This window comes from Molothrus aeneus, chromosome 3 (genome assembly GCF_037042795.1).
Source record: "Molothrus aeneus isolate 106 chromosome 3, BPBGC_Maene_1.0, whole genome shotgun sequence".
In the NCBI taxonomy this organism is placed as follows: Eukaryota; Metazoa; Chordata; class Aves; order Passeriformes; family Icteridae; genus Molothrus; species Molothrus aeneus.
Genome location: NC_089648.1, coordinates 40,528,193 through 40,646,754, shown reverse-complemented (window position 1 = coordinate 40,646,754; position 118,562 = coordinate 40,528,193). Strand labels below are relative to the sequence as shown.

At 41.4% G+C, this 118,562-nt stretch overlaps 1 protein-coding gene across 1 annotated transcript; it reads right to left on the bottom strand.

Moving 5' to 3' along the window:
* Positions 1 to 445: 445 nt before the first annotated feature.
* Positions 446 to 68,385, bottom strand: PGBD5 (piggyBac transposable element derived 5). The gene is made up of 7 exons (XM_066546750.1): positions 67,908 to 68,385; positions 42,129 to 42,556; positions 33,925 to 34,059; positions 22,758 to 22,938; positions 15,782 to 15,979; positions 9,802 to 9,907; positions 446 to 8,336 (listed from the first exon to the last, which is right to left on the bottom strand). The coding sequence occupies exons 1-7, from the start codon at positions 68,341 to 68,343 to the stop codon at positions 8,141 to 8,143; spliced, it is 1,680 nt and encodes a 559-aa protein (XP_066402847.1). The 5' UTR covers positions 68,344 to 68,385; the 3' UTR covers positions 446 to 8,140.
* Positions 68,386 to 118,562: the final 50,177 nt, after the last annotated feature.

The following is a 118,562-nucleotide window of genomic DNA, read 5'->3' as shown; positions in this document are numbered from 1 at the left end:
GCTAGCCTTCTGATGAAATCCTTTCTTCTATTCTTTTAGTATAGTTTTAATGTAATATATATCATAAAATAATAAATCAAGCCTTCTGAAACATGGAGTCAAATCCTTGTCTCTTCCCTCAACCTAAGACCCCTGTGAACGCCGTCACAGGGAAGTGTTACTTGTCAGGGTCAGAATGGCATGGCAGGGGGAGACAGTAGTCCCCTTTCCTATGTCTGTGTGCTGACTACACTGAAAGGCTTTTTCAAGTCAATTTTTTCTAAAGAAAATGCCTTTGTCCCCAGTGGCTGGACAGAGATGGTAGCTTTATGATTCTGATGGTCTTAGAGTGTGAACCTGTAACTTATCTTGCAGTATATTCTCTACATCCTTTCACTTACCCAGAGCATGACCAAACATCTTCCCCACATATTTCAGAAAAGAACAAGACAGGAAAAGCAAGGGGTAATATATCTGACTGTATTTCAAAGTTGTTGATTGTAAACAAACTTTGTTGAAGAAATAAAATCACATGACAAGATATCAGAGTGATACTACAAATAAATTTTGTTCTTGTTGCCACACTTCACATTTTTGGAACTCGGAATTCAGCTTATGGTGTACAAAATTTGTAAAAATTTATTGCAAGCGTGCCTTTGTGTAGAACAAAACTGGTGTCACAAAAGTAGTTCCCTGTCCCATGCAGAAACACAGCTGTGTGTCTCTTACTGTGAAGAGGTCACACACCTGCATTTCCTGAAAGACTTGGCTGTTATAAAATTGGTCTGAGAAGATTTTTAAAAAGAAAAAAATAAAGTAATTTGCAGTGTATATTTTACCTCTGTAATTTATGCTTTCAACAGAAATCTTCAGAATTTTAAAGAATATGGAATTTGCAACAGAACCGCAGCTGCTGATGGTGTGAGCACAGCCCAGTGGTCTTGAAAGCACTCAGCCTGCTAAGGCCCATCTTCGCAATTGGAACTGTCACTGCATTTGATGGAATGTAAGTTGCACACATTGAAAAATAAATGAAAACAAAATGTCAATGGGGAGACTCCTTCTCCAGAATCCCCATTGTTCCTGTTTCTACTGTGGTGCTTCCACAGTCTGTAGCTTCCATGCTGTGCTGACATGCAGCAGTGCTGTGACTCCAAGGCTGACAACTACTGAACACGTATAGCCTAAGGAAAGGCATGGAGTGAGGCAGGGATGTAGCTAAAGCAGGGTTTGTGTTACTCAATCAGCTGTGCAGACTGGTTATGTTAAACATCAGCCTTTTGTTTAATTCAAGGGCAGCAGGAGAGAGGGGTATACATGCTGGAATGATGAGAGTTAGAAGGGATCACCTGGCTTCTCTCTCTCTACACGTGCCCATCCTCTGAACTTTCTTCTGCCTTCTCAAACCCACTGTTGAACTCCTCCCTGTGTCTGTGTCTACATCCCTCCATGCTGATTAGCCACACCTTCACAGGACCAGAATAATCGCTGGCATAAACCTCAGTTTTGTTATCTCTGATACCAGCCCCAGACCATGGGATCAAGCTATTTTTTTTATTTCAGTACTGAAATGCCAGGCAAATATTTAGTTTATATCTAGAAGAAAAATCCAGGTTGCAAAATAAGTCAGAGAGACCTGCGAACTGTTTTCCATCAAATGAGCAACTATGTTTCACAGAGACATGCAAATTGTTCAGCAGTCATGTTTTGCAAATGCCTTGACACAGATTATTTGAGAACAAGACCACAAAGTTACTTTGACACAAGTGGGTTGGGGTTCTGGACAGCTGAACCTAGTGCACTGTGCTTTGGTTTTAAATTTCTAGGCTTTTTGAGGGGAACTAGTGGAAATAGGTCAAAATGCTCTGAAGGCCAGAGCACACTGTAAATACTTGAAGTGTGAAAGCATTTGCCAGAGTGTTTATTTTAGAAACAGAGTTGCAAGGGCTGGGAGCAAACTGCATAGGCCTGGAATTTTCCCTTTCCTAGAAAACCTTCTGAGACCAACTTGACTATGAAGTCTGCTTGTCCAAGGAGCTTGGATTGCAAATTGTGATCTTGTATCTCCCCAGCTTTTTTCCCCAGTCAGGTCCTGCCCATCATGGTCCTACAGCACAGCATGACAGTCCTCTCCCACTGGGTTCCTCACCCAGGGCCCCCAAGGCATCCAAGGCTGTTCAGGTACAGCAAATGATGCTCTCCTGGGTCAGGTTTTCACACTACACATCATGTGGACCACTCTGACATCCAATACAAGCAATTATTACTTCAAAAGAGTGATACAAAAGGGATTTACCACTTAAGGCCTTTTAGTGATACTTAACAGCTGTTCACCAAACCCATCAGAGTGAAAGGGCTTCAAAAACAAAGCAAAACACAAAGAAAATCCCCAGACCCTGTCAAAGGTCTCTCTATGACAGCAACGAAGAGCTGAGGACTATTACAGCCATGCCAGTTGGAGCAGTGGGTGTGGTGCTGCTGAAACCTCTTTGGGGTCCATCCAGACCTGCTGGGACAGCACTAATGGGGCAAAGCAGACAACACCTTCACAGTGATTGCAATCAGAACAGCCCGCAGAAACAATACCCTGTTTCATCTGAGATCTGCAAAACAGCAGAAAAGACCAGCAGAGCAACACTACAGAAGTAAACTGAAGGGCCAACTCTGTGTTAACCCTTCCAGACTAACCAAGAACGTGCAGGATGCTTTGGATGTGTTCAAAGTGCAAGGAATGAAGGAAGCAAAGGAAAGTGTGGGGCAGGAAGCTTCTCCAGGGCTAGATTTCCAGAGAGGCAAAGCTGTCACTCAGAAGAAGAGGAAGAAATCCTTTTTACAAAGCACAGCTGTTCTCAACTGTTTCCCAACAGTGAGGTGATGATACGAAGGTGCTTCAAGTTCATGATGCTTCTGATGCTTACAAAGGTAAGTTTAGGAAGAATTGCGACAAGAATGAATATGTATCAAGTAGCACTGATGACAGGCTTGCTTTTGAGTAGATGATGTGATGTGCTGGTGCAAGTATCCTAGTTAACAGCAGGCCAAATATATACCTGTTTTGGGTTTAGAGTTCCTTGCCCTTGTGAAACTGTGAACAGGTCTTCGACACTTCAGTGTTTTCCTCAGCCAGACTGAGATGAGCTCGTTTTATAAACAGCCAATCTTACATCAATCTGGGCATGAAGGAAGTGCCATGGCAAACTCCATAACAGAGGTGGATGGAAGACTTCATATTCCATCTAAGCCTCAGTGACTTTTCTTAACTCAGTAATTATTTGTCTGAATTTCACACTGATTACTGGACTATTGCAGGGCTTCAGATTTTCTATATATCTAAGTTCCTCTAGGCTTGTTGGGCTCCTACAGATCATCAAATTTTCCCTTACCTTTAGTGCAATTTGGTTTTAACTCATGCCAGATTGTATGAAGGAACCTGTGCTAAGTCCCACAGCCCTTACTTACGGGGAAATGATATTTGGCATACTTTCATTTCTAGTTAGGAAAAGTGCTTTTGAACAAGAACCAAGTCATTGAAAACATAGAACATGGCCTTAATTAGCAGGAGAGCAAACTCCACTTTACAGTTTCATCACCCCCCTTATCTGTGCAGTGCCTTGGTGTCTGGTAGGAAAGGAAAAGCTGTGATAAGCTAATGATGTCTCACGAGTGCTGAGGTTGTTACAGCACTTTGCAATCCTTGCTTGGAAAGTACCAGAGATGCACAGAATTATCAGAGCAGCATAATCCCCCAGTCCCCCCCTTGTCAGTGGAATCAGCTCTACCACAAGGGGACTAAGGCATGGAAGAATGAGATACTGGAGGCTTCTTTCACTACTCACTGGCTCAAGACAGAGTTCCAAATAACTGTTAGAAAGAAAGTAACATCTTTGGGGAAAAAAAAGGCCACAGAAATATATCTGGAGGTAAAGAACAGGAATGCTGTTTTTGAGTTGCTAAATTCAATTTTCTCTAGAAATTACCTGAAGAAAAAAAAGTTGTACTTTTATAAATTATGATTCCTAGACTATTTGTATATAGAAAGGTTGGGGATAGAGAATAGAAGCAGAAAATAGAGATGAGATTTCTTTAAATTGTGCCCTATTGTCAAGTATACAGATGGACTGAAGTAAAAAGTGGCAGAATTCCTGCAAGCCCTTGAAGCATTTTTCAACAGAGACAACAGTGGAAACCACTTACGAGTGGCTTCTAAGCTCTGGCAAGTGTGGCATGACACACTGGGAAAAGAAATGTTTTCCAAGAATGGATCGTGGCACAACAGACATTTCCTGAAAGTACTGTGCATAGAAGGTGGTTGGTATGTCCTACTGATGGTCTCGGTTCTTTGAAATAAAGTTTGCATACCATGAACAAGTAATTATTGGTTCTTAGAAGTACGGTTCTAAACAAGTAAGTATCAGTTTTTAGAATATCAGTGAAAATTCAGTTAAGCAGGAGAGAAAGGAGCTGTGCTGTGCTCCCTTCACTACTTCAGTGTTGAACTTTTTTTTCCTGAAAAAGTTTAGAGACATTCCTCTGTGACTTGGTTGGCATTTTGACTGCATTTTACCTACTGCTAAGTTCTCAGATCTCTTACCCAGATTGTCTTAAGGCTACAAACAAACCAAACTATAATTTCACAAGCTATTGCACAATTAGACACACACACACTATAACGAGCATCCTTGCACTACTTTGAGACTTTTTTTCCCCCCCTTTAATTAGGGAGAGGCTTTAATGTTACAAGCAGGTGGAGAACCAAATCTGAGTAAGCCAGTTTGCAGTAAAGGAAATAATCCTGCACAGGCTGAGCTGCAGTTGACAAACTTTAGCCTTTTAAAAATTATCCTATATATTCTTAAATTACTTTGCCTTGGTTGTAGTAACAGAAAAAGTGCAAGATGCTTCTTCAACAAGGAGAAATCTTAACTTTCCCCAACCCTATCCACTTCCAGTCAATAAATGGAGAAGATGAGGGGGAAGAGTCATCTGTAGATATAGACTACACTTTGGTGGCTTTTGCTTGTTGGCTTCAAGAGCCAAAATTCAGGCATTTTGTACATACAAATATATATAAATATTTTTGCTTACTTATGGAATGTTTGTGCATGATAAGAACAACAGTTCCAAATGATGAGGGATGTTTAAGGCTAAGAAAATGAAATTCATTGCAAAGCTATAATTTTGTTTTCATTTTTCTCCTTTACAAAGGAGACCAAAGCATCTTCCCTGTAATAGTCAGCCACTGTGTAATCCCCCGTCAACACCAATTCTAGGGAAAACTACTCAGGACCCAGTCCCTGAGGCAAAAAGCTAGGATCTCATGATTTGAGCTCAAGTAATCCACATAATTAACTGCATACATTGGTGAAAAATTAAATATTTCAAGGCCTCAGGCCTACAGCCATCCAAAAAAGAAAAGGCATTTTCTGTATGGGATGGCCTAGATCCAGGCCTTTAAGCATACATAGTGATGTAACAATTGGCCAAGGGCTCCAGATTTATCCCCGGGGCTTACAGTGTAGCTGGAGAGTGGTCTGCCTACTCCTCAGAAATGCCAAGTGGCTCCAAGGTGGTCTTGGAAACCATCCCCTGTCTGCTGGGGGCATGGGTATCCTGCACATAGCCCAGCATGGCATGGGAGTGTAAGGAAGCTGGACTCTTCATTTAAGCCATCCCATCAGTAAAGTTCCAGCCATACTTTTCCTTACTGCCCCAGTTTCAACTACCATATAAATTTATGGGATATAATGAGATAGTAGCTACACTTCCTGATCCAATATAGGCTGGCATTGTCTGAAGCAGGGAGCAATAAGAACACTCTGTGAAATTTCCTGAAAAAAAAGAAAAATATAGGTTTATATTGCTGAACATTTATTTTTCATGCTTCAGGCTAGCTGCTGTCTCCCTTTGAATACTTAGAAGACCGACAAGAACCAGCTATCAAACACACTCAGTCTGAAGAGGGGTGGGCTCAGTTCTCTGCAGGGTCAAGAAATTCTGAACTCATCCTTGGGTTCCTGTGCAGCTTGGCATTGTCAAGGGCTAGGGTGGTAAAAACCCACCCCCTTCTTTTGTGGTTAGGAGGCTTCAGTGAGCACAGTTTTGTCCTTTCTCCCATGTTTCCTGGGTGGAGACCTTGTGGACTGAGCAGTGAAAAGGATGCTTAGGAATCCCGCTGCTGTTCATTGTGCAGCTGGCAGGCAGAGCAGGATGTGTGGGACAGGCTCCAGGCTGTCCAGAACCACCATGGAGTCAGCCATGGCCATCCTCTTCTCTCCTTGCAACCAGGTGAGATCTGCCTCTAGGTCTATGCCAAACAGTAAGACTTTGGTGGAAACAGAAAGGTGTCAGTGCAAGGATACTCCATGGGTTAGGCATTTACTAACCCCTGCTGGATTCTTCCTCTCTTGTTATTTACATGCTATGCATCTGCATGTCACAGAATGATGAAATCTGAGAAGTTTGCAAATTTATGTTGGTTACCCTCTACTGCCTCTTGTCAGATAGATACATGTAACCTGGTAAGAATTACACTGATGAATCAATCATTCACTCCATTCCTCTTGAATCAACTCGAGTCATTCTTTGGGAGTAAAACTTTTCAGGCTTAGGTCCTCTAATCAACATGGTTTTCTGCCCTGTAAGTTAATGCAATTCTGTTTGTGCCCATCACTGCTAACCTTCAGAATACAGAGTTTTTTGATGATTGAGTTGTGGACTGAAATCAATAAAGTGTAGAGGGCAGGGTAGTAGTTCCCCTCAGTATTGATTCCCTCATTTCAATCATACCTCTCTCTCAGCATTGTTTTCTGAAACTCCAGTGGCTTTCAGATTCCACAAGCACCAAAACATGGCCTTGACCATCAGCCCACGATGATGCTTGTCCTCTACAGTGTCACTCAGAACAGAAGAACCCTTTGGGCTTGCTCTGTTTTAGCAAGGTTTAAGGTTGGTTTCAACTGGACTTCTTTCCTTTTATAAGACACAATGCTACGTTATTTTGCTAAACATGTAATCTGCTTAATTACAACTACTGTGACAAGCCCTGAACTCTACCAAAAGGAATTCCTACAGAACACCCCACAGTGATAATGGGAAACACTTGGCTATTAGTGACTTTTATTCCTGCCAACTGGGCGCCAAACAAAATTCTAAAGTGGACCAAAAAGGTCTTGAGAGTTACCAAAGAAAAAGCAAGAAATTATTTTTCTTAAAACTTTAACAGTCCATTACATTAGCTTTTTAAGCAACATTTAAGATACAGTTGAAATCAAGAAAAAATATAGTTGGTATATTTTGATTTCTCACCTGTACAACTGACCGCGGCAGTTAAGATGTGAGGCAGTATTACTTACTGGTTTACTCACTGTTAATTACAGTAATTAACAGTAATTAATACTTAGAGTATTAATCACTGTTTGTGTAAAAAAATGTTTCATCATGGTGAAAAAAGAAAATCACTGTAATGTATTTGTAATTTTAAATTCACTAATGTACTTGGTTTCTCCTACTTTTCCTGTGTTCTAACTGGGATCAAATTGTCTTATGTTACATTAATAAAAACGAAGGGGAGAAAAAAGAAACAGAGAAAGAAGAAATCATGACTGGTCCTCAGTTCCTGGCTGCCTGCCTGTGAAGGTGGTGTTTGTGCAGATGCCTGCTGCAGTGTCCCAGCGGAGGACAGCAGCAGCGACGCCTCGCGGGACAGCAGCCGCGCTCAGCCACAGCCCATGGGGCAGCCTCACGGGCTTGTCCCGGAATTTAGCAACTCCCAGGAAGGTGCAGAGTTTCCTGTAAGGCCCATCTAGGACTGCTGAGCTGTGCCAGCTTCTGACAAGCTCTTGGCCCAGGAGGAACTTTACAAGATGACCCTGTTCAACAAATAGCTTTGAGATGACGGCTAATTTTAAGTCTGTTTTCAGTGTACAGATTCCCACAGGGCATTCACATACGGAATTTTGTGTCAGCTTTTCCAGTGGCACTTTCTGCATGAGATGTTTACATCCAGCTGATACTAGGAACAAAGTTTGCACCTCTCTAGTGGCATCACTTGGCGTTTTTGGATGACAGCACTGGTGGTGTCACAAGTTCCTTGCTTTGCTGCTCCAGGTGTGGTATCTTCTGCTTTCCCTCCAGCCCCTGCCTATGCCACCAAAGCAAAGCATCAATGGGTGGGTGAGGTGTCCTCCAAGCCCAGAAGCTCCTTTACAAGTCTTTCACCAAACTGTGCACGGCTGTACCTTGTCACATGGTAGGCCTCTGACATTTTGTAGAGGATGTAGGCATTATTTATAGCAATGCTGATGGCAAACCAGAACACTTGTTGCCAGGTCTTGTTTGGTTTGTGAGAAATGAAATACCTAAAAGCCAAGAAAAGAGGGTAAAACATTGTTCAGCCAAACAGTTGCAGCTGGGATGCAAGAAATCACCCCAAAGATCCTGCAGTCCCAAAGGAGAAGCAGACATGGGACTTAATGCCTAGTTCAAGTATTATTTAAAGAAATTTTGTACAATGTATTTGACAGACATTAACAGCAAATTTGCACAATTTTGGACATTTCTGGTAGTATGTAAAAGAGCAGACCTCCTTGCTCTCAGAAGCAAACTTCAGCAATAATCTCACCTCTGTATCACTCCATGTAAGTAAGAGTACTGATAAATATTCCTTGAGCTCACCCATGACAAATATCCTTGTGATAGGACATGTAGGTCTGAATCCCTTCAATTTGTAACTAAAAAAAAAGCCTCAGTCACATTACATTACAATTTTGGGAAGCTTGCTGATGCTTCTCCTCAGATTTATTGTGAGCAAAGGATGATTGCTGCTGCTGTCAACAGTAGGTGGGAGGATGTGGGGGTAGAGCGAGAGCGTACACTGCTGGTAGGTGGACCACAAGGCAGAACTAGAAAGGACTGACATCTTTATATTTAGGCTCTGACTTATTCTAGGACTGCCAGAATATTCTCTCTTCAGTCATAAGATTTCCCATTCTCCCATTTTCCTACTTTCATTTTTTTAGTAACCGTTTAAATCTACTACCCGCATTGATTTCCTCAGACCAGATCCCAACATCATTCTCCAGCGACCACCTCCTCCTCTGTCATATATTCTACTGAATTCTTGCTGCCTTGCCCAGAGCTGGCTTGAAAAATCTGTGCTTTTTCTCTCTTCTCAATTTCTAGTTCTTGAAATCTTCTGTACCTCATTGCTATTCCCACAGCCAAGCTTCACTACTGCTATTCTTACTCCCTGCTGTTTCTCCCTGCTACATTGAGAGCTAACACTGTGGACACCAAGTGGAATTCAGGAGCCAAAAGGTCTACATTCTGCCTCTCTTTGTGTAGATCAGCTTTACATGCAGAACTGAATGTCTTTTTCCTTCTGGCTCCAAGTGATGCAAATATCACCAGGACAGATTATCAACTAAACACCAGCTACTGCTAGAGGTGGAGAGCTGAGTTAGCCTGAGAGACTTGTGGGCCTAGTAGACCCTTGGTGAATTCTCTATCAGTCTGCTGGCTCATCCTCCCATCACTTCTTAAAAGTCATTTATAAGATGCAAAGGACCTGTGTCTCAAAATTTCTTTGTTTTTTTTTTTTTGGTCTGATGGATGGGTAGACAGAGCCAAACCAATACCAGCAATGCAGTTCTTGCTTTGTGCAAAGCCAGTATCTGACCTTTGATTTAAACAGAAGTTCTGTCAGAGAATCAGTGAAAGCAGCATTGGGCCCTCAGATGCAGCTCAACATGAACAACTCAAACCTTGCAGCAACAGAGAAGGTGTGAAAGAGGTACACACAAACATGCACATCTTCTTACTTACTTGCTGTATTTATCATCATATTTGCAGATATAGCTAAGGTGAGCAGCAAAGGCTTCAACTGCCAGTGGGCATGGAATTTCTCCGCTTTTTCTCTTAATTATAACTCCTGCATCAATTAGAAACATAACAGTTTTAAATTGACATCATAATTCCAGCTACTGAAAAATATGTTTTCTATATATGACTTATAAAATAAATATTATTGACAGTTTTCCCCCTTAAGCTGGAAAATTATCTGTAACAGAGATGCTAATTTGATTTCTTTTCCCACAGGTAGTACATTGAACAAGTGGAAGGGGAAGAAAAGGGATCTTTTTTCAGTTGGAAATGAAAAGGTGCTAGACACAAACATCTTTAGCATATATTCAAAGGAACCCACACATTCCTGTAGTCCCACAGCACCCCCCTATAGACAGTGTTAATCTCTCCTTTTTTGGCTTACAAGAAGTTGTGGTCACCTCTAGAGCAGTAACTTGCTGTTACATGCTTTGAATTCTGGAGGTTCCAAATTAGTCCCTTGAAATTAAATCCTTTGCTTATCTCCACCCATGGGGACCAACAGGGGACCTTCCCTTCTCTTCACTGGGTGCCAATTGACACAGAGAAGAAAATACAGTAAGAAGGAGCCAACTGGCTGAACTCAGTGAAGAGAGAAGTGAAGCTGGTGGGTGACTGCAGTCTCAGAAATGAAAAGCAGCCTCGTTCCAGCTGTGGGGAGCCAGAGCTCAGAAGTACCCGTAGGTTGCTCACTGGAGATGAGCACACATTTCTCTGCCTGCAAGTGCTGCTTCCTGTCCTGCCTGCACAGCTGACTTGGTAATTCAGCTCATCATAGGGGATGGCCATCCTGCCTACTCCAGAAATCTGTGGAAAGTCAACAGGCATCACCCTGCAGCCTTCTACCAACCACTCTTTGCACAGGCAGGTTACTCCAGAAATAGGCCCCATTCCTTCATGTAGTCTATCTTTGACCTGGCCTTATCCAACACTCCTGCAGTATTTGTGAGTCCAATGTCTTCCTAAGAAACTCCCCTAACTCTTTTCAGATGTATTGCTCCTGGAGAAAGCTCTCTGTAGGAAGGAAGGGTGGGTAAAACAAAGGAGTCTCTTCACTAACTTTTGATATTATGCCCCCACAGGTTTCAATCGTGGGCTCTTCAGGGTATGGAGCACCACTTACTCCATGGCTACGGCACACTGCCCAGTGAGGCTCCCTTCTCTCAGGTACAACACTGTTTTGTCCAGGTCTAGAGAAGCACAGGCTTGGTTGCATCCTTTCTCAGCATTGTTTCAGGACAGGTACAATCCTTGGCTTTCTCATTTCTCAAGCTTTCAAGAAAATTTCTTCACCTTCCTTCTGCCAACTCTTTTCCAATCAGCCCTTAAATGCTACTCACGTTTTGATTACAGACTTCACCATTTCATTCCTCCAGCTGGAAGTCTCATTCCATCCATTATCTCTGTCAAGCCCCCTGTGCTGTCCTAGCTGGCAGGCTCTATTTTGAAGCTAGTATGTGACATACTAAATGTCATGTTGCAGCTGAGCCATGCAGAAATTTATTTCGGGTGTTTAAAGTCTGATTTTTCAAGAGTCCAAAATTATATTACCTCTGAATTGCTCAATACACTCTCCTTTCACCTCTGCCTCCTCAAGCTGGGTGTAAATGTAGCCCAAGGAGTGGGGGGAAAAATCAATCAAACAAAAAAATTTCTTCATTACATTCATGTAATTATTATAGTGTGGTTTTGATTCTTTTAATGAGTCCTACACATATCTGGTCAGCATGAGGTAAAAAGAACAGATACACCACCAGCCTGCTGCATTAGTGCTGCAAAATCACTTGCCATCTCACCAGGGCAAGTGAGGAAAGGGTAAGTATGGGTAAGCGTTAAAAAAAGAAAAAATCACCTTCTTTCTCCTCTTGCTCTCTTCTCTTTCTTCCCCTTCTCTTCCTTTGGAGAATTTGTACTTCCTTTGCAATTTGCTTTGTATTCATAATCTTTAAAGGAATGCATTGCAGTGGCAGAACCATATACTCCCTATCACTTTCTATTATATTCCCCATAACATTCCCCTGTTTTGAGAATATAGATAGCTGTATAGCAATGCTATTTTTAGCCTTTCCTAGGCTTGTTTCACAGCCATAGCCCACCTTCCCAGGCAAGACAACTGCCAGAGCTGGGTCATTCCTAGCTGCAGGTCTGTGTGGCACGTGGTCCTGAGCTAGCTGACTCATCGGCACATCCGATGGATGAGCCATTTCCCCTCCTGGTCCTCCCCCAGCACTGCTGTGTTCCCATCCCTGGCAGCACTCCAGGGAACACACCACCTGCACTGCAGCCACAGCCTGCCTTTGCTTCCATGCTGGAAAGGGTGATGACTGCTGGCCTCCATCCTGTCACCATAGAAAGGCATCACCTTTTGGGTTTGGTGTTCTTTTAACCCAATTTTGTTTTTAATTTAAAATTTTAAGCTGTATCCTTGTGAAGCAAAGCTTGAGAAATACTACCTCAAACAAAATAAGCCAAAAGACAAAGGTTTGCATATGTTTGTTTCCTGAAAACACTTATCCTAAACCTATCTAGAATCATGCTTTTTTGAAAATGGGTATCCCACTAATACCAGCACTTGCATCCATCTTGTCAAACCCTGAGATTTCATAACAGTATAGAAGAAGGGGCATTGCATGATCCAAGTGCTATCTGGATTTTTATCAGGACTTCAATTTCTTACACTCTTTATTGGAATTGCCAGCATTCAGCGTTGGACAAGGTCTGATGATCAAGGTCTTCCCACTGGGGTCCTCCAGCCCCATCCCCAATCTCACCATACTTGGACACAACCTCCTAGTCTCACAAAGGACACATGGAAAAGGTAAATTGAAACTCTAAGCTTAACCATTCTGAAACATGCTTTTTAACACCATACTTCTTTCCCCAGATTTTCCAATTCTGGGCCAATCTCATGAGCTGATTTTTTCAGGAAACTGGACTGTCACCAGTCACCTGTCACTCCAGCTTCTCCTGGAGTAAGAACCACACAGAGACTCAAACAACTACTTCATTCAATTGTGATGGCTCCACAAAATCTCCCATCTTCTCACAAGTCACTTTTGAGATGCTAACATGCCATCTGCAGCTCTTTATTCCTTGCACATGTGGCCCAAGCTCTGTTTCCTATGCTTAGTTATTGACTGTTTAGCTTTTAAGTAGAGCTAGTTGGTGAAGAGCAGCTGTGGAAGTTCTTCTCAGAAAGAAGCTACTTAAAAAGACCTTGGGTTCAAGAGTTTTTTGCTGAAGATGTTATTCTGGGCATCCCACTGGGCAGCAAGTGAGGTCACTGCCTGTTCCATCCTGCTACATATGGAAGGTAGAAAAGATTGCAATTATTTCTAGAACACAATAATGGAGATGCTGAGGAAGTGGGCATCAGATCTAGAGTGAAAAACCAAAATGCAGCTTTGTCCCACAGATGGGGAGATTTGGACCAGCACGCAGATGACCTGCTTTAGAATAAGTTGACTTTTTAATCTCTGGGGGTCCCTATCTCTTTTGAATTCTCACTTCCTCTGTAATACAAGCACAAGGAAAAATTAAAGCTTAAGAGCAATTAAAAATCTGACCGGATTTTGTTCTAGGCAGAAACTACATACTTGATAGCAGAGTAAGCAGGATATGTTTGCAAGACCAAAGGAATTAGAGCCATCCTTGAGTATCTGAGATGATGTATTATGACATGCTGGTTTAAAACATCCATTATAAATAACCTTCTGCATCTAAAAATAGTATTCACAGATCTGCTCTGATGAGTGTACTGCCCTCCTGTTGCCTCTGGCTTGGGTGGGATTTGCACTCCAAGTATAGGCAAGATTTACCTTCTTGACTTTTTTTTTAAATTGCAATAAATAGTTAATTATTAGCTATGTCCACCTCTTTTCTCATCCTAAATGTTCTGTTCACCATCTCTTGCCTACTGTTCCTAAGGTTTTCTCTTCATGGCCTCCTCCAGCCCACGCACATTTACACTCAGCCAAGTGCAAACACACTGTGCATCACAGACAATCCCACTGGCACCAGTCTCTGTTCAACTACCCCACGTGGCTTTTAACCCTGTTTAACTGCCTCCTCTCCCATGTAACATGGGCTGAGCACGTCTGTGCTACAGGCCTGCCTCAAGCAGCACAGATTTCTCCTCTTCCTCCTCTATATATACATATCTTAGAGGAGACTGGTGGTCCAGCTTCTCTTGAGTTGGTTTAAACTCTCTTTGCTGCACTGACTTCAGTGATGCCAAATCAGAGGCAAGCAATCTGGTCTCTTGCCTTCCCACCGAGCTTCCATCTGTTCCCATGTCCCTGCTAGAGACTCTTTGCCCAGCATCACACTTTAAAAAGCCAGGCTCTGTTTTCTGCTCTGATTCACAGTGAACTATGTCAACTGTCCCAGACAGAATTTGGTGAGCAGTGAGTTGGGAAAGCCTTGTCCATCACACACAAAGGTTGTAATCATAAATACCTCAAACATCACCAACAATCCCATTTATGCCAAAACAGACCCAAGGTCAATCACAAGCACCACAGGTCACACCTCCATGTCCTGCTTTTAAAGGATGCTGCCAGCACAGTCTGCTTTTGCTCCTCTTTTTAACAGGGCAATTAACACTGATGTTTACAAACAGAGTATTTTCCTAATATTTATGAATTATAATCAAATGCTCCATGCTAGTCTATAAAAAATAAGTAGTATTTTGTAGCGATAAGTCTTGTCCAGTTAGTGCTGCTGGATGATCTAAATCCAGCAAAAGATACAAAGAAAACAGCAGAAATCTTGATGGTGAAAGCCCCTCATGGGGAGCTACATGGGGAGCTCCATTACTCCAGAGACTGGTTTGAGCAGGGTGTTCAAGTGTCATACTTCCTTCTCATAAATATTTTCAGCATTTGTGCTCAGACATCAGTCCACCTGAATCACCAAGTTGTCACTCTGCTGGGATGCCCAGCACAATTCCTCAGGATCAGCTCATTGCTTTGCTTAGGCAATGAGCCTCCTGGCAAGGCATTGAACAGCACACTAAGTCAGCTTTTTCAGCTTACCATACAGTAATTCCAGGCCTTAGCTTTGCTTCTGTAGTCTGTAAATACATGTAAGAGTTGCTTGGGATTCAGAAAATTAGTGTAGAAGATGCCTTTGAATTGGTGGCTTTGTATTTAAATGTTTATGTTATACTCATTTGTCTCTGACAGTTATACATAAATCTGAATTATAAAAAAATCTAAGGAAATGAAATAACATTCTCATTGAAAAACTCATTTCAATAAGTTTTAGTCATTGAATTTTACAGAAGTTTCCAAATGTTCTTAAAACCATCTTATACTTTCAAAAAGGAAAATATTTCAGTAGCAAGAAGCTCTCTGTAATTATTTGAACTATCCAAACTATCTGTTTCAGTTTCTTATTATCGACTGCCAAAATCAGTTTAACATACAGCAGGAAACCTTAATCATATCTACTTCTGGCAAAAAAGATACTTGTTTGTGACTAAGTTTTTACTAGATAAGAAAAATTAATTGTAGGATCTGCTTGGAGTTCAAAGAACATCATGACGTTTAATAATTTTTCTGTTGTAGCAATCCTACAAGATGCTTTGCAAATGGAACTAATATTGTCCTATGAAGCAATCATCTTCCTTTCTCTGACCATCAGCAAAGATATAATCTTAAAACCTGAAAGGAAAGTGCCTCTACCAGCTCAGGCAAGGATGCTGCATTAGCAGTAGGCTTTTTAACCTTTGTATGGGAAAGAAAGAACAGCTGTACGAAGATACAAAAGGGAAGTAATCATTACAGCTACTGTTTATCTATGCTGTATCATCAGTTACAATCAAGGTCTTTGTTCAGGCTTATTATCAATCTCAGTGACTCACTTTGGCTTGTGACATAAAGCATATGCATTTTGAGATGAGAATAGGAATATTGCTTACCTTGTTGAACTGGAGAATAGGCGTTGGTCAGAAAACGGAAGTGCCCTTTATTGTACCAGCAAATCAATGACATGTTTCCCTTCATTCTTATTCTGTATTGTCCTCTGGACTGTGGAGTTGCAGAATTGTTCAGCATGGATGGAGGTAGGCCTGTGCAGTCACTCTTCCTGGTGCTCAGCAACCCACAGCAGTAAATCTCTGCATGTGAACAAACGCATTCCCTATTAGCATGCCATTGCATGGACCTAGAGAGCAAAACCAGCTGAGCAAGCCTGAAAGACCTCTGAAAGAACTTCCCCTACAACCTTTTAGTCCAACATATATGTCAGCCAATTGGTTTTCTTCTGTAATACCAAAGGTTTCTGTCCTACAGACAAGTGCAGAAAGCCTGATCTCCTATGATGCTTTTAGTCACAATAATCTACTGCTTCACTGCGCTGCCACGATCTTGATTTTTAGCTCAATACTCCTCGCACCTGCATCATCTGCTTTGCTAAGGAAATCCTGCTTAAGCAGCTGGAAACCACTGAAACCAATGGTTGATTTTAAAAAATTGCATATGCCAGAAGGATGGAGAAGATGGAAATTTCAGTGAAAACTGATTTTAGGGCACTAAAGCAAGCGCTGATCTTGTCCTGCAAAGACACCAGAGGCTCTTGCAGGAGACACAGTCTGTTGCTCACAGCTTCCTGGCCTTTTCATATGTGAGAGGCAATGAATAAAATCTAACACAACAAAATGTATCTCAATGCAGCCAGGCAGGCACAAACAAGGTTTGAAAACAACGTTAATAACAATGCTTGAATTTTTCATTAGGCTGTGAAATACTAACAGCCTGTTTCTGTTAGTCCAAGAGAAGCAGATCTTCTTGAGCAAATTGTTCCCTGACTCAAAGAAATCTTGGATGGAAATTTCCATGGTCTCCCTCAGTTTTGTGTTAAACCATTTGAGTAGAAAAAAACAGTGGGCATGGAAGCAGGTGACATCAGTGCACATCTTGTGGTGGTTTAAAGCTCATCTGTCAGCTAAGTCTGCTTGATCAAATTTTTCATCCTGCTGAATTTTGTATTATATCCTTACAGTGAAAATACAAAGTCAGAATGCCGTGTCCCCTAAATATGCTACCTCTGTTCTTATGTTTCCATAAACATGTTACCTCTGTTCCTGGATTTCCATTTATGTGGCTCTTCTGTCTCTGTCTTTCTGGAAGCACCTAAGCTCTTGAGTGCAGGTGCAGCCTTTGTCCTCGCCTATAGTGATTGGCATGCTGAACATCCCCTCAACAGCTCACAGACACTACAAGAATACTAATAAATTAATTGCATCTACTCATGCATTGGTCCAGTTGCTGAGGGCAGATCTACAAAGAGCTACAGCTCTTCCATCATAAATTTAAGACACTGATAAGAGAAGGTCAACTAACACAGCAATGGGAAAACTTCATTCTCAAGGGAGAAACCTGCACTCCACCAGTTATTTCTAATGAATTAATCAGTCCCTGGAAATCTGTAAGTTCTTTCCACAAAAGAAAATGAGAAAAGCCTGATGACAACAGGCTTACAATCATTATAGAGGGAACTACACCTCCAGTGGAAAGCTGATTTTTGATTTTTCTTTTTAAAAATTTCTTCTGTTGCTAAGAGCTACCCAAACAGTGTAGGTCACGTACCTGCAGACTATGCTATTAACATAGCAAACATTTATAGAGCTTTATTCTAGCCAATATTAAGATCTTCCTGCTTTGATAACAAACAAACCTGAGAAGAATTTCCTTAGCTGCCCAGAGTTTATTATTCATTGAAATGTGATACTTTTTCTAGGAGGCTGCAATGGAATAAAACCAAGCTAGTAACTACATTATTGTGCTAAAGCTTCAAAACAGCAACAGCCATCTTTGAGATCCCATAATAATTAGCTGTAGCTTTTCCTTGTATTGTAGCAATAAGCCTGCAGAAAACTTCCAGCAGGTGTTCCACTCCTCTTGTAGAATAATGGGAACCATTTTCTCTCTAAGGAACACATCGTGTAGCCTTCCTGCTGTAGAGCCCAGAAAGTGCAGCACTTCTGTAGATTTACAAGCATCTCTCATCATGGATGAAAACCTTAATCTACTGTAGAGGTTTTTAAAATCACCCAGTTACTATAGCAATAGAAGCAATAAAAATTACACCCATCTGGCTCAATGAAGTTTTTGTCGGTAATTAAATCAGAATCACAACAGGTGTTTTCTGCACACACAAGAGTGAGTGGAAACAATTTGTTCTCTGGTCTTCTTAAACTGTAGGTGCAATATAAATGAATACACCTAAGATAGTTTAGCAAAGAAGAAATGTGGTATAGTCACCCAGAACTCATTCCCAGAGTCTCTAGCCTCCAGAGAGCTTGTGCTGAAGCCTATTTCACCACATCTTCACTAGTACAGTTCACAAAGGCCATCAGGCTCGAGCTAATTCAGGCAAAAATACACATTCTGCAATCATTTATTCTGCATGCAACACTGGGTCAAGTCAGAGCTGGGAAACCAGGATGGGGGCTGCTGTGGGGAACAGAAGTGAATTTGTTTTAGTCTATGTGCTGGAGCTGCAGGATCCTGCAAACCTTGTGGGAATGCCATGGTCAACCAGGCTGGCAGTTCTTGCAGCTTTGCCAACACCAGCCCTTCTGCAGAACAGAGACAGCTGCTCCTCCTGGTTCAGAACATGCAGAAGAGACTTTCAGGGATCATATGTTTAAGGGAAGCATGGAACACGGGGCTTTAGGAGGTTTTGTCCTCTATAAAGGACAATTCTAATGCTTAGAGAGGGAACAAGGGATGTGACTATGAATGAATGTCACAGCAAATAGCAGTGACAGCTGCTCTGTCTGCTCACAGAACAGAGAATCTGGGGCATTTCAGAGCAGGTTTCCAGTTCTATTCAGAGGCCAGTGAAAGAAATTCTTTGTATGTCCCCTGGAAAAAAAGGTCTATTCAGGGTTTTGATTTTGAAAAAGATCAAAGTGCTATCTTATTTTCTGAAGTTTTCTCAGTTCTTGGTATCTTCACGTAGGTCTTAGAATTATGTTCACTGACATCCCTTTATATTACAAGGCACACTATTGTCTCCTGTGGTACAGTGAAGGTGCTGCACCACAGGCTCTCAATAAAGAGAGAGAATTATTGTCTTTAACAATAATACATGTGTGGGCTAGGGTGAGGAAAAGTGAATGATAGTTAAGATTTCACAAAATTTTTTTATAGGATCACAGGGTCCTATGGATTAAAGAATAGTTCAGGCTGAAAAACAACTCAGGAGGTCTCTAGTCCCACCCCCTGACAGAGACAGTTGAGCTCTGAGGCCAGACAGTGCCATTCAGGGCTTTATCTTGTCTGGGCTTGTAAACTTCCAAGGACAGAGACTGCACAACCTGTCTGGGCATCCTGCTTCACTGCCCTCAGGAAAAATCCGGCATCTGGTCTGATCATCTTTTTTTCAGCCTAAATCTGTTATTTTTTGTCCTTCCACAATGCAGCACTGTAAAGAGCCAGCTCCATTCTCATGATAGGGTAGCATAAGGCTGCTGTTGCATCCCCCCAAAGCCTCTTCTCAACCTGAACAAGAACAGTTCCCTCCCCACAGCAGAGTATACTTGTATCCAGAGTATTCTTGCACTGGAGGTATGTTGTCTAAAACTGTAGGAGGCAATAATCACCAACCTTGACCTACAGGCTAGACTCCTGTTAGCTTGGGACAGTGCTGACCACCTTGGCTGCCAGTGCATGCTGCTGACTCAGGTTCAGCATGCTGGTTACCAAGACCCCAAGTCCGCTCCATCAAAAATTTTGAAAGGAACTAATAGAGTTTTAGTGGGTGACTTTCCAGATTTTCCAGAATTGCCTTTAGCTGCCTTAAAACTTTCATGTTCCCAGAAAGTTTATGACTTCCAAGCATGAACTTATTTAAATATTTCTCTGTTCATAGTCACGAAACCACCAAACAAAATAAAGCAGTTATATCAAAACAGGACAACCCCTGTGGCAGGGAGGAATGACAAGGAGGACTCCATCTTATCAGAAGGATAACTAATTACTTTATTATACTATATTATTCTATACTATATTAAATTACATTACATTATATCTAAACTGAATCTGCCAAGCACTCCACTGCACTCCAACTACACAGGATCTCGTGACTGTCAGCCGACAGTCCCGACACACACACACTTGGCCCTGATAGGCCAAGGAAACAAAACACCATCACTTTGGGTAAACAATCTCCATATTGCATTCTACTTTTGCACAAACACAGGCATAGCAAATAAGATAAGAATTGTTTTTCCTTTCTCAGAGGTTCAGAGAATGTGAAACCCAGAAATAATCTTAGGAAGAATTGTGCCTTGTTTTTCTCTGTGTAGAGAAATGTGGTGACACAGTTAAGATCAATACCAATTTCTTTTTGGTTTTGGGTCTCAATGGGATCTTTCTACCACTGGTACTGCTCTAGCCCAGAAATGGAATCTTCTTCAACAAAAAAAGTAAATTTATCAGTTCAAGAATGGGTCTTGAACTGTCATGGGCACTGAGCATAGATGCTTTTCAACAGGCTCTCATGACATTTTCTGGTCATCGTGTCGCTCTGTTCTGGTTTAGCTGAAATCATACACCAAAACAGAGTCACACACCAAAAAACTCCAACACTGACTTCATTGCTGAAGGAGACTCTGTGGTAGATCAGGAGAGATCTCTCTGTCCAGTCCAGGCTTCTTTTCTTGCCTCTCCCCAAATGTCCTGCTAATGCAGCAGGATCCCAGCAGGTGCTGGCAGTACACAATCTGCTCTGCAGCAGAGTCAATAAACACCATCTCCTCCAAGGCTCTTACTGACTTCACCACAGCTTGACATCTCAAGCATCTCACCCCTCCCGATGTCTCACAGTCCTTCCAGCTCAACATTCCCTGGCAAAACCTCTTTGCTAGCCCCTAGCAGCTCGTGGCAAATGCGGACAATCCCGCTGCCTTATTAAACAGAAACATTTTTCTCTCCATGTTCTTCTTTATGTAGGAGTGCCATGCTACATTGCAAAGTCAATAAACCTGCTCTCTCGGTGACCACCCCCTACCCACCTCATAGCTGCACCCCTAGGGAGGTGACAGTGTGTACCAGATCTGAAATTTAATTTTGGAGGCAGCTGTCAGAGATTATAAAGTCTCATAAAGCTATATAACAAATCATACACTAAAATGAAATCTCAGTGTTGCATTAGCATATTTGATCAGATAGTAAGTCAAAATTACATGTTTTTAAAAGACATTACTGAATTTGTTACCTGCTAGAAACCATTAATTTGAATGATCTGTGCAGTGTAAAGCCTATGAATAATTCAACTCTGTGAACAATTTGAATTATCTGCAAGTAATAAACATTCAGCTGGTTTAGTAGCCATGTATCTTTTTCACCAGGGTTACTGATCAAATGGATCATGCCAGATCATCTTTATCCTTCTCTAGCTGAGCATAGAGGATGAACTCAGTCAAGCTGCCTTTACATTTAAACCTTAACATTTCATCTCAGGTACAAAGAGTATGTGTGTTACCTTCTGCATTTTTTTAAACTCACATTTTGTATCATTGGTTTGGCAGTCTTAAAAATGTAATGCTTATAATCATCTGAGAAAAGCCATCTAACAAAGATAGGTCTCTGCTCAAGGAAAAACTCCAGTGCACTATAAATATGCTCTACTCCATTCCCATTTGGCTGTTCACAGCATTCGGGAAACCATGGCTCTTTTATGAGGTATGCAGATATTCCACTGTAGCCAGTGAGCTTCCAGCTTGCCTGAATTAATGTAGGAGCTAAGTTCTGCATGGAGCTCAACAGATGCAGCGCTCAGTGCCAGAACAGTCTGTAGTGCTAAACTACAGCACTGGTGCAGCTCACTGATGTTCTCATTTTAAATGAGAATTAACATATTGTCTCAATTCCCAGACTTTCCCCCTGCTTTGGGCCATGTTTCATTAATATAATGTTTGGCGTGGGTTTCATTCTCTGCAATGACAAAAACCCCCAACTTGGACAGCAGTGGTGTGCCAGCAAACAGCCTCGTAGCTGTGATGCATGATGGCAGCCTCCAGCCTCATTGCTGGGAAGGACCTTTTCCATGCAGCACATCACTCTGAAAGGCTGTGCTGACTGAAAAACGAGACCAGAGTGATATGAAATGACTCAGAACTGACTGGCAAGAGTGCAGGATCCTGTAATTGCAGGGGAGTCACAAGTCCTCAGCTTCAGGAAAGTGGCTTTTCCATGCTCAGAGTGAGGGGGCGTTTGACAGAAAGGATAACCTGGGGCTGCTCTTTGCAGTAGCAAGAGACTTGCTTGGGAGAGTTGTATCAATGGACATTCCACTGATAAGTGTGTTTTTGCTAATGGAGAGTTTTATTATGCTTTCAAAACTAAAATATGTCCTATCAAGGTACGTTGATACTAGCAAAAATCCCCCAAAACAGAAAAAAGCAAATTTTCTAGAGCTTTTGCAAAGGCATAAAATGTCCTCTAGAGAAAACACATCTTTAATAGATATTAAACCAAGAAAGACTTCTAAGGCACATCTCTAAGGATTCATCCCATCCTTCATCTTTCACAACAGGAACAAAAAAATCACAGGCAGATAGGAAATTCCTTGAAAAGCCCCCCGGGTCACCTAACAAATTTTACTTCACATTTCTAAGTCAAAGAACCAAAGCAAACACTTTAAATAACCTTATTAAAATTGTTTTTACATCCTCATTTTGAAGATTTAATAAGGAAGATTTAAAGAGCAACTTAGAAAGTCTTCTGCATAGTACCTTCTCATGAGAAATTTTCTTAGACGTGAACAACTTATCTATACAAGGAATTGAGATGTCAGTGAAGACTTTTGGAATTTTTTTTAAATTCATTGGCATGAGGCTCCTAGGTCTGTTGCCATTAAAACCCAATGAGTCACCCAATACACACCTTGCTTCTCAAATTCTTCAAAGAGATTCAGGCTGGTAATGCTTGGGCCTGTGAAGATGATGTAGTTCTTCCCAGAGGCATTCTGACAAAGGCTTTTGGCCACCATGCTGTGAAGCTGTGGTTTATTCTTCAAAGCATCCAACCCATCAGCACCACTCCCTTCTTTGAGATGGACATAAATCTTAAATGAGAAATTGTAAGAAAAATTAGAAGGTTATAAGGAATCTAGAGGGAGCAGATGCAATTCCCAACACACTTGCACAGCTCAACTTGAGGCAAACTGAGAAGGCAGCAGACACTTGTTATAAAGGCTAATTAAAGTCCCTCTCAAGGGCCTGTTGCTTTTAAACCAATTCAGGTTAGCTGGCACAGCTACTGATAAATATGGCATACTTCACCTCCCTTCTGAGGCTCCTATCACTGTTGTGCAGTTTGAAGATTGTTGGCTTGGCAGGAAAAGACTCCAGTCATAACTGGGATTACATGTTATACTGAATCTGCACAGGCTTCATTGCTGCCAGCAAAAGGAGAGCATGGGAGCTTCAGTTTCAAGAAAAGCCAGTGTAAGATGACCAGAAGGAAATGGCCCATTACCTTCACTGCATTAATATTCAGATTTATTTCCCATTTGCAGTAACCATCAGGCTGTGACATAAGTACGTGTGCACCTCCATAAATGAGCAAAATGCACATCCAACCAGCCAGAACACCCTCATCAAACTCCCCAGGTACAGTGCTAACACAGATTCTTTACATAGATCCTGGTTTGGAAGCAACCCACCAAAACAGTTTGAGCCATGCAGAGAGAGAAAATGTGTAACCCTTTGTTTGTACACAAGCCTTCTATTTTATTTCACTGACAGTATTTTAGAAGCACAATGATCACCCCAGTTCAACACTTAATAAAGCCAACTAGGCATCCAACCTTCATCTTGTTCTAACAGCTAGCAGAAATAAACTGCTGGAAAGAGAAATAAGAAGAAGCAAACACTGTACTCTGTTACTGAAATACTACTGTAGTATCATGGAACTTGCAAATATTTAAATAAACAAACAAATGCAAATTCAGAAAAACTTGCCCAGGCCTGCTTTCATGACCTTGGCTCTGAAATACACAAATCTTTTATGAATTACAGAAAATTTTACCTGTCAAAGAAAAAACTGAAACTTGTTCAGTATTCAGGGGCAGGGAAAAGTAATTTTGCCTTGGTTTTTGGAGTGATATATCCACCACAACTTCGTTAAATTTGTTTGAGAATTCGACCATGCAAAACATGCATCATTACTTTTCTGTATAGCTTATTTCTCTTACCAACAGACACTGTTAAAAATGAAAATTCATAGCAATCCTCAGAGAACAAAAATGCTCATGTTTGCACTAGTGCTTCCAGTAATTTGTAACTCAATAATCTTAGAGAAGAACAAAATTCAATTAAACAGCATCTCTCTGTTTTAGATGGTGCATCTCCCAGCAGTGGTATTCTGTGCAATATTCCCTAGCAATTCATGCACCATGGAATAGAACTCAACAGAACTCAAAAGAATGTGTTACATACGAAATTTCTGGGAAATTAGACATAATTTGTATTTTGAAGGACCTGACATGCTGAAAACAAAGTTGGTGCAAGGACAAATGCGCATTAATTCCAAAAAGTAGAGTGCATATTAAAAGGAAGTCTTAAATACACCATTTATCTTAAAAAAAAAAAAACCAAAAAAACCCAAAACAGACAAAAAAAACCTTTTATTGATAGAAACAGTTCTCAGATGAGGACAAAGGCAGCAATGTTTGCAAACTCCCTGATTCTGCTCCACTAATTTTGGATGGCTGTCAAATTTGTGCTTTCTCCAGTTTTAAGACTGAGGACTAGCTAATTATGATAAGTCATTTAGGTTATTAATCAGGGCTCCAGAGAGCCAGTAGAATGCATTCAAAGAACAGATTGCTGCAAATTTACAGCAAAGGTATTTAGTGATTATTGGCAACAAAATTAAGATTAGGTTACTAATATGTCAGCACAGAGACCACACATCAAACACTCAAAATCTACAGACAAGGCAGTGGAGACAGAAGATGCAGACAGATTAGTTTCGACCTTGCATTAGCAGATAAGCTGAAAATAAAGCAGGAAATCTCTCTAAGTCTATAAAAGTGTCTTACACCTTACCTTCCCATATCCAGTAAATCTTAGAGTCTCTCCCGCTCCATGCTTGCTCTGTGTTCCTCGTAGAGCGCTGCCTCTCCAAGGGAGAGTCCTCTGCTGGTGTGCCAGCTGGTCCCAGCTGTGGGCTGGTTTGTGTCTGCAAGCAGCTCCTTCAAAGAGCATGCCCACCATGCAACTGGCCACTGAGGTACCACTACTTTCATATGAAGATGCTACACACTTCACAGGTTTTGTTAGCACAATTCTCTGTGCATCTGGCTGTGAATCTCAACCCCTTTCTCTGTTCACCTCCCCAGTGCCCATTACTCAAATGTCCATACCCACTGCTGAACCTTTCCTCCTCCTCCAATGTTAAATATATTTTCTCCTTGGGCAGTTACCTATCGAAAACCAGCCTTTTTTCTTGGCACAGTATTTTGTGTTTTGGAGAAGCATCATTCAAAGCTTTATCATGCTCAGCTTTATTGGGCTGATGGGTGACAGCAGCACAGTGTTGGAAAGCATAAAGGCTGCTGTGAAACACTGGCTGTGTACAGATAACTGGCAAAGGGATGGCTTCAAATATCTTTGCAATGCCTAGGATCCCATATGGCCTTCATTTTCCCTCATCCAACTTATTTCATTCTACCTCAATCCATTAGGATCCTACCAACTGAAGCCCACAGCACTTGCTGCCTTTCTGGAATGCATTAAAAGTGTTATTTAGTAGTCAGGAATCTGCAGAAAAAGCACCAATTGCCAGAAATTGGCTGTTAGACCTTCATAGGCACAGTCAGAAACTGCTCCCCCAAAATGCTTGTTAGACCATTCATTAGACCTTCTGGTTTGTCCTGGGACATTAGAATTTTGTGTTCTTTCCATGCGCACCAACAGCAAGATATCAGAAGTATAGGCTCAACAGCTGTTGCTGGATAACAGATGGGAGCTGCTGGCAGCAAACATCCTCTGCTTCTCTGCAGGACAGCCCAAGCAGTGCTTCTGGAATATCTACAGAGATCTCTTTCACTGTCTGTCTTTTCTAATGGCTACCAATACATTTGATCTACAGCACCAACTGGGAAAACCTGTATGGATGTGACATCATCTGTCTTAGGAGGTGACTATGGGCTGAAGATATTTAACATGCAGTGCTTTTTCTATTCATTCCTCAATTATTTGTTGAATATCTGTTCTTTATCAGAACAGTGACATGCTCAATTGTGCCTTCTCTCTATCTGTGGCTGCTCTACTGCACCAGATACTTTCCAGTATGTTTTCATTACCTTCTTGTGGAAAATTCATAAGGTCTCACAGAAACTGAGTAAAAAACTGAACACTTAGGAACAAAAGTTACATCTTGATGGCACATTTAAGAGAATATGCCCTAGAAACTGAAGTACTGGTGGTTTTGCTCATATTTAAAGCTCAGATGGCGTATTGAAAGCACTTGTGAATAGCACATCCCAAATACTCCACCTTCATACATAATTGAAGCACCCCAGGGTACAATTCTCAAATGAAATAGATGACATTTGGAAGCAAAAAAGGGCAGAGATAGTAATAAACAGAAGGAAGATTTTGAAAGATATATTGTGCAAAAATACTTCGCAAAGGGCAGATCCTAAACAACCACGAAACAGAAGCCATGTTTTTAGATGACTTAGTTATAAAAGATAACTTTAGATGCTTTTAGTTATAAAAGCAAGATAAAAAAGTAAAGTAGTCATGACTTTTCGATCCTTGATAGCTATTGAAAAAATAACTTTATTTTTTCTACAGGCTTCACAGCCCACCCACAACTGTGCATTCCTCGCACTACTTTCTAGATCCTGCCTCAATTGGTCTTTCCCTCTCATCCTAAACCTCACCTTTAACTGTTGCCATTGCCAACACTGCTGGGAGATTCTCCTCTCCAGTTCCATCCTAAATCTGCTGCAGTTCATACCCTCTGCTTCTTTAATGATCTCTTCCCAGACAGCTCTTGTCTAGCAGATATTGGCACCAGTGGTGGTGCTCTTACTGAGACCAGATTTTTTCATTTGTTCTAGCCTATCTTCATTCTCTTCCTGCTACTCTAAAGGCTATTTTCTAAAGGGTATGCAGGAACATACCATTTTCCCAACCTGTTCCCAGCTAGTTCCTGGTGTTCCTAATAAAGCTCTTTACTTGATCCCTTTCTTTTCCCCCTCTGCATTCTATTTAGAATTCTTTCAATCTGCATTAACACTCATGGATGCAGCTAATATCTTTGTGCTGTGGAGTGACAAACATCTGTTCTGCTTGCACATATTCTTCAAAGTTTCTAGAAAGATCTTTGTGAGGCTGGCAAACAGATGCTGGTAGAGTTGACAATGCAAGTCCAATGTGGCTTAGAGTTCTTTGCTTTTCTTCCCTTGATTTCTTTGTCACTGAGGGCACAACAACATCTTACCTGCATGGCAGATTGACAACCCATGGGTCAACAACTCAAGGATCAACAAACGCAGATTTTGCTCTGTACCCTCTCCCAGGCAGCCACATCTAGTTTAGGCAGATTCATTTTCTCTAACAGCTCCATGTAAATAATTTCCTATTCTTTCAAATACCTAAGAACTGCCTGGCTTTACTCCCAATTACTGCAATCATCCTTCTTTACTTTGGCCTTGCTGCAATATATCTTGACATCCAGACAGTGCTTCAGCCCTCAGATGACTTGCCTGACCCTTTGCTTTAGCCATGCCAGCCTTCTGCCAGTTCCCTCTTCTTTGCAGCATCAAAAGGAAATGGGGCTGGAAAATGAAGACAGGCCTTTATGGTCTAGGCTTCCCCATTGATCTCCTATACCATGTCAGTATAGTGATTCCTGCTCACACTTACCCTGTGAAGCCAAGTATCCACCAACCAATGTCACACAAGCCCACATTTGCCTCTTTCCATGCTGCCCTTCTCCTGCCTGGTTGGAATCACCACCATCTCAGCAGAGCTCTTTACTTTTGCTCTTCAAAACCTTTCCTAGAAAGGATGCAATCCCCACAAGGCAATTGCTAATCAATGCATTGGTCCTCTTTCTTCTTAATGCTACTTTTCTAGGCTCCCTCTGTGTAACTGGCAGCCCAGCTCAAGTCCATGACTGAGGCTTCACTCTGGTGCCACACACAATTGCACAACATTGGCTCAGTTTTTTTCTATGAAAATTACAGCTGAGCTGTGAGAAGGTGTGTAAGTGGGAAGATATAGAAGTGATGCAAGGCAGGAGCAGTATAAACTATCAGAAGTGCTGTAACTGTGGAGGGGATAACACACAGCAGCTCAAGGAGGAAAATACATTAAAAGGGTGTAAAATCTTAAGATGAAACCGAGTGACAAATCAGTGACATCAAGGACCCAGCCATTTCCAAGGAGGAAGCACAAGGCTGATGACTGCCTGGCCCGTGCAGGCTCACCAGGAGTAGGGTATATACTGGCACCTAGCAGTGTGCTAGTCCCAGACCTCTGCCAAGTGCGTTAGCCAAGAAACACTGCTGCACTCATCGTGCTTCCAGAGTCCTCTGGGCAGCCAAAATGTGTCTGAACTAAAGAGATTTGCTGTAGGAAGCTTAAGCCTCTTGCACTTAGATCCTAAATTTCCTAGGGCAGGGATATTTTTTTTTTATTCTGCTTACTGCACACCACAAAGGGCCTGACCTATTAAGTGCACAAAACAGGAAGCTCTGGTGCTTTTAGTCTCCTTTCCCAAGCAAAGTTGCACAGAGAACAGCTGCAGAAGGGACACAACTATGCAGGTAGCTTTATTGTCATAAACTCCAAGCAGCTCAGATAGGAACTAAAAATAACTTTTGCTCACGCTTGAAAATAGACACTAAGACTGTGTGTAAGCTGTGACAGATATTTGCATTAGATCACATCTAGGTTTGGTTTCCTATTCATTTAGAAACATTTTAAGATTGTAAAGTCCGTAAAAATGAATAGGACTGGCCCATCACACATGTGCAAAAATACCTTTCCAGTTAACACTGGTGAGCAAGAGGATAATTGACTTTTAACTGAGATCTGGGATTCTCAGATGCTGACATTACAGAACCACATGCATTAAAAAGCCAGAGCTGGGTGGGAGCCAGAAGAAGAAAGTAGATAGGCTTTTCCAGTCACCAGTGGCTGACAAAGGAAGGTGATCATATTTCCTGGGATCCCCTCACAGACAAAGCCTGACCTTGAGGACCTCCTCAAAGCAGCTGCTACATCTATGTGTTCCAGATGCAACTGTTCTAGCAATACAGGAATTATCAGGGCCCTGTTTAAAGAAATAGAAGGGCTCAGACTAATCTCTAAACAGAACTTAAATAGGCTGAAACACCAACATTTCTGAGCAGCTTATTAAACAAGTGCACAGATGGCCAACTCTCCTGCAACTCTGACCTTGAAAAAAAACTGACTCCAGGTTTATTTACCCCTCCCTTTCCCATTGACTGAATGCACTTATGTGGTGTGTTGTGAAATTATAAATTCTTTGGGGCACAATCTCAGTTTCTCTAAATTCTGGAAGTTCTTACTCTGTAAAATCAATGGGGTTATGAACTATTCAAGCTGGCTGTAGCTACCCTGTCTGACATGAGCTACAGCATATACTGTAGAAGCATGGTGTTTACATTGTTTGGATTTTTTTGTTGTTGTTGCCACTGAGAGCTCTGCCATTGATCTGTGGAGCAACCTCAGACACATCCCTTCACTGAGACTGCTGCTCTTTGGGGAGAGAGCCCTTTCTCACCCTCTCAGGCAGGGGCTACCCTGAACCAGGTTTGATTCTTTAAACATGGCTGTCATGCAAATCACTGTTTCTTCAGGACCATGGAAAGACTCAAGATGCAGAGACACAGTACTTTTCCTTACTCTGTTCTGACTCATCACTTCATGGGAAGCAGTGGAAGGTGGAAACTGAAAGTCAGTCCCAGCAAAAGGACCTAAAGGGCTTCATAAATCTGAGTAACATATTTCACAGGGATATTAGTGAAAATGAAATGCATTATTGCAAGAATTTTCTGCCAGGGAATAAAAGCAAGTACAGAGCCCATATATTCAGGGGCAGTGAGGAGGTGTGGGAAGGGAAAAGTCTCCAGTATAGCCTCAGAAATTAAAATTAATCTCAGTGAATAGGAAAGGATATACACATCCATAAACTAATTTTTTCCTCACCATGATACCAGCTTTTAAAGCAAACAATAATGTTGATGAGTTAATTCCATTACTGCCTATCAGAGTGATTAATATTGCCCGACTGTCCCTTTGCGGTGCTCTCTACCATCTAAGTACTGTCTTTCATCTTGCTAATTGATGGCTCTTTGGGTCAGGGACTGTCTGAGGGTTACATTTGGGCTATGGGTCTGTGCTTCAGGATGAGGCACTATGGGAAAACCTTGCTCTGCCAGCTCTCCATGTGCTGGGGTTCACCAGCAGCCTGTGCTTCCTTCTCCTGCAAAATGATCAGAAAACCTTGTGCAGGAGGAGCTATACAAGGACTAGGCATCACTTAGTAACAGTTACTCATAACCATGCTCATTTCTTTTGAGCCACACAAGAATGCAAAGAGAGAGCATGACATGTCTCACCAGGAGAAAATAACTAGCCCTGGTAAGGAATTTTAGAATTTTCTTCAACATTTTTTGATGAGCAATATTGCTATATCTAAAATGAGAAATAGTCCTACCAATCATATTTATGAACCATTTTTATAATCAAGTGTTCCAGATTTTCTGAGAAAAAGAAAGAAATAAGAACTCACAAAAAAACTGACACAGCTGGAGTTTTGATTTAAATAGCATGACTTACTATTTAAATATACTCTAAGCAAATACTGTAAGAAAGACTTCTAAGGTACTTCAATAATTTAAACTGCAATCAAGACATTAAAATATTGGTTTTATAAGTGTCTCCATGGTAAGTAGGGAAAGAGAAGTGCTAAGTAGTATGTAGGGAAATAGATTGGAAAGAAACAAGAAATGCAAAGAGAAGATGGAGCAGAGAGGCACACACAAAGTCCTGCAAGCTGTGTTTGTTGTTCCCCCTGAATTAGAGAGAAATGAGATGGCCCAAGCCCTCTCCCACAGCAGCTGCTGCCACCTTGATGTCCAATGCCAAGGGCAGGTGAAAAAGGCAACGGTATCAGGGCAGTTTTGCCATCTACTTTGCCAAAGTCAGCTCTCCTGGAGCCCTTCTGAGCCCTCTGAGAGGTTTTGATCGTGTCCCCAACTGCGGCAGACATATATTTCCATTGTTTGAATAATGTGTCCTTCCTGCATGTTCCCACTTGGCCAGCTGACCGTGAAGAGATGCTCAGCCAACAAAGCTATTCACTGCAACAAGATGCACTGCTTGAGATTTTCTGAAGCAGAGATATAATCTGAAATTGTGCATTCATTTTAAAACAATTAACTGTCAGGGTGCAGTCAAGTTTTCTGGAGTACAGAAGACAGAAAATTAGTGTTATATTCATACATTATTTATATTATGAATATATAAGCCTATGCACCTTCTTATGTCCACAAGCAGCACTTGAGCTTTATGCCATTTCTGTTCCATGAATGGCTTATTGGGCTAGATTTTTAACCAAACACCATTTCCTTAAAAAAGTAAATGATGAGCCATCAAAAAGAAGTGTTTACTCATGTCCAAAAAATTGATTCAAAGTTTTGTTCACAAGAACAAGCAGGAACAGGAATTTGAGGAGACAAGCAGCTGAAACTCCTAATATTAACTGACCTGTCAACCAGAGTTCACACAGTAACTCAGCATGTGGCATATTCATTTTTCATTAGGAAAATCCAACCAATCTTTTTCATCATAGGAAAAGCAGAACACTGGGAAAACTAAGATGTCTCCTCAGATGCAATTTTTTTTTAACACCAGGATTAATTCAGGACTGGGGGACATTGTTTTTGGCCAGAAGCATCAAAGACCTCTTGAGGTTCCTTTTGTCCCTGAAAACCTGCCACATATAGGTCTCTCTTCTGTGTGGGCCTACCTTTTACAGATACATATTATTCAGATTTTTGAAACTGAATTATCCTGATTTATGATGTGTTGATAGTCTTATTTTATCTTGAATAAAAGGACCTCAATATCATCATGTGGAAGCAGTGAGGGAGGGAATTCACCCAGACAGTATTAAAGAACATGTATATTCTGAAGGTTTTTCCAAGATTTGGCAGTCAGTCCTTAACTTTTAGAAAACAAGTCCTTTCTTCATGATGGCAGCTTCACAAGAGAAGGAAGGAAAGGTGTGTACATTAAGGGAAAAGCATTGGATTTATTTCTGGTTTAGATCAATTTTCTCCCTTTGTTTAACACAGGAAAAAAAATATAAACCTCTGTTTTAATACTCTAAATACACCAAACAACCACCAAAAATGCTTTGGATTCTGCAAAACTGCTTGTAAGTGTGATGCATAAATGAACATAGCATTTCAATCATATCATAATTGAAGTTGCCCATCCTCCCCAGATCAGGTTTTTCCATTTTAGCATGAAGGTATAGTCTTTTTCACTGGTCCCTAAGGTCCCTTTCACCCAGTCATTTCAGCATGTTGATAATGACAGCCAAGTCAAGGAATGAAAATAGAAGGCAGCTGGTAAGATAATCCCGGACGTCATCCGGATGCAAGTGAAGCATGAGCATCTAATTCATTAAGGGAGTGGGAGGATTAGGGTGGTGCTGAGCATCTATTCTGTTTAATTTGACATTCCATTAATTTAGCCTCTCAGTGGACAGGACAGAGGTGCAACATAATTATGGCTCAGAATCTGAAACCTCTGGCATGTCTGAAGACTTATTAGTTTTGTGGCAGTTGGCTGGGGGGAGTGTGGCAAGAGATGAGCAGACTTTGTGCTCGCTGTACCCACTTCAGTAATAAACTCCATGTGGGACTGGTGAAGCTCTCCTTGGAGATCAAAGACACTGCCTCTATATAGCAAATTACTTTCCAAGAGCTTTGAGAGCAGAAACTTCCAAGGATGCTTCACAAGGTGAGTCTATTTTGTATCAGAAAAAATAGCTACTTTAAAAGCTAGATGGAAGAGGTAGGATCCGAAATTTCTTCTCAGAGTGAACAGCATTACTGAAAACACAAACCCGTGTTCCCAGTGAGCCTCTTTTCCTGCACAGCTACTCAAACAGTCATAATGATTCACCAGCCAAATCCTGCTCTGAACCAATGTTCAACTGCAGCAAATCCACAGGCCCTGTTCTGACATGTATTCAGCCTTAGCAAGCGCTGTGCACTTCCTACCTCTGTACCACCATGCTGGAACATGCGGGATCCAATGTTTTCACAGGAGCTCTTGGGAGAAAGAAATATTGGAAAACATCTGCCCCCTCACCTCTAAGCATCAAAATAAATGACCAGATTTTTCAAGGGCTCTCAAAATACATCAGCTGTTGGGGAATCTGAGTATTTGAGAAGATGTTCCCAATGCTTTACAACAATACAAACAAACACTTTAACATGTCTCTCACTCCAGCTGACATCTCACCTTGAAGTCACATCAGATTTTATTTCTTTGATTGAGAGGTAGATGTGTGAAAAGATGTGTAATAGGGGCCCCCACTAATATGTTTCTCACAGAAAAATTGACATCTTGGTACCATATTGATTTAGTCTGTTGGACACTGCTGGCTATCACAGGTGCAGTGTTATAGAGAAAACATCTGACTCATTCAAAATTACATAAGTCACAGTACCTAGACATTTAGATAAACTTAGGATATACAGACAGACCTTTAACTGCATTTCAATGTAATTAGCTGAAGGCTGGCAGCCAGATGGACAGCATTAGAGACAGAAACTCTCAGTTAAATCATACAGCAAGCAAAGCATCAGGAACTTGTCATCATCGTCCGTCACGTCTCGTATCCGCAGGAGTCAGAGGCCTCCTGCATTCAGACTGCAGCCCCCAGCCAGGTAACCAAGAGAAGTGACTGTTACCTTTGGTCCTGCAATACATTTAAGGGCCTGCTGGAACTGAATGAAGACATTTGAAGAGGTAAAACGCACCTGGCAGATGAAACCAGTGGATGAGCACTGCCGAACCCAAAGACTGAATTTCCTCTTTTTCCTCTTGCGCAGCTCCCTCTCTGTACAGGTTGCAATGAAAACAGGATCCTCATCTATCAGGGGCTCATGTAGTACCTGCAAGTGGCAAGAAAAGAGGCAGGGAAAGAAATGGAAGAATACATGATTGCTAAAAGAAGGTGCTTTAATTGCTTTCAAGGAAATATAACCTTTGCACTGTGCTTGCGTGCATCACCCCAAACAGAGAATCAAACACATTTTTGTTTGATGCTACCATCCAACAAAAACCAAAGCCTGGCCAAGCACACCCCATTATGGATAGCTGGTCTACACATAATTTGCAAACATTGCAAGGCACAGCTCTCACTTCTTACTATCTGCTACAATTCAACATCCCTCCAAAATGATGCAGAGGATGGGGCAGGGAGAGTGGATTTTTAGTAGCATCCTTCTCCATGCTTCTTCATAAGCTTCATATTGTTTGGCAGATTGTTTTCTACCCAACCATCCCCTACAATTTGTTGTAAAGTATATTCCTTGGTTATAGCAAAGGAAAAGACATAATAAAGAGAGAGAGAAGTTAAGGGAGAAAAAGATGCTTTCTGCTGCCACTTGAGGAGGTGGTGAAGAGACAGAAAATATTTTTCCTAGCAGCAGCAGCTTTAGGGAAGTCTCTCTTGCCTCAGGAGCTGAAAAAATTGTCGAAAGGAGGCAAGGATAAACCACCAGATGCAGGAGTAGAAAAGCTAAGACAGAGCTTTTCTAAGCAAGTAATGAAGACCTGTGAAAACAAAGCAGTTTCTGCATTCTGCATCCAGATGATGTAAGTGGTTCCCTGTTTCTTAAAACTGTTTTGTTACATTTCTCTGCATTAATTTAGCAGCAAAACTGAAGTGTGCTACTGCTAGGTATCACACTGTGGAACTCACCTATAGCAAAGTACTAGTAGCTCCCCACAGCTCACAGGCAGCTGTGCATAACATACACACACCTGAGTGCACAACGTGCAAGCTGTTTAGCAAGCCACTTGTGAAAGCACAAAGACTTGCAAACTGTTGAAAGGTCTCAGCTGATGAATGCTGGCCAAATTCAGCCACGTACATCTAAATCAGAGCAAGTCACTGCAGGCTCCCCTCCTTGTACGTGTGGGGAAAGCAGTCCCAGCAGGCCATAATTCATACCCTTGTAAAGACATGCAAAATAGTCAGATGGGTTATAATTTAAAGGAGTCTGTTGTTTTCCAGTGACCATCCCTCCAGGAGATAGGCTCAGATACAGGCATGCAGAGGCCCCCACCCTCAGACAAAGCCTCTCCACACCTGCATGTGTGCTACTTTTGTGCACATCTGCAGAGTCAGTGGCAGAAATGAGAACAAAGCCACACTAAACCTAGGAGTGACACTTGTAGGAGAGATGTGGTGGGTGAGCAGTTAAGCACCAGAGACAAGCAGCTGCTTGCCTCCTGAACACAAGATGTTTGCTGAACATCATTCTGTCAGCCCAAAATAGGCACCTGTGCCCTCCCCACGCAGTGATGGCTGCACACTGTCATTTATACGCACTCCACTTCGTAACAACTCATGAAACATTCACAGGACCATCTGAAAGCACTCTTGCAAAATGTTCAAATTATACACCAAAATGCAGATGTGAGCAAGGAGAGCTGCACACAAAGCTATTTGTTCTTCCAGCTGCAGCTGCCCTGTTTCCCCACTGAAGCCAAATCTTCCTCTCTCAAGGTCCACACAGAACAAAACCCTCCCTCTCTAAGGCCACCTGGGCCATTTCCCACTTCTGCCTCAGAGGATTCTCAACAGCATTTTGCAAACATTAAACTTGCCCTCATTTGCTTTTGCCTTTCTGCTTCTCAAGTGCAGAGGGAAGGAGCACATCCTTGGGATAGGGTCAGATACATGGTTAAGAATTTCTCAGCTTCTGGAAAGGCTCTCTTACCTGCTAGATCCCATTGAGTGGTGTAGTTCCACTATTATAATCTCCCCTGCTGTAGGATGGAGAGCAGCAGAAAGAAAAGGCTGTATAAGCATCACCTTAGGACATCTTCTACCCTCTGTCATTAGCTTTTTTCCCTCTGCACCACAGCATCAACTCTCCTCGCATCAGCTCGACTGCATACTGTTTACCCTTCACACTCTTTCTGCCTTCTGTGACACAGTAAGGCCCGTCAGCCTTACATCTAGAAAGCAAATCTGAATATTTAAAACCTCTCTCCATCTTCCTTTTCTTCCTGCCCATGCTCAGCCCTGCCTTCCCTCCTTCGTTCCTCTGTACTGAATTTAAGTAATTTCTCTGTAAGTTCCAACTCAACTTTTGTGAAGAGGGAATAAAAATGTGAACAGACTTGGGAAAGATCTGCTGTTGCTGCAAAGACAAAATGTGGACAGGCAAGAAAATTAAATGAAAACCCTGGAGCTTCCTTCAGAGAGTGGGGGACACCCACTCCATATGCAACCACTGCTTCAACAGCTGTAAAGAACTTTGGAAGCAAGGCACTGTATGGGCTTTTCCTGCCCCTGGCACTGACATGGTATTTCTAGGACAAAAATTGCCCCTGTTGCCACTGGCCCATCCTATTAGTTTGTTCACCCTCCTGTATTCTCAGTCTCCCTGCTTTTCCTGTAATCTCAAATCCATCTATTTGCCAAATCCCCATGCAAAGTTATATTTGCTCCCTCTCTATTCCCCATTCTTGCTGTTGCTGCAATACACACTTTTACAGCAGTGAGCTTACAGGAAAGAAAGGCATATTCTTTCCTGCTTCTCATCTTCCTTGATAAAAATCTACTTTCAGGTTTAATTACTCCTACACATATTCCTGGCCGCCTCTTCACCATCTTTTTCTCACTCCCCAAGTGCTCCTCTCTTCCTATTCTGACTTCCTATGATGCAAGATCGTTTGTGGATTTCTTCATAGAAATCATCCCCATTTTCTTCTCTCAAATTCCCAGTTCTGTTCAGATCTCAGAAGCTCTTCATCTAGTTGCTTTGCTCCTCCACTGCTATCACTCCTTTCCTTTCCTTTCCTTTCCTTTCCTTTCCTTTCCTTTCCTTTCCTTTCCTTTCCTTTCCTTTCCTTTCCTTTCCTTTCCTTTCCTTTCCTTTCCTTTCCTTTCCTTTCCTTTCCTTTCCTTTCCTTTCCTTTCCTTTCCTTTCCTTTCCTTCCCTTCCCTTCCCTTCCCTTTCCCTTCCTTTCCCCCTTCCCTTCCCTTCCTCCTTTCGTTATAGTAATCCTTATCCCTGATAGATCTGCCAAATCTTCACTCTTTGTTTTCCCCCAGTCTGTATTTGCACTCCAAGTGTTGCAAAGGCAAGATTCCAAGATGGGACTCCATCAATTTCTCTGTCTCACAATATCTTTCACTCACAGAACAAAACAGCCCCTGTCAGGAGTGCCTTTCTTTCTTCTCCATTTTAGACCATTTCCAATGCTCTTTCCACACCAAAATTCCACCCATCCTCTCTCACATAGTCCAAACAGGCTTGTAGACAAAGCCCAGAATCACTAAGTCTGTTGCACTTGGAACTCCTGGACTCCATATACTTAGATAATGAACTGACATATCCAGGAAACATCTCCCCCTGAGCTCCATGGCCATCCACAACACAGGCTGTCTCTTCAGCCTGTCTCCTGGAGAAGCTGCCTCAGCTTGCCTTGTCTCTGGCTTTTGGTGGGTACCATCCAGCTCCAGAGGCCCCTTGGTAACCATGTCTGGATGCACAGTCAAGTCATTCCTTCTGCAAGGATAGCTTGTGCCTCTGCCTCTCTGCTCCAAAGCTCCTCCTGTCTAATCTAAATTCTCTTGCTGGTGTCTGACATCTCTGCTTGCATATCTAGCTGCCAGTTCTGATTCTATTATGCTGCATTTGAGAGCATCTCCCTTCCCTTAAGAACCCCTCAGCATTTCCTTTTTTGGTAATTGCAGACATCCCTCTCCTCCTGCTGCAGATATCACTGGCTAGTGAATCTGAATGTCAGTCTTTACCTCCTACTTGCAAAATCTCCTCAGCCAGGCAATGCCTGCATTTTCCATGCTTTCTGAGTAAGAGCTCTAAAATGGCACTCATTTTAGAGTAGCAACCCACCCAACCAGACAAGTTTACATCCAAACCCCTCAATCATCCTGCAACAGTTTTACTTTTATTCAACATAACGCAATCTTCTTCTACAGACTGCTGCTGGAAAGCCATTTTCCTAGTCACTCACACTGACCACGTCACTTTTCTTTATTTCTCTATCATAGTTCTTCTCCAGTATATCAGACAGATTCTTTCTATTCTCATTTTTGAAGTCCTGCTTGGCCTTTCCACATTTTACAGCTCCTCTCTGCCATCATTCAAAGGTAACTCTGACTTTCAGTGGAGCCATGACTCCATGCTCCTCTGCCCATTTCTTCAGTCATCAATCAGTCCTCTTAAGAAACAAAAAGTCAGTTCTTACAGCACTCCATTACCATTAGGTAATTTAAAAATAGCAATGAAGTTTCATAATTTTCTGCTGCCAAACTCTCCCTAAAATCTGGCATCACGAAAGGATCAACTGGCCAAGAGCTACAGGACATCAGAAATTTACCTTGCAACTCAATATTCCTATTGCTCCTCTGTCTGTCTTTCTCTTGCTCATACTTGTCTTATATTTGGCCAGCATTCTCTGAATATTTATGTATTTGTGTCACTCTCACAGAAGCTCTAAGACAGAATGATTCACATTTGGGACCAGCACCCTCAACTCCTAAAGAATCATTTTGAGAACAAGAAATCTGAAATATAGAGGCACAGTATAAGCAAGGTCTTATAATTTGGAAATACCCAACATCAAATGAACATATAAGCATGAGGACAAAAAAGCAGGTTGACCAGCCTGGTTTTGCCCCTCTGTGTTTTCAAAGAGGCTGTCATCTAAAGCTGTGAGCTGGTTTGGAAGAGCTATGTTGAAACTGCTTAGCTGTACCCTATGATACCATCTAGAGTGAAACACAAAGAAGCTGCCCAGTAACTGGCCAATGTTGAGCACCATGCCCTTGGAGCAAGAGGCTGGACTTACATCTCTCTTTTTGCCAGGGGATTCACTCCTGCTGGTGACTGTTCCCAGCTGATATTTCACTGGGCAGATGCAAAACTGTTTGGTTCCAAAACATCAAAAAGAAGGTACTTTAGAGGGAGTGGGAAGCAGAGAGAGCCTGGAGTTATGCTCCTGACCTCTCCCACACCAGTCAGGGGCAGCCAGAGACAGCAATCCTGTCTAGCCACATCCCGCTGATGAACATATAAACACTCAGCAGGCACAGAAGGATATTTGAGCAGTGCTGTTATTTTCCCTGAACTCCTCTGGTTTCTGGAATTCAGTGTATATCCTTGGCAGGTGAGTACCCTTGAATTTGTTGCTCTATACCTCCCAAGTGCAGGCAGGGCATCCTCCCTACCTTCAGGCTTGCAGACAGTAGCACAGCTACAAAGCTAAGCAGCAAAGAAATAACTCTGCTTAAAAGAACAGACCCAAATCACCACCTCTTGTTGCTCAGGTAGAGGCAGTGTTTATTTATACAGAAGATGCTGAGGAGGGATAAGATGCAGAGAATATTCCTGTCTTTTTTTTACCAATCTAGGTCAGAACACCATTTTTTAAACTTCAGAAACTACAGCTAGCACTGCTGATGCACAATTAAAATGTTCTGGACTTTCAATTCCTTCATAAGCTGGAGAGTAATTATTTCCTTTTGTTTGCTCAGTATATTTAGCAAAATAATTATAATTCACTAGATTGTCTTCTTTGTTTTGGTATACTGGCATAGTTCTTTCTCCCTGTTTCCTTTCATAGCAACTGTGGTGTTATTTTTACAGGCACATTTGGGTGGGGGGAGGGGTCACAGACAAGAAAAAAAAACCCTAAGAATTTTCTGACAGAAGTTCCACTTGAAGAATCTTTTCTAGTTCTCAAAACAGAAAAGATCAAATCTATAGAATAAATAACTGTGAAGGCAGATGTTGTACTGCCTGATGGACGCAGATAGTCCCTGCTCTGTCCATAGGGGTGAGTTAAACATGGCATCTTCCTAATCTGTGCTCTATGAGTCCACACTGCCAGAGGAAAAAAGTCAGTAACAAGCCTACCCATAGGCCCAAACAGCCCTGCTGCATTCAACAGGAGCTGTGATTTAGCTGTTTGATGCCACTTACAAGAAGGTAGCATAAAGCTTGTGGGTCAGCAACAAGCCACCCAGGCACCACAAGTTTCATGTTTAAGATACAGATGTACCTTAAGCAACAAATCTATTCTGAACTTGGGATTTCAGGTATCACTGATCACAGAAACTTGGGGATCCCTTTCCAACTGGCTTTCAGTGGCAGAACTTCCAAAAGCCCATCTAAGTGGTTCTTTCCCCTCATCTTTGCATTTGCTTCTTTGCAACTGGCTTATTATTTTTAATTATTTCTGGTATTTCTCACTAGGCATTCTGGGTTTGATGTTTACTGCAGTCTGAATTCAAGACAATTTGCAGGGAGAGGTCTTTCCTGCTGTTTTGAGCAGATGGGGTCCTCATCTCTTGAGACAAGTAGTGTGCTGCCCTGATTGATGGCACCCAGGAGGATGTCACGCACAAGGCTCCCTTCAGGAGGAGGCCTGGAACATCCCCCAGAAGCCTACTGGAGGTACACTAGGGTATTTTTAACAACAGATTCAAAACCTTATTCTTTCTCAAAGGGTTATTTTTGAAGCTGTATTTTAGTGCTTTTTGTTCCACTCAATATCACTGAAACAAGCTGCATAGAAATCACTGACGTAAACACTGACAAAGGAGCACAGAAGTGGAGGAGGAAGGAAGAAAATTGGGCTGTCTCTACTTCTTCCCCCTTATTTTTTTTAAGTAGCATCTCCTTACCAAGCTCAGGATAATAAAACATTTTGCTTGTGAAGATTTAGATGTTTTGCCACTGCAAACAGGGTGCTGTGATTTTGTCAATTCAGTTCTCAAGCCTTACTTGGAATGGGGAATGCATATACATGCAAATAAAATCTTATCCCTTAATGGATTTGCACTCACAGTGTGTGCCACAGCACACCATTATAAGCACTTGCATTAGACACAGTGATCAATTTCTGAAGCCTTTATCTTCTCCCTGTTGAAGTTAGCAGCCATAAGGATTAGATTTCATATCTTTAAGGGGGCTCAGTCCCAACAATTACATGTTTCTCATTGCCTGGTTTGTCTTAATGGAAACATACCCTGCATAGCTTAGTGAGAACACTCTTCCCTCCTCCCTTCTCTACCTTAACAGCTTTCTAAGCAGCTGTGTTCTCATGGGTTATATAGGTGTGATTTTTATTGCCTATAAAATAAACTGTAATCACTCGCCATTTATTTTAGGCACACTTCAATGCATGTACAGCATCTATGCCTTCATTAATTTTGTGCAGTAGGCAAAAATGGGATGCTTCAGAAGGGAAAGAGGAAAAATAAGAGGACTATGTATACAACACCCTTTCCAAATGCTTAAATGAAATATTTATGTTCTGGAAATAGAAAATTGATTGAAAAGTTATATCAAGCAGTAACATATTTCATGCTTATTCCTTTTTTTTTTCGGATTTCTGAACACAACCAGTAGCAACAGCTTCAAAAGCAGATAATTTGTATTGAATGAAGTTTAAATAGATTATGATGAATATGAAAAGATTTTCACCTGTCTCCCTTTCCAGTCATGAGGAAGCAGCAGTGTTACTGGACCCTACAGCAAGCACATATTGCTAAGGTCAGGGACAGTCACTCTAGCAAACTCAACTCCTCCACCCCACTCAGCCTGCTTCCCTCCAGCCCAGCTGCACCAGCTCTACCCCTTCTACCCTTGCACAACTTGCAACCTCCCATCCTCAGGATAGCAAAGCCTAGTGCAGCCTCACTGAGAAGTGTCCAAGCTTTGTTAGGTCACTAAAGCAAACAGCTCCAGCTCAGAGAGCACCATTCCCACTGAAACCTATTTGGTGCCTGCACTGACAGACACTGATGAGCACTCACACAGGACAGTGCTGCTTTCTCTCTTGCTTCATGGAGGCACTGCAGAACAGCTTCACACTGGGAAGCCCCAGCTTTCCCCAAGCAGCTGTGCTGTGCACTTTCTGTCCCAGTGAGACAACCAGGTCAGATGTTCCCTGCCAACGGCTTAACTCTTACCTGGGCTTGTGAAGGCTTGAAAGCAGAGTCAAAGCCATTCTGCAGAGAGTCCAGAAAAGGCTGGATTTTGTAGAGGCTATGCGTTGTCTGGCTTGAGCGGAAGGCCACAATGTGGAAGTACTTCAGAATCTTCTCAAACCTTGATTGTGTCATGATAAGTGCAATGCTCTTGTTGCTGTAGAAGCCGCTGCTCCAGATGCTGAGAACAGACTCACAGTGGTGGATGCTGGTTGATATCATGTAGCCTAAGAAGGCCTTCATTTCTGTCAAGGTGACGTCAATCCAGGCATCGTCACTACCAAACCTCTCCTGGTATTTCTTTGCATACATGTTGGTTTGGACCACCATATTCTTTAGTACATTGTCAGGGACAAAGAGCTGAAAAAAGTCCATGGCACTTGCCGTCAAGGGCATTTTTCGTGTTGGACCTAGGATAAAAGAAGGAAAGATAGGCACACTCCTGATCACCACAAGGCATATCCAACACCAGAAATTAAAAGCATGAGTAATTTTTCTCATGCAAATGATGGTATGTACCCATTGCCTAACAGACTTCACCAGGAAACTCCCCTTCCCCCCCATATTCTTCCTCCTGTATGATACTGTACACTCTGAAAAGTCTCTCCCTCTGCTCTGCGCTCATTACTTTGAAGCATGCAGGCTTGTGAGACAAGCAGGAATTTTATTTCTCCACTTACACATTACCTGCAACTTTTATCCTCAGCAGCTGTTTTGGACTCTTTCTGGATAGTTTTTTATTGGTCCATATGCATGTCAAAGCAGTGCCTTCCTCCAAACAGCCCAGAAGGACAATGTGAGTCCTCCAGAGGCAGCACTGCCCTCATCCCAGACGACATAATTCCTAGGCTCTATAACCTGATCCCTCCTTTTCTCCTGCACCTCTAATTCCTCCCTAGTTCACTGTCATAATTCTGTGACTTTCATATCTGCCCCTGCTCCACACAGAGTCACATACAGGTCTATGTGTTTTTGAGTTTTGTGCCTCTGCCACCACACTGGAGTTTTATCCCGCACTCTGATATCCCCAAGAAAGCCCATTACCAGAACAAGTGACAGCTACCATGTGGCTAGTGTCACTGTCCCACATCACAGGGAATATTTTTAGCACTATAACACATGCAGTGGTCCTCTTCCTCCCATAATGTAATAAGCCTTGCAGTCCCATGCTGTGATTACTCTAGCATTTCACTGATCTTGCACCTTTTCTGCCAGTTTCAACTACTCCATCAGAGGAGGGTGATAAAAACAAAAAGGAGGCTCTAAGGGCTGGCAGCACTGTATAAGTTCAGCCAGTCAGACACCAGATAACAATAAACTGAATTAGGAACATCAAACCCACAATACCAGGGATGCAGACACCAGTACTTACAGCCCCCTCTCCTCTAATCCCTCCCACAAACTAATCAAGCTCCATTCCAAAAGTAGAAGTTTTCATGCTTGCACTTCCTAGTAGTGTTTTAGTTATCGGGTAAGGGCAGGGAACATCCTCTATTCTACAGAAGCAGTGAAAACCATCACCCTGAGCTGAGCAGCCTCTTCAAACCCAGCAGACAGGGGAGCTCTTAAAAGCAACTGCACTCCTGTGAAAAAGACAATGTCATGGGTATAATCCCAAACCCAGAAATACTGCACCTTAGTCCAGCAGCCTTTAGCCCTGGAACTGTCTGAAATACTCCTAATCAAAAGCAGAAGGCATACAGCTTCTCATTTGGAGTTCTGCCCAACAAGAGCGAGTCTTTCTTGCACTACAGGGCTGTCTGGATCTCAGCATCAGCTCTCCCAGCTGCATCAGAGCATGAGATTGACCATCACACAACCTGGCTCTGCAAAGGTCCACTAGCACGTTGCTCAGGTCGCATTCTCCAGCACCCTTGTGTCTCAGTTCACATTCCCAGGTACAGCAACAACTACAGCTTGCAGAAATTTTCCATGAAACAGAACTACAAGGAATTACACAAATATGGTGGTTGGACTTGCTCTTAAGCCTTAATGCTTGAGTGCACTCTGGTGAACTCAAGCTACTAGAAGGACAGCAAAAATAGACTTTGAAACAACATCAAGACTTTGAAACAGTAAACCTCCAGATTGCAAAGAATGCCAAAAAAGCAAACAAAACTGGATTTTTTAAAATAAAAACTACCTATTTAAAGATTACTTTCCAATTTTAGTTTGTGAGATTAAGAAACTTTCAGCTGAAAACACATTCCTCTATATTGTAAGACCAGAAGAAAGAGCCTTGCACAAACCATGTTTTGGTTAAAACAGAAAATTTCCGTTTAAATGATAAAAGGTTTTCATTATCAAGTGAAAACTATGGTGCTAGAACAGATATATTTACTTCACCTTAACTACTAGTGCAATAATAAAGCTGCTTAACAAATGTTTTCTTCTTTTGATCAGAAGGTTTATTTTCTGCTAGCACTGGCTAGCACTGTTACAGCTCACAAAAGATGCTCTATGCATGATTCTGTACCTTCATTCTTCCCCATAAGTTAATCAAGTTTTTATATTCTACAGTAGGTACGGCTAATAACAACACATGGAACAGAGTGTATTCCTAGTTCTATATGAAATCTTGAGTAACTATCAAACTCAACTCCAGTGCTCAGACAACCTTCCAGGTAGCACACAGAGATAGTTTTTAAATACGTAGCTTCAGAAGCAGAAGCTGGGAGTAGGGGTAATATTTTAAATCTTGTCTACAGCAAACAAGAATTCATGAAACATCAAGTCTTACAAAGTGAAATATCTTGAGACTCTTGGATATGGACAACAGGTACATGCTGGACTCCATCTTCAGGGAGGTAAGAGCAGTCAGAAGCACAAAAAATGTAATTTTTGTGTAATTAAATTCTCAGCAGCTGCACAAGTTTACCTTGATAAGTGATAATGGAAACCTGACAGGCATACGGCATACAATAATCCTTCCTTGCCCAGCAGTCCTGCTCCAGACACAGAGAACCTGCTACATGCTCTCCTTCCTTGAATAAATATACAAGCTTTGTATCTCACTGGTCATGCAGAACCCACACAGCTCTAAAAAAGCAAGCTGAATCACTTTCTGACTCAACCATCAACATAATTGTTGATTAAATAAAATTATGAAAGCCCCTGTATAATCTCATTGTCTTAAAAAACAGCCTTTATTGGCAAAGTGAGCACAGCTGATTCATAATTTACTGATATGCAATATGATATAACAAGAGCAACATTGAATTTCAATAGGAAAAGTGAATTTTTAACATGAATTGAGTTTTGCATAGTTAATGACCAGTCTAAAATATTTAAATATGACTTTCTAAATACACAAATATATCCCATAGAGAGAGCCAACTGTCTGCATAAGGAACTTAAATAGCTAATTTGTACTTTTAAAGGATTTTTACATTGAATTAAATGACACTTACCCAGAAAATACTGATATGAAGAGTTCAGTGTTTCATACATGCACTGTTTACCTTTCAAAGCATTACTCAGATAAATGAGTGACTTTGCATAGTTGTCCATTCTCAGAATGATTATACAATTGTGACTGTATGTAAAATTCAGATTTTTCTCTCTCCTCTGCTATAGAGTGTTTGCATGGAGAATATATTTACTTTCATAGGGTTTCTTTAAAAGCCAGTCAGGATTTCCAATACAAATTACAGAGACAAAGTGCAAAAGCACTCTTGGAGTGTCTGAACATGCAGCCAGACCCAGTATTCCGTACACAGTCACGACAGGGACAGAGCTCTACTGAGTAACCTCTGATTGGGCAACACACACGCCAGCACCAGAACTTTGGGCTTGCTCTAAGTGACCTTGCAGGATGTGGAAAATAACAAACAACTTCTGTTATGATACAGCCTACACACACAAGCTCCTCTTCCTTTTAACTCTGTCTGCCAGCAAGAACTTGCCTGTGCAATCTGCAGCAACCACCTTGCAAGTCATTACTGCTATTTTGACTCGCTGGTTCCATTTTCTCTTTTGCACTCAGAAGGAATATCTCCCACAAAGAGACATCTCCATTTGTAAGAATAGTCTCAAAATAAATGAAAAAACAAAGCATGAAAAGCTATTTGTGTGTCTGTACTGGCAATGTGACTGTGAAGCAAAAGCTGGCCCCTTGCCCTTGGAGCACGTGCATTGCAGAGCCCGGTGTGGCTCAGCTCGGCTCAGGGCAAACTGCAGCTGCCTCGCTGGCCCTGCTGTCTAGCCAGAGAGCTGGCTGCACACTCAGCTTCTCAGCAAACATACCCACTGCACAACTCCCAGAATGATCTAAGAAAAAGTTCAGGTGGAACTTCAGGCAGGCCCTGCTTGTCATCCTAAAATCCCTTGTCTTCTCTCTTAGATGGGTGCCCACCAGGCACATTGTTCCCCCTGCTTCGTTCCCTTTCTAGTCTTCCTCGCTGAGCAACACATTAGGAAAAAAAAAGAATCCCAAGTGAATTAAATGTTTTTTCCTTACTTAGCTGGTTTGCAGAATTAAGTAATTTGAGAACATTTTTAAAAGGTTAATGTATCCTTTCCCATTTTTTCTGTTCTGATTACCAACGTCAGAATTCACAGACTCAGAATGAGGGATGGACAAAAGACAGACAGTTTCAAAATGTACTGTAACCTATCACTGCTTACAACATAGTATACAAATCTTAAGAAGGTCAAAAGCATCATTATTTTGGGCACGATAAATCAGATGTGTAAGGAGAAAACACAGTGAAAGAAAGTTCTTTTGCTCTGCTGTGCAAAAGACTCTGCTCTCATTCAAACTGCAATTGAAGCCCACGATAAAATATCCCATTACTCCAACAGACCCAGGTGTTACCCTATGTATAACCCAAATTGCATGGTTTGTAAAAAAACCTTGTGCAGAGCTAATCACAGCTCATTTTGAAATTAATGCAACTTCATTAACAGCTTGGCAGACCCCAATACTCCCAAATCAGGAACAGGAGTGGTAGAAGTATCAGTTCAATAATTTAGAAGTAATTTTATTGTCTTCTTTGAGGAAAAAATCTAACAATTTATAGCCACCCACGAGAATAACACATTAAGCATATTATATGCAGATACATACCTAAGAAAAATCAATCCAGAAACTGGGGTTTTTTTGGCCATTGGGAAGTACCTTCTTCTCCAATATATGGTACAGCCTTCAAAAACCAAGGTTTAAAAAGCCAATTAATTCCTTTTTCCTAAGTCCAAGCAATTAGAAACTGTTTTATATTCCTGACAAGTTACCTTTGCAAAAGTGCACAACATGATTTTTGGGTCTTATTTAGAGAACATAAAAAAATGCTGACAGAAGCTTTTCATCAGAAAATATTCATCCATCAAAAAATCGTGATATCTTTATGGAAGGTGTCAATGAAATATGACAGACAGTTAAAACAATTTCTCATCTTTTTCAATGTGTAGGGAGCATTACAAAGAGCTAAAAAATAAAAAAGGCAAGAAAACAAAAAATGATGTTTTAATATTTCCCAAGTGAATATTTTTCAGAATTTCTGTTCACACTAAGTTTCCTCATGCAACCTTTGGAAGCACTGGAGCTTATCTGGCTTGCCAGAATATCAGTCTTCATATCATCTCTATTCTTAATGGCCTGGAAATGTACATCAGACCATCCTCAAACCATAGCTGGTTTGACAGCATTACAACAAGCCTGTCAAGATGGCTTGAAGTAAGTTCACTTAACACTTCTTTTCTGAGTTTTATTCCAGTTTATTTCAGAGGCCGCTCTCCTGTAGGAACTGGGTGACAAGCATCCAGGTTTTTACGATATTATGCTGCATGTTTTTGTTCATCTTCATTAGAAAAAGCTACCAAAGCTTCAGTGACAGGCCTATTTTGCTAAGTCAAAGGCATCATCCTAATACATACCAACTGTGGTTCTGACCAGTATTTTGGGTGAGTAGATGTCTGCATCTGTTATTTTGGTAGACAAATCTTAGTTTCCTTTAGGGACCACCTTGCAGAAGAATTCAATGATGAGAAGAATCAGCAAGAATAAATGATGGAAACATGATCCATACTGTGGCATTGCTTGGAGTTAAGAGCCAGCTTAGGAGGAGGCAATAAAAAAAGTCAACAACTCCCAGGCAGACACTCTTGGCTTAGAAAGAAGAAACTGGGCAGAGCCCTTCCAAAGATGGTTCTTTTTGTAGACTGTAAGGGCTCGCTCTCAGCCACCCATGCTTCTGGGTGAGTTTTTGCAAGGTCACCTCTACAGAAACTTACTTTGCACCCTTGCGTGGGCACTCAGTAGCCGCACTTCTGCTCTACATTTAGTTTCAGTAAGTCTATTCCAAGGTATTTAGCAAAGTGTGATTTGCCTGCACTCTTCCAACCTTATAAATAATCCTTTGACAATGCCTCCACGGCTGCACGTAACAACCGTAGTCAAAAAATTGTTCCAAAGAGCTTCTCTGAAAGGCCACTTTCTCCTCCCTCCATGGCATTAAAAAGGATTGTTTTCTTCACAGCGTCAGCAATAAAGCGATCCACAGACTGCAGTCTGACTTTTATCCATAGAGAGCATTAAGAGCTGTGTCTAGAAGCAATCCAAGGACAAATGAAAGTGGACTGAAAACCAGCACAGAGCTGCTCCATGCTGACTCTGGTCCTAAGAGTCTCTGGCCTCCACAGCAAGCAGCACTGAGTTACTGATAAATTAAATAGAGAACTTATTTAGAAAATCAAACAGTAAAATTAATGAAGTATTTCACAAACTAAGGAACTTCCTGCAATTCAGCTTATTTCTGTGCTGTGTACTGGATGCAGACTGTCATTCAGCTTTTTAAAGCATTATAGCAAAATCCTTGAGCATTAAGTGTAGCAGGTCAGCCCAGCATAGGTCAGGGATGAGTGATGCACTGTTCCACCAAACACAAGACAGTCTCCTCCCCTGATGCGATGGTGACCTTCCAAAGCCTGGCGTGATAACCAAGGCACCCTGCCCATTCCTCCTCCATACTGCCATGCGCTGGCACTTCAGCCTGCAAAAGGTGAAGAACTTCAATCCGGCATCAAGACTGGGATACCGAGGATAAATAATTTTGGCGGTCATTCAGTACATTATCTTGTGTGATAAGACACTGTAGAAGTACAACTAAATTTTGGGGCATTTTAAGAGACCAAGCAGGCAGGACTTACACCTTTCTCATTGATCAAATGCATGTTGTACCACCAACAGCACTGGTCTGAGAATGAGAACACGCCAGATATGTTGTGGCAGTTTCCATGGAAGTGTGCCTTGTTGTAGATTCAAGCCATGGTAAAAAACTGTTTAATTAAGAGAGTATTTCTTTGTGTTTACCATCATGTTTTAAAGCCACAAAGCTTTCAAGCTGTGACAAGTACTAAGAATAAACAGCCTACTGCAGCTGATGTTGATACCTTTAATTATATACTTAATTTATGTGGTGAGATCTTGCCATCTACCACTCACCATTTTTCTAACATCCAACAGAACCTCCCAAAACACCGGTACAAGGTCTTAAGGTTAAAATAATTTCCAAAATCCAAAGACCCTAAAGAAGCTGAGTCAATGCTGAAGTAGTACCCTGTTGTGTCAGTTTACATAATTCTTTGCACATTATTTGGCTGTGGGACTGCATATGCTCCTCCTCAGGGGAATTCCTGCTGCAGCAGCTTCCATGGCAATAGTCCACTGTGCTCTTTTGCCACTGTAGTTTTCTATTAACATTTTACTGCACTGCTCCTGGCAGCCCAACTGACACTGGGCATATCTAGCAGATGAGAGATGACCATCGATGTGCTGACTCCATACACCACCTGTAATACAGCTTTCAGTAGATCACGTAGCAGCTACACATCTGCTGTGGGCACAGCTGTGCACATTTACAAAATAACTGCACAAAGCAGCATGGATTATGTCAGCACAACTCCCATTACTAGCAGAGTGACCTTCATAGCTAAATCCCAGAAGATTGCTTTGGGATGCGATTGCTTTGGTCCCACGGGGGGGACTCTTCTCCTGCACTGGCAACTCTTGCAGGTGCAATCCCACCATCCCATCTTTCTTTCCCAGGCTCCTGGTCTGTTCTAATACACTGGTCAAAATACCATTCTCCCATGGTACTTGCTCCTTTCCAGAAATTTAAAATAAAAATCCACCTTAAGCATCACCAATATTTGATTTGAGGGCCCCACCTTGAAAGGTAGGGCTTTTGTGTTTGAAGGAGGGAAAATAGCCTGATATGTTTTCCAACCAAATCATCAGAATATTTAATTTATCTTTTGTAAATAAAAGTCAATAAGTCAATATAAATGACCAACTAATGAGATACTGAAAGCCTTCATATCAACTCCTGCCTTTTACATACAACACACACATATGCCATTGAAAAATGAACCTCCAGTTTTTGAATAAGTCTCACAAAGAAATGGCTTTGTTTTGTTCAAAAATTAGTTATTTAAGAAAAAAAGAAAAAAAATATAGCAACCAGAAACCCAGACAGTTCAGTAAAGCATTGGAGACAACCTTATAATGCATGAACATTAATTTCAGTACAGAACCTCCTAATGATTCATCTCCATCTCACATGAGCTAAGGTAGCTACAGTTCTGGTGTCTGCAATTGCTTCCCAGCAGCAACAGGCTCTTCCTGGAGAAGACAGGGAGCAGTTGTTAGGGTAAGCACATAGTCCCCAAGGCATTCAAAGCTACTTCTCACAAAGAGATGTGAGCACCTACTGCAGCAGCCACCTGGGAGAGGGTGAGCTGCGGGGTGATGCTGCAGCTCTGCTAGAAGAGCTCAAATTCTGGAATCTGCCAAGGAGGTTGGTGACAGGAGCTGCATGGGGATAATATTCAGGCTTTTTCAAACCTGTTTCTTTTAGGTTGTACCAGCCTCCCTTGGATTTTGCTGCTCTCTGTAGGAAAGTGTGCATTTGCATTTCTAGGCGAGTTTCATCAATTGCCCAGTAAGAAAAGTCTTCTCTGCTGTCATCATCCCAGATTAAGAAGGAAAGGAGCTCTCATCACTCCATATTGCATCTGGACTTATACACCTACTTTTAAATTTGTAATTCCCTTGCTTTATATTCTCCATGTTCCTCCCCAACACCCTCAAAAGTCTTGGGACAAGCCACATGTTCTCTGCATTAGGCTTAAAGGCAGATGAAAATCTTAATATTTTCTAAGGACACCTAAGATGCAAAGTGGAGGTCATGTATTTGAAATCCTTGCTAGGGTCAGGACTTCTTCACACACGCACAGTATCACTTTGAGTGCTTTTTTGTTTTCTTTTTGGTCTTTTACTCCTGCCCCTGTCATTAGACTGTGTTTTTCCATCCTTGTTCTGCCCGCCATAAGAACTGACCAGTGCTGCAGGCTGTCTGAACATCTCAACTCAAAATAGGCAAGCAGTTGGAAAGTTCAATAAATTACTTCTGTATACCATGTACATCAACATCCCTAATCCTCTTACCACATGCAGGAAACATGACACACCCCACAGCACTCCAAGTGCTTAGGCTTCCTAATAACTCTTATAAACCCACAACTTGCCAGTTTTAGGAAATTGGTGCACTTCTTCAACAATTAAGAGTGAAATAAAAGGCAGTCACCTGTGGAAAAGGTGGAATTTATTACTTGCATTGCCTGTGTTAACTTCAGGGTGACACAAATGTGTTTACAAGCCACTGTACCCCCCGGAAAGGTTTTCAGGGAGCTGCATCTACAGAGAGCAAGCCAGAAACACAACTCAGAGCTGAACAGTGAATAGATTCAGAGTGGGATCCTCAGTGGCACAGCACCGCTCACTCTCAGCAGCAGCAGTCCCTCAGCAGCACTCTCACAACCTCTGCCCAGGTACTTTGTACAGCCTGAGGAACTGCTTGGCTCCTGGTAGCTCCCACCGCAGCCCACGCCATGCTGTGCGGCTGGCAGGGGCAGGTGCAGCAGGAACCAGGCCATGGAACTAGGTTTGCAAAGAAAAGCATTGTGTACTTCCCCACACAGCCTTTCAGGCAAGATGCTTGGTTGCTCTGGAGCCAAAGTCCATCTCGTCAAACACAGGCTTAGAGTGCTGTACTCTGAGATCAGGCAGTGAAAAGACTGGAGGTCACCACACAGGTCACTAGTAGCCATCCAGATCACAGCTACACTTAGAGATCAACTTGTCCAGGCTTCTTGGGGGCTGCCAACATATGAACCAATAAAAGCCAAAGGATCTCATAAGAATTAGTCTCTGTAAGAACATAGTTTAGGTTATAAAAGGAGAAAGTATCTTGTATTTCTCATCTTGGACCTAGCAGCAAGAAAGATTTCAGACAGCAGAGGTTTTCAAAGAACTTCATGGTGTGTTCACATTTTAAAAGAAAAGGGAGCCTCCCACTTCCTAAGCTTTCTGGACCTAACTGCTAAAGTAGTTTTATATTACAGACAGATTTGTTCCTTTACAGAGCCCTTCCAGTTCCTCAGCCATTCGTTACTATGTTCACAAAGCTCTCATTTAAACATTTCTTTCCTTTAATTATTTATGTTGACCGCCTCATAAAATTAAGAGATCTATTGTGAAATTCCATCAGCTTCTTCCATCACCTTTGATACAGCTCCTTTCCTGCTCACTGTCAATGGCCGTGAATAGGAATAGCATTTTACCTTCCACATCAAGAATTTTTTACATGCTTCACTTAAGGTCCAGATTCTATAATCCTCATTGATGTTTTTAGTAGGGGGTAAAAAAAGTCTTCAGATTATTTTTAGCAAAACTGGGCCTGGAGTTTTTATAGCCTTGTCTGAGAAAACCCCAAGCCTACTAGGCAAGGTAGAATGTTATTTATTTGGGAGAAGAGAGAAGACAGAGAAAGGAGGTGAACATACGGCTTTTCATCCCAGCTACATCTGGGTCTGGTAGCATCCCTGGCAGAGGGATTCAAACCACTTCACAGAAATTCTCTTTCTGGGCCTGAACTGAAGCAGTTTGGCAGAGCTGGACACAAATGACCACAGTCCTCCTTGCCAAGACCCAGGCACCATGTGCTTGGTGGTTGTATGTGAACTTTTATCAACGTCATTACATAGGCCTTAGCACAGTGCTTTCCAACATAGGGTGCTGCATAAAACAATCTACTGGGACAATCTACAGCAGGAAGAAAATATTTTTCTCTGTTGTTAACAAATAAAAAATAAAAAATTAAATAGTGCTAATTTCATCTTTGTATCATCCTGGTTTAAATTCTGGTTTTGTGTATGCTTTATAATGTACGTAGTATATTGGTACAGTAGTCCAGGTACATCACCTATAAATAAAGAAATAAACATAGATTGGGAGTACCTGTTGAGAAAACCTGGACTGATAGGGGTGAATGATCAAAAACGATTGGGGAACACTGCCCTAGAGCTCTCCAGTAACTGCACTCAGGACTAAAGCAGCCTAGAAGACACAGTTCACCTAGCAGAGAGCTGAACATGTCCTCAAATCCTATAAGCTTCAGCTGATCTGCTTTAGGTTTTATATCAATATAAAAAGGAGCACTTTCCCCTTGTCCTTTAAAAAAAACTGTCCTCTTGTAAGAACAGGGGAGTGATGGTATCAGTCAGAAGTCCTTCTGCATTGGTATGACACTTTTCATGTCACTAGAGAAATACATATAATTCAAGTCATATCTCACATATCACTAAGGTAGTACCACCTATTCATATACTTATATGCCTCTCTGGATTCAAAGAATAATGCACTATATTTACATGCCTTGACACTCCCATTTGAATTTTAATTTGTGTCACTTGCAAATCAAAAGGAGGTGTAAGAGCCTTGTGTTTTTCTCTAGCAGAAATAGGTTTCCAGAGCAGATACTCATTTTGCAGTCAGCCATGCAAATTATTAATCCTAAAAGCAAGACTGAGGCCGCAATGTGCGTCATGGCAGGAAAAAAGGGGAATGTCTTTTCACTATGAAAATCCTTTGTAGTTTATCCTGCAGCCACTTTGTCCTCCCTCCTGGACCTTACGACCACCAGAGATTTTGCTCACTCTTTGCAAACCCTAGCAAGCAAATTGGAACTCATGTTCTCCAGGAAGCATGGATTTTTCCTTTTGATCAAGGGATTTAATGTTAGTTCCTACTACTCAGATCTGATACCAAACTTTCCGCTGTTGTGACAATATGAAGCAAACAGGTTGTACTTTCAATAAACATCAAAAGGAGGTGTAAGAGCCTTGTGGCTCTTACAAGGGATGTCTTCTAAGAAATTTTTGAAGCTACAGTTTGACAACAGTAACCTCTCCTAGGGTCTTTTCACTCCAGCCCAGCAGAAACCATTTGAGGCAGACTTAACTTTAAACTACCGTGATCAAATTATTCTTAGGCATTAGTGCAACACTACCCTGAAGTGCATGTTTTTGAAGTGAGATTAAGCATACTTCTTCTAGCCTAGGATTGCTCCAAGCAAATGACTTAACAGTGTAAGTATTGCAATGTCAAGTGATGCAGTCCATAATAAAACACAGAAATAACTGCGAAAGAATGAATATTGGCAAGTATAGTACAGAGTCCTTGAACACACAGCAAAAGAGGTACTTAAAACTCTGCTCAGAAAAAGCTCTTTTTTCTACTTGAGTTTAAAAACTTGCTTACTTTCTCCTCCCTCTTCTAAATTATAAACAAGGTAGCTAACAATGACTCTCTACAGCAGTAGTCAGAGAAAGAAAAAGTTAAAATTGATATTCGTGTCTCTTTTCTTTCGGAAGCATTCAAGATCCACCAGTATGTAGAACATTGAGTTCAGCTAGCCTCAATGAAGAAAAGAAAAGCAACAGCTACCCCAAAACTGCTTATAAAAACTGTAACATTTTTGTTTCTTTATAAAAATATCACTTGATTTTGGTCATCCTCCTGCCTCTAGAACCAAGGACTGGCAAATAATGGACTACAGGGTACATGTCACAAAGTGAGTGAAGAACCAGACACAGGAAACACAATCCCCACTCCTGCCAATACAGGTGATTGAGAAGGAAGAAAATTCCTCAAATGCTTGCTATAAAGAATTGGGCCCATTACTTGGGGCATTAGCCTCTAAAACTGCACTCTTCTATTAAGTAGCAAGAGCACAGATGCATTCACAATTCAGACACAATAAAATGCTAACACAAAACTCCTTGTGGGGGCAGCTGACACTCCTGAAGTGCAACCTTCATCCAAAAACAAGACTGAAAAATCATGGGATAACCAAACCCACATGAACTATCAGATCTGAACTCAGATTTTGTTGAGCTGTATACTGCATTCCTGCCAGCTTTTTAATGCTGCGTTAGATGCTGTGGTGGGTGTGACAGTTCACATATTGTATGGAGCATCAGCTGTAGCAAACTGGGTGAGCAATGTGGTCAAGGGCACCTAGCCCTTATTTTCTTATGTTAGAAATACCACCTGTTATCTTTATGTGACACTATGAGGCAAGAACAGGCATAGTCTGGTTTCACATGACCTCACATCTCAACATCAAATGCTTTTTTCATCACAGGAGATGCTGTTGGAGCCTACAGGCTCTTCTAACTACAAATGTGCTGTCTAATAAGGACTGAACTCAAGGGAGACATCTTTCAGCAAGGGCAATTCAAAAAGCTGTCATCCCATGAACTATCTTCCCATAAGTTAGGTAAGGACTCAATATCTGGAAGACCTTTACCTTCTCATCCCACAAGAATGGACATGGGGCAGAGCAAAATTGCACAAAGCCTGGCTTACCAAGAAGCAAAATCTGATTAACTCCTGCCCCTGACTACTTGCAATCTTAACAAGAACAGTAGAGACATGGTATCCAGCAGAGCCCAGAGAATAAAAAAAAGGTAGTTTCATAATGACTAAGAACAAGATGTTAAATTGGGAAGTACTGGTAGAATCTATGTTAAGATATAAGAGAAAGGTTCATTTTTATGACAGGAGAAGATTTTAGAAAAGCAAAATACAATTAGAGAAACTAAATGCTGCAGCACAGAAGGGCAGGTTAGAAAGAGGTTATAGTACAGATGAAAAGGATTCAGTAGACACTGAAAGCTTAAAAGTAAAGTTTTGAGCAGCTTTTGTTACACTTATTTCTTGTTCCTTTTCTGATTAAAGTATTGTGCTGATGGATTCTCCCGTTAGCTGCCCATTTCAGCTTAAAAAAAAGAATCCCATCACCCTTTTATCTTGGGAAGAAAGCTGACATTAGAGCAATTGGCAGTGCACTGCTCAATGTCAAGCTGCTCTAGGTCAGTACTCAGACCCCTTCTGAGTCAACCTTTCAGCAAAAAAACTAAAGAAGAGGCACAGTTTTTATTTTAACATCTTGCTCACTCTCCTGCTATATATGTCCATAAAATGCTATGAAATGTTTCTGCTTCATCATATGACACAAGTGGCTGCTTTTAGAAAAAAACTAATGCTCAGTTAGTTTCCTTTCATTGATTCAGGGAGAAAGAGCCAGCAGCCCAAAAAAACCCCAAAAACTAAAAAAAAAAAAAAAACCAACAAAAAAACCCCAAAAAACCAAAAAAACAAACCAAAAAACAAAACAAAACAAAAAAAACCCAAAAAAACCCCAAACCAAACAACAACAAAAAAAACCCCCAAAAAATAACCCCCAAACCAGCGTCACATTAACAGTGTCACGTCCATTTCATATTTCTAGAACCATTTCATATTCAGTACCCACTTTGACAGTACCATCTCAAAAAATATCCATAGCTGACTATTTCACACTCATCTGTCCCCAGAAAGCAGTGAGGTGTCTGCACTACTATTTGCACTCAACATAGTTCAATGTATTTTGAATTTACCCAGGTCTAGTGGGATTAAAGGTTTTGGTACTGCTGGCTGAACTCGCATCCCTCTTAACCAGAAACAGCCATGGCTTGTACAGAAAGGCATTATTTCATTTTTTTTACCAGGACATGGAATTAGAACCAATTTTATGCTTAACAGACTATCAGAAAATACTGGGTTGATCATCCCACGGGATAATACCTGAATTTATTGGCCAAAATAAATCTTAAAAACCCATATTTAAAGATTTTTTTTCTCTAATTATCTGCTGAAATCAGGGACAATCTCTTATTCTGCAGAAAAATTAGAATTTTTCATACAACTGACTTCTAGAACAGTCACTTTTTGGATAGCATAAAGCAGGTTACCTTTAGTGGAGATAGTGACATATGAGTACCTTTGAACAAGGAACTTTAAGACCTTACTTGGCGACTGTGCAATTTGTCAACAAAGAGTTGACCCTACACTCGAAAAGGCAGAGAACTACCACTAGAAGTAGGAGTGTATTCTTGCAAGGAAACGTTGTGAAGAAATATCATACTTTCTTATTTTTAGCCTTGGGAGGAAAAAATAAGAAAAAAGAGAAAAAGAAATAGCTAGAGAAAAAAACCACAAGAAAGCTAAACAGCAAATCTCTTTAAATGTACTTGAGGTAAATATCAGGGGAAAAGATGATGTTAAGTGCCAAAAAGTAGTCTTTGAAGATGAAACAATTTTGCAATGCTCACAAAGAAGTGAAGGAACAACCTTCTGATGCCCAGTCCATGAACTGAAAAACCATGCAGTAGACATTCTGATGTTCTTTCTTGCCAGGACACCTGTTACATGATCATCAGTTATTGCAGGTGTCTGCACCATAACCTAGCTGAGCCTCTTCCAGACCTGCACTTGTCTTCTTCCATGTATCTATCCTTATGGTCTACAGAGGGTTGTGCTGGGATTCAGTTGCAAGGAAGCTCTTTATACCTCAAGAAATGTCATGAACAGAGGCAACTACAAGCCCAGGCACTGCCTCCAGAGTATAGCACTGCTAATCTCACAAGTCTTTGGGTAGTGTTACATCAGACATCCCTAACATAAGCAGTTTAATGCTTTGAACATAAAGGAGTCTCGGAGTAAGTCATTTGAGTAGAGATACAAGATTCATGGGCATACAACTCATTACCATAGAAGTGAGTGCGGAAACAACACCCCAACTATGAAGTCTGCCTGGGCCACTTTCCAGGACAAAGGGAGGGAGGGAGTTTCACCTTAACAGACCAGGCAGCCTTCTGCAAGCACACAGCTCTTTCCCACAAGCTGCACAGCCTTCTTCCCACTCCAAAAGTTGACATGGAAGACGCAAGTAGCAAGTCCTTCACATAACAGTCCAGCATTTAACTGGCCACTAAGCAGCTTGCTAGTTTATCTTAGCCAATCTAAAACAAAGGAAAAGACTGCTGGAAGGGACCTCAGGAAGTCCTTCAGTACAAGGCCTCTATCCCCATTCAGCACACATACTGGGCGTCAGTCTGTTACAAAAGATATAACAGGTTAATGACACTTGTTCTTAGGTTTTCAGTGATGCATTTGTCTTCTGCACCACTGCACTGTCTGAGAGTTTCTATCATGTCTGATTCAATTATCCATCAATTTATACCCATTATTCCTCATATTTAGTTTTCAGAGCAGGTAAGGCAGATAATTCCCTTTCCTATAATAGCTCTTTTACTTACCCATATGGCCCTTTGGCTTAAAACCAGAATTCTAAAAGGCAGCCAAGTTAGTAGATTTTCTGCTTCTGTCCTTTCTCTTCATATTTAACTATGTGCTTCTCACCTGGGTTGGCAACCCAGACTCCCTCTTTTAAGTGGCAAAACAGCTTCATTTCAAGTCTTGTACACTCCATTTGTATGTTTGCCTTTTCACAACAGCATGACACTGAGTCACATTAGTCTGGTATTCACCTCCAACCACCAGTTCCTTTTCCACCTCGAAAGTTGTTCCCCTCCATTTTCCACTTCTGCTGTTAGCCCTGCCTTCACACTGAGCATTCTCCTCTTGCACCATGTCATTGTGTTTCCTGTACCAGGCTACTTCAGGCTAGCAGCAAACTTAGAAATTCTCAGTTTGCTCTTCAGTGTACATGCAATCACTCACAGTTTGTACATGCAAACTTCATGATATCTAAAGGTTTAATAAACAATCTCAAGAAGTCCAGCTCCATTCAGGAATGCACTTTCAGGTTCTTATTATTAAAAATTTAAAAAAAGAAAGTGAAATTAAATAAAAATAAAAGTAAAAATGTCCCATCAGAATATTTAAGCTTTTGACAGATCCTTATGCCACACATTTTTGGAGATGCTAGGCCACACCTATCCAATTCAAATCGAGACAAACAGGCATTTTCAGTAATAACAATTTTACTGAAAATACCTGATGGGGATTGGATGGTATCTAGCCAATCAGATATTTCTTCATCCACCTGCTTCGCCCCACTATATACTTTAATGTCTGTAAGATTTGTTGCAACAGATGTAGTGCAATGCAAAACACAACGTGAAACTCAGAGCCAGTGGGGACTGATGTTGGGACTGCAGAGATGGTTCCCACCCCAATAATTTGCCTCCAGTTCACTGCAGAAAACAAAGCAGTGAAGTCCTATGGAACACAATGACCATGGGGGGCCTCCACAAGGATCAGCTGATTCCTTGCTTACCACAACTGCTCCAAGCACCAAAGGCCCTCACACATTTGTTTCATACACAAGACACACTGAAGGTAATCTGAACCCAAAGAACTTGCAGGCCACCCATGAAACCAAGGTAATGACAAGACAGCACTATCTCCCAGTCACTCTGTGACTCCCAGGGCCACTCCACTGTGGCAGCAGCCAGGCTCTCCATGGCTGACAGGAGGGCTGGCTACCAACAGCCTGTAGGGACAGGTACAGAGAATCCACAGCCACAGGGAAGTGGGCTGGAAGAACGGTTCAACTGAGCACTGACAAGTTTCTTTCTGAATGCTTTTTTTGTGGAAGAGCCATTATGGAAAGTCATGGCTTTTGCCAAGGAGCTGCTGCCAGTGCCCCAGTGCCCCCACCATGCCTGACTGGCCTTGCCTGGCCCTGCTGGCCCAATGCTCCATGACAGCTCCCCAGGGCCATCAGTCCCCACCCCAGCTGGGCCAGGCTCCAGCCTGGCACAGCCCAGCACAGTCCTGCCCTGCTGTGGGCCCACATCCTGAGCCAGCCTCACCTGTCACCCCAGTGCCTGGGCTGCCTCAGTGCCCTTGGCTGCAACTGCCCTGGCTGGGACAGACTCCAGGGACACAGTGGCAGAGGGCTGCTCTAGAGGTTGGACAATCTCTTAGACCATCTCTGATGTCAGTTTAAGTGTGAGTCATTACCCTATAGTACAGAAGCAGATGAAGAAAGGCCTTTTTTAAGAGGTCATTCTTTATTCATCAAATACAACCTCATCAAGTGGAAAGACCAAGATGTCATCTACCCTAAAATCCATTGCTCTTTTCCCAAGGGGGATGGTTTCTGATACACTTGAAGATGTATCCTTAAAAGAAAAAAATGAAACTACTTGCAACAATGTTAGCGCCATGAAAATAGCTACAGATCACTCAAATGCAGTCCAAATCTTAGAGCTTAATTTCTTTTAATCTCAGAGTCAGTGACAAGAGAGAACTAATGCAGATCTCCAAGTATAAACCTTCAAACATTGTATTTTTCTTCATCTCAAAACAACCACCAACTACATAAAAGGACAAGTTTATGAGTAAGGAATATCTACAACAGCCAAAAAATGAGAAAGACTTCAGTTTAAGGAGGTCTTCTCATCTCATCTCACCTTTTCAAAAATACAGTCCAGAAGGTCAGAAGCCCTTTGAAAGGCTAAATTAGAATTTATATCCACACATGAATTTATATCAACAACGCAACATATCCAGCAAGACAGAGGTAAGAGCATCCCGCATTTTTCAAGATCATCCTGGGAATCCCTTGCCCCAAACCAAAGGTGGTTCATTTTCAGTTGGCAGCACATGGTTTATGAACCACCACCCTACCCTCTGGGGAGGGAGTTGCCATCCTGTAAGTGTTTAAAACACCTGTGAATATGGCACTTGATAATGTGATTTAGTTGTGAACATTGTGATGGTGCTGGGTTGACAGTTGGACTTAAAGGTCTTAAATGATCTTAAAGGTCTTTTCCAACTTTAATGGTTCTGTGAATCTGAATGCGTAAGTTTCAATACATGTAGCCTCCTCCAAGTATTTTTCCTGGGCATGAACTGACAAGATTACCATTGTCTAAATCAATAGGGTGCATCCAGCAGCAGACAGCACCATGACATCAATGGGAAGAGTCACACGCCCACAGCTACATGCTGACCCCTAGTACTGCACACCTACAGGTGCTCCCTACTCAGAAGTTAACCACCATCTACCTTTCCAAAAAATGCAGAGATGACTACGTGCACTGGATAGGCAGACTTTCCACAACAGTGAATTTTGTAAGTAACTTTAAAAAAAAGAAAACTATTCTCATTTTTTGCTTGAATTTCATCTTTCATACACACCCACCTCCCTGCCATATGTAATCAGAAATGAATCACAGTTATAACAGCAGCTGCTTTAAATCTTTTTCTGCTTTTTCTTCACTAGAAATAACACCTTCATTTGTGCCCACTGGTGGGCTCACAGTATCTTTTATGTCAGTCCAATAATCTTCCTTCCGACACGCAGTTAATTGCCCCCATCCATACAGACACATACACAGTATTCTTCCTCTGTATATCCCTCTCCAACATGATTTTGGCATCCTTACAGTGTGCCTCATTGACTACACTTCAACTTGCCCAGTTTTCAGGTGCGTAGTTACAGCTTTGCATTGCTTGCTGAATAGAAGCTGCTTGGTTTTGTTTTTTGTCCTTAACACCACGTATGGTTTGGCAATACAAGTCATGTGAATCCCTCATTTCATCCAAGGAAGCACAATCAAAAGCATATTTTTTGTCATGTTACATGAATACCAGTTGTTTTCACAGAAAATAAGGACATAGTCCAAGAGTAATTTATACAGACACAAAATCAGCTGTGGAGCTTTCCAAGCCTATAATCCTGCAGTCTGTCAATCAAGGAACTCTGCCTTAATTTTTAAATTACCTTCTCAGGTATCAGTTCATTCATTTTCACACAGAGCCAGTGACCGGTTAACATCCTGTTCTTTAAAGAATATGAAGAGGGAGCTTGGATAAGCTCCTAGAAATAATGCCTTGCTACAAGGAACTGAGGTGTCAAATGATAGTATCCTCATGCATTTGTCTCAGCCATGCAATCCTTTTGAGTCCATCTGTTCTGTTTTCTAATAACATGCCCAATTTTTGGCAGTACTTGAAAGAATGAGGTATTTCAATGATAAGTACCTCTAGTCAGGATGTGTGACTGTATCCATGATTACCTTCCCTTTTAGAAATACAAGGTATTTCCAAACTACTAAATCCATCTACTCCAAAATTTTTGAAGCTTTAGCACAGGAGGGAAGCAAAACTCTGATATGAACACTAACATGTAAGAGACATTTCCAGTTTCTTTTAAATCTAGGGCATCCAGGCCAACTTCCTGTGACCTAGCAGTCAATGCAGAGTTTGCAAGTCAACTCCACCATTAGCATCCTCATTAGACTGAGCAGAGGCTGATTTCCTCTCTAGGCTGACTTAAAGGTATACAGACAGACATGGAAGCTGTTTGCTGTCCTGTTTCTGAGATGTGGACTAAAGGACATTAGTAGCTGTTGGAACTGATCTACTTTAAATGACCCCAAGAGTACCTACAAGGAGAAAACATTCATTTTATGCAGTAACAGATCTAGGAGCAAATATACTTTTTCTCTGTAAAAGGCTAGGCAAGTGTCTATGGAGAAGACCTTAATCTGCTGTGCTTACAGACTTTCCTGTCTCAAGTACTGACTAGAACAGATTGTAAAAGCAGAGGAAAAAACTGTGCTGGTTCTTTTTTCCTGTAAAGTCTATCTAAATACCAGGTTATTCCCCAAATGCATGTTTAAGGCAGAGGTATGAGCAAAAGAGACAAGGGAACATGGCAAGATAGCTAAGCTGCACTAAATTTTTTAATCAATAAGGCTGTCATGTGCACTTTGCTCTCTTCAGTGACGATGGAAGCAGAAAAATGTGCTCTAAAGCCATTAAAACCTCCTGAAAAGCACATCTAGATTTTGTAAGATGTATGAGGTATTAAGCCTTTGCACAATTCACTTATTTAGCAAAACTTCAAGACTTTAAATCGTCCTATAAAGGCTTTGCAAAGTAGTAATGTACATCTTTGAGATGTATTTATCATATCTCACTGAAAGTGTTGTGATACTGTCATTATAAGTAACTTCTACGTAGAATGCAAGAACAGATTATATAAATATGCATTTTCCCCCAATATTTTCCATGGTTATGCAAGTCAAAAGCAGCTAAGTTCTCTGATGACACAAATAAGAACAAAGCATATCAGCATCGCTTTATCCACTTAGAGTCAGAAAATTTGGGCCAGATATTTCTGAAGCAGAATCTGACATAAGTGACTAAGTAGCATTCATACTTTTCTTACTCTAAAACTTTTAAATATTGACATCAATCTAGTAAGATGAAAGCCTTCAGATTCTATTCAGGATTTGAACCAAGAGCTCCTGCACTGTTAGGTGGTACCATGTATATAGCCCTCTTTTATGGCCCAGCCTGACCCAAGAGCTCTTCCTCCAGGCTCCTTGCTGTTAGAATGCTGACTTCCCATCTGACTGTCCATGCTCTTGGGAACAGAAAATACTAGAAACTACTTTAAATATTTGCTTAAACTTCTTCAAGGTGACAAGATTGTTGAAATGGTCCTAGCAGCTTCCTCCTGAGAGCATTCTGTTATACAGCAACATGTTCTTCAAAGATGGCAACTTATGGCACACTGCTTCAGAGAAACACTCTTTTTTATAAAAGCTATTTTCACTGTCTAAATGCAACTTGAAGAGGATTTGCTATGCTCTTTCAGCAAGGAACATTCTTAATATTTTGTCCTTAGGTCTAGCCTTAAGAACATGGTTTGGAGGGCATAGAAAATGAAGGAAACAGTAGCACTAATTGCCTCCATCTTTGAGGACTTCAACCTTAACTTTTGCTTAGATTTCCCTGCTGTTGCTGCCACCCTAAAACATAACTCTAACGTAGCATCCTAAGAGTAAGAAGTGCTCTTACATCTGAGGTCAAATTTTCTGGTTGCTGAACTACATGGATACAGGACGCATCAGATCCTAGGAAGAAAACACCAGCTACCTCAAATCAGGAACATCCAGCTGAGCAATACCAGGATATTCTTACCTCCAAAGACCCCCAAAAAACCCAAGAGCAGAAGCAACAGTGCCTCTGTGTATTACACAACAGTTCTGACAAGATTACTGAGCTTACAAGGGAAAGCACCACTCAGAGCCACCCCACTCCTAAAGAAAGGAAGAGCACACCAATTAAGTCTGAGGCAGGAGTGACCAGAAATGAAGGGCTTATCTTGAGTTACTGGCATATACTGGTTTGTAATAGTAGTTGCTTGCTCTCTCTCTCTCTCCTTTTCAATTATGCTTTCCCTATCCAAGTAGCAAATTTGTTCTCTTATTCTTTCTGTCCTCTACAAGTAGGTCAAAAAGCTTAGATCCAGATCATGGATGACATCTTTTTAAACACCATGCTAAACAACCATGGACCTGCTGTAGCCAGGTGCTCTTTGTGAAGGAAAAGCATTTCAGCAACTTCCCCAAGACCTCATACCCATTAACCACATCCCAGTACCTCAGAACTTATATTATTGCCTTGATGTTTGTGACAGACATTTGTTTCCTGAACCTGATTTCATTAGAATTATACAGTGCTACAAATTACCAGTTTAAAAACCAGGGTATCAAATCAGACGGTTGAGAACTTTCTCACCCACTAAAAGAGTGATTTGCAAAATAGTTTAACAGGAAACAAAGTGGCAGCAAGCAATCTGTTCTAACCTCTATGTTAAAGTTAACAGCTATTTTGGATTTCAACAAAGGAAGTCACCTAAAGCTATTAACATTGTGGTGTTTTTGTTCCCCCCCAGGGAATCTAAGCACCCACTATTTTTATTAAATGGAAAAGGAACAACAGGAAGTAGAGATCCCTGAAGAAGAGGCAGAAAACAAAAAATCTGGGACAGAAACAGCACTGTGCTGCATAGCTATGCCAGTCACTTATCTCCTGGCACAGAAGATAAGCCAGACCTTTTCCAGTTTGTCAGAACCTGCCCACAAGCAAGGCAGCATCACCACACACAGATGCAGTGACTGACTGCAAACTGAGGACATACTCAACCATCTAACACACTGCCAGCAGCTTCCAGCACATCTGGGTCTTGAGTGTATTTCTGGGATGAAGTATCAGTTACCCTGTCTGTGCTCAAGATTAATTCTAGGGATGGATACAATGCTTTTTAAAGACCTAAGTTTAATATTCAGGCTGGGAAGGCAAAAGAAGTAGTAAGCAATCTATTCAAAAGAAAAAAGGGAAGTTATAGTATTTTCTACTTGTAGTTAAAAAGACCACAAGCTTTACAAGTGGCTCTTTATTTTTTCTATTGGGAGCTTTAGCTCACTCAATAACTAACTCAAACTTTTTTTTCCTCCACACACTCCCTTTCATTAAGGGGCAGTCTCCCAAACCAAAGAGCTTGACACCAGGTTTGACCCTGGTCTGATTTGAGAATTTATCTCCAGCATCAATGAGGCTGAAGTCTCATGAGATATTTGTCTCCTGGCATGAGATGATGTCAAGTACTTGCCCTAAGCAAACCTTGAGATTTTGACCAAAAGGCCATGCTCTAAACTCTAAAGTTTTGGTGCTAACCAAAGGTAATTTTTATCTTGGTCTCATGTAAACTTATTCCTTTTAATATCAGAACCTAGAAAGAAAGGATCTTACATCCAACACATTTCAATTGAGAATACAGTTTTCTTGGTGCTCTAACCCTGTATTTCTTGCTTGTATTGCATAAGAGGCTGAAAGACATCCTATCACTGCAAGGCACCTCAGTGGAGACCTTTTCCTCAACAAGTATAGATACAAACTTTTGTGTCAGAATGGTGTCCAATGAAGCAACAACGGTGCCAGCACAAGTACGTTCAGCATAACTCTGATGATGATATCTGCAAGGCCTAAAGCCAGTCAATGTACAAAGTAGATTTATAAGATCCCAGTTATATACAATGCAGTAGTTTCCACAAGTTGGAATTTGAGTAGTCAAAAATAAAAATATCACAGATAGTTCATGTTTCCCACATATCCAAGCATGACACTACCTGAACTTCTGCCAAACCAAATCACCATTCAATGAAGAGCATGCAGCATCTATCATCATCATCACAATCAACACAACTAAAGGGCAGAAGAAACCTTTTCTGCATCTATTAGTGGGAGGAAATATTTACAGCAATATCTATACACCTTCCTCAAGGGATATCTGCATTGTTCCTGTCAACCATAAATCTGACTCCTTCAGTTCAAAGGAAATATGAATTCCTGAATTAACAGGTCATCCAATTCCTTTCCAAACCAGTATTAAAGCACTAATCCCAGTTTTGCCTGTGTTAAAAAGGATATTACTATAAAGCAATGATATGAAGGAATAAGCCATCAAAGGCAGATAAACTAAATGATAATCAATGCTGAAATATCATCACATCATGAAGCTTATAGTCCAGAATGTCATCCTAGGTATGCTTATGAATAAGAACCTTCAATAGAACTCAGGAGTTTTTTTACAGAGGCACATAACACTGATTTTTAAAGCATTTTACAAGGTTCAGCTATTTACAGAGGCAAACACAGCTCCTATTTGCACATTTGTCAGAAGCACAACTGAACTTTCTCTGGGCTCCAGTGCTAGCTCCACCTTCCTCCCGAACCATCCAAAGCTGCTTCCTCAGATAGGTTCCTGCCTACCTCACTGCACAAATTTCAGCACACTACACTGAGTGCAGCAGCACTCTTTGGCATTTACTTTTAACAGCCAAATGAAGGAATTAAACACTACTGAAAAAAAGAAAAGACAAGCAACCTTAGCACAGGCAATCACCCTATCCTATTCTGAGATGCACATGTTGAATTTCACATCCCAGCTTTTCATAACCATTACCCTGTTCTTGCAATGCCTTGCTACACGGTCAACTTGGCTGCCGAGGCCTGCAGATCTATTATATATGTTATAATGGCTCCCTCGGCAAGCCAGGGTTCTAAGTTGCCACACAAGCCACTCCACGGAGATATCCGCGCTGTGCACTGCTGCTGTAGGTCGCGCTGTGTCATTTCACCACTCTCTTGGTATTTCCTCTGGCCAAAAGCCACGCAAGGAGGGTTAAGTTTAGGGACGGCTGCATAGAAAACCTTGCAGCCAGGGGGAATCCCAGTCCCAATCCCAGAGCCCTAGTGCACAGCGCAGGGCAGGTGACCCGCGGCTTTCCCCAGCCGTGAGTGGGGACGAGGAGCCAGCCGCACACCGGAGCGGAGCCACGGCGGGGGCCCGGACACCCACCCTGCTCGGGGCAGCGCCTGTCCTCATCCCGCGGGGCGCCCTGCGCTGCCGGCGCTCGGGGCACGGCCACAGCCCCGCCGGGGAGGGGATGCCTGTGACTAAGCACACGCGGCCTCTCCTCTCCCTCCCGCTCACCGCCTCGGCCGGGCTCTCCAGCACCGGCGCGCCCGGCCCCGGGCACCAGCGGCCGAACAGCGGGGCCGCTCCCGGGAAGGGGCCGGGCAGGCAGGGGGCACCGGCCGTGCTCCCCCCGCGAGGCCCGGGGCCGGGCAGCAGCCCACGCAGCAGCCGGGCCCGTGTACGGGTTTCTCTCCCGTGGCTGCGCCGCTCCGCGCACCCCCCGCTGGCATCCCCACGGCCTCCCGGGCCCGCCGCCCCCGGCCCCGGCAGCCCGCTCTCCTCGTACCGCTGCCATCCTTGAAATGAGGGGGTGGGACGTCTCGCAGCGACCGGGTCCATCCCCCCCTCTCGGCTTCCTCCTCCTCCTCCTCCTCCATAGGGCCGGGGCCGCCCGGGACGGCGCTGCCGCCGCAGACCTGCCGCTGCCGCCGCCGCTCCGCCGGGGTGGCCGCCGCCCGGGGAACGCGGCGCCGGGCCGCCCTGCTCCGCGGGCTCGACACCGCCAGGCGCCCCTGGTCTTCCTCGTCGTCGTCCTCGTCCTGGGAAGAGGCGGCGGAGCGGGAGTCGGCCGAGGTGCTGTAGAAGGGGTTCCCGCTGCTGTCCTGGCCCGACTCCCCGAAGACGTCGTCGGAGATCTGCAGGCTCTCGTAGCGGGATCGGGCCGCCTCCAGCAGCGATAGCGCCTTCCTGCGCGCCGGCCCGCCGCCGCCCTCCGCCATCATCTCGGCCGCCGCCAGCAGCCGCCCGCGCTCCCCTCGGCCCGGCTCGGCCGGGTCCTGCGGCCGCAGGCAGCAGCCCAGCAGCAGGAGCGGCTCGGGCACCGCGGCGGGCAGGCAGCGAGTAGGGGAAGCCTCACCGCCGCCGCCACCGGGGCTGAGCCCTGCCTCCCGCTCCCGCCCGCACCACCCGCCCCTGTGTGTGTGCAGGGACATGGGGGGAAGGAGCCAGCTCAACATCTCCAAGTACCACATCCAGCCAATTGCCGCGGCACTCCGCGCTCGGGAGGTGGGGTTATATGGGCGCCGCGGGCCAGCGCGGGCCGCCTCCCGCCCGCCCCCCGCCCGCCTCCGCTCCGCCCATTTAAAACCACAGCGCCGGCTGCCGCGGGACCGTCGCTGCGCCCCGACGCCGGGAGGGGGTCTCTAAGCCCGGCGCCGCTCCAGCTCCCCGTTCTGGCCCCGATCCTGGCTCTTGGTGCCGGCCCCCATCCCGGCCTCTGGTCCCGGCCCCCGATCCCGGCCCCCGATCCCGGCCCCCGATCCTGGCCGGAGCTGTTCGCCGCCGCGGTGCTGAAGCGGCGCAGGACAGAGGCAGGAGCGCTGGCCTCGGTGCCTGCGGGTCTCTCAGTAGCGCCTGCCGTGCGGGGACACGGAGAAGGGCTCCGAGAGAGCTGGAGAAGAGCGCCGAGGTGTTAACCCGCTGCATACGAGCCCCGACAGCCTGGCCGGGGCCACACAGCTCGTCATGCAGGGCAGCGTGAGCAGTGGGGACCGTCATGTCGCTGCCCCAAAGCAGGACACACAGCTCCAGCGCTGGGGCAGCCCGTGAAGGAAAGTGGGGAAGGTGCTGGAGCGCGGGCTGTGGGGCACCTGGCACCTGGCCGGCCCTACCACCCGGCTGGGGCTCCGTGCAGACTCTGACTGGCCTTAGGGGACACACACATGCCTGTCCAGCTCTCTGCCGGTGTCGGGCTCAGTGCCTCCAGTGCATACTTTGGTTTCTCAAGTGAGCACAGAGTGAAGTAACCATTCTTCCAAAATCGCCACCGATTTAAAAGCAATATCATGGCACAAGAAAAACGAGAGAAGTGAAAACACTCATGCCCTGACTGGGTTAGTTAAACATGATTCCGAAACATCCTTGGAGTAATCTAAGGATTTCTTACAGCAGCTTATGCCCCTGGTTGTGCAGAAGTCAGAATGGTCTCTCTGATGTTACAGGAATGTTTGAAATCCCTGATCAAGGTTTATTATTTGCTATTGGGCATCCCACTGTGCTGGTTACTGTACAAACACTTATTAGGACGACAGTCCTTGTCAACAGCAATAGCAGCTATTGAGCCTACTCTCTCACAGCACTGCTTTCAAAATAAACAGTAATCAGATTCAGGGGGGTGGAGGGGTTTTGTGCAGCTTATTATTTGCAATTTTTGATGCAAAATTTCAGTGCAGGTTGGTCTGAAGATCTGTTAGTGCTGCAGATTTAACAAATTTTATAACACTGAATGTTTCTGTCTTTAGGAAAGGAAGATTAGTGACCTTCTGATGATTCTCAAGGACTCTAGCACAACATGAAAAATTATAAAAGCTGGAATGTGTAGGTATTTAAAAGACCAACCTTATGTTCTCTTCAGATATTTTAAAGTTGCAATAGCTTCATTAAAACTTTAAAGTTCTATATAATGTATACAGGCAAATCCAGAGAAAAAAATCCATCTTCTGCCTCCTTAGGTAAACAGGAAGGCCCAGTGTATTTTGAGGGATGAGATTTAAGTTGCATTTCTACTTTCAAAAATGTCAAAACTGTCTTACTGATTATATTAAAAAAATCTGTAAGTTTATATACAAACTTTTTTTAATTGCAAACTCAGCCAACTTAGCCTGTGACTTGAGCATTGCACTGTCTTAATTTCATCTCACTGGTCACCAGAAATCATAGCTCTGTAGGCCAAGCTATCTTTTTACTTGATCCATGCCACCCTGTGTCTTCAGAATACTGTGATGGGAAGGCATGATTGGATATCATAAGAATCTTTCTTGCTGGTAATGATGAGTGACTATCTTGAACCTTATGAATCCTCTTTGCTTGGTTGGCATGTAGAAAGCCACAGACTCTTCTTCACAAATGTTGTCTGTTTTATAGCTGTTCTCACAAAACAAAAAAATTAGGGATGGCCTTTGTTGAACTTCTCACACAATGGTTTTTAAGACTGAAAAAAGCCACTTTAAATATGTTGACATGTTCTTTGTAGTAGGGACATTGAAAGAAACTTTTGATTTTTACAAGAATGGAGGTGTCCATTTAGGTGATGTAGAATTCACCTTGGCATCCAGGTTCTATGGAAGTGTCCATGGATGGACACCATCCATGTCTCAAATGTCAAATATCTTCAGATCTGCTGATTCTTTTTTGTGAAACACAACAGCTGGAAGGACTGCTCCAAAGCCCAGGACAGAAAGAGAAGGTTTTTCAGAATGGGCTCCCAGTAAAAGAACAGATGGGAACTGTCCAGAGACCAAAGAAACCCACACAGCCCTCTCTAGCTGCTGGTTGCAGCAAGGACAATGTCTCCCAACTCATGCATGCTTTGCGCCAAAAACAGGCTTCCATCCCAGCTGCCTGATGCACACTGCCAGAACCTTCCCACCTCATGGCCAAAACTTCAATTTTCATTTTTTAAGAGAGTGATGTACACAAGAGCTCTGGGAGGAGACCACTGCATTGATGGAGAGAGGTGGGACTAACTCTTTAATCTACCAATCCAACATGACATTTTAATGATGGAGTCTGCTGCCATGCAAACACATGCAGGTTTTGTTGATGGAAATTTCCCCTCTTTCAGCATAGCCTATACAATGACAAGTCCCTCTTCTGCCTGTCCCACAAGCAGAGAAACTGCTTTAGTCTCTCATGCATGCATGGGAAGATTACTTTTCTCAGGCAGGATTATAAAGGCTCCCACACAGGGCTGCATGCCTAAGGTTTTGGCTTGCCTTATGGTCTAAGACAGCTTTTCATATGTACCCCTCTGAGAATCCACAGAAGCTGCTGATTGGATTACTGTAACCCAAAATGAGTATTCTGGATTGTGAAAATTGCCATGTATGACATGGTAGTAGTCATTTGATCCCAAATGATTGCAGAGGCACAGAGATATGATGGATGATTCTAAAAATGGTTACATAAGTCCACTGGGTATTTATGAACAGTCAAGAAAACCATCACCAGGGGTGGTTTGCAGTTGAAAGATCTAATTATATAAACCTAATGGAACATTATAAACATAGCTGTGTTTTCTCCCGAATCACTTAAACTTGTGTTTAGCTGCTAGAAAACACTACTGGAGTAAATGGACTTTTGTAGCCATGGCAACCTGTGGATCCACTTTTAATTTGTCTACAGAGAAAATGTTTGGTGTTATTTTCCTTGAAGTTTTCTGGTTTTATTGCAACAGCAAAGACTCCTTCTGCACACTCCTTCTGACCCTGACAATCTTCATGGTTAAGACTATGATAGTGGGAAATCTTGTGTTTCTCAGTTCTCAGTAACTTATTTTTCATAGTTAACTCTTTGAGGAAGGGGCTTGTGCCATCTTCCACCGTATTTACACTCTCAAACCATGGCCTAGATCCAAAAGAATATTGACATTTCTATCTCCTACCCAAGCTTCCTCACTTCCTACTGATTTCACCAAGCGCTTGTGTGTGCCTGGTCCTTTTATAACACAAATACACCAAGATGGAATAATATATAATCAGATTACAAAATTTTTCTTTTTTAATCCCTTGTTCTGAAAGTGCAGCCTGTAATCTGAATTTCAAACTGTCTTCCATCTCAACACCCACTAAAAGAAGTCTGTAGAGTCAGAGTCGAGTTGCTTAACCAGGGTGAGGCCAATAGGCTTCAGTTCCCTCTTCCGTTATTGCATGGCCTCAGAGGAACAGAAAAACTTGGGGAAAAAGCTACATCAAGACTGAAAACAATAATGAATTGGAGCCAGTGGATTGTTTCCACCCAAGCCCCTGAGAAGAGGATAGGGAGGGAGTGTCCCATCCCTGGCAGAGATCATGGATTAGTCTGGTTCTCAAGTACACGGCCATTTGGTGTCCCTGCTTTGCAGGGAAGAAATCTCTATGACCACAGCCTGTCCTGTTACAGCGCTCTGCACACCCTCCACAAAGGCTTCTGTTCCATGTCTTGCTGCATGGCACAGGAAAAAGCAGCTCAATAGGGATTGATCTGCCACTGTCCTGCCCTGTGAAATCCGCTGCTCCATGCAGGCTGTTGTGGAGCTCTTTCTCATCCACCCTGCAACTCTCCTGTTGGAAGCAACACTCCTAATACATGTGGGTTGTGGTTTTATTCTTTTAGATTCATTAAGTATTTACAGCACATGGCATGATGAATACAATAAAATGCTTGTCTAAGTATTTCTTTTTTGCTTTCTGTTTTCCGATTGCTTTGTGTTGTTTGAACCCTGTATTTCTTGGATTGATGTTTAACATTTCCCAAGTATGGCGTTGACCCAAATAAAGGAATAAAGGAATAAAGCAAGCTGCTGTTGTCACATGAGAGAAATGGAACAAGTATGTTTTTTTCTTATAGTATGAGAGGGAGAGATGGTTTTTGACTCTTCTAATACTGAAGCAAAAGTGCACTGAAATTTAAAATTTAGGAGAGAAATTTCAGTGCTTCAGTGATGAAAAAAATTTGATTTTGAGATAAAAAGCCTTTGGAAACCACATTTTTGTGCATGCCCAGTATATTTTTAGCAAAAGCTGTACTATGAACAGGACTCACCTAAGCTCCAAAGGGATAGATAAGGTGTGTGGTTCATGCATGCATGGAAAATCAGCAGTTTAATCAATAATTTATGGAGGGTCCATAGGGTGTTCTGCAATGGTCTGCAAAAACTCTTCCTTCCTCTGTGGTGGGGGTGTGGGAGAAGCTAAATGCAGTAGGCCAGAGCAGAGCAGTGCTGTCACTCAAAAATCAGAGTGCTGTAGGGCTACACCTGCTTTTCCACTGAAAACCATGCAGTTTTGAAATGCACTGTTGGAAGGGCTGACCCCATGCACAGTCAGGCAGAGCCTCAGGGGAGCCCTGTTAAAGGCTGCAGTCCTTAAGCCAATGCTCTACAACAGCCTGCATCCCCCTGCAGTGCAGATCAGGTTTAACTTTTGATCATCATGGGAGCTAAACCTAGAAAGCCCCTGGGACTGGTAGTGTGGAACCATCTGGAGGCTCTCTGTTTAGCTAGTTAATTCTATTAAAGCACGCTACAGGATTATGAAGTTTGCAGGGCTTGATGCCCAAAGTTAGTGACAGGAACTTAGCTCCTTGCGACCTACAGCTCACAGTCAGGTCTGAGAGAACACTCCTTATCATGCAAATCACACATGCAACGTTACCTGAATTTCTACCATCTACAACCCTGTTTGCTGCAAATTATAATTTCAAATCCTATCCTGTATTTGTTCATTTGCTCAGTAAAAACATAATAGGATTTTCAGGGAAAGCCATGTTGTGGAAACACATGAAGGAAGTGATCAGAAAATGGGATCCCAGCCAGGCTGGTTCCTAGTTTGCTGTTATGCATAGTATTTGCTTTGCCATGGCCACCCTTGCTTTATCACCACTGGTCTGCAGATTCCCCAGTTTGCTTTCTTGAGATTTTTCTTGAAGGATGCCTCAGGTGCCAAGTCAGGTGCCTGCCTGGGTGCATGGGTACAGCTGTATTCTGTCTAGTTCCTCCACAGATTACACTGTCATTGCAGCTCAGACTAGAGGGTTCTTCAGCTGCAGAATGAGCTCATTCTTTCTGAGCATCAGCTTGTTAATTTACTTTTCCAACACAGAAGTGGTAAAATCGTTAAATAGTGCAAACATTCATCTTCTACAATGAATATTTAATAATTGATGTTTAATTTTAAATTACATTATTATTATTATTATTATTATTATTATTATTATTATTGTTGTCGTTGTTGTTGTTGTTGTTGTTGTTAATACATTAATGTTTAGAATAATAATATAATAAAATTAGGATGCCATGTTATTGAAAAGAGGCCCCAAATCTGCAATAACATTTTGAAGACCTCTTATTGGAGACAGAAAACATAACCCATGAGTAGGTAGATGAGCTATAGTGCCCAAAACCAGTTCCTCAAGTTGTTTATTATCTACCATCACTTTATTTTTCTATGGGGAAGTGCATTCTGATTTCTAGCAGGTTTTTCTAAAATGCCTTTTAAAACCACCAGGAAATACAGTACCCCATCTGGCAGTTGCCAAGATGCATTGATTAGCTTTATCTAAATAGGCTCCAACCCATCAATAACTTATGCTAAACCTTCTCATAAGAGATGGTTTCTTTCCTTTTTTTTTGTTCTAGTAATTTGTTAGACAATTTTAATCCTATTGAAATAGGTAGTCCTTGCAAAGCAGTACAGTTAGCAAAGTGAGTTTAGACTCATGCTCTGTTGCATTTCATCAGACACTAAATAGATTCATTTAAGTTTTGGTTAAAAGCAACTCCCTTCATCACTTTTTTTAAGGGATTCAGTTTCTTTCTGGAGTGGAAAAAAAAAGACTGAAAAGTCAAAATATCATCTCTATAGGATGATTTGAATCGCTTAAGGATCTGAAATGGAATCACATCTTCCCACAAAAACAGAGTAATGTTAGTCATAGACTGTGGCAGATGTCTGTTAGTCACCACTAAATTAGGAGAGTTTACCCACTCTGTTCAATCAGTGCAAACATGAAATAGATCAGGTCTCAATTAGCTGTAGCAAAAGAAGTATTTCAGAAGTCAAACTTTGATCGTAAAAGAGGGCAAAACTGAAAATGTAAAAGGGAGCAGGGAAGAAGAGTGACAGATTATTTTCATTAATAAAAATAATTGTTAATCTCAAAAAAACCTTCTGTTTGACATCTGCCCCCCCATGGGAGATAATTTCTTTTTCCAAGCAAAGGCTGAATATTCAACCATCACAAAATAAGTGGGTTTTGCTCTTGAGGGTAATTGAACAGCTGCAGCAGTGAATGAAATGTACAAACACTTCCCAGCTCTCAGGATTTGGCCCATCAGGTGGTCCTTTCAGGGCATGGAACTGGCTGCTGGCTCAGCACACTCGAAATTTCTGTTCTGAGATGCACCACTGAAAACTACCAATTCCAGGAGCTGAGGTCTCTAAATAGCTTGCAATGTTGTTAGAAATAGGATATTTAAAAGACATCTGGAAAAAATATTTGTGAACTTCTGTCAGAAATGGCTTTATTTGCATGCCAGTTTTTCTCCAAATATGCAGTCAGGATTCAAAAGAGGAATATTTCCAAAGAGTGTTGTCAAGATAAAAATCAGATTTTTTGGTACTGCATGATGGAGAAAATTATTAGTTGAAATGCATTTTCAGAAGTTCCCACTAAGTAATGCTGAAACTAATTTTAAAAAACCAAAAGAAATAATACAATTGGGTTTTACGTCAGATTTACATTCTCCCTTTGTTGTTATTGTAGCTTAGGCAGTTTGGTTAATGACTGTTACTTTCATTCAGATGGGCATGCCCTGACATACTCCCATATTTTTTCATCATTCGGCGACCTTGTTTTGTGTTGGGTTGATTACATTTCAAAAGAAGCGTAACATTTTACTTAAAAAGCCTGTTACAACTGACTTAAGAAAATGTCAGAGCACTGTTATGGGATGGAATCCTATTTGAGCCCTTTTTTTAGCACAGAAATTATATGGTCCAAGAGGCATTAAAGCAGTGTTGGTGAACAGATGCAGCAACCTTGAGCCAGAAGACTGCCCTTCCATGTGTGTCATGAAAGCTGCCCTTCCATGTGTGTCATGCCATTGCTACCTGGTGGACCAATGAATGGATCACCATTGCAGAGAGCTGCTGGCAATGCCCCTGCTGCTGCATTGTCTTCTTCCTGACAGTAACAACCTAGAGGTCAAATCCAATATAAGAGCTGTAAAGCCACTGTTTCTGCTTGTTTCTCAGTTTATTGCAGCTCATTGTCCCACACTGGGAAGCTACTTCCTGCTCACTGAGGCTTCATGGCAGAGCAGTCCATTTCTCAGGCCTTTGGAAAGTCTTCTAGTGCTTAGCTTGGGGATTGCTCTTCTTAAATCATCAGAGACTACTTGAAGAGATCAATTCTGTCTTTGTGCTTATTCTGTCACTGGTCAAACACTCAAGCTGTAGTTTGTCTAGAGATTTACCATGATTTTTCCATCAGAGCATTGTCCAGCTATCAGAAATCTACAAAAATCAGGCAGAACACATTGGCCTGGATTGGAATAGGCATCTATGACATCAGGGTATCAGCCTTCCCCATTGTCTGCTTTCTCCAAAAAGGGACAACGAACACACAGCTTTTTTCATGTTCTTTTTTATATATATGCAGAAAAAAATTCTGCTAGGTGAGCACAGTTTTACTGAGTTGTTTTTTTGGTTTTTTTTGCAAGGCTATGTCTGCTGAAAGCAGCAGAATGTTCATGGAAATTCAGCTAACACTATAAATCTATCTGTGCTTCATGTGTCATGTCCTAGTCTGCTTAATTTCATGAAGCAGATGAAAAACCACAGTGAGTAAAGGGTTTACTAAATTTTTGAGAGACAGTGATATTTGACAGGTACTTAATTATTACTTTTTCAAAGTTAGTCTGTAACATGGAGTCTAGTATAAAAGAGAAAGACTTCTGAATGCCAGATGAGTTATTGAAGCTTAAGATAGATATTACACAAAATACTGCAGCTGCTTGCTGTCAAACTGTTCATTTGTGCACCACAATGTCTGCTTAACTTTTCCTCACTTGGGCCACCTGCCTTTTCAAAATGTTTTATGTGTGAGATAAGTCCCTGGAGGAGATTGCACAAACAGCTTAAGGAAATATGGTGTTATTCTCCTGATTTATACAACAGTTGCATTTTCCTTCATGGTCTCCATTTTGCACAACTATTGTCTGAGAAATGTGCTTTCATAGATGAGAGGTTTCTTTGCTGACTGAAGACTGAGGACCCACACTGGTCCCCTGCATTTCCTTTACACACAGCCCTGAATTGGTTTGTCTCCCATTTGGTCCATCTGTCTCATCAGGACCAGTGGGGATTTTTTAGCTAAAAATAGGCTCATGGACTTCATCTTCCTTGTAAGGTTTCCCTGGTAGGACATTTGATTTTAGGAGTCTTTTCCTGTGGTGGCTTGCTTTTTCTCTTTGGTTTTGTTGTTTTTTTTTTTTTTAATCCTCTTCCCCCTGCCATGCTCAAAATATAGAAAAAAAATCACAAATTAATAACACTCCCTGGTGTGTGTTTGTGAAGCAATGAGGAATCAGGAACTGACTGACTTATATGAACAAAAAATATCTTGTAGGTTTTTGGATTTATAGTAATTACTCTTAAAAAAAAGTTGCATGGCTTGATTTCCCCTCTGGTCATCCTTATTAGTGAATTGCTACAATTGCAGAGGGAACATTCTCTTTTGACTGTGATTCCTTACTCATTAAAGAGGGGAAATCATGCTGCTCTGTCAACTCAGCCTTCCTTCTCAAGCTGTACTGCAATTCCAGGCATGGTCTGAACAGCCATTGACACACCAAGCAATGTCCCTGGGTAACTCTGTACCTGTCATTCCTGGGGCTCCATTTTCCTATGTAACCCATGTCTTTGCCTTCTAGAAAGAAGGCAAAATCTTGTTCAAAACTTCTTCCCATCCTCAGTTACTGCTACTAGGTGTCTGACAACTGTCTTCTCCAGGAAATCTTCCCATCCACTTTTGCTTCCTGGATATCTTCAACTACTTCAGCACCTACTAACAAGGTGATGCCTCAGGAACACACTGAGTATTACACCCCTCTCCCAAAGACAATTAGTCTTAGCAGTACTTAAAGACTGGTATGTAAATTATATTACTCTGGAGCCTTGAACTTCTTAGTAAAGTAGGTATTTGCTGCAGGCAGCTGCAGTACAAGTCAAACCAATTTATTTAATGTATATTAATAATTTGATATAATTATTTTCCAAGGACACTTACTAGGCTTATTTTTGAATGTTCAGTCATTTCATAGCCCCAAATATACTGTATGATGAAAGTAGCTGGATTTCTACTTTTAAACCATCTTTGTTTAATTTCAACTCCTTTTTTTCCAAGCAGAGACTCTACAAAGATGAGCAGAGGTCAAATTGTCAGCTGTTGGCTGTAACACTCTCCCCTTTCTTCTAGTTCAGCAAGCTCAAATCCCATAAATCTCCTTGATCTTGAAATACACAAAAGCACACTGAAATCTAAAAGAAAAACTTGAGCATTTAGCTGTCTTGAAAATGTGCTTCCAAATATGTATTCTGCAAGATTTATCTTACAAAGCTTGTTAAACAGATGTGTTCGGTACTGAGCACCTTTTGTCTGGTGGTTTAAGTAAAGAGACATTGATTCTACTGAGAGAAAATAGTAAGTAAAGACTATTGCAAAATAGCTGACTGTATATATGCACTTCTTTAGGAATAAGGGCGTACTAATGAATTTCTGTAATTGTGGAAAATCATGGAATCACAGAATAGTGATTCCAGTTAGGGATGGAAAGGAGCTCTGGAGATCATCCAGTCTAACCCTTCTGCCAAGGCATGGTCACCTCAAGCAGGTGACACAGGAACAGATCCAGGTGGGTTTTGAATATCTGCAGAGAGAGAGACTCCACAATCTCCCTGGGCAATCTGTTCCAGTGCTCTGCTACCCTCAATGTAAAGAACTTCTTCTTCATTTTAAATTGAAACTTCTTGTGATTTAGATTATGGCCACTGCTCTTAATCTGTCTCAGAGCACCATCAAAAAGAATCTGGCACGGATGTACTCATATATTAAGGAAAATCTGCCTATTTCTTAATCACTTAAATGTGTTTATAATTTGCCATGTCAGTAAATGATTGCTTGTTCATGAGGATATGTGTTTGCAGCAGGTACTGAGATCAATCAATAGGGTAGGCCAGATAATCTGGGGTAGTAACAGTGATTCAATAATATTCAGCCCTATTAGCCTTATCTGGCTGTAAGATTTATACTGAGTGTGTTGGGGAAGCCTCCATTTGTCAGTGCTCTCCTCTGCCTGGTGTGCAGAATGGGAAGCAGCACAAAAATACATGCTTGCAGCCTGGATCCCATGAGACACTGACAAAATCCACCTTATCTGTGCCCCTTTTTCCTTCACAAAGGCTCTGCCACATTCTCTCAGAAAGACACTTCAGGCACAGCTGAGAGCCAGCTGCTGGCTGGATGAGTAGTTCCAACAGTGACAGCTGGCTCGGGGTGTCTGGTGCACACCCATCCTGTTAATTCAGAGATCAGTGCTGCCACTGGGTGATGGGTGTATCAGGCTGCTTGACAGAGAGTGCCAGATGCCACACTCCTTTGTCACATGGATGTCCTGTCACCAGACAGATGGTGGGCCATATTTTTGTGCCTTCCATCAGAAGCATCCCTCTCTGGCATGAGCACGGAGCCTTGCTCCCATAAAAGCTCTTCTGGTCAGGATTTCAGATATCTCCCTCACTGTCCTACCTTTTCTGCATTAACTCAGAAGCAAAACTCATTCCTTTGATCAATGCTGAATGTAGAGTGCACCCATCCATCTCTTATCTCTTTCTCCTATTTTTGTTTTCATATTGATCTCTGCTACCACAAGAAAGTCTGTGAGATGTAGGCATGATATTATGAAGCTGGAAGAGATAGTCACATTTCTTCATCCCTAGAGGTATTCTCAGCAGCGTACAAATGCTAAAAAGGGATGAAACCTTAGGAAAACCAGTTGATGTTTCAGAAGACTTATGCACTAGAAGTATAAGTCTCATCAAGATATAGTTTTAGACAAATCAATACCCAGGAATTCCTATGAAAGAGGTGAAGGACATGGGAGGGTTACAATAGGAATGATGTCCTTCAAGAGGGGAAGAGGAAAAGAAAAGGAGTCCCACCAAGAGGGAAGGAAGCAAAATAAGAATGACAATGTTTAGGAATTTTCAAGAACAGATGTAACTATACCTTTCTGTCTAATGGTCTTGGTAGGCTTTATTTCCAATCACTTTTCTGATTCCTTTTTGAGCAAACTTGTACTATGAGCTTTCTCAACGCCCTTTGCAGCATGCTGTGGCAATGAATTCCACAACTTAAGAACAGCTTGTGAAGTATTTATTTTTGTTTAACTTGTCACCTGATCATTTCATTTGATGTCCCTCAGTTCTTGTACTATGAGAAAAAGTCAGTAATTATTTCTCATTCATCTTCTCTGTCGAAAACATAAATTTATACATTTACATATTTTTAAAATATTCTTTTATATAATTTTGTATTTAACTATAATTTTAGAGTTTCACTAGATCCCTTTAAACATTTATTAATCAAAGCTCAATGAAGTTTTCTAGGTATGAGTGCACTGCAGACTTTGGCAAGGACTTATTGATGTTTCTATTTTCTACTCCTTTCTTACTATATTTTTGCCTTCTGCTTTCCTGTTTCATGGATGCTGAATAGTGAACTGTGCTTTTCTGGAATTAGTCAGAAAAATAATCAGTTTCTCTTTCATGGATAATAGTTGCTGATTAGAGAATAATGAGGTGGAGAACTTCAGAACTGAAGTGCTTTAATCTCATGCAAAAACATTGACAAAAGTATGGAAAAGGAAACAAGGGTGCATACAATCATAGGAAAACATGTAATGCAAAATTTTCTTCCTCAGCTCTTCCTCAGAAAGAACAGTAGGTGTATGAGAGGAAGCTACAGAGAACCAAGTTGCAGTGAGAGGTAAGAGATGACCAAGATGTGGACTATACAACTTCTCTTTTCACATTTGGATGAAGTAGACATTATCAATGAGAAATAACAGCATTTATTGTAATTCTTGATGAGGACAGAAAATAATAGAATGCTACCATTGTGAAAATGGTGACATTTCATTTAAGACAGGAGGAGATGAAAAGGTGAGAGAAGAAATGATGTAGCTATTCAGCACACAACTACACCAGGGACCAGTTATCAGAGGGGCCCAGGTGCAGCTAGGAAGATGGGGGAGGCAAGGAGCAAATGTCAGCAGCTGGTAGGATAAACAGTTTCATTCTGATTATTGCACTGCTGCCTGTATTAAGCACACAGTTCCACTAACAACAAATGCAAAACTAGAAGACATGTCCTCAGCTCCCTTTCTGTTATTTTTGAAATTGTGAAAAGATGAAAATAATTATTTTGATTAAAATTTTCCCTGTGTTTGTTGACAGCAAGGTTATTTACAAGTAATATATGAATTTACAGCTATTGTTGCCTTAAGAGGCTTCCAGCAGCTCTGTCTTACAATATTTCATGTGAAAATTCATGTGCTCCAAACATTATTAACATCTTTCTTGCCTTTATGGGATTATGATGCACATTTTGCTTTATGCAATCTGAATAGTTTGATCCTTTCAGACCCTTACAAGGAGATGACCATTGGTTAAAGAGGTATTTTTATTTCCCTGTTCACCCCAAGAATGTCTAAATTCACCTGTTTTAGCCTGATTCGTTTGGTAAAAATTGTTACTAGACAGAATGAAGGCTGGAAGGTTTCTCCCTCTAGTAATAAATCTTATTTTTCCTCATTTATTATTTTTAATTAAATAATTGATTTGGTTTTAGTTAGTTACTCTTGGTTACTTTGCAATCTAAGGAAAGAAAAAGATCTTGGAAGCCTGAAGAAAAAGGAACAATTTTATGGAAATAAATGTCGCCTTTTTTTTTCTCCATATATCTTTGCCTTAAAATAAATGTTTAGCATAACGTAGCAATTTCCAAAATGGTTAAGTCAGTGAATTACAAAAGAATATTTGGAAAATGTGATAAATGTACTCATTAGCAGGCTTTAAAAAGCATATTAAAAGCAGACTTAAATGGGGGAAGGGAATCAGCACCGAAGAAAATAATAGCATCTCTGGAAACTGGTTTATTCTGCCCTCTTATATAAACAGGTCACAGCGGAAAGAAGCAGTTTCTTCCAAACAAAAGCAAACACCACACTGTTTTCCAGAAAAATGCAGAATTACAGCAGGTTCCCTCAGGGTTTGGAAAGCATCTGATTTGTCCCACTACTTCACTGGAGGTCTCGCACAGAGATAAGGAATGGCCCTTGCAGTCCCCTGATGATGTGCCCTGGGCACCAGAGACAGAAAATCTTACAAGAGGAAAACCTATTGTTTCTTGCTGGCAATCTGCTCCCTTTCCTTGTGGAGAGAGCAATAAAGACAACTCAGTGCTTCTTGTCCCTAAGCACTGAGAAGCACCAGGCTGCTCTGGTGCAGCAGTACATGCTTGAGCCCCAGCAGAGCTCCATGCAGGACAGCTGGACTGGGCTGCTGTGTGCCCAGTCCTGAGGTCACACTGTGCACCCAAAGGAGATGCTTGGTACAGGCTAAAGCATCCAGCAAACCTGAGTATGTACTCAGCAGAGTACAGAGTATTCTGCTCTCTATGTATGTACTTCTGTGTAGGATTAGTCTGACCTGGTAACCCAGCCAGCTTCCATATTTAACAGGTGTTGTAGACAAACTTTTTGATACATTGGAGCACTAGCCACATGCACAGAGTTACAAATGGCAGTGAAAATGCAGAAAAAGTCTGCCTACATCTCCTCCAGTGCCCGGGGTTAGACTTTGTCTGTGTCCAGATCAAGAGGCCGTTACGCTTGCAGAAGCTCCCCTACACAGGCAGAGACTGTGGAGAAATTATGAAGTCTCTTGGGCCTCCACGAACTGGAGTGCATAAAATATAATGCTAGGGAAAATCTAAAGTTCAATGCTTTCCTTTCCTTAAGACAGTTGTGTTTCCACTTCACTTGTTATTTGAATCATGCCTTGACTACTTTTAAAATCACCTCTTGCACAGCAACTTCATCTCGTATTCTGACTTCAGTCATCTTCTAAGTCAACTAAAAGCTAGTGGCTGCTGTTCCAGGAGCTCACAACCCTAATTGCTGTCCCTGATACTGAGGAGCTTGACTTTTTTTCCACATGGATACACTTGGAAATCACAGCACACTTACATAAAATTGTTATCTTCAAAAGACGTGATTCCTCAAGAAGTCATGTCAAAGACTTAATCAGTGTAAGAAATCGCATCATCCTGAATTGCTCTTCAGTGTGGCAAAAGTTTCTTCTAGGCCAACCCAGCAAAAAATGTCAAATCAGACAAGGACTGTATTAATTTTATTTGGCAGTTCTCTGCAGAACATAAGAAGGTAGACCTCTGCTCTATATTTATTTTATTGGAAGGAGTAGAAAGCTTGTCACAGATCAAAGTCTTCCAGCTACCCTCTTGGGAAGGCACCACTCTTTCTGCTGGGTCTACAGAGCTATAAGAGCACTGGACATAAAAGTAAGAATAAATAATATATAATAATTACTTGTGATTACTTTCAGTATTCATCTGTTTGTACAGTATAAGCTAAACTTTCAACTGTTATCAGACAGTAAGCAGAGTGGTTTTTAAAAATGTCTGCTGGAAATGGGGCTGCAAAACTATCTATATATCCATTTTCCCAAAAAATGAGATTTCCTCTCCCCATATTTCACAGAAATATGCCCGTTTTTTTCACATGTATAATAGAGAACAGACATAAATGTCTTGTGTTTGTCTTGTTTTGATAAATTAATTTAGGTTGCATTGTTTTCATTCACATAATTTTGACACATTAAAATATTAATAATATATTACATTTATCAGTACATGTATTAATATATCTGTATTTTATGTTTAGACTTTATTAAGTGTTTCAGTAGAATCAGAATAAAGTATTTAATATATAAAAAAATTTAAATTCAGAATTTAAGCTTTTATTATATAAGCAATTTTTTTAAATAGAAAATATAACTTCATTTGCAGCTTTTACTACGCATCGAAAGGTACTGAAGACCAGGACAATTTTTATCATGTATTCTTTCCACAAATATTTGGAACTTTCTGAAAAACTGCTTCTTGGCAACCAAGTCTTTACATGTAGGATCCTCATCTGCTGGGGAGCCTCTGCCTGTGGCTGAGAGGCCCCTTCTAGGCTGAAGCCACTTATAGTCACAAAAACTGGTTAGTATTTATTTTTAATATGTTTATTGCAAATCACTTTGACTTGCACCTCTGTCATTTTGGAGACTGGGCTCAGATACATCTAATAATAAAGAAAAGTACAATCCATTACAAATACATTTGTCTGTTTCCCTCTCCAACATTGCTGATGCTTTCCACATTTGAAAAGTTATCATATGCCATAGAATAAAATATCCAGTCCCCGTGCCCCCTACACCATCTCTGTTAGTTTTAATTTTATTTTTCAAATTATTTTCACTTCTATTCAATTTCAGATTTGAATACAACGAGAGCCTTTATTTCCTGCTCTTTTCTATGCCTATAATTGAAAATCAGAACTCACTTCTTTGCTCAGCTCCAAGAATTCTGGATCCTGAAAGAATGGAAATTAAACTGCAAAGAAATTTCTGCCTATGGTCACCTTATTTAACAGGGATTCAGCTTCTTAATAATCCATAGGGTGATTAGATAATTAAGGAGCAAGGAAAATGTGAAAGAGCAAACAAAAAATTATAGAGACCAATTACCAAAATGAAACAGACTAATACACCCTAAGATGAATGATGCTTACTTAAAAATAGTGTTTTATTGAATCAGGGAGAACTTGACCTATATTGGAAACAGAAGGAATTATAGTGATTATGTTGGGATAATGTCAGAAAGCAGCTTGGCTGCATTATTAAGCTTGAAAGAATGAGCTGCCACTATAAAATTCATCGCTAAACAGACAAGGACAGTAACAAATTATCCAGAGGAAAGTGAGGGAGTTGAGAGGCCATTTTGTTACTGCACTGTCATTGTGCAGGCATGGATCATCCGTCTTCTGAGGACAGTCCAGGGAGGTGGGGAATACCTGTGCTCTCAGGAAACCAAATCAAGCCCTGGCACAAGGACAGTGTGGAAGGATCCTATCTGATCCTATTGAAACCCAGGCAGCAGCTCAAAAATCAATACCAGGATGCTGCAGCTGGATCAAGGTCCTTCGGGAAGAGGCAAGTCCTTTCCACCCCCAGGGACAGCCTATGTTGTGTGTTTGCTGTCTTGCTGTTCCTAACAATACAAGCAGTTGCACGCAGATGTTGTTTGTTAAAGATGCTGAGAATACAAATACAAATAGAAAACAAAACATACATTAGATGCCAGGGTGAGAAGGGCAGTTACACATGAAGATTTTTTCAGTCTTGGTTATGCCTTTCTTACCCCTGCAATGCTGGTGGAGCTGCTCAGTTGTGACTAAAATTTGTATTAAAGCTAAGAGAAATGAAGGTCATAGCAGGAACACATATGTCACTGTCATCTATACTTGCCATTGAAGTGTCTATATTTTAAAAGTTAGTATTCTTGGGACCAAGAATGCTAAACCAATAAACAACAATGGAAGAACATGCCTCAGGCCACCTTTTGTTTCTAGGAGAGAGATGCAAATGATGATAACTAGTTTGTGGGGATTTAACGTGCCAGTGTGCACGAGGGGGTGGAAGTGACCTGATGCTACCTTGGAACAGAAGATGGTTGAATGACACAAACTCATCTTCTAATTACCCAGATGAGGCTGCAGGTCAACATAAAATGTAACATGTTATTGATGGATCATATTTATTCAGTGAGAGATCTTCTGGAGGTACTACACAATATAACCACAGATGTTAACATTTAAGAATAGAACTTGAGACTGGGTTTGAGGCTTTCAGCTGCAGAAATTTCCCCGGTGCTAATTTTTGCTGGAGGGCTGAGAACAGCCTATGGAATTCACACAGGATTTTTTAGACCTTTATCGTGTTTTCATAACTACAGGCCCATTCCCTTCTGTTAGAGAGGCTCTCATGGGCTTGATGCACCATCTGTAATCTCCTTGTGGTGCTGAACTTTAAGACGTTGGTTTCTTTCACAACTTAATCAAGGTCTTTTGGAAAAAAAACCAAACAGTAAAAATATTAGTCAGTGTTTTGAAACAAACTTATGTGCTAAATGCAGATATATTGACTCAGATTTTTAAGGAAAAAAAAAAACAAATAAAAGAACTTACTTTATCTATAGACCAAGAGGGGAAATCCTGGGATTTGGTGGGCTTTGGAGGTGGCTTATTTACCTCTTTGGGCTTTTTAAGAAAGAAATTGAAGAAAGACATTTCATTTTTGCCAAATTTTGTTTCAAAACCTTTGAAATATTTCCACACAATTTTAATTTCATGTTACTCAAACCATGGAGTAATAAACAAGTGTTTCAACAGGGGGAAATTCTTTAAACATAATAGAAATATGCTGTAATTAGAAAAATACTTTCATTGAAACTTTTTTTATCAATTTGAAATTTTGAAGGGTAAAAATAAATGTCAGAACTGACACTTTCCTGCAAAAAATTTTGTCTTGAATGAATCTGCATTATTCCTTAAGAAACCAGCTTGCTGAAAATTACCTTGATTGTTCAAAGCTTCATTCAAAGCTGATGATTATGCATCACAAGTGTCATCCACCATGATCCTTTGATACAAAAGAGTTTTATCATTTTCAATAATGAGTAAATTTGACATGAGAACTCTTTAGGAGAGTTTACTTCCATGTAGTCCCTTACCTAAATACATATATTTTCATAGATAAAAAACTCTCTAAGGAACTCCATTATGTGTTACAAATTTATTTTTCTTACTCAATTCAAGCAAGCACAGTTTGGATCAACTGATTTGATAGAGGAGAGGTGTTGAAATCTGATTTCTCAGTCTCATCCCATTTTGACTTTCTGATTTTAAACTAAAACAGAATTTCTTTGGCTCTCTGACTTCCTCAGCTGTATGTAATTTAATAGAAATCAATTTAGAAATTAGATGCATGAATTACCCAGCAGTGGTCAGAGAAGAATTTGACTTTTTATAGCTGGTTGAGTCCAAATATCTCTCTTAAGTGCTAAAGCATTAATTCCACTTGGAAGTGAATTTAGATCCGTTTTTAGAAAATGACAGTAGTTTTCAGTGGAAACATTCCAATTGAAAAAAGCTACTTTTTAATGGTTTTAGGTTGATCCAAATTTGGTCTCATCAGTCACTCAGCTCTGTGAAATGCTAGACATGAAGGTGATCCCTCTTTTGATGACAAATGTCCCTGGGATCACAGCAGCATGCAGGAAGACAAATAGTAAAGAACCCATCTTCCAGAGGGAAGGGGTGCAGTCAGGAATCACAAGCAGAGCTGCTCCTTCTACTGACTCTGGCACATGCAGGATCCTGTCCTTGTTTGTAAAACCAGAAACACAGAATTATTCTTCTGTTCTTTGGGTAAGGGATGAGGTTAGTTTATGTGCATTTATTAAACATTCAAACTTCCCCAGTGGAGGGACTGCTATAGCTCAATGTTTTATAAAACCTACAGACAAGGGTTGTTGCAAGGTAACAACAAATCTCCATCAAGGGCAGTATTTTAAGAAAAACAATTCATTGATATCAACAGTCAAAAAGAAAAATCCTTTAATTTAGCACTTCAGTGCTAATAATTCTATAATACAGGTAGTATTTTTTCTAGATAATATATCCAAAAGTGGAACATTTGAAACTCACTAACCAGAACTTAGCCTGTATTGATTTGTTTGTTCCTGTCCTTAAAAGGTACACTTGTGGCACACTATAAAGTCAAAGTTGCAGTGGAAGTTGTAGTCTGTGATAGTCTCCAGCCCATTACTCAAGAATGTGTGGGAAAAGAGAGTTGGCCATGTCCTGTAAGCAAACAGACCAGTGTTGTCCTTGGGTTACAGTGAAATTAATTTTATCACCTGCAGATGTTGCCCTTTGTTTTGAATCACATGCTAGCCAGGAGAGTGAGCTCTGCACCTCTGATTGCACACCTTTACTGCTCCTTACCAATCACTGTAGCTGACCACTGCCCTGTCTGTACTTGTTAAAGCACCCAAGTCATTCAGTGTAGGGTAAGCTTAGATGTCCTTCAGTCATTTTAAGGTTAGAAATCTCTTCCCCCCTTCAAGATGCAATACAGAGGCAAAGCTGATTTCACCTCAGTTTGAAGTCAGGCATATTTGATGTGTCTCTTAAGAGTACCTGTCCTGTTTCATTATTTTGCTTCTTCAGCTCCTCCCTTAATTGTGCATGTTTAAGGAGGACATGGAGGACAAACTCAGTTCACTAGGTCTTATAAATTCTTTGCTTCTAAGCAAGACTGTAAGAAAACTGATCATGCTGAGCTGTAGATCTACATTTTTTCATCAGAGGTTCCAAGAAAAGATGTTCACACCAGAAGCCTATGAAAAAAACCACCCCTGCAACCACCATTTGGCATCTGTCTGAAAAGACACTGATACTGTGAATGGATGAAAGGCATTGCAGCGTGAGGTGCACACCAGGTGGATTTGTATTGCATAACTTGGAGTTGTTTCTCAATAATTTCCTGCATGACAGAGATAGTGCTGGAAAATGCTAGGAATGGTGTGAGAAATGGTACTCTCTTGTAAAGACATGAAAAGGTTTATTAAAACCATATCAAAAATACAACAGAAGACTGAATAGAGAAAATAGTACAGCACTGGAAGCAGAGGATTTTCGCCACCATGCGCTCATCCACACAATGGAGGTTTCACCTTTTAACCCTTTAGTGTGGGATTCACATTCTCTGAACCTGAGAGAAGCAGTGAGACAAGCAGAGAAAAGAATGATCAAAACAATTCTTATCTCACCTGCTGCTCCTGTGTTGTGCCAAAGTAGAATGCAATATGGAGATTGTTTCCCCAAAGTGATGTGTTTTGGTTCCTTGGCCTATCAGGGCCAAGCTCATGTCCAGACTGTCAGCAGACAGTCACAAGATTTTGTTCAGTTGAGTTCTTGTGCAGTTTCAGTTTAGATGTAGCGTAATATGGTATAGAATATTATAGTACAATAAAGTAATTAATAAGTATAATAAAGTAGAATAATATAGTATAATAAAGTAATTATTAGCCTTCTGATATCATGGGGTCAGATGCACATCATTCTTCCCAGATGTTGGGGTCACCCTACATTTTACAATTCTTTAGCCCCTCCCAAAGTTCTCTCCACTGACTCCTTCGCTGTCCAGTGGTGGAGTTTACTTCCTTAAATCTTGGAGGTCAGGTGCTGCCATAATAACAAGCCAACCCTCCCAAATGTCCCAAACACAGGCCACCCCATGAGAACAATGCAAGGAGGGTAAAACATAACTCTTAAGTCTATAAAACTTCTGTTAACATATATACCTGATATTTGCCTCTTAATGGGAGCGTCAACCATCGCATTACTCATCTATCACAGTGTCATATTTGTCTCTGGCACACAGAGGGACCTTAGACAATTTTGCTTCAAACAAGAATTCAGAGATCACTGTTGCTCCCCATCAGTCTGCTGACTTAATACAATTTTTGCTCAGATTTCAGCTCAAGTGCTGATCCCAAGAACCAGCTCCCTCCTGTAATGGCCATGCACAGGCAATCCAGTGCATAACACAGCCCAGACCCTGTTCCCTTGGGGAATCAGTGGCTTGGGAATGGCTGGCAGTATGGGTGGTATTGGGTGGAGCTGTCAGTCCTAATGTCAGTGGTGGTCCCAAAGTCTCCCTCAGAAGTTTGTTATTGAAAACTGGGTAAGGCACTTCCATAAATGACACCAGTTAGCTGTGTTCCCAGGGGCACAGAGAAGGCTGGGTCCTGCAGCGAGTTCTGTGCCAGTGACAGAGTAAGATCCTACAGTGTAAGAGGCCCTGGCCACAGGCTCTCAGCCAGCCCTGGGGACAGGCACGGGCCTTTTCAGGGTGCTGTTGTAGCTCTCAGCCTTCTCCTCCCCGCATCTGCTTCAAATGAATGTGTCCCAGAGCATCAAATAGGGCAGCAGCCTTTTCCTCCCCACTTAGATGATGACAGTCTCCACCCATCAGTGGCCTCTATGGGGGCAGGAGCAAACCTTTTCAACAGGTATCAGAAAAACGCATGAGAAATATTCCATGAGAAGCGTTCAGAATATTTGTCTGCGTATAGGGACCAAAATGATGACTGGGTCATGATTACCAAAATCTGGATTTTTTTTTTTTTTTTTTTAACCTTCTTACATAGCTAACTTCTGGTCCTAGTCCCTGGTATTCTTAGGAGATGTTGCTGTAGAAACATTAATCCCAAAGGTAAATGCTAGCTGTAGATGTTGGACAATTCCTGAGTGCAGCAGCAGAGGTGGGGAGGAAGGGGCTTTCACAACCTTCCCCCACTGTTTCCCTACTGCTGAAGTGGCCATGGATGTGCTCAGTCCCACACCAAATTCAGAGCAGCTGATGGGCTGCCCCATCTGTCCCCTTCTTTGGACCATCCCTGTCGTCCCGTGGGCACCCCTCCTTCACTGACCAGCCCTGGCAGAGACATCCCTTGCTGAGAGGCACCCCAGGCCCTCCCAAAGGGAATGGCTCAGCTCCCCCAGCCTGCTGTCCCCGGCAGGGCCCCGGCCGAGCTGCACCCCCGGGATGCCATTATGGGCCTGTCTGTCACGCTGCTATTAGTGCCACGGAGAGGAACGACTCCAGCCGGTAAAAGGCATTAGCAGAGGTCATTAATGAAAGGTTCTGGGTATTCTTAGAAAATTGTAGCATTACTGGGATGACTTGAAATATTTATTAACGTGGGGAATTATTTCAGTTTGAAGATTTCTCTCATCATCTTACTTTTTTTTTTAGCTTGTTGCAAGGCTACTGAGCAGGCTTATGAGGAATCCAGCAGTGGTCTCTTCAATCATGGAAAGTGCTTTTAGAAAACATTATGGTAATACTCAGCTAAATGCTGTCTTTTCCCCCTAAAAAAGGAAAAATCACCATGAAGAAAACAAGAAAGTAGCAGAGAGATGAGTCTTCACTGCAGGAAACAGGCTTCTTCACTCCACCTGCAAATGTTTTTCAAATGCAAAATCAAGATGGCTCTGAGCAACAAAATTCTGGTGATGAACAGTCCTCAGGCTTGAAAATAGGTAATGGGCTAGGCACACAAGAAGGCAAAATCATGTTTTCACCATGTTTCCTATTGCTTGCCAGGGATGTTTCAAAAGCAAGCAAGCAAGCAAGCATGGTTAAGGAGCTGGTATTTGGGACAAATTTTGACCTAGTTTTCAAGATAAATATCTAATATTCATTTGCAGTTCCTTTGTAGGTGCTGATGAGTGGATGTCACAGCATTTGAATACTCTCTTTAGAGACAGTAAACAACTTCAGATGCTCTTCCCAGCTACTCTATTTGACATCATTTGGAGCGATGACCTCCTCTGTAGACACTAATGATGCCTGCCTACAACCGTAGGCTGGAAAAGTGGAGAAAATATACAGAATCAAGTTAGAGGAGGGGCTTTCAATCTGTGTTCTCATAGTTCATGTAGAATCTGACTCACAGAGGAAAACTGCTACCAGAAAAATCATCTTTGAGGCTTGTATACCCACTCACACCTCTGCTGAGAACTAGCTCACTCAGAATGAGTCTAAGGACTGATGGGTGAGCATTCATGTTTAAATTGTTGTTGCAGCAGTGGAGAGGTTGTTAAAGTTGCCTAATGAAAGGGAAAATGATGATAGCATTCAAACTGATGAGTAGAACAGAGGTGATTGACATAAACAGGCAAAAGAGCATTTGTCATTCCTGTACTATGCCAGGCAGAAATTGCTGTGTGGGTGTGCAGCTTTGCATTTGCTTGTTGTGGTTGTCTTAGCTTAAGTCAATGATTCTTCTGAGATAAGTACCTGAAATGCCAGGGGCAAATCAATGAAGGAAAAGGCAGGTACCTAAACCCCAGAATCGAAAGAAATCCCCCATGTAATACCTCACCATTACACTCTAGAAAGAAATTGGCAGTTAGTTTTGAATAGAATGTGACTTGCACTGAAAAAACATTAAAATGTAAGAATTCACCGCACAATAACAACAATCAAAGGATTTTGATGTTATTGTTATTTTTAGCAATCAACTTCATGATTAATCATTTACTTTCCCTGTATCTGAGAAAAGAAAGGGTGAGAGGGAGTGAAGAGAGATGTGAATAATTCTATAAGCACGGACTTCAGAAATTTTTTCTTGAACCTGACACATTCATTCTTTCTGTCAGTGGGGGAACTCATTGAAGAAGGAAGGATATCTGGTAATAACAACAGTAATATTAAGAGAAATTAAATTAAGGGATGTAGAATCTAAAACATATATTGACCATTTGAATCATTAAGGGAACTCTAAGGGGCTCAAAGCCAGAGGAAAAATGTAGATTCAGGATTATACCATGCAAATCTGATACTACATGGCAGTTTCCCACTAATGCAAGGGAAAGCATTTCATTATTGATAAGCAGAGTGCATTCTATGTTAGTAGCTGAAGTCAACACAAGGACTAAATTAACATTCATATTTACCATGCACATCCCAAAATTGGATCAAAACCAATAGAAAGTAGCTTTAAAACCTTAATTTCAGGCACTGTTTACAAATCTGTATATGTGACTTATAAATGTTTTGCTCAGCCACCACCTTCAGTAAGAGAAGGAACAAAGAAAATATTGCTAAGATTTCTTCCCTAAGTTATGTGTAATTATCTATAGAAGTGCAGAAGTTTCACATTATTCTCTTGTTCATTTAACTAGGATTCCTCATGTGACTATGAGCTCATGGGCAGGAATAAACATTAATAAAACCTGCCCCTGAAAGATCTTCATGCTATTGACAGATAGATTTTATTCTTGCAGTTTATTAAAAATATCAGATATCTGAAACTGAAGCACGGTTGCCTAGATTTCATTAGATCCATATGTAACACAGTAAGTGCATGTCCCTAGAAGGATGTCTCTGTTGGAAGCAAATTTCTAGATACATTTTTCCTTTGTTTAAAGGCAAAATGTATTTCTTCCTTTTTGCCATCATTATTATTATTAATTTTCTTCTTGTTAATAAAAATGCTCTCCAGAGAGCTTCCAACTGAAGTATTCATGCATAAGGAAACTACTATACTGTTATGGTTTTTTTATATAAATTATGCTCTTTTTGCTGTTGTCTCACTGCAGATTTTTTACAGGGTATAAGGAATTAAGGAGCTTTTAGATGCTAAACAAATTAGTCATAGGGTACCTTGCTTTCATATGAAAGGGAGAGCTGAGACACCACTGTGGAACATGCAGCATAAAAATGAAGCTCACCACTTTTTTCAGGGAGCTCTGGAAATGGGTTCTTGTGGTTTCTACAGCTGGAAATGTGAAAGGTTTCTCAGGTTTCTCCTTTCTTTTGTTAAAAAAATTTCAAAATTGCTGCTCCTGATGTCCTTCTGCACAACATCTTACGGCCTTGGGAAGATCTTTTCTCTGAATGGTCTTGGGAACAACACTCAAGTGTCTAAATGGAGTTCAACTGAAATAAATATTAAAATGCCCATAATTTTCAAGGAAAAATTATGCCTTCCCCACAATTTTAAAATGCTACAGAAAGCATACCAACTCCTCTGAAAAACTGTACATTTCCTTTCCACCTTTTAAAGGACTATAGACAAATGAATGTTTTCTGAAGCGCCTGACTGCAACAATGCCGTATTGAGAATGTGTGAGCAGTTGCTAAGGTGAAGCTAGACCCTGACAAGTTGGGTTATTACTCTGAGGAACGTGTGTGGCAGCTGAAGAAGCTCTATCCAAAGACAGCTGCTACCTGTCCTGCCATGGATGGTCCCTGTAGCTTTTCATGCATGTCCAGTGAGACGGTGGTGGCATGGAAGTTCGTGGCTCCCAGAACTCCAGCAAGAGAAAAGAGACTTACAGCTGTGCTTCATCTTCAGCTGAGATGAAACTGCAGTTGAGACAAGAGGAAAAGTGCAGTGAAAAATGAGGACAAGTTGCAAACTCTCAGAAAGGGATTGGCCCCACAGCCAACTTCATTCACTAAGGCATGGGCATAAAACCAAATTGCTTTCTCATGAAAATACTGAGGGTTTTTTAATACCATTCTCCTAGGCTTTCATCCCTTCTATTACTTTATCCCTGCAGTTTTATTCTTTCCTTCTCTCTGATCATTGGCTTTCTGTTCGCCCTTTTCTCTCTCAGTTCAAGCATTTTTGCTTTTCTCTGTCCCTTTTTTCAAACACTTAAACTCAACATCCCCCCCCCCCTTTAAAATAGCCTTTAAACAGTCACTGTTTCAAGCATCCTTTTTCCCCCTGCTAGTTTGACTCTCTCACCTCCTGCCTTCTCCACTAATTCACACCCTCCCACACTCACCCAAACACAAAGTTTTTGCCTGGAAATCGTGAATGAATGGGTGATGGGTGGGAATGAAGGGTATTCCCAGAATGGGTATCTTCAACTCCAGTCATCAAATTCCCAATGAAAATTGATCAGCAAATATGTTGGAATAAAGGCAGAGAAGGTGGCAAGGAGGTTTTTGGACATCTATTTACTAAATTGGAAAGCTGGGGACAAAGATGCTCAAGACAAAGGGTTTGCATTGGAAATACAACTAACCTTTCCAGTGTCTAACTCTTCAAGCTAATAACCCTCTGGGAGTTTACAATAGTCTCAGCAGAAGACACACAGACACACACTGTATTTTCTCTGACGTGGAATTTTTTTCTGTCTTTGTTATCTGAAATTTTAATTAAAGTTATCCAAACTGAAAGAGTTTTTGGCACTGTGCACAGCATAACAAAAGCCTCCACTAGCACAGCACTGCTGCACATCATAACAAACCCTGTCTTTTCCTGCAGCAAAACCATTCCTTCAATGGTCAACCAGGTACATTTCTGTGATGACACAGGAGAAAGCTCCACAAAGAAATGCCAACTCTTTTTCCTTGTAATTCTGTTAGTCACATAACTACACACACATAAGGAATTTTCTGATAGTGGTTAAAGCCCTGTCCCAGTCAACTAAAACATGTATATTTTTTAATAAACTCAAATTTCCAGTCAGCCATTGCTTTGCTTCAAATAGGTCATGTAGTATTTTTGTTTCCTTGCCTTTTTAAAAATATGTGTTGACACTGCATAAGGAGCAGTTGGAAATGTAAGTTTGAAGAATAAAAATACATTTGATAAAATACCACAATTCTTTTACTGAGATTTGGTAGCAACAAGCTCCATGGACCCTTACAAAGATGGATTAGGCATGCAGCACATACAAAAAGCCAAGACTGGGGAATGAAGAAGCAACTCCTAATATTTTTCAAAACAAATTTTCAACCTCTCTCTCAAAATGATGAAATGTATAAATCTGCTGGATCAGAGGTAAGCGGTGGCATAAAGACAAAATAGAGTAGGCTGAGTGAAAGATCTCACCAAGCAAAATAGTGTGTCTTCAGTCATTAGTGCAAGCCCATTGGAAATAGGTTTGCTGGTGGACTGTGAATGATGTTTTCCCACCTATCCAGTCAGTCTTTGGCTTCTCTGATGGCACCTTTCATCACCAACAGGCTGAAGCAAAGCCAGTTTAATGATCTGTCTCCTCAAAATTTATTGTGGGACAAAAGCAAGTACTATTCCTCCTCTGAATTAATTTTCACCCAAAGAGGAACAGTTTCTAATATGAAATTCTGGGACAAAATACCATCCATACACACTAGCAGGCTGGGTCATGAGAACTGGTCCAGGCATGGAGCAGCCACCCAGAAGAAATTCTGTGTTCTGCTATTTGAATGACTGCTTGTAAATAGAGGTTCATAATGTACTCAGATAGGCCATGAGATGCTAATAAGTCTTAAGGAGCACAGCTCTAATCTGGTTTTAAAATGACAACCAAATAGGAATGAGACATACAGCATGTCCCTCAAGTAATCTAATTCTTTTTCTGTGACATGATTCTAATATAATTCTTCACATTCACACTGTATGGCTTAATCTGAATTAGCTTTCTGAGCAAGACCTGATATGGGCTGATCATTTAGCCTCTCCAGCTGATTTTCTCTCAGACAGACCTCATTTTAGGTTTCCTTAATATATAACTTCTGCAGCTGTTTTGTCGTGACCTTCAGCAGCTCTATCTCCCTCCAGCTGACCCAGATGCTTTGCTTCTGTAATCTGAATCCCCGTTTTCAGAGGCTGCTGCTGCTGCTTCTGCAGTGCTCCTTTTTGTGTTTTCAGTGAGCTCTCACAGAAAGCTCTTAGACAAATATAGTTGTCATGGAATGGAAGAGAAGTCATTCTTGCATTTAAAATCTGCTAATGACATAGGGAAAAGAAGGTATGAACAAATGGTCACTCTTCACAAAGAAGGGGAATTGCCACTAAGAATCCCAAAGATAATGTGCTCAGACTTGGGAAGCAGTTACACACAGGCAAGGAAGCTGCATGTGTAGGTGAAAAACCTTTTGTGATGATTAAAAATGGTTTAGTAAAACCAGTTCTAAAGCTGACTGCAAAAAGTGTCTGAGGGATTTCACAATGCTGAATAGCTGTGATATAAAATAGCAGGTGAAACGTAAGGTTAAGACCGTTGTATCACATACAGGAAAAACACTTCTATGTATACATAAAAGTGAATGAGCTCTAATTTAGCTACTGACATTGGGGGGAAAAATAACAGGGATCACAAATAGAAACCATCCTTAATTGGATTAGTACAGTGTGCCCACGCTTTGTCTGAGAATACTTTTTTCCATAAAAGATGTGGACAAAGGAAAGTCTGTTCAAAGCTATGGAAATGGCTCAGAGCATTTTAACTTGGAAAAGAGATGACCGAGGGAAAATATGATCAACATTTATGAAATGATAATGGCTTGGAAAAGAACAACAGATCTTCACTGCTTCTTATAATGCAAGAATAAAGGTGCACAAAACCGAAATAGCCAGTAGCAAATATAAATAATAAAAATGTAAGTGCTTTTTTTGCACAGCAGGTAGTGAAACCATGTAACTCTTTGTGTGGGAGGTGTTAAGGAAACAAAAGCAAGAACAGGTTAAAAAAGTCCTGCTAGATATATTCATTAGTGTGGAAGTTCGCCATGGGATATCCAATATACGTTCAGTTAAATCTTGGAAGTGAAAAAAACCTCCCAGTCCAAAAACCTGCAGCTCTTCATGCTGATGCATCAATAAATAGAATAAAGATTGTTTCATATTTGCCATTTTCTCAATTTCTTCTTCTAAGTAGCTGGTATTGGCCATTATCAGAGACATGAAGTCAAGTTAGAGTTGTCTTTATCCTGACTCAGTACAAGCACCCTCCTGCAATTAAAGTAAAAAGGTTATACAGAAACTGTTGATCAAAAGCATCTTTATGCTGAGAATGGAGACAAGTAAACACAATCTCCAGCTCAGGTACTTTCAGTATGCAATTAAGGCAGCTTCCAAAGACACAATGATATTCTTAAGTGCAGAAATTGCATGTCTAGTGCAGAACCACCCCAAAAAAAATCTAGGCAAGGAGGAATCTTGTTTAGATCTTCTGTTGCTCAGATATTTGGATGTGGAGTTAACATATGCATCTCTGTGAGCCATCCTGCTCAGGGCAATTTTGTGAACCAGCTTCTATGGTCAAATACTCTGCAGCATGAGGGAGGAGCTGCTGATGATTTCAAATGAGCTATAAATAAACTGAAGGACATTAAATAAACAAGTCACATAGAATCATAGAACAGTTTGGGTTGGAAGGGACCTTTAAAGGTCATCTAGCTCAACCCCCCTGCAATGAGTAGGGACATCAACTAGATCTGGTTGCTCAGAGCCACATACAATCTGACCTTGAATGCTTCCAGATATGGGGCATCTACCAGCTCTCTGGGGAATCTATGTGTGTTTTACTACATTATAAAAAGTTTTCCTTATATCTAATTTAAATTGACCCTCTTTAAGTTTAAAATGCTTGCCCCTTGGTCTATCACAAGAGACCCTGCTGAAAAGTCCCTCTCCAGCGTTCTTGTAGGCCATCTTTAGGGACTGTCAGGCTGCTATATGGTATCCCAGAGCCTGCTCTTCTCCAGACTGAACAATCCCAGCTGTCTCAGCCTTTCTCCATAGCAAAGATGCTCCAGCCCTAGGACTGTTTTTGTTGCTCTCCTCGGGCACCTGCTCCAGCAGGCCCATGTCCCTGCTGTGCTGAGGATCCCAGACCTGGATGCAGCCCTTGGGTAGGTTCTCACCAGAGCAGAGCAGAGGGGCAGAATCCCCTCCCTGGCCCTGCTGCCCACACTGCTTTGGATGCAGCCCAGGGTACAACTGGCTTTTCTGGGCTGCAAGCACACATTGCTGGGCCATGAGCAGCTTCTCATTCACCAGCACCCCCAATCCTTGATGGATGTGATTGAGATTAGTGATTCTGGGGAACAATAACAGATCCCTGTGGAAGAAAAACAGAGCACACACAGTGATGATTCTGCTAACAGGCCAAGCTTTGTATCAGGTGTAGAAAGCAGATGGCAGCAGAAGGAAATCTGAGCTACATGTAGTAGTTGCCACAGACATACTCTGAACGCAATGAGCCAAAACTGCCATAAGAGACAAAAGCTGTTTATATAACTCCATGGAGAAGAAAAAGGAAGGAAAAGATGATCCGAACAGGATGCTGCATTTCAGGACATAAGGTGGGAAGTGTTAGTCACAGCATTAGGCATGCATGTTTTTAATCCAGCAAGAGGAACTGTCTGTGTAAAGGCATTGGCTTTACTTTCTAAAATTGTCTGGTACACTGTGTTTTGAAAGGGTGCCATGAAAGTTCATGAAATGAGACTTTGAATGGTGGGGTATGCCATGTCAGATGGAAATGTTCATCTTTCCCTTTGCTACTGAATCACAATGAACAACATCTCTCTGAAGTTCTGCAGTCTGGAAATTTCATCAACTACCCTCTTATGAAAACAAAATCCAGCTCAATTCCATTCACCCAAAGTGGTGGAAAGTCAAAACTTTTTCTGGTAGCAATGCTACCAGAAGCTTGGAAATCGATGAGGTTTGCAAGTACTTAATAATAACAACAACAATAATAATAACAATAACAATAACAATAATAATGATAATAATAATAATTTTAAATCTGACAAAATGCAAAAGCATGTGACAAGTAAATTCAGACAATCAAAGTAACAGATTCATGGTTTTAAGCCATCTATTTCAAACATTTTATTTCCCAAAGTTTAGTATCAAATCAAGATTTGAAGGCAAGAGCGACAAAAATTGTTCAAAATCTGACAACTCTTACCAATCTCATTGCTAACAAAATTTCATCTTGGGGTATATTTATAGATCAGCACTCTGAATCCAGCTGCAATCCAGCTGATTTTTCAGCTTTGTTTAGCTGATTTGGTAGAACTGCCAATGGTATGTATACAAGCAATGACCTGCTGCAAATTATATTAAAAATGTGACTTTGGCCAGGATATCAGAACTCAAGATGAAAATATTTTCTACCTCATACAAGGACAAATCTGATGTCTTTTGACTTCCAATAGTTGCAGAAGGATGCCCTGAGAATGCAAAAAGAAAGAGAGAAAAGCTCAGCACCTCTTCAGCTTCAGAAGTCATGCTTCAAAAAAGTATGGCTTTAGTGAGTTTGTTTATCTCATTACTGTTTTCCTCCATTGTTAATAAAACTGAGATGTGTCTCTTGCAAAGGCACTGTGCCCTTTATCTACTTATATAATTCATTGTGCTAGTTTTGACTGCAGTAGAGTTAATTTTCTTCCCAGCAGCTAGTACAGAGCTGTGTTTGTATTTGTGCAGAACACAGGATTGATAACACAGAGATGTTTTTGTTATTGCTGAGCAGGGCTTACACAGAGCCAAGGCCTTTTCTGCTTTTTATATTCTGTGCTGTCAAGGAGGCCGGGAGTGCAAGGGAGGTTGAGAGGAGACACAGCCAGGACAGGTGACCCCAACTGACCAAAGGGAAATTCCAGACCATATGGCATCATGCTCAGTATATAAAGTGGGGGAAGAATGAGAAGGGGGATCCAGGAGATGGCTGAACACCTGCCTGCCCATGGGAAGCAGTGAATGAATTCCTTGTTTTGCTGTACTTGCATGCGTGGCTTTTGCTTTTCCTATTACACTCAACTAATGAGTTTTTTTGCCTTTACCCTTCCTGCTCTCTCCCCAGTTCCACTGGTGGGGAAGGGAGCGAGCGAGCGAGCGAGCGAGTGAGTGAGTGAGTGAGTGAGTGAGTGGCTGACTGACTGACTGGGGCTTGGTGGGTGGCTGGAGTTAAACCATGACACCCATAAACACTTCAGAGAAGTGAGGACCAGTCCCTAAAACTGTTGTGGCTTTTCTTTGGATTGTGTGCCTCAGACTGGTCCATCAGGTGCTTTCTGTTCACTGGAAATGAGGTCTGAGTCTGTCATAAATTGCAGACCTGGAGTTACCCAGCCAAAGTAGGTCCCTGATCACAGACCCCAGGGAAACTTTTTGTTATTTGCTTTCTGCAGAGGGAGCTGGAGCTAAGGGATGTGGGCAGCATTTACAGAAGCAGGAGTCATCCATCCCTCACAGCAAACCAAGAGTGGACATGACTAAACTGATGGACAAGAATGAGCCTCAAACACACACTGGACTGAGGCTGAGGAAAGAGATGGAGAGGCTCAGGGTAGAGTGACAGCTTTTACACAACTCATCCTTCTGTAAAAGGGATCTGAGCCATTGATAGGTGGATTCATAATGCACTTCTTGAGTACTGCTCTCAAAGCACAAAGGAACAGTCACCTTGTGAAGTCAACATGCAAAGCCTGTCTGCCTCTTCACCAAAAGATCTGCCACTGCATTTGCAGCTCACAACACTGACTACAGCTGCCTCTGCAAGGATCAAAATACATATAGAGCTTTAGTCTCTCATCTTCATCACCAGCAAAGCCAGTCACCTTTGCTGTCCTCAGTTTCAGAAAAATAGATCTGATGTACTGCACTGCCTTGCAAAACTGAGAAGTTGTCACATCCCATCACAGAAACAGTGGGTTCTTAAAATGGATAGGTCACCTGAATAAGACTGAGGTTTCCAAGGATAGAGAACTGCTACCTAGGTTAAAGAAGCAGGCAGGCTTTTTTATTTGCTTATGTCAATAGCAACATATATAATAATCCATTAAAAAGGCTTTTCTGGATGGTCCTGGTATGTAAGATGCCATTCTGGAATTTACTGTTCCAGATGGTGAATATCAGAGAAAGCTTCCCCACAGTTTCTCTTCTGTTATTGAGTATTTGACTGGCTTAAAAAAAAATAAAAAAAAAAAAAAAAAAAAAAAAAGAAATAAATCTATTTGTGGCAGTCACCCAGCAAGGCATGTTTCATCCTAAACAGCTAAAGAGTTATATAATTACAGTCAACAGAAAGCAGTCTTATCTGGGAAGTGTCAGGCAGACTTACTTACAGGCAGTGATAGGAACTCAGTCCCTGCCACAATATGCTTTTTCATGTTTTTTCTCCTTTTCATTGCTTTTTCTGTATAACTTTGTGCCCTGATTTTACATGGTTTGGATTAGTTCATTATTAGTCTTCTGTAAAATCAGTATAGCCTCTGAACTAAAAATACAGATTAAAAGAAAAAAGAAAGGGTTTGCCAACAAAATATTAATGTCTTGACAAGACAGCTAAGTCTGGCATATGAAGGCAGCTTTCTTTGGCTAGCCAAAATAATTTCTACAGTAATTGGCTTCTTTCTCACATTTTTGAAGGTTGTATCCCCAGTACAGTGCTATACAACTGATGATTTATGCTTCTCATAAAAGAGAGGTAACTACAGGAAAAATAGTGCCTAAGCCACACTGGGGGAAAAAATGGCTAAAACATAGCTGCCAGAACTTTCTTAGGCCACTTCATTAAAAATAAAGAGGTGAGTATACTGTAACAAATCCTTCAAATCAATAAAGCCTAGGCCTCTCACAAACTGCAAAGTCATTGCAATAGGCAAGGCATGGAGAAGATATTTCCCTAGGTGAGTGTAAAATAACTTATACAATGCAATCTTTAGCAATTGTGGAGGAGGTGTTTTTAGCAGCTACATTGTCCTAAAGGGACATTCCAGCTCTGGATTTTGGCATGCTACCCTTTGGATTTGTGCCTCTATGTGTATGTTGACTTGCAAGGTTATGCCCTCTGCCTTTGAGAAGAGTGGGAAATTGTAACAACAAGAATAGGGGCTCTGGTATATCTTCAGCTCTTTTTCCAGGTGCCTTTGTGAGGGACTACTCAACTGGATAGGGCAGAGCATGGCTGGTGGAAGTGCCTATGCAAGTGGGCTTGGGCCAGGCAGCTGCTGGTGTCACCTGAACCTCTGCAAACCTCTCCTTCATGGTGGAGTCCTGGGTATGGAGCAGCTGTTCAAGGCAGAAACATGCAGAAGTGATGCACTTACCCACCTCCCACACAGTGAGAGGAACCTTGCAGGTCCTAGGAAACAGAGGAACTATAAGGCAAACAACCACACATCTTTCCCTCTCTGTGAAACAGAATGAAGTCTAGATTATTTTCTATTCTGGTTGTCAAAGGACTTACAGCTAATGCAGAGAATCTGTGTCATAGGTAAGAAGACATGATTTTTCCATCAGCAACACAGTTTATAACATGAAAGAGAACAAAAAATAAAAGAAATAGTACTGGGTAGTTCTTTCTTGTAGTAACAAAATTACGCTAAGACAATAGAAGATAGAGGTGTAAGAAAATGTTATTTTAACAAAGAATGGATGAATAATCCCCACAGCTGTTCTTTCAAAAAGTCCCTATCTAGTTATTTTACAGAGGTCTTTATAAGGACACAGAAACCTGTTCTGGGTGAGGTACTGATCCTAGGGTAGTATGACAGCTTGCAACAGCCACAGGACCAAAGCTACCACCAAAACAACAGGGCAGTCACACTTCCCTTGTCTGTGATACTCTTCTGGGGTCAGCCCATGGGCCCTGCCTTCCTGGACATCTGTCTGCATCTGTGCCTTGCTATGCTGCTCAGAGCTGCAAGTCACTAAACCATGGTTTGAGGAGAAGAGAGAACGAAAGACCATGGCATTTATCATCCAGACATGAGCAGTGCTCTACATGGAATGGCTTCATGTTGGGAATCAAATAAAAGTTTGTGTTTTTGAGGAAGTGGTGAAAGAAGAGATTGAGAAAGTGGAGAACAAGCCAATCAACCTTTCACATTCCCTCAGATCTCGTGGGATGTCCAATCCAATTCCTTGTGACTTGTGTTGACACCTCAGTGGTATCTCCCAATGCTCTGTTGTTGGTAAACTTCTTCAGAGTGGCTTGAGTGGCTTCCTCCTAGCTTGTTGACTGGCTCCTACACTGTGCTCTCTGCAGCCTAATCACATGCTGTCAGACTCTAATGGGGATGCTAATGAACTAATTATCATCTATTGGTAGCTGATCTTCCTGGGAATGCAAGTGGAGCTGCTCTTCACATATGTCACTAGAAGAGTCTCTGCTCCCAACCTAATCAGAGATTTTCACCTGCTGTTTTTTTCTTTTTGGCAAAAACAAAGTTGGGAAGAGATACACTACACAGTCCTTCTCACATCACAGATCCCAATAAGGTGCACCCATCAGTGGGACAGGCAGTTGTGGGGAAGAGAAACAGAGGATCAGTCACTTGAGTACGGCCATGCATATTCCATAAACATCCTAAGCTGGGCTTGATCCCTCTGCTAACAAGATTTAGAGGAATTCCTCTTGCCTATTGCCCACAGCAAGAATAATGAACTAAAAGCCTCATACATTAGATACAACAGAAAAATCAATTGAATGTAAAAGGACTTTTAAAAAAATTGATTCTGGGTTTTAGGTTTTAGGCAAGATGCAGCTTGTCCAAAAAAGCAAAAATTGAAATGGATATTATCTTCAAGGGAATACTGGTACTGCTGCAATAAGACATGTTTACTAGACAGTCTGGATGTTAAAATTAAAAGAGCTCTGGCTAATTCAGAAATTAGAAAACATGTACAAGGCCTACAAATGAACTGTATCTCTGCAAAGATAAAAATCAGCATATGGGACAGAGCTGCCAAATTCCAGTATGTGATCTGTGCTGTGGAATAAGACACCAGATATGCCAGCCACCAGTTCCTGATATGCTATTTCTATCTACAGCAGAAATGGAGAGATTTCCCTTGGTTAAAATGGATCCTAAATCTGTCCCAGAATCCATTGAGATATCTAGGATATTCTCCTAGGAACATTAAAATGAAGAATTGGAATGGAAGAGTGGAGAGAACAGGAAGAAAAAAGTGTTGGAAAACACATGAAAGGGAAGGCAGGAAGAGACCATTACTAAATTTCACAATATGTACATAGGCAAGAGATACACCACACAAAAATAAGTGAAAAAAGCTACATAAGAAAAGAAGAGAACATTTCTATTCTCCTCTCTCTCTGCTTTCTGAGAATATCAGAGGGACAAGGCATTAGTCCTATTAAAAATTCTGGTTGTAGAATGGACACATGTTGTATATATGTCCCCACCTGAGGGAACAGTCAAAGAATGACTGTATGGGCTTTGCATGGTTTGAACAACTGATGGTTGGATAAGATTCATTGGAGATGCCCACCCAGCTATGTGATTGCTTTCAGGTCAGGGAAGACAGAAAAAAATGTGATCAGTTTTGGTGTAGTTGCCATTTTTTTTGAGTGTTACGCACTTCTGCATAACAGCCCTGGATAGGACTGAAATTTGTTAAAAATGTGCTCCTGTCTCCTATGTTGCAGTGTCCTATCAATCTTCATGGCAGTTTGGTTTTCTGTCAGAGGTTTGCCATATGACTTTGAGAAAAGGACACTCCCAAAAAAAGGATTTTTAAAGGAGATTTTACATAAACTTCAGGAAACGTTACTTTAAAATCATCTCTAGTTAACTGCAAAGAAAGGGTATGAATAAAATGAAAATAGTAAATAATATTTTAAACAGTAGATTTTAATATTACTAAATAAAATTCTATTTTTTCCATGTGATTGGATTTTTTACTGATTTACTTTTTTACTGAAGTAAGATGGGCAGGTGGGGAATTGGTAAAGCTGCATAATACTAGAGTTCAGTTCTTTGGTTTATCATTTACTTCATGCACAGCCATACACAAACTACAGTACAATTTCTGTGCTTTGGTTTCCCTATGAGGTTAAGTAACAGGTGTTTCTACTAATATCATAGTGATTTCTTTAGAGGAGTGAGATGAGACTTAAGTAACACTAAGAATTTTAAGATCCACTGAGAGTAAATGCTAAAAAAATGTCAAGTGTTGTTGTTACAGTAAATAGGTTTCCAGAGAAGACAATCAACAAGCTGAGAGGAAACAGTAAATTATAAGCCTCTTCAATGAATGGCTTGTCTTCTCTAGATACAATTCATCCAAATAAATTGGGACCTTCTCTTTTGTTAGGATCACATCTCATCCTTGCTGCTGCACATGTTATACCCAGATTCCATGAGCTGCATGGACAAAAGGGTGAGGGGAGAGGGGGAACTGTGCTGTCTCATCCCATGTCACACAAGCCAAGCACATGCCAGCCGAGATATCTGAGCAGCTCATGTCCTTTCATCTGCAATGGGAAATCTGTGTTTCCTCTCTGCATTGAAGCTGTGGGGAGAAATAACTGGGGGAAAGTTCCAAAGGGCAGGATTGTGCAGCTTTTATTGCCTTGTTGCATAACACATTATGTGAGCATCTGAAACACCGAGTTAAGACTTATCTTGAATTTAATGATGCTATTGCCCTGTTCCATAGCAAACTGCAGGAATCACTAATTACATCTCTTAGAGGCCAAGCTATTCAGCTTACATCAAAAGAGAGACTGGAAAAAATAATTACTGTTAACAAGTGAACTGAAACTATTATGCAAACTTCCCCAGTGAGCAAAAGCTGCAAGCCATAATCTGAATGAGGTGGAGGATAATAAACGGCAAATGCTGTTAAAGCATTTGTGCCCTCTTTTAAAAACAACAACGAAACAAACCAAACAAAAATCTGATAGGTCAGTGCAAGAAATGCAAGTAGATATTTTTGTCCTAGGGTCACAAAGATAAATTGGGATGCTGATGAGACACTGCTCTCTGCAAAGCCTCTGAGTTGAAGGAACAAATTATACTATTGCCATCATCCAAGCGGGTTGCAGACCAGTTCAAAGTCTGCTTTCCCTTTTCCATGCTATCTGCTTCCAGCTGGCCCTGTCAGCTCAGATGTTTTGAAGAAAATTCTCCTCCGTCTCTGGTGAGGAGTGAATGCATGCTGTAAAGACTGGCCTGAAATAAAACTGGGCCATCTGCCAAACTTGGATTCAGAACTCTATGTTGTCCTAAAATAAACACATTTACCTTTACCCACGTGGTGAGAGTCCATCCCATGACTGTTTTCATCCTTTCCACCTCTCCCATGTTCTCTTACTCACCTCCAGTGTGCCACTCCACATTATACCTGCTTCCCAAGCCTCACCAGGACTTTTACAGGGCAGTGCTGATCCTAACATGGGCTCAGTGTTTGCATGGGGCACTGCAGAAGAAATCTGGGGGCTGCAAACCCACCACGTCTCACAAGAACACATCTGTTGCTCCAGCATCACTACTAATTGTGCTACAGTGCATATCAAGCTGTCTTTCCTTCCAAGGGGAAGGGATCTTCAATTATCTTCAGTTAAATTCTCCAAGCAGTGGCTGCTGCAGAGGGCTGGCTTGATAGAATGAAGGGTCTGGCTTGTGGCAGGGTCCTTATAAGCACAAGGCTGAGATAGTCACTGGATATGGCTGAGGCTGGTCTAACTGTAAGCCTAAGACTTGCTCTTTTGTTTCCTTAATGAAGTTATTGCAATCAATTTTTTGGCATTAGAAGAGATTTTTTTGACATCTCAGGTTGCTAACTTGCTTTGAGGCATCGGAGTCCCTTTGAGTATTATCTAGGGCAAGATTTCAGTAGAGTATCTTTCAGGGATTTAATAAATATTCTTATTTTTTTTATACACCATCAAAGACAGAATGTGGGGCTAGCTGCTGTCAATCAGACTTTCTGTAGCAACTGCTATCATCTGAGAAAAAAAAAAAAAAACCAAAACCTGAATTAGAAACATTTTAATTTAAAGAGGGGACTGGAGAAAACATTTTAGGACATGGATGCTGCAGGATGTGAGAGAGCTGGAACAGCAAAGCAGAACTGAAATTTCACCTGTCATACTTTATGAGACAGTGGTAGAAAATAGCAATGAGTTTTATTTGTAGCAAGGTGACCCAAGGTGCTTTCACGGCTGAACTCACAACTTGCACAAAATAGTCATGGTTTAGGGTCTATGAGTCAGAAATAAATTTAAACCCTGTATTTTTTAAACTGCCTGCAGCACTTGTTTCTTTCTTCTGTATTCTCCTGTCCTTGCTGAGTGTGCCGCTTAGAGCCTGTGATCTGCAGGACTTTAGAGAAGAGAGGCAGGTATGATGATAGCTTTCGTCTATTTATATCTACTCAAAATGTACTTTTACCTTGAAAATTCTCCCAGGCTCTTTTCTCTCTTTATCAAACAATGTCATTGCTGTGGCTGACAACATACCCAGCTGGGAATCACTCACTACAGCCATGTGAAATGCAGGTTATGAGATTTCAGGAGTGCACAAAACCAATCAGGCAATGGAGGTAGATCTAAGGTATCTGGTCAAGTGGAATCAAGATGTGAACAGTGAGGGAAATTGTCATCACAGAGCACCAGATGAGTCAGCGCTGCCAAAAATTTTGAAGGCAACAATTTAGAGGTGAGCTTCAGAAAGGCTTAAAATATTAGAGCATCATTGTTTTCCTCATGAGTTTCTCCCATAGTTGAAGCAGGAACTATTCCTTCCCTTGAGTTCAATCCTCCTTCTTTGGCATTTCCAGATGTACTAAAACTCTTCCAGGTTCATTTCCTGTGATTCCATTAGCTCAAATGCTTCACACAGCACTCTTGGGCACCTTAGCAACATCTGTATATGGGATTATTTAGTAAGATCAGACCACTCTGGCTCCTTCGTTATTTTTCTACCTCTGTTTTTTGGTCTCTTGCTCTCCTTTCCTGAGATATAAGTATTCTAAAATGCAAAGTAACACTCAATATGTTATGGGGCTTTCCTCAATGCCACGACTTTTTAAAGACAGCAACCCAGAGAACACTCTCAAAAACACCTGTCAGCCAAGCTCTGGGTTGCACCCTGCATCAGGGAGGTTGCAACTCTGATCTTAGTCTGAGAAGTTCTAATTTCTCTGTCAATCAAATATATATATGCCTCATCCCCTGTACATGCCCCAAAGGATTCATCCAAGTACTGAAAAACAGTTGTTGTTCACTCTGCCACTTGGCTATGATGAAGAGAAATGAAAGAGAAACTCAAGGAAACAAGTGCTGCATTGTGAGACTTTTAATGAAAATTGCCAGCAAGCAGCAGTGTGGGAGCACTGAGAGCAGCTGATATAAATGCCTCCCTCACACTGGCAGCTCCCCTACAGTGGCGTGACCCAGGGCTAACTGGCTCTGTTAGTTTAGAGCAAGGCCACAGGTAATATTGTGGGTATGCCAGAGCCCTGCCCTCCATCCTGACATTTAGTGTGGGTCTGGGGAGCCCCAGCAGAAAGCTCCATATATCCAGTGCTCCTCATGCAAGATTTGCAGAATAGGACCACATGTATTTTCTCAGAGAGCTGACAATGCCAGTAACCTTGATCAGTGAGGGAGGAGTAGTAGTTCGTCATAGCAAAAGATATTTAGCACTGCTGTTTCTAATCAATCTCCATTGCACATCTTTTCCATATCTCACAGGAACTGTATTCTCAAAGACATTGGAAAAGATGAAAACACAATTCTTGCATTTGAAGAACTGGGTCAGGCTGGGCTTTGCCTTTCTGGCACAAAGATTTATTTTTTTGTATAACAAATGGTGACCACTTCATCAAAACAAGTCCTTTTAATCTGTATAAAGAAATCATATCTTGCCTTTAGTCTTCCCCATGACAAATGTAAGCTTATTGGAGCGATTTGTGTTCTTTATTGCACAGCAATTATCCTGCTGTGAAAGGATGGACTTAATGACCAATCAGGTAATTTGTATTGCTAATTTCTCTGCTTATATCTCGGGAGGGTGCATGCTAAAAATTCTTTTTAATAAAAAGAACTTTCTTAACCCAGTGCATATAATTACACCACTGGTAAAGCACAGATACCTCCTACTTTTTAATAAATGACTCATGATTGTGCCTGCCTTGCTTTTCAGATGCTGAATGTGGTCCATTTTTCAGGGATCTGATTCATAAGAAGCCTCAAGTATGGATTTTAAATATGCAGTCCCTTAAAATGTTGTAAGTTATCTAAACCAAAAGCTCCATAAAACTATGATTGAAAAATTTCATCTGCAATTGTAATATCTTTCTATATTGCAGCTGAGGCCAGAGGAAAACTTTTTTTTATCAAAGGCACTTGGCTGCACAAGTGTCCTGACAAGAGCCATTTGTTAAGATTAGATGGCAGAGGACAAGCAGAAAATGGTGGAATCAACAGAAAATATGAGCTCATGTCCAATCATTTATTGCCGTATGTAAATTATTTGGTAGCCCAAGTGAGAGTCTGACAAAACTAGCCTAAGGACAGAATGAAGATTGAAAATCACAGTCTTGTAGTTTGGGTATTCTTACCCCTCTCAGCATTAGGCAAAGGCAGCCCTACGTGTAGTTCAGGATACCATCTGCCTCAGGTATGGTCTCTTTCCACTCAAAATCTTTTCTTGGGTATAATGAAGGGATCTCTCACATTTGGGCAGCTGGCATTATTTCTCACTAGCTCCAACCAGCCTATTGAATGTCTGGAAATGGGGATATTTCCTCAAAGCATCAGTAGATTAGATTTGTAGTGCTTGGCCTGCAGGAGCAGCACATGGCCATGTGGACGGTGTAGCACATGTGCTCATGACAGGTACCCTTCCCAGGAGCTTGTCATCACCAGCTGATGAGCACATCTGTACACACTCAGGAGATGTATCATAGAAGAACTGAATATTCTATATGGCTTTTAGTATTTAGCTGAGTCTTAAAACTTTAGGAGCACCACCAGTGTTAATATACCGAATCCAATACAGAGCCAGTAAAATTTTCTGAGCATATTAAAAAAGGTTGGTTCCCTGTGACTAATTGTGCTGACACTCACCTACCTGTGCATTAACTGGAAACCATAGTATGACAAATACAAAAAAAGGAATGACACAAACATTATTTCTATGAGTTCTTGAAACTGTCAAGATGTGCAGGTTTTTCCACAAATATTAGAATAAGGAGCAGAGAGAACTTTCCCCTGGTAATGAGTCAAACTTCAGTCCTTAAACTACAAGTGTATTTTGGTGATTTGAGGGCAAATATAACATTTCCTGATATAGCTGCATCAGAAAGATGCTTTAAATGACTTCTAAAATCCATGAATTTTTATCTTCTAAGAGTGTGTATGAATCTGTTATCTGCACAGCACTTGAATTAACAGCTGCCTGAATCTGGTCAAGACACTGTGAACATTGCCAACAGGGAAAGTTCATCAGACAGGGTATAAAATAATGGAAAAACCCAGACCATTCTCTTTCAAAATCACCTTGTCATGGTGCAGGAGATCTTTTGTGGAGAGATGTCATGCCAAGTTAATGAGAAGTGTCTGCTCCAACACCTGCTGTCCTTAACAAATTGACATGCTATAATCATGGAGCAGTCCTGGAGAGGAGCTGGGGAGGGGAAGGAGAACAGCACCCACGGGGCAGCCGAGTCAGGGAACAGGTTCTGCCAGGGGAAGCCAGGCACAGTGTCTCACTGGCCCTCTTCCCTGAGAGCTCTGCCAGCAGCAGACAGCTTTAAATCTACTCTCAACTGACACATCACCCTCCCCTGCTGATCCTATTTGCTTCTTGGGCCGGCTCCCAGCACCTAGCAGTCATGAGAGATTGCCAGCGCTTCATGATGCTGCTCCCACTCCCACAGGAGAAGCAGGAGCCAGAGGAAGATGGGGTGATGAGTCGATCTTGGCCCCTTTGGCATACAGCAATAAAACTGTGGGGTTGTCAGGGACAGGAAGGATCTTGCCAGGAGGGGAGTAAGAAAGATTTTTCATTTCTTATTTCCACTTTGTTTCTGATGACTTGCTCTGTTACAGGCTGAAGTGCCAGTGTGTACTTCAGCACAGAAAATGGGAGGCTGAGACAGAGTCTGATCTCACTCGTTGCTAAGAGAGTAACCTAATTTGCAGCAGATGGTGTTTATTGTTACTTCCCATCTGCATGAGGATTAAGAATTCTTCTCAGAAAAAAAATGATGCAGCCTGACAGCATCCTGGTAAGAACAGGCAAACTTAATTCCAGTCAAATATGACTTTTATGAGTCTTTGGGTAAGCTTAACTGAAATAAAGTTTAGGATTATTATTTTTTAGGTGTTTCTTTACTTAATTTTTTTTTTTAGTTGAGGATAATAATTTTTTTTAATAATGTCACTTAAAGTTTCTAACTGTGCAGAGTAATTTTAAAAAATGTACAGGAATGGAGATCAAAAAATGTACAAGTAAGGAATAAGCACATTGTCTCTAATCAAAAGTAACTTAATGTCAGGGCTGAGATTTTAAGTTTCAGCTTCCCAAGGCCTTAAACCAGAATACAGCCCCACAAAGGAACTGATAGCACATCTTGTAGTGTCTGTCCTTGGCCCCTAGCAGTGATAAAAGAGAGCTATGGGTATGGTGTCTGTGAATGATCAGTCCCTTAAAAGCACAGATGTCTCTCTTATGTTCAGCACCCATTGACTGATTGTGCCTCGTGGCACAGCACATCCCTTTGTACACACTAAGAAACCAAACTTTTATTCAATTCATATAATCCACCTGAAGTCATAAGAGTTGTACCAAGGTGGTTAGTACATTGAGCCTCGTTAAAGTCTGCCTGAGTTTGTTTTGTAACACATACTGTAAAACTGTCACCTTGAATACACTGCCACTATCACTTCCACTTCTGCCTGGGCTTTAATAAGCACAAAAACATTCACATGACTACAGCTTAGAAACCAAGATGGAACTTTAAAATGGAAATTATAATGACAAACCAAAAAATAATAGTATTCAAAACAAGATAGCAAAAAACCACGAAGACTTAAATGACAACTTGGTCAAATATGTGTTTATTAATAAAAGCAGCTTGCCTTAACATGTGTGCCACTCCCCAGACTAGAATGGTTATCCTGTATTTATAGTATTGTTGCCTAAATCTATAGTAAAATCTCTCTGTATTCTTACTCATAGATTCATTTCTTGATTGGTATGCCCTCCTTTCCTTCCTGCATTTTATGCCCTTAGAAGAAAAAGCAGAGTCTGGTTATTTTTCTGCAATTTCTAGAAATCAGGCATCCCCTGGCAGACGGCTGGTGGTGCTTGAGAAGATCGGCTGGGTATGTCAGGAAATTCGTGGCATTCCAGTCAAAAGGAATCTGTCTGAGGCCAGTGGAGCTAACCCAACCCCTGCCTGGGCTGCAGCAGACAGCATCCCTTGCACAGCTGATCTGTACATTCACAGCAAGTCTGAAGCAGCTGGGGTATGTCTGCTATCTGGCATGTGCACTGCATAAATAGAAATCGCTCTCTAGGATTTCTTGAAGAGGAGTCTAGAAGTCCTACACACATCTGTAACAGGTTTTGTAGGGGTTGCTAATTTAATGCAAAATTTATGACAGCATTAGGTCATTTGGTATTCTCAAGATTTGCAGTGCAAAAGGCACAGCAGTGGTGGCACTTATGAGGATGTTGGCCAGAAGATGCTTTGCCATCCTAAAGCACATTTATTAAAATCTTCAAGTTTGTATTTTTCCTCTTAATTGGTTTATACAATAATGGCCCATCTGAGCTTTTTTCATAATTTTTTCTGTTTTGGTGTTGCTAGGTGGGCTCCACACATGTAAGTGTAAGATTACATGCAATATCCATGATATATGTACCACAACTCACACATATATTTTCCCATGCAGAGTTTCTCTTCCAGCTTGGTTACCTCACACCTCTTAAATGAAATGTGGAAAAAAACTTTGCTGGCTTTGTTCCTCAGAATCTTATAACAGAGTAGCTTTTTGCCACCCTAAAAATCATCAAGTTAAACAAAACTTGGCAAGCTCAACCAGATCTCTGCTTAGTGCAGGCTAATAAAATTTTCTCCCATTTCAGATGGAAATGTTTCTCCTCCAAATCTTGTGCTCTTTAAATAACTTTTTACCCTTCAGAAAAAGTGCACAGATTTCTATGTTTCTGTGAATCATTAGTGACATCCAGTGGCTAAAATGCTAAAAATTCATAATTCCTATTGTCAAGGGACACCTAAATTTCCATCTCTTTCTCTAAGGGCTACCTATTAGAAAAAAGGAAAAGGTGGAAAATTCTGTTCCCCAGCTCTTCCAAAACACATTGTGGATTTGATTAAATCTCACTGAGCTTGCAACATACAACTGCTATCTTTCCTTTGTGATAACTATAATAAACTATAGAGCTCCCCTAAGGAACCATAGAGCTCCCTAAAGAAATCAAATGCCTGAAACCATGCCACTTTCAATAAAAACACAGATACATATCACAATGCAAAACAAACAAACAAATGTGAAAATGCTGAGAAATATAAACCAAATACAGGTAAGGGTTTCACTAAGGGAGGAGTGTGTGTGACAGAATGAGAGATGCTGAAGAAACAATATGGAATGAAAGAAAAGGAACAGCAATTTGGACCATCACAGCATTGCAGAACTACAGAACTAAAGAATGAGTTGGCTTGGAAAGGGCCTTTAAAGATCATCTAGTTCAACTTCCTGCCACAGGCCGGGACATCTTTCACTAGCCCAGGCTGCTCAAGCCCCATCCAGCCTGATCTTGAACACTTCCAGTGCTGGGGCACCCACAGCTTATTTGGACAACCTATTCCTGTACCTTACCACCCTCATTGTAAAAAACTTTCTTCCTTATATCCAATCTAAATCAACCTTCTTTCAGTTTAAAGTCATTGCTCCATGTCCTGACACTACAGGCCTTGGTAAAAAGTCCTTCTCTATCCTTCTTAAAAGCCCTCTTCTTCAGACTGAAAATCCTCAATTCTTTCAGCCTTTCTTCAAAAGAGAGGTGTCCAAGGTCTATTATTATTTTCATGGTCCTGCTTGTGAATAATGTAACCTTGATCAAAAGTTTAACAGATATTTTTGGGCAAAGCACTAACTAAAGGGGATCTGGCTATAAACCAATGCAACATTGTGCTGTTGTTTGAAAGCTCTGTCTTAAAAAGGTAGCCTTTTGTAATTTCTTGCAGTAAGCACATTATCAAAGTAATAAACAACTCTGCCTTTGTTTCCTCTCCTGATGGAAATAAATTGATAACCCCTGAATTGTGGTTAACAGTCTGCTGAATCAGGTATAAGCAGTTATCTCTGCTCCAGTCTTGCTACTTCTGTAATGCCTGGGATATCACTGAACTCCAATTAGCCAGCTAACTCAACAATGGAGAAGAAATTTTCAGGTTAACTCAAAATAATTAAGTTCCATTTTGAGAGCTTTCCTAGCTGTCATTGTGAGCATGTCAGGAGGAGCTGAAGGTGGAAAACCACAGCCTTTTTTTCAGCTGTGTGGGGCCCTGAGGCAGGATGTCTTAAGTTAAGCAGCTCCTTTACGCTATGCCTTGTCTGGGCATGGCAACTCAAGCATGACAGAGCTGAAACCTCTCATGCCTTTAAGCTGGCATACTTTCATATTGCAGTTCTACATTTTACATACATTCACTACAGATCTTGTCCTATGTGCCATAGAAGCATAGAAGAGCCCAGTTGGGAAAAAACCTCCAGAGATTATCTGGTCCAAGCTTTCATTAGAAGGGGAGCCCAGGTGAAATTATATAGCACCATGTCCAATTGCATCTTGAAACTCTCCTGTGATGCAGCCATGGGCACTTCTCCGTGTCCCTGGGGAGGCTGGTCCAGTGAATAATTGTTTAAAAAATTTTTTTATGCTCATATTTATATCATACATATAAATTCATGTTTCGATATATCCACATACACATGTCATTATTACAATGTTATAGTTGTCTTCCAAGACCCATCACCTGAGGAATTTCCAAACTTCTTTGGCTTGTTTATTTAGGACCAAGTATTTTTTAATCTACCCACTGACATTAAGCATGACTAGATCCTCACCAGCTCAGTAGGCTTATTAATACCTCTGGAGTTGGGTTACTGACAGTTAACCACAGAAATCAGTGGCATTCACTTACTGACTTCAGTGTTCAGGACTGGAGTCAGGTATACAAACTCTTCTACACTTTTTCATGTATTTAATTCAATTTCCAAGAGAAAACACAATAAAGGCACTCAGTAAGATGTCAATATTCGGAAAATGTCCTTTTCTCCCTTCCAAACTTTCATTTATTAACTGATGCTTTTTGGTTTTAACATCTAGTGAAAGCAGCTAACATAGACTATTTCTTACAGAGTTTTGCTGGAGGGCCAGAAGATACATTGATGGAGGTGTCATCTTAGGAAGGCAAAGTACTAAAAATAATACATTAACACTGGCACCTCAGTTTGCCTAATACTACCTAAATTTTTAAAGCTTCTCAGTACCTGGAGTGTTGTAGCACATATTAACTGTAGTATATCTGTCCCTACATGTTGTACAGAGTCACACTTTTCCCATTTATCATAAATCGCAGGTGATGTCTTCAACTCTTTCAAATAATAAAAGCAGAGAAAATTTTCAAGAACGTGGTGGAAGGTAAAACTAACTGCTTTCCTTCCCAATTTAACTGATATCCAGCAGTATTTCCACAATAGTGGATTGGTCACTGGCAGCCTTCAGTAAAATGATAATAGAATTATCCTAAGCATAATTTGTTGTATCATTATTCCTCCCTTGAAATGTTCTTAGTTTGAGAATAAGAAAGGGTCCTGGAATCTTTAAAATTCAGCACCCACACAACAGCTAAAAGTAGCTCTTCTACTCTCAGGCACCTACATTATCCTTATTCAGATAATAACAATAATAACAGACAGACTTTCAGGTGCTCTCTCATCATTCATCTAATGGGTCCATTAATGATATGTTATTCAAAGCTGAAGATTAAATGGTGATTTTAAGTTTTCAAGAAATTCTTAGGTGCCAAGTCTTTGTTGTTGAAAAAAAAGTGTTTAAAACTGTGTTTTCTAAGCCAGGAGGTATTGGAATGACAGTAACAAGAATCAGGAAAGGAAAGGGATGAAGGGGTAGTACAAATGGACTAAGTAAACAAAAGTAATGGAAGTATAGGGAGCTTTGCAGGACTCTTTGGAATTGCTAGCTCCCTCATTGCTTTGCCTGTCTTTTCCATCTTGGAGAAACTTTACTTTGTGCACCACTTCCCCAGGTGAAAATGGCTGTACAGAGACACAGGGCATGTGGAAATAACCTACAACTCCTAATTCTGGTTTTAGCACTAACTTACTAAAGTGCCATATTGCAGTCTGCGCTGGTGAATTGTTAAGTTCCACAAACTTCATATTTGAATTTACAATTACATCAATAAATATGAAGAGTGTAAGAGCTCATCATTAAACAAATCCAAGTCTATTTCCTCAAAGCACTTTATAATTAGAGCTTTGTAAACAAAACCATAAATGGCACCAGCAATTATTTTTAGAGCAAGATTTGTCATAGCTAGTACACTTAGAAGTAGGTGCAACTACTTGTTAAGAAGTTAGCATTAAATGCTGGCTAAAATTTTCATTTCAAGCATCCAGCTCACTAAATTAAAATATGGCTAAGCAATAATGTAGCTTTGTTCCTGTACCAGAATGTAGACATTTCAATATCACAATGTAAGAAACCTGACATGCACAGTCGTAGGTATTGCAAAAAAGTGCCAGTGTAGATTTGTGAGGTGGGTGTATTGTTTTCTGCTCTCCATCTGACAACACATGACAGCTATAAATCATGCCTGACAACCTCTGAGATCTCTGAGAGGGTTGGACACTCTGAAACATGTCAGCCTTGAAAAGCTTTCCAAAGGGACAAGGTGAAAGCAAGCAGGGGAAATGAGGACACCAGGAGCCAGCCAGCAGGTGCACATGTCCACCATGCTCACCACTGACCCACCTGGCCCTTCACACTCCCAGTAACTCAGGCAAGTCCTGAGAAACACAGTGCCAGCCATGAATCATTGGCAAAAATCTTTGCTGGGTACAGACCAGCCAGGCTCTGTGTAGTGCTGAAGAAGTTAGGACAGGAGATATGTGTGGGTGCTGTAAAAATGTTGGCTGCCCTAGAGGTCTGGGGGTTTCCAGCCCAGTGTACCACAGAGCCCATGTTCATCAAGCCTAGGGAGTCTTCTCTGTCATTATCCACAGAACAACTGGCAGAGAAACAGGATGCACCCTTACAACTCTCTGGCAAGGCACTGGGATAGCTCCTCATTTGAGCTCACTGAGACAAAATTAAATCCATAAAATGCTCATGTGAGGAACGAGATCATTTGCTGTCTTCCATCCTGAGGCGCAAACAGAAATGTAAGTGACAGCAGGGAGGCTTTCTAGAGCTAAATTTGTCTTCACTAAGTCATCAGTGACCTTGAACAAAAGATTTTGAATGAAACAAGAGCCTAAGAAGAGATTCTGCTGAAAAGGATGGGGGAAGTAAATTATGCTCTGACTCAGTTTCTGTTACTCAGGATCACATGAGCACAAACTACAATAAATTTAAACACGAGAAAAAGCTTATTTTGCTTTAAAGAATGGTCAGACCCTGGCATTTCTTGCCTATAGAGGCTGGGTATCCTCCACCCCGGTAATACATAAAACCTGAGGAGATGTGGCTGTTGGCTACCAGATCTGGGTGACCCTGCTCACCTTCCATCCCCTGGAGCCCCTTTCCTCCTCTGCAGCCCTGTGTCTCCATGGCTTGTGCTGTGCGCCCTGATGGCTGGGCCCTGCAGCTTGACATGACTGGGTCAGTTTGGTGTGCTTGGTGCCCACACCAGGCACCCACAGCAGCAGCACAGCTCAGCTACCCTGACATCTCAGGGCGGCAAGAACCATAGGTTTAGATTAGATATCAGGAAGAAAGTCTTTACTGTCAGGGCAGTGAAGCACTGGAACAGATTGCCCAGACAAGCTGTGGATGTCCCAACCCTGGAAGTGTTCAAGGCCATCTTGGATGGGGCTCTGAGCAACCTGGTCAAGTAGAAGGTGTCCCTGCCCATGGCAGAAGTGTTA

Bases quoted from the DNA above. Each gene is read 5' to 3' on its own strand.
- PGBD5 (XM_066546750.1), bottom strand. From the start codon at position 68,343: ATGATGGCGGAGGGCGGCGGCGGGCCGGCGCGCAGGAAGGCGCTATCG. The intron at 42,557-67,907 runs GTACGAGGAGAG...CTTTTATCCTAG, and splicing joins TCATTTCAAGGATGGCAGCG to GTCCAACACGAAAAATGCCC. The intron at 9,908-15,781 runs GTAAGCAATATT...TAATTGATGCAG, and splicing joins CTATTCTCCAGTTCAACAAG to GAGTTATAATTAAGAGAAAA.